At 32.5% G+C, this 139,977-nt stretch overlaps 14 protein-coding genes, 1 long non-coding RNA gene and 2 pseudogenes across 17 annotated transcripts; 11 read left to right on the top strand and 6 right to left on the bottom strand.

Annotated features, from left to right (window-relative positions):
• Positions 1 to 21,129: 21,129 nt before the first annotated feature.
• On the bottom strand, positions 21,130 to 24,745 carry LOC126682694 (serine/threonine-protein kinase BRI1-like 2). Its single transcript, XM_050378442.2, has one exon. It carries the CDS (start codon positions 24,691 to 24,693, stop codon positions 21,280 to 21,282), a length of 3,414 nt encoding a protein of 1,137 aa, XP_050234399.1. The 5' UTR covers positions 24,694 to 24,745; the 3' UTR covers positions 21,130 to 21,279.
• Positions 24,746 to 40,550: 15,805 nt separating this feature from the next.
• On the top strand, positions 40,551 to 43,941 carry LOC126681061 (non-functional NADPH-dependent codeinone reductase 2-like). The gene is made up of 4 exons (XM_050376436.2): positions 40,551 to 40,939; positions 41,112 to 41,352; positions 42,606 to 42,785; positions 43,577 to 43,941. The coding sequence occupies exons 1-4, from the start codon at positions 40,620 to 40,622 to the stop codon at positions 43,799 to 43,801; spliced, it is 966 nt and encodes a 321-aa protein (XP_050232393.1). The 5' UTR covers positions 40,551 to 40,619; the 3' UTR covers positions 43,802 to 43,941.
• Positions 43,942 to 45,530: 1,589 nt separating this feature from the next.
• Positions 45,531 to 50,090, top strand: LOC126682005 (uncharacterized). The gene is made up of 4 exons (XM_050377560.2): positions 45,531 to 45,630; positions 45,885 to 48,258; positions 48,392 to 49,504; positions 49,592 to 50,090. Exons 2-4 carry the CDS (start codon positions 46,393 to 46,395, stop codon positions 50,009 to 50,011), a joined length of 3,399 nt encoding a protein of 1,132 aa, XP_050233517.1. The 5' UTR covers positions 45,531 to 45,630; positions 45,885 to 46,392; the 3' UTR covers positions 50,012 to 50,090.
• Positions 50,091 to 50,267: 177 nt separating this feature from the next.
• On the bottom strand, positions 50,268 to 51,053 carry LOC126682004 (uncharacterized protein At4g04775-like). The gene is made up of 2 exons (XM_050377559.1): positions 50,815 to 51,053; positions 50,268 to 50,621 (listed from the first exon to the last, which is right to left on the bottom strand). Exons 1-2 carry the CDS (start codon positions 50,962 to 50,964, stop codon positions 50,268 to 50,270), a joined length of 504 nt encoding a protein of 167 aa, XP_050233516.1. The 5' UTR covers positions 50,965 to 51,053.
• Positions 51,019 to 52,605, top strand: LOC126681065 (uncharacterized). Of its 2 annotated transcripts, none has more exons than XM_050376442.2 (2): positions 51,019 to 51,529; positions 51,685 to 52,605. In XM_050376442.2, exons 1-2 carry the CDS (start codon positions 51,302 to 51,304, stop codon positions 52,048 to 52,050), a joined length of 594 nt encoding a protein of 197 aa, XP_050232399.1. In that variant the 5' UTR covers positions 51,019 to 51,301; the 3' UTR covers positions 52,051 to 52,605. The 2 variants fall into 2 exon arrangements, with proteins under 2 accessions (XP_050232399.1, XP_050232398.1); XM_050376441.2 differs by having other exon boundaries at positions 51,637 to 52,605.
• A 1,216-nt stretch (positions 52,606 to 53,821) lies between these two features.
• LOC126681063 (E3 ubiquitin-protein ligase SINA-like 10) lies at positions 53,822 to 54,803 on the top strand. The gene is made up of 2 exons (XM_050376439.1): positions 53,822 to 53,880; positions 53,975 to 54,803. Exons 1-2 carry the CDS (start codon positions 53,824 to 53,826, stop codon positions 54,629 to 54,631), a joined length of 714 nt encoding a protein of 237 aa, XP_050232396.1. The 5' UTR covers positions 53,822 to 53,823; the 3' UTR covers positions 54,632 to 54,803.
• A 294-nt stretch (positions 54,804 to 55,097) lies between these two features.
• On the bottom strand, positions 55,098 to 56,418 carry LOC126681064 (uncharacterized). Its single transcript, XM_050376440.2, has 3 exons — positions 56,199 to 56,418; positions 56,041 to 56,110; positions 55,098 to 55,826 (listed from the first exon to the last, which is right to left on the bottom strand). Exons 2-3 carry the CDS (start codon positions 56,096 to 56,098, stop codon positions 55,225 to 55,227), a joined length of 660 nt encoding a protein of 219 aa, XP_050232397.1. The 5' UTR covers positions 56,099 to 56,110; positions 56,199 to 56,418; the 3' UTR covers positions 55,098 to 55,224.
• Positions 56,419 to 58,010: 1,592 nt separating this feature from the next.
• LOC126681062 (non-functional NADPH-dependent codeinone reductase 2-like) lies at positions 58,011 to 61,322 on the top strand. Its single transcript, XM_050376437.2, has 4 exons — positions 58,011 to 58,498; positions 58,868 to 59,108; positions 59,998 to 60,177; positions 60,954 to 61,322. The coding sequence occupies exons 1-4, from the start codon at positions 58,179 to 58,181 to the stop codon at positions 61,176 to 61,178; spliced, it is 966 nt and encodes a 321-aa protein (XP_050232394.1). The 5' UTR covers positions 58,011 to 58,178; the 3' UTR covers positions 61,179 to 61,322.
• Positions 61,323 to 67,203: 5,881 nt separating this feature from the next.
• On the top strand, positions 67,204 to 70,747 carry LOC126680207 (D-galacturonate reductase-like). The gene is made up of 4 exons (XM_050375265.2): positions 67,204 to 67,641; positions 68,719 to 68,962; positions 69,631 to 69,810; positions 70,120 to 70,747. Exons 1-4 carry the CDS (start codon positions 67,331 to 67,333, stop codon positions 70,330 to 70,332), a joined length of 948 nt encoding a protein of 315 aa, XP_050231222.1. The 5' UTR covers positions 67,204 to 67,330; the 3' UTR covers positions 70,333 to 70,747.
• Positions 70,748 to 71,194: 447 nt separating this feature from the next.
• On the bottom strand, positions 71,195 to 74,979 carry LOC126683014 (transmembrane 9 superfamily member 3). The gene is made up of 7 exons (XM_050378830.2): positions 74,781 to 74,979; positions 74,487 to 74,527; positions 73,287 to 73,872; positions 73,056 to 73,193; positions 72,770 to 72,926; positions 72,176 to 72,660; positions 71,195 to 71,698 (listed from the first exon to the last, which is right to left on the bottom strand). Exons 1-7 carry the CDS (start codon positions 74,933 to 74,935, stop codon positions 71,479 to 71,481), a joined length of 1,782 nt encoding a protein of 593 aa, XP_050234787.1. The 5' UTR covers positions 74,936 to 74,979; the 3' UTR covers positions 71,195 to 71,478.
• A 1,375-nt stretch (positions 74,980 to 76,354) lies between these two features.
• LOC126683013 (transmembrane 9 superfamily member 2-like) lies at positions 76,355 to 80,164 on the bottom strand. The gene is made up of 7 exons (XM_050378829.2): positions 79,892 to 80,164; positions 79,684 to 79,724; positions 78,897 to 79,482; positions 78,683 to 78,820; positions 78,411 to 78,567; positions 77,820 to 78,304; positions 76,355 to 76,907 (listed from the first exon to the last, which is right to left on the bottom strand). Exons 1-7 carry the CDS (start codon positions 80,047 to 80,049, stop codon positions 76,688 to 76,690), a joined length of 1,785 nt encoding a protein of 594 aa, XP_050234786.1. The 5' UTR covers positions 80,050 to 80,164; the 3' UTR covers positions 76,355 to 76,687.
• A 2,138-nt stretch (positions 80,165 to 82,302) lies between these two features.
• Positions 82,303 to 86,398, bottom strand: LOC126683015 (transmembrane 9 superfamily member 2-like; annotated as a pseudogene).
• A 4,248-nt stretch (positions 86,399 to 90,646) lies between these two features.
• Positions 90,647 to 92,762, top strand: LOC126679957 (tyrosine-protein phosphatase DSP3-like; annotated as a pseudogene).
• On the top strand, positions 91,139 to 92,162 carry LOC126679958 (uncharacterized). The gene is made up of 2 exons (XR_007641012.2): positions 91,139 to 91,737; positions 91,869 to 92,162. It is a non-coding gene; the product is annotated as an uncharacterized LOC126679958 (long non-coding RNA).
• Positions 92,763 to 94,452: 1,690 nt separating the features above from the next.
• On the top strand, positions 94,453 to 95,213 carry LOC126682852 (tyrosine-protein phosphatase DSP3-like). Its single transcript, XM_050378616.2, has one exon. The coding sequence runs from the start codon at positions 94,558 to 94,560 to the stop codon at positions 95,164 to 95,166; it is 609 nt and encodes a 202-aa protein (XP_050234573.1). The 5' UTR covers positions 94,453 to 94,557; the 3' UTR covers positions 95,167 to 95,213.
• Positions 95,214 to 112,722: 17,509 nt separating this feature from the next.
• On the top strand, positions 112,723 to 124,752 carry LOC126680705 (sodium/hydrogen exchanger 8-like). The gene is made up of 23 exons (XM_050375875.2): positions 112,723 to 113,118; positions 113,336 to 113,386; positions 113,487 to 113,578; positions 114,002 to 114,079; positions 114,159 to 114,316; positions 114,494 to 114,595; positions 114,669 to 114,786; positions 115,804 to 115,856; positions 115,931 to 115,996; positions 116,742 to 116,786; positions 116,988 to 117,043; positions 118,378 to 118,562; positions 118,892 to 118,939; positions 119,124 to 119,231; positions 119,598 to 119,820; positions 120,265 to 120,567; positions 120,677 to 120,774; positions 120,969 to 121,100; positions 121,196 to 121,414; positions 121,542 to 121,748; positions 121,917 to 122,205; positions 123,478 to 123,773; positions 124,324 to 124,752. The coding sequence occupies exons 1-23, from the start codon at positions 112,914 to 112,916 to the stop codon at positions 124,624 to 124,626; spliced, it is 3,435 nt and encodes a 1,144-aa protein (XP_050231832.1). The 5' UTR covers positions 112,723 to 112,913; the 3' UTR covers positions 124,627 to 124,752.
• Positions 124,753 to 128,358: 3,606 nt separating this feature from the next.
• LOC130014469 (sodium/hydrogen exchanger 8-like) lies at positions 128,359 to 138,498 on the top strand. Of its 2 annotated transcripts, XM_050375877.2 has the most exons (23): positions 128,359 to 128,662; positions 128,742 to 128,792; positions 128,889 to 128,980; positions 129,088 to 129,165; positions 129,252 to 129,409; positions 129,556 to 129,657; positions 129,731 to 129,848; positions 130,895 to 130,947; positions 131,022 to 131,087; positions 131,682 to 131,726; positions 131,920 to 131,975; positions 132,803 to 132,987; positions 133,430 to 133,477; positions 133,577 to 133,684; positions 133,984 to 134,206; positions 134,564 to 134,866; positions 135,169 to 135,266; positions 135,460 to 135,591; positions 135,686 to 135,904; positions 136,025 to 136,231; positions 136,377 to 136,665; positions 137,157 to 137,452; positions 138,081 to 138,498. In XM_050375877.2, exons 1-23 carry the CDS (start codon positions 128,524 to 128,526, stop codon positions 138,396 to 138,398), a joined length of 3,384 nt encoding a protein of 1,127 aa, XP_050231834.1. In that variant the 5' UTR covers positions 128,359 to 128,523; the 3' UTR covers positions 138,399 to 138,498. The 2 variants fall into 2 exon arrangements, with proteins under 2 accessions (XP_050231834.1, XP_050231838.1); XM_050375881.1 differs by lacking the exons at positions 128,359 to 128,662; positions 128,742 to 128,792; positions 128,889 to 128,980; positions 129,088 to 129,165 and having other exon boundaries at positions 129,316 to 129,409; positions 129,561 to 129,657.
• The last annotated feature ends 1,479 nt before the right edge of the window (positions 138,499 to 139,977 follow it).

Genomic DNA, 139,977 nt, shown 5'->3' with positions numbered 1-139,977 from the left:
TAAAGAAAAGCATAAATAACTTAATTGTATTTTTACTAAGCAAGTACGAAATTTCTAAGTCTTAATAAATACTCCCTCCGTCCCAATAGAGTTGTCCACTTTGAGAGAGAAATTTGTCCCAAAACTCTTGTCCACTTTCAAAAAATAATTAACTTTTACACTCAATTGTTCTATACTACCCCTATTAAAAATCCACTAATAAGTAAATTGAAAGTGGACCCCATATTAAATGGGGTATAACAAGAAAAGTAAGGTAAATTTTATAAAACCCATAAATAATAATTGCTTTTCTTAAACTGTGTGATAAAGTTAAAGTGGACAACTCTATTGGGACGGAGGGAGTAAAATTTATACCCTACAAAAGTTAGGGGAAAAGTGACACCCAAGATGTCCTAATCTTCATTGATAGTATAGAAAATCTCTTCCACATGAAATACAATATAAGAGTAGAAAGGGACTACCCTACCTTAAGAAAGGTACATCCATGCACATTTTTGTAGAATTAGACAAATATATCATCATCCTTTCTTCCCATTCCTTTTCAATTCGAATGATGGGACTATTTCTTTTTAAAGAAAAAAACAATTGAATTTTATAGGGAAAAAATCAACAAAACAAAATTAGAATATCACATGAATGGTTTGGACAATGTCTCCACTCTCCCCAATATGCAATTGTTATTATTAATATTATGTAAATTTAGCACAAAAAGGGTTTGATAAGATAAAAAGTGCGTTTCTGAAATTTTGGTTTCGAATCTCATCAGGGCCGGTTGTTTAAAATCAGTTAAAATAATCTGAAAATCTAACTACTAACCACTAACGTCTAATGTAATTAGATTCTATTTTTGATACAATAAATATTAAACAGACTGATAATAATTAAAACTTTAATATTTTTTATCTATAAAATTATATATTTTCAATTAAAGAACTCTCCAAAGATATACAAAAACTTTAGTGCTAAGCCATAGTTACATTACATTTTACTCCCTCCAACATATAAAGACAAGCTAAGTTTTTATTTTAGGCATCCTAAAATATAAGTAAATATAATTAAACATGCAAAATTTTATAAATAGACTCATTAAATGAGTTCGGAAGTAAATTAAACACAATCATATTTAGTTATAAATAAACTCTACAATTTTTGCCAATGAGCTATTGTAATAGCATATACCCTAGGCATTATTGTGCTAGGTCATTCTTATAAACTTCATTTGAATCAAATACATTATTTAGTTAATTAAGTTAATTGAGAGCTCTACAAGAAATAAATATAAGATTAAAGGCTAAAATATAAGCTATATTCTTTCTTAACCTCTGTCTGATTTTCCTTTAGTTTCTCGACCTCTTGGATAGGGCAAAAGATGAAATGATTGAAGAAGCTAAAATGCAAAGGAATCCAAAAAGAAGAACAGCTGAAGAGATAAATCCTTTGTTTAGAAAATTATCAATTTGTGGTCGAATTTCAGAAAGCGTATTATAGTCTTGATTTTCCAATATATCGTCAATTTCATCCAGATTCTTTTTTAGATCATAAGTTGCTCCAAATCCTGCTCCAACTCCAGTTGCTATTAAGGACATTATTACCTGTTCAATTTTACAATTTTACGACTCAAACTTCTATTAATAAATAGGAAAAATACTTTAAAAAACACCCAGTTTTACGATCAATTAAACCGGCCTATCATAAAATAATTAAATATTTTATAAGATTTTGTTCAATTTTAAAACAATAAAACTTTAATTCGGTATGGTTTAAATGGAATGCACATTCCTATTGTATGGAGGTTAACATTTCAGAATCATAGACAAACTCCGCAAGCCTCAAAATACTGGGCCAATCGTTTGGTAGGCTCGCACTGGGAAGTTTAGGTATTTACTCCAAAAATAAAAATATTTGCACATTTTACCTCAACACAGAAAAGTTGCAGAAAATACCTCACGTTTTTTTCAGATTTATGTTTTTACTCTGGATTTAAAAATATTTATGATTTTACTCCGTTATCATTTGGTTATCATAAATCCTTCTGTAATTATATTTTTGCGCACGTTATCATCCAATTATCATAATCTTATCATATTTCATTATCATCTAGGTATCTTACTGCAGTGTTATGATAACAACATGATAATATACTGATACTGACATGATAATCAGATACTGTTTTATCATAACATAATCATAGATATTATCATAACATTATCATATTTCATTATCATCTAGTTATCTTACTGCAGTGTTATGATAACAACATGATAATATACTGATACTGACATGATAATCAAATATTGTTTTATCATAACATAATCATAGATATTATCATAACATTATCATCTTGATACCATAAATATCATCATCTCGGTATCATATGATAATGTTATGATAACGAAATATGATAATATTATGATAACGATTTTATAATCAAACATTATTTTATGCAGAATTTTTTTCCCCGCAATGTTATGATAACTACATGATAATACAGTGATACTCATATGATAATCAGAGGCTGTTTTTTTATAAAAAAAATAATTTTTTCTGCAGTGTTATGATAATGTGATGATAATGCAGTGATACTCATATGATAATCAGATGCTGTTTTGTTTGCAGAAAATTGTTTTTTTCATCATAAAATCGTTTTTCATGCAGCTTTTTAGATCTAAAAATGAAAAAAATCAAGATTAATTTATTTAGATCTGAAAGTTAAAATGAATTGTATTTATCACCACGAATTAAGAAAAAAATCGCTAAAATCAAATATGAAAGAATGGCGGAGCGACGACGAAACGATGGCGGAGCGACAACGGATCGATGAAGGAACGATAACGAAAAAAAGAATGAAAATGGAGAAGAAAAGAAGAATAAAGAAGAAGAAGAAGAAGAAGAAAAATGGCGAAAAAAAAAGAAAGCAGAGAAGAGAAAGAAGAAGAAAGAGAAAGGGAAAAAAAGTGACAGATAGTATAAAATTAGAGTAAAAGAAATATGATTAGAGTAAAATAATAATAAAAAGTAGGTATAATTATAATATAAATATGTTTTAGAGTAAAAAAATAATTATAGTAAAAGGGTGAGGTATTTTCTCTATCTTTTCCTTCTTGAGGTAGGAAATCCTATTATTTTTAAAAAGAGAGTATTTTTCCTAATTTTCTCTTTAAACAATCCAACCCAAATCTAAGTCAAATCCTTTTGGACTGATTTGACTTAAATTTGGGTTGGATTGTTTAAAGTGCGAGCCTACCAAAATAAATAAATATAATTTTTATATATATAAAGTACTTGTAATATCTATCAATCATTCAACATACAGTTTTAAAATACATCAAATTTTTCATAAATTTATATATGATATCTGAAATCTAATTATTTATTATAAAATGTCTGAAATTTAATAATTAAAAATATGCCTCTAAGTGTAAGTTTTTTTATTTCATTTTTATAAATAAATAAAAAATGACTTTTAATGCTTTTATTTTTCTATAATTACCATATTGTATATAAATATAAAATACATCACAAATATGCCGCTTATACAATTCAGTTACATCTCTAATACGAAGTGTACTAAATGAAAACTTTTAAATACAAAGTAAAATATCTTCAGTATAAAATGAAAACCTTTTGAAATATTGACCGGTATTTGCTATTTTTATAACTTTTCCGAGAATTAATAGCACACCAATATTTATCCATATGAGTGAAATTTCACCTATGAACATAAACTAAAAACTAAACCTAAAATCATCTACAAGGTATGAAGTAGCTGGTTCGATATGACATTTTAACGAACCTTATCACCGAAGAAGTCGAAGTAAATTAGAGCAACACTCTGTAACAATCGTTTCCCTTTGCTTACGTGGTATATCGTAAAAGGTAATTGCAGAAATGTATATGCCAATCCAACTGCAGTTGTGGATAGCATGTATCTGCATTCAAACATTAAGATCGAAGATTAATTGAGAAGATGACGAGCTATATATATATATATATATATATATATATATATATATATATGTTCTGATTATTATTACTAAACCATAAACTCAGTTAGAATTAAATACCTGTAGGAGTAGATATACTTCAAGCCAAGTGTGACATCTTGTGATGATAAAATAGGTTTAAATGTGGCAGAATCAGTGACCAAAATTATAAGAGATGTCATGAGCAAAATTAATGTAAGTATTCTCAAAATCAGTGAAGTTATTGGCAATGCTAAAGAAGCTTGTGATTCAAACATTTTGGTGCTAATTGCTTTGATTGTTCTAGTGAATCGATTATATCATATGCATAAATTGTTTTGTTTTTATAATAAAAACAGTATAAAGACAAAAAAAAACAATTTAATCAATTAAAATGAAAGCTGTTTCCTTGTTTTCACAGGATATTAATGAATATTAATATATTATTATGAGATGTAATCAACTTTTGATGATGCTTTGGAATTAACAGCTGTACGTCCTAAACAATGAAATCATATGCAGATTCCATCGATTAATCATGGAAAAAGAATCATTTATACCCCTAAAATTTATTTATAAAATCAATTAAGTGGCCCTTAACGTCCGGAAAAGTTTAAATATGCTTCTAACGTTTTAAAAAATAAACAACCAGACTCCTATTTTGATTTATAAATAAGACATTGGAGATATGATTGTCAAAATCGAAGGGTCTGTTTGTTCAATTTTTAAGACGTTAGAAATATATTTGAACCTTTCCGAATGTTAAGGGGTTACTTGATCCTCGTCAAACCTTAAGAACATAAATGACCTTTTTTCCTTTAATCTTTGTACTTAATTCCGCTGAATTTATTTAAAAAAAAATCATAAAGCTAAAGATTAAAGACTAATTATATTCTTGATATATTCAGCATTGTGGAGCCAAAGAAGGTACAGTTTATTTTTAAAATTTAATTTGTTTGGATGATTGTATCAACAAACAATACAGTGTAGATCATAGTGAAGTCTTATTGGATAGTTTGTGATATAATATTTTCATCCAACTCTGACCTAACTGTGCATTTACGGAGCTTGCTACTATACTTGTGCACTTTGCAGTTTGGCAATGACTTATTGATAAATACAAGGAGAAGAGAACAACATTTGATAAAAGTTTCACTGATTATAATTTAAATATTTGCTCCACTAATGTATCAATAAAAAAAAGATTAGGATTTTTTCAAATTCATTTCAATTTAAGAGAGTTATGTCTACAATCTATATATAATTCATTATAAAATGGATGTTGTAGTTCAATTTGATTAAAATTGTACAATTTTTATCTACATTGTTCATTTGGTAATGAGTGATGCAGATTTATTAAATTTGACCCCTCAAGTTGAAATGAACTTGAGTGAATTCCAATTAATAGTAAAATTTATATAAGAAAGATAAGATCCATAAAAATTCATATATAAATAAGTAGAACAGTTCTAAAATTTATGTTTGTTAAATTGAAAAACATTTGATACTAAGAAAAAAGTTGACCACCGATTAATAAAATGATCGACGATAGCCAAATTTAAAACTTTATAGAAAAAGAAATAGACCGTATCTTTATATCTATTTTAATTTAGGTTTAATGGTTCAAAAACAAAATTGACTTATTGTAATTTATTCAAAACTTTAAAAATTTATAAATCTATATTCCAATTTGATAATTATTTCGCAATATTGTCCAAATTTTTTTCAATCAATTTAATTAATTTAATTCTCCATGAAATTTAATTAATTTATTTTTCAATGAAATGCAATTTAATTAATTTAATTTTTAATGAAATTTCTGTACTAATAATTTAATTAGCAAAACTAGTTTTTTAAAATTGTAAATTTAACTCATAATCTAAAAAATCATAAATAAAAGTAATATTCAATTGTAAATTTTCCGTCTTATGGTTGTTGAAGCAAAAAAAAGTTGGAAGCTAAAAAAAATATAAAAATAAATAAATATTATACTGAGAAGAAATATTGATATAATCAAATTCATTAAATAAATTTACAATGAAATTATTAAATTGGAATAATTTAATAATTTTAATTTTTTTAGATAAATTAATAAAAAGTCAAAAGGATTTGACTTTTAAACACCATGAAGCCTTTTATTTATCTTTTTAATTATTTTTTCTTTTGTTTTTCAAAATACTCAACTTAATTATATAATATTCATATCCATTAGTTACATCTTTTATTTATTAAATTTTTTTTTTTTACCTAAGATTATAGAATAAAAAGAAATTATCCACTACATCTTTTATTTTTTTATTAATTTACCTTTGATTTTTTATTATTAAATTTATAAAATTTACAAAGTACTTTTTATTTTTAGAAAAGCTTGCAAATAGGTTTTAAAAATTATAATTTGACCCAAAAACTTTCTAACATATAAAATTAATATTTGAAATTATAAATAAAAAAATGTGTGAAATATTTCGATTGACTCAAAATCAAACCAATTTTTAAATATAATCTATTTTAAGCCAAATGAATTTCTATAGCCGTCATCATTAATAAAGTAAATATTGTTGGTTACCACATGAATTTCTATAGCCATTATTAAAGATAAGGTAAGCATTGTAGGTTATAAGCATTCGCGGAAGTTGCGGTTTATAAATAGAAACTCGCTTTGGTTTGGTGTTATTTCTAATGGCTCACTAATTATTGATTGGATTTCTTTGTTTAATGGTGATTCAAAGAAATTTTCAACTATATGGAAAGGAATTAGAAAGAGATGGTGTAATGATGAGTTTATGTGGAGTGTTTTTATGGCGAATGTTTGTTATAAGGTGAGGGATGGTGCTCGTGTTTCGATGTGGAATGATAATTGGTTAAGAAATGTTACGGCTAGAAAGTTATTTCCGAGACTTTTTAATCTATCAAATCAAAAGCATTCTATTGTCGCGGATATTAAGAGAGAGGGATGGAAATGGCGACGGAGATTAAGAGGTTCTGAACTATTATTACTTCAGGATTTACAAGGTTTATTTAATCAATTATGTTCAGTTGAAGGTGGTGGGACTGACATAATTTCTTGGAACACAACTTCTGCGATTTATTCTTCTGCGTCATTCTGCAAATTCGTGTCGTTTGCAGCTGCTGAGATTGCTCATCGTGCTACTGATTCTGCTGTTAATGCAGCAGTTCACAACTCTTCAGTAGCAGCTCATACAACAGCAACTAATCTGCCTACAGATTACCGTGCTGCTGTCAATGTTATTCGCGCCAATTCTGATGCAGCAGTGTGTCGTCGGCCTTCAGCAGCAGCTCTTACACCAGCAACTAGACAGCAGCTACTTATCCTTCAACAGCAACCCGGCAGCAGCAGCAGTTCACACAGAAGCAGAAATCCGGCAGCAGCAGCAGTTCACACAGCAGCAACAACTCTTGCAGCAGCTTAATTTTAGGTAAATGAACTGCATTCTTCATTTACAGCTGCTGTACAGGTACATGAAACAGGAAATGGAGCTAACAGACAGAATATTTGAGGCTTCGAGGATGAATGTTATTTCTACGAGAAGATTGGAGTCTTGTTCTATTTTCACTAGAGTTTGGAAGTCGCAGGCTCCTCCCCGAGTGAATTTTTTCATTTGGGTGGCTTTACACAATAGAGTTCCTACTTTAGATTTCTTAGCAAAACGTTCTATAGTTCCTCCGGGTAATACTTTGTGTTCGTTATGTGATATGGTGGAAACGCAGGAACATTTATTTATGCATTGTGCCTTTGCTAGGAGTATCTGGTGTGGTGTTGTGCAGAGATTGGATTTAGTTTGGATTGCTCCTTATTCTTTTGCGGATTTCATGATTCAGTGGCAAGATATGGTTCCAAGAGGTCACAATCGAAAACTATGGGAGCTTTTGTGGTATTTGGTCGTGTGGGAAATATGAAAATGCAGGAACGGCAGAATTTTTAGGGGTGATGTCTCAAACAAGGAGGCGGTGATCTTTAATTGCTTCTCAAAAGCAGTTTTTATTTTTAAAAGTTGTAATAGGAGTTTTAGCTATTCGGGTTTGGATTTCTTTTTGAATCCATTCACTATTTTGTTTTTGAACAGTTGATTTGTTTTGTCCACTTCTTTTTGCCTAAGCCTTTAGCGTGCCATCTAGAGTGTGCCGCTTTTTGTGCGAAAGCTTAAAGACGTGGTTTTTGCCGCTTCTCGCGGCTTTTATATATTTTTATTCATAAAAAATTGTAGGTTAGCATGTACTACAATACTTGAAATGAGGATACTAAAACAATATTGTTCGACTTGGTTGAAGATGTTGTAACTGCATTGTTGACGATGTTTCTTGACAATTTTTTTCGTAATAGCCCGAATAAGAAAAGAAAAAAATACAAGATAATGTAAGCATTGTAGGTTAGCATGTACTACAGTACTTGAAATGAGGATATTAAAATAATATTGCTCGACTTGGTTGAAGATGTTGTAACCGCCTTGTAGACGATGTTTCTTGACGATTTTTTTCGTAATAGCCCGAATAAGAAAAGAAAAAAATACAAGTTCCTTTTTTCTTAATCTCTTGTTTGATTTTTCCTTTAGTTTTTGGACGTCTTGGATAGGACAAGAGATGAAATGATTGCAGATGCTAAAATACAAAGGAAACCTAAAAGAAGGACAGCTGAAGAGGCAAATTATTTGTTTAAAAAATTATCAATTTCTGGTCGAATTTCAGAAAGCGTATGATAATCTTGATTTTCCAATATATCATCAATTTCATCCATATTTTTCTTTAGATCATTAGTTGCTCCAAATCCTGCCCCCACTCCAGTAGCTACTAAGGACATTATTACCTTTTCAATTTTGCAATTTTAAAATTTAGATTTTTCATTATAAAATCAGGAGTGCGACTAGATTTTGTGGAATGGAGAGATTTAATCCTATAAATTGTTCTTTATAGGAAAAAAGGTCATTTATACCTCTAAAAATTGGATTCAGGATTAAGTAAGCTCTCAATGTCCGGAAAGGTTCATTTATGTTTCAAACGTCTTAAAAAATGAATAAGCATACCCCGATTTTGATGCATAAATGAGACGTTGGAGGCCTAGTTGTTAAAATCGAGGGCCTGATTGTTCATTTTTTAAGACATTAAGGGCATGTTTAAACCTTTCTGAACATTGAAGGCTTACTTGATTTTAAATCCAAACTTTAGGGGCACAAATGACCCTTTTTCCATTTTTATAGGAGAAAATTTTCAGGGTACCTTTTTTGAACTTAAATTAAAGTGGTACCTACCTTTTAAAAATAATCACATCGCGTATTTTTTTATTTTCTAAATTATTTTTTTATTTTTAATTTTTTTTTCTATTGTATTTTTATGTTTTTGTTGGTGTCTTTATGATGTAGTTCTAGAGTATTTTTTTGGTGTAGGGTGTTTTTATATTATATTTAAGGCCAAATTCAAAAAAAAAAACTAAATCTTTGCGATTTTTGTCAATTATGACCAAACCTTTCAAAATTTGTAGATATAATCCGTTTTTGTATATTATGTTTTTTTATAGTCATTTTTGAATCGGTTTGGTTTTTTATTGCGACTAAACCTTTTATTGTGACACAACAAGTAACGTTTTTATATACTATTTTATTGTTATTAAATCTTTTTTAATCTTATATACATGGTTGTCATGTTGGCGAAAAAATCGGTTTGATTTGGATTTGGTTATAAAATGAACATAATTTGTCAAAACGGGTTATATTTGCAAATTTTGAAAGATTTGGTCATAACTAACAAAAATCGCAAAGATTTGGTATTTTTTGAGAGTTTGACCTTATATTTATGGTATATTTACTGTGAGTAAACATTGAGTAAAAAATATATATTTTTATAAATAGTTTATGAAACTGGATACTGAATATGATTAGCAACTTATAATTTATTCTTTTTAATTATTTTTTAAAAGTAAAATAGTTCTAAAGATAATTTATTTTTATAAAATAAAAAAGAAAATAAAAATTTGGGAGGAGCGAATGCCCATGTCTGGTCCAACCTGATAATAAAATGGATAACCAAATAATGCAGTAATGCAAAATTATTTGAAATGTAATTATAAAAAAATATTTTATAATTCATCTTTTTAATCCAATTCTTTTATACACCTTATATGGAAAAGTTTCATTTAATTTCCATTCAAAAGTGTATATCTCAAAAAACAGAATTTAATCAATACACTCTTTAATTACCACATCGGATGGTATAAAAAATGTATTAAAAGTGTTGGATTATATAGCATGACTCGTAATAATAATGCGAATTAAAATGACAACTTTTGAGAATTGAGCTCCGCCGTAAAATACCAGACTGTTAGGCTCGGACTTTTCATAATCCAAACTAAACTAGCCCAGCCCATCCATTTATCATCTGTAGCAACAAGCTACTAATTCCAAAAATAAAAAAACATTTAACAAAAGTTTAGTTTAATCCTTCAATTTGGCATAAAATATTGATTAAAAGACAAGTTTATGACTTTAAATTTTAACACTTATAGCCTAACTAATTCAACTCATCTTACCACCTTATCTAAGCCGACATAAAATGATTGGAGTAAATAGAGTTGAAGTGACATTAAATTATTGAATCATTTGGAGTTAAAAGAGCTAAATGAGATAAAACGCCTAGTTTGAGGGTGTTTTTTGTCCAAAATATCTACTTTAAAGTGTTTTTGTTCAAAACTATAAATTTTGTTCAAAACTATAAATTTAACGTTATTTGATTTTTCATTTTAAATTTAAGAGGTAAAATGAAGCCGCTTATCAAATTTTAATAAATTAGATAGAATGAAATATATTATTAAATTATACATTAATAATATTGTGTGAATATTTTAAATTTATAAAATGGATGATTAAAAAGAAACAAGGACATTTTATAGAACAATTAACCAACCTTATCACTAAAGAAGTCAAAGTAAATTAGAGCAACACTCTGTACCAATCGTTTTCCTCTGCTGACATGATATATTGTAAAGGGCAATTGCAGAAATGTATATGCCAATCCTATTGCAGTTGCGGATATCATATATCTGCATTCAAACATAAAAGTCCAGATTAATTGAAACTGTGTGATGAACTATCCTTTTATTATTACTCATTAATTAAAAGGCTAAATTAACCATAAAAATGTTATACTATTAATATTTATTTTGTAAAATTTTAAATAATTATATTTAAATAATTTTTTAACTATTTATTTTATACACATGTGGTCCTATATTGATGGAATTATAAAGAATGACGTTGTTTTATGCCAATTAAAATGACGGAGTTTTATGTAAAACAGAGTCATAAGTGTATATATAAATTAAATAGTTAGAAAACTAATTAAATATAAATAAAAAATCAAATAAATAAAAATTAATGGTACAAGACTTTAATATGACTTTAGCCTGACTAAATTAAGTGTTTCTTTGCATATTAAATAATAATTTTTTTATAGTGATTTAAAACGTTATATTACACATCCAATCCTTTTAATTTTTTTACATTTTATCTTCCACGGCTGTTTTTCATAAAATATAAAGTTGCAAAATGTGTACTAAAACGGTGTCGTATTGTATAAAACAATGTTAAAAAACAAAAATATGCTACATAAAGTCAAAAATTAAAAAAAAAAAGTTTGTGCGAAGCAATTTTTTTACGCTTACATTGCCAAGAATATAAAAAGTTTCTAATTAAATTTGCCAATAACCCTAAAATTAAATACCTGTAGGAGTAGATATACTTCAAGCGAAGTGTGAAATCTTATGTTGATAAAATGGGTTTAAATGTTGCACAATCAGTGACCAGAATTATAAGAGATGTCATTAGCATAATCATTGTAAGTATTCTCAAAATTAGTGCAGTTATTGGCAATGCTAAAGAGGCTTCAGACATTTTTGTTAGTGTGTGGATTGTTGTTAATTGCGAGTTTTTATAGTGCCCATAATACAATTGGTTGGTAATTGCTCGACTATTGTGGACACATGCACGAAAACTCTATAAGTTTTAAATTGTGAACAAGGATAAATTTATTACTCCATACCTTATTACTAGAATATTTAATTAAGAGTTAATTGAAAAAATTATAAATTTAGCGTGTTTTATAATTAAATAACAAATTCTCAAATTTGGTCGGATAAGTCATTCACTTTTATTTTATAATTAAATAACATATTTATATATATACACATACATACATATTTATATATATATGTATGTATATATATATATGTATGTATATATATATATATATATATATATATATATATATATATATATATATGTATATATATATATAGGCTTAATACATCATTTGACCCCTAAACTATACACTTTTATTCTCTGAGACTCTTAAACTAATTTGATATTCTATTGGATCTCTTAACTTTATTTTTTGTTCTATTTAACCCGTCAACTGTAAATTTTTTGCCGATCTGACCTTTTTCATCCAACGTGGCAAAAACGCGTGTTTTCAAACGCTTTGAAGCGCGTGAAGGATAATTAAAATGCATAAATTGTTCTATTGAACCCCCGAACTATACTATTTTGTTCTATTTGACCCCTGAACTTATTTTATTTTCCTATTGCACCTTCAAACTTTTAATTTTTGCCCATTTAACCTTTTCGAAAATACAATTATTTAACTTTCATCCATTTAATCTTCAAGAAAAATAAAAAAATATTGAAATTTAGTCAAATAATTACATAATATAACTTCTTGTACACGTAAATATTTATTTACATTTCAATAATGATAAAAGAAGTTTTGTCTGTTTTTAACGATATTATAAAATATATAAATTTAGTATACTGTGATAATATTAAAAAAATACTAATTTTTTTAAAAAATTATAATTTTTATTGTGTTTCACGAATTTCCAATTATAAAAATTTTAATACACTAGCTTTTAAGTTTTTTGCAGTTTCAAACTTTTCAAATCAATTCTGAATTTTTAAAATTTGTGTTAAAATTAAAAATCACACTAAATTTCATGATTTTTAAAGTCTTAAATGATTAATATGTGAAGTACATCCATTTTTATTTTAAATTAAAAAAAATATTTAAACTTAATATATTTTTTGACCCCTAACCTTACCCTTTTATTTCCTATGACCTCTAAACTATTTTAGTATTCCCCTCTTAACTATTTTTTTTATTCTATTTAACCCCATGTCAGCAAAGCCATGTCAACAATTTTATCCACGTCATCGCGCGTGGTGTGCACATTCCAAATGAGGGGTTAAATAGAACAAAAAAAAGAGTTAAGAGGTCCAAAAGTATACGAAATTAGTTTAGAGGTCGCAGAGAATAAAATGGTATAGTTTAAGGGTCAAATGATGTATTAAGCCTATATATATATACATATATATATATATATATGTATGTATATATATATATATATGTATGTATGTATGTATGTATGTATGTATGTATATATATATATATATATATATATATATATATATATATATATATATATAATTTTTAAAAATGATTTTTTTTGTTTTTATTCGGTTTTCAAAATGCCTAATCCGAACCGAAAACCAAACACTGAAATTTTATCTAATTACAAACTAATGTATTCACTAAATAATCGAACCATATTTGCAATTTTGATTCAATTTGATTCGGTTTTATGGTCCTGTTTGTTTTTTTTGCACACCTCTTCCCACAAATGTATAAATAGACTAATGCCTCAAAAGTGTGAATATATCAAAAAGAATATATAACAAATCTTTACTATCGTAACCATTATTTTATTCACTAAATTTTATTAACCAAGCATTTACTCACCTCCATATAGAATTACGTTTAGTTAAATTAAGTTGAATTTAGAGGTCTACAAAGAAATGAATTTAAGTCTAAAGTTAAAACAAATTAAAAAGGCAAAAGTTACAAGTTCCTTTTTCAATAACCTCATCTCATTTTCCCATTAAATTTGGGCCTTCTTGGATAGGGCAAGAGATGATATAACTGAAGAAGCAAAAATGCAAAAAAACCCAAAAAGAAGAATAGATGAAGACACAAATCCTAAATTGAAGAAATTATCAATCTGGGTCCGAATGTGCGTAAGCGTATTGTAACCTTTTTTTTCAAATAAATCATCAAGATCGTCTAGGTTTTTCTTCAGATCATAAGTCGCTCCAAATCCCGCTCCAACTCCAGTTGCTATTAAGGATAGTATTACCTGTTCAATTTGTAATTTTACAATTTAGACTTGTGTTAAAAACTTTTGATAATCAAAACTACAATCATACAAAATTCTTTGCCGTGTTAAATGCAAAATTAAAAGGTAAAACGTATTGAAGGGGTTCCTGAAATTTCATTGTTTTTATAAGGCTAAATTCATTATGCGACTCTTGTATTTTATCATTTTTATTTAGAAAGTTCCAACCGTAAAAATATTTTCTTTGAGTTATTCTCTGATCTTTTTTTTTATGTTTTTTTTTCTATTCCTCTACTAATAAAGTGTTTTTTCTTTCAGCCTTAATAAAAGGGCGTGCAAATCAAAATTGGGCAAATAAAGGGATTTGATAGTGAAGAAATTTGGCGTAGGAACTTTCTAGATAAAACTGTTAAAGTATAGGGATCTTGAGATAAATTTTTCCTTTTTGTAATTGACCCTCTCTTGTTGGGTCCTAAATTTTTTTAATTTTATCATTGGTGTGAATCTCTGATTACATAAAGTTACTCTTTATTATGAGATTGACATTTAAGGACTAGTGATTAGAACTGTAATAATTATTGAATCAAACCGAACCAAACCAATTTTCTCAAAAATTTTAACTGTGCATGTAACTGTAATCGAAATATATGTATAATTAAATTGTAATCGAATAGAACTATTATTTGATTTGGTAGATTATTTTGGTTAATCGAATAACCAAATTTCATTACTATCAACTATTAAAAAATTACAAATTAGTTTTTGTGTTATTTTTTAATTACATATAAATTTAGAGGATAAATTGATATTTAAATTCTATAAACAATTACAAAAATATCTTAAATTTTTAAAAAAATTACAAAAATAATATTATGTATATATACAATTCGACCAGTTCGGAAATTTATATCAAGAACTGAACCGATCCCGGTCAACCGAAAATTTCAAAATTACTAGCTGTAACTGAACTGAATTAATCAAAATAACGAATAAATTAAAATTTTAATTTGATTTGTTGACTAACCCGGTTATACCTGAATATATTGCACATTCCTAATATTATCTTACCAAAACCTATCCATGAGAGTTTTTCATCTATGAACATAAATTAGCGGTTGGATAGGTAGAAAAATATCAACTTAAAAAAAAGGCTTAATGCCTTAAAAAATCCTGATCTTTCATCCTCTTTTTAATTCTACCATGACGTTGAAAATCTGTTAATTTTATCCCCTTTTGCATTTTTTTTTCATTTCAATTGTATCATAAAGCATAAAATTGACCTTTATTTATTTGATAAAAGTTCAAAAAAATTCTTCAAAAATGGTCAATTTAATAGAAAAAGTTAATCTAATGAAAAAAGGATCAATTTAGAGAATTTTTACGAAATAAAAGAATGTTAATTTTATACTTTAGGGTACAACTGAAATGAAAAAATACACAATAGAGTAAAATTGACTGATTTGTAACGTTAGGGTAGGATTAAAAAGAAGATAAAAAGTCAGGATTTTTTAAAATATTATGCCAAAAAAACAAAGCGATTTGATAGAGAATTTAAACCAACCTTATCACTGAAAAAGTCAAAGTAAATTAAACCAACACTCTCGACCAATCTTTTCCCTCTGCTAACATGATAAATCGTAAATGGTAATTGCAGAAATGTATAAGCCAGTCCAATTGCAATTGTGGATAACATGTATCTGCATGCAAACACAACACGAAACGTTTTTTTTTTACTATCGCAACGTTTCAAAATTAAAATCCATTTGTTATTCAAATAAAAATTAATTAAATTAATACCTGTAGGAGTAGATATACTTCAAGCCCATTGTGACATCTTGAGTTGATAAAATAGGTTTAAATGTTGCAGAGTCTGTGACTAGAATTATAAGAGATGTCATTAGCAAAATTAATGTAAGAATTCTTAAAATTAGTGCAGTTATTGGCAGTGCTAAAGAAGCTTGTGGTTCAGACATTTTGATCTGTGTATTGATTTTTGGTTGCTAATTTTTGCTTGTTTTTATAGTGGCCCAATTATTTACAAAATATTAAACTATTGGATGATATTTTAAAATTATTTTATACGTGATTATTGTTTTGCTGTTATACTAGACAGATGCATGAAACCGCTCATTAGTTTTAAACTGTGAACAAGAAATTTATTATATTTAAATCAAATAGTTAGTCTATATAATATTACAGTTTAAATGTATGAAGAAGTGACATTTTGTATTTCATAAATTAAAAATTAAAGCCGTTTCCTCATTTTTTACAAGAGATTATTAGAGACTAGAATTGAGATGTAATAAAGGTTCTATCATGAATTGGAATTAACATGTCTAAAATGAAAAATATAAAGCAAAATATTAATTAAGACTAATATTCATGATAGATTCATCATTGTAGGGCCAACAAAAAATTGACATTTGATGGTCTAAAGCAATTTTTTATACAGTAGTTTTTACAAATAAATTTAAATTTTTTAAAAGTTTATAAATCTATTCTAATTTGATAATTTTACCACAAATCTATTTAATTTTGCACAATTAATTAAACTGAACTATTTAATTTTCACCTGGATAAAATATTTATTTGCCTTTTTTATTTATATGAGCTTTAAATTTGATTTTTTTTGCTTTAACCAATAAAAGTAACAAATTTGAAATTACATTTTGCAGTTTTTTTTTATATTTTGTTTAAAATTACAACTTATATTTTGTAGTTCGGAACATAAATTTTGCTGAAACTAATATTAAAATTCAAATGAAAATAGGTTTTGAAAGCGGAAAGAGCGAGACAATTAAATTAATCATGTAAAATTGAATAGATTTGCAGAAAAATTATCAAACTGAAATATATTTGTCAATCTTTGACAAAAATATATATACATATTTATAACCTTAAAAAAATTGAATGAATTTTTAAAAGTCCAAAAAAATTAACTTTTTAAACCATTAAACCAAAAATATAACGATTATTCTTTAAAACTTATGTTTTATTCTTTATGACAAAATAATACTCGTAGATATAGGATAGTTTATTATAATTTGGTTTCATTTTCATCCAACTCTGAGCCAACTATGCCCTTACGGAGCTTGCTATTATACTTGTCGAATTTGGCAATGACTCATTGATAAATACATGGAGAAAAGACAACATTTGATTTTTTATTTTCATTGTCATATTGAAGATCATATTACGTGCGCCGGATAGCATTTTGTTAAGATTGTGGAATTAAATTTGTACAAACAGAAGAAAAGGTTCCTTTTAATTGTAAAAACAAAGTATTCCATCCATAACAATAGTATAGTCCATTTTTTTTATCCGAAAACTCTTAACCATTTTAATAAATAATAATACTTAAATTAATTTTCATATATCATTTTTAGTTGAAATTCATTAATAAACTAATATCGGTTGCTATAATTATATAAAATAATAAAATAGTAGAAAAAATAGAAAAGTAATAAAGAAAACTTATAATATTAATTGTATCTTTAAGGACTATTTGTTTATAAGATACCAATCTTTAGCATTTTTTAGGATTTTGTACATATTATTATAAATGTGACACCCCACGTCCTAAATGATGAAAACATATTTTTATGGCAAAAAATACAAAAAAATCCTCGTAATTTTTATAAAAGTACAGATCGACCATTTTTTTATATATAATTAAGCTCTCTTTGTTTTCAAAAAGAACAAATTAATAACCCCTTTTATCTAACACCATTAGAAACACTCGTTAAGGATAAACAAACTATGAATCCTAAAAAACAAATATACTCACACCACCTCCGACACTCCCGATCACGAGAGGAAGTGGTTCAATTCTTACTGGTTAATATCATAAAAATTCACCAACTTTACACGTTTTTTCATTTTAATAATGCCGTTTAAAAACCGACATTTTCATACAACAACTACAAATCTTTCTCAAATCCAAACACCGTTAAAAAATCCGGCAAAAAATTGCTGACGTATTATTATCTGGTTTGTTATGGCATGTCACTATCCGGTTGCAAAGTTAACATTTTTTAACGGATTTTGAACGTATATGGATTTGAGAAAAATTGATAGTTCATTTATGAAAATGATGATTTTTAAACACCGTGATTAAAATGAGAAAACGTGCAAAACTGGTGAATTTTTATGATATTAACCATTATATATATATATATATATATATATATATATATATATATATTAACTATTTTTGAGCTATATGTGATATTTTTAAAGTGTATCTAACGTGTTTTTGAGATGTATATGGGTTGTTTTTTAGAGATATCTTAGTTGTTTTTTTAAATGTATCTGACATATTTCTGAGATGATTCTGAGTTCTATATGAACTATTTTGTATACATTTTCGTGATTTCTATTGTCTCATTATTGGTTTTCGGCCTTTCTTTTTTATTTATTTTTGTAGTTAAAGATTTCATCAATGTTTTTTTTTGTAAAAAGTAATCTATATTATATTATTTTTTTGAGAATGTATATGAGATGTTTGTGAAATATTTTGAAGATATATCTGATTTGTTTTATAAGATGTATTTGAAATGTTCCCAAGATGTTTCTGATTTATATAAAATAAAAAAAAATTATAAATGTTTATATTTTTTTATTATAAATTCATCTATTTGTTAATTTCAACTGGTGCTAAATATAATGAAACCATTATATTGTTGCTGTTTCGATTTTTGATGTTCATATATTATGTTTACACATATTGAATATATTAACGATAAATCGTATATACACTACCTATATATTGTAAATATATCGCCAATACATCATAGATATATCATTGATACATCGTAGATACATATTCTTCTCAATTTGATTATTTTTAACGGAATGAATTTCATAGATACACCATTTATAATAATTTTTGTAATTAGTTTCCAACTCATAATGATTATTTTCAACGAATAAATTTTGAAGAGGCTGATACATTATAGATACATCGTTGATACATTATTTTCAACGAACAAAAGTAATTCATATATCCCTATTTAAAGAACCCATCATGACAAAACCACATCCTTAACTAATCCAAATTTCTGGGTTCTTGGAGATCTGAAACAGATTCATCCAATAATAAAAAATTCAGTACAATTATCTAATTAGTGAAATTAGTTGATTATTTAACCAATTAAAATCATACAAACTAAAATTGAGTTGCAAATATATTTTGATACATTAATGATACATAAAGGATACATAAACGATGTCTGTTTAAATAATTCTGACACGCCCTGAAGCGTGTCTGGCATGCTTTTCTAACGCGCGTGTCAGACGCGTTATTGACGCGTTTTGACAAGTTATTACAGCTGTTTAACACGTTTTTTTGACATTTTTTAATTTGTCATGTGTCTCTTATTTAATAGTTGGGTAAAAATGTTAACTTTCTCCTTATTTTATCATGAATGTAAAATTTAGCCTTCTATGTATTTGAGTAAACTCCTATTTAAATAGAAATATTTTATTCTTTTGCCGTTTTTTATTCACTAGATAACATATTTATAAAGTTTTGTTTATTTACTCTCTTTTCAAATTTGATGATGTGGCCTTTTTTGTCAACGTATCGAGTTATGTGAATATTTAAATTTTCAAACGTATTTCTTGATGAAGTAACGCATACTCTTTTTCCGTCTAAAAATTAAAGAAATCTAAAAATTCATAATAAATTAAGTATAAGGATTAGATAAAGATATATAAATTTTAAAAAGAAAATTTTAAAATACAGGAGTCTATAGATGAGTTTGGCCTATAAATAATTCATATTTGTGCACTTTTTATTTATGTTGTTAGAATTGTGAAAAAGCCGACCAAACCAAAAAATCAAACTAAAATGTCAAATTTGATTCGGTACGGCTTGATATGATAGGAATTTGAATGTTTCTTTCGGTTTTAACGGCAAAAAATTTCAGTTAGGTTTTTAACATAAGCTAAATAAAAAAGATTTAAATGCACAAAAAATCACCAATTTTCACGTGTTTTTGGTATTTAACATAATTTTTTAATGTTGGCACATTTAACATGAATTTTTTAATTTTTTGCAATTAAAATCACGTGTGTGTTTTTTTTAAAAAAAAATAGTGTCATTTTAATCAAAAACGGTGCCATTTTTAATTTTACATCCAAAACGGTGACGGTGTCTGTAGTTGCAAAATTTTGAAAGTTCATTTACTTTTTTGTCAAAATAAAAAAATTATGTTAAAAAAGGCAAAAATTGGTGATTTTTGGTGCATTTTGAACCCATAAAAAATCAAATCGAACAGAAAAACTAAGAATATTGACTTAGTTCAGTTTGATTTGATTTAAAAAACATATATTTTTATAACTTTGATTCAGTTCAAATATTTTAATTAGATTATGTTCGGGTTAAACTTTAACCAAGTGTAAACCCTGCATGTTGTTGCCATAATTGATTTTGGTAGCTTCAGATTTAAGCTACATTAGTTTATCCACTCACATTTAACACTTAATTAGACATCATTACACCAGTAGCATACAATGATCATCACCACTCTCAATAAAACATTATTGTTCTGTCCGATCACAAGCATAATTTGCAATAAAAATATTATCGTAACATTCCCATTATTATTTTATGTCATCATTTCAGCAACCATATCCACACATATAATGAGATTATAAATTCTTTAGAATACTAAATTTTTATTTAATTTCAGTTTCATTATTAGATATTATTTATTTTTGTTATCAAATTTCAATGCTGCTTCAAATAGGTAAGTTCCAATCCAGTTTTTACTTGTGTGACCATGTTAGTTAGAATATTCAAAAAAGTTATTAGTATATTAGCAATTTATGGCCGAAAAGGTGATGTATATGTTAAAAGAGTGTCAATCTAATTGAGATTTCCGAATATGGTTTTTGATTTCTCGACTTCAGTTAAAACAAAATTTATAATTTGATATCTTTTTAGAATCTATACTCAAATTTAACAATTGCCTTAATCAATGGAGAGAAAAATAAAGCTAAAACATGCTCATGATTTACTGTTAGAAACTAGTCAACAAAACCAAAAAAATTAAAAACATTTGCAAAATACATACAGAAGAACTCATAAAAATTAAAATCCTTTTCACAAAATCTTGAAAATCCTTAATAATCTAATCTTGATTAACCACTGTTACTGCTTCCATTTCCTGATCCAGGCATCAACTCTCTCAACATGGCCACAACTTGTAACATATTTAGCCTCTTTGAAGGAAAATCATCAACACATTGCAATGATATTTCCAAATACTTAACCATTTCTTTAACTTCTTCAGCTTCACCTTCAAGATCATCATTTCCTTTAGTAAAAGATAGCATTTCTTGATCTATAACTTCCATTTGTTTCCCTTCTCTAACTTTCATTTTAACCCATCCGACTAAATTTGTGTCCCCGAAATCGTCCTTATCGGTTGGTCGTTTTCCTGTCAGGATTTCTAGTAGTACTACTCCGAATGAGTAGACATCGCCTTTTGCCGTGCACCTGAAGCTTTGGTAATACTCTGGCGGGACATAACCGGGTGTTCCGGCTAGTGTGCTTACGCTGAGATGCGTGTCGAGTGCACTTATTAGTCGTGCCATTCCGAAATCGGAGACTCGAGCTTCCATTTCGTTGTCTAACAGAACATTGCTGGACTTCATGTCTCTGTGGATGATGTGTGGTATGCAATTGTGGTGTAGGAAACAGAGTCCTTTCGCGGCTCCTCTCGCGATCTTTTTCCGTTCTTCCCATGTCAGGATTCGGGTTTTTGTTCTTCCGTGGAGCATTTCTTCGAGGCTTCCGTATTCCATGAATTCGTACACTAGTAGTCTTTCTTCGCCGATTTTGCAGTATCCGAGTAACGGAACTAGGTTTCTATGCTTTATCTTTCCTAATGTTTCCATTTCCGCCATGAATTCACGGTCTCCCTGGCAGCTTAACCGTATCAGCTTCTTGATTGCAACGCTTGATCCATCTTTTAACGTAGCCTTGAATACTTCTCCGAATCCGCCAGAACCAATGAGGCTTTCTGCGGAGAACCCGTTTGTAGCTTCGATTAGCTGTGAGAATTTGAGTTTTCGGAGCTGTCGTTGAAATGTAGCTACATTGATACTCAACGGCTCCTTCTCTTTGTCGATTTTCCATGTCGTCGCGGCCAGAGAGGCCTGCAGGCTGTTCAGCATTTTGACCTGTACTGCTTCCTTATGCCTGATACGCATTGCTATAGCCCATACAATCAAAATGCATAGAGAAGCAACAGAAATGAGAATCCCTAAAACAATGCTATTAGTCCATGATGAAGCTGCAGTTCTTCCCCTTCCGTCGTCTCTGTAAGCGATTGGACTCGTTGTTCCTTGACCGCTCCTGCCGTGGCAGTCCGACAATGGAACACCGCAAAGTCCAGGATTATGTGCATACTGGGTTGCTGGAAGTGTACTGAGTTGGCCTCTCTGAGGGATTTCTCCTGTTAACTCATTATAAGACAAATCAATTTGAACCAAGAACGATAAACTCGAGAACGAATCGGGGATTTCTCCCTGTAATCTGTTATGAGACGCGTCGAACACTCCCAAATTCCTGAGTTGACCGAGTGATGCAGGAATTTCGCCGGATAGTTGATTATTTGATATGACAAGAACTTGTAAAGCCATCATTTCTCCCATTTCGTCGGGAATCTTTCCTCGAAGCTCATTATATGAAAGATCCAGATACTCCAATGTCTGATATTGAGTAAAAAGGCTCAGGACCGGTCCGGTATACAATCTTGTGAAATCGCAGGTCTTCAATGTCGGAAACTGTAACAATCTCTCTGATCTGATACCTGCAAATTCCAGCAACCCTCCAACACCTTGACAGGAATTACCAACATTTCTCACAAACACCAAAGTATTTCCTGATGGAATTGGTATTCCGCCCAATGCTTTTCCTCCGAGCTGCCTGCCAAGTCGAGCCGGGATTTCGCCTGTTAGTCTATTGCTGCCCAAGTCTAACCAAACCAAACTGCTGCAGTTTCCAAGCTCCGTCGGTATCTCTCCACTCAAGCTGTTGTTCCCAAGCTGCAGAACAGCTAATCTCGACAAAAGGCTGAATTCAAGCGGAACTTTTCCTGAAATCTCATTGCTTGTCAGAGATATCCATTCAAGATTGCTGCAACTGAACAATTCAACTGGAAGTTCACCAGTAAGGTGATTGTTATTCAAAATAAGATCCTTCAGGTTCTTGCAATTTCCCAATTCTGATGGAATTTTACCCTCGAGGCCATTATACCAAGCTATAAGCTGCTCAAGATTCTCAAGCTTTCCTAGCTCAGCCGGGATTGGACCTGAAAGGTAGTTTATACTAAAATCAAGCGATTTCAGCTTCGAACATTGCGATAACTCAGCGGGAATTTCTCCGGTTATGTTATTATCCGGCATCCTCAGCTCCTCAAGAGAAGCAGCCCCAGGACATATATCTCCTGGGATTATACCAGAAAATCTATTGGAACTTAGATCCACAACTTTTAAATTCTTACAGTAGGAAATCGAACTCGGAAATGATCCAGAAATCAGATTATAACTCAACAATAGTTTCTCCAATGAAGTAAGATTTTTCAAGATAGAATCAGGAAAAGAACCTGTTAATTTATTGTTGGATAAATCAAGAACTTGCAGCCAAGAACAAGAACTTAAAGAAACAGGAATAGCTCCTGAAATGTTGTTAAATGAAAGCTTAACCTCAAGAAGTGAACCACAAGAATTCCCCATTTCAGAAGGAATCAATCCTGTCAAATGATTACGAGAAAGATCGAATCTCTGCAAATTTCTGAGTTCACCGAAAGATCTCGGAATTTCTCCTGTAAACATATTGGCTGACAAATTCAAAGACTTAAGATTTGTACAATTTGAAAGTGAAGGAGGAATAAAAGATTCTAAATGATTCCCTGATAAATCAAGTTGCAACAAAGAATTACAAGAGTTCTGATCGATTTTAAATCCGGAAATCGATCCTGTAAAATTATTATAAGAAAGATCAAGAACCTGCAACTTATCAGAACTGGAAACCAAATTATCAGGTAAAGCTCCTGTCAAATTATTATGAGAAAAATCAACATAAACAAGATTAGAATTCCTGGAAAACAAATTCTCAGGAACCAAACCGACAAGAACAGCAGAAGACAATTCAAGATGCTGAAGTGAAAACGGGAGATTCATCAAAGAAGTAGAATTTACAACAAAAGAATTATCAGACAATTTCAAAGAAGACAACAAATCAAGATTAGCCAAAGGACTAAAAGAAATAAACCCGAAAAGACTATTCCCCGTAAGATCAAGCTGCGTAACTCGTCCACGAGAACACGAAACTCCAAACCAAAGACACGGATTACTACCAAGCTTCCATCCTGACAGGACTTGATTTGGATCTTTTTGAATCAATTTCTTGAACATGAGTAAACTTGCAGCATCTGTCTTAATTGAAGGACCAACATTTTGATCAGCTGTGGCAGAAACTGAAGATAATATTAAAAAGAAAAGAATTGGAAGATAGTTAGAATGTTGCAGTGGGTTGTTCTTCCCCATTGAAAAAGATTTCAAGAACACAAAGAAATGAGAGAGAAGCAATAGAGAGTGAAGAGTTGTATAGAGAAAAAGAGAGAGTGGTGAGTGTAATGATAATTTGTAATTAGCTTTTGCAAAAGGAGTTTACTTTAATTTTTTGCTCTTTTTATTATTGTTTTTTTATAATTTGGAAAAAAGGAGGGAAAGTGGGAAGAGAATAAAATAAGCAATGATATTTACATTTTTAGTATTTAAACACTTTTTACTTTTTTTTGGATGAATTATACTTTTTTACTTTTATCTTAATTGTTTTATGTTAACATCAATAAAATTCAAACTCAAACTCAAATAAGCTGTTATAAAGTGATAAAAGGTTTTTTTTAATCTAAATACGTATATTTTTTACGTGTACTTCTAATGTATGACGGTAGTTATATATTTTTAAAATCAAAGACGAACTCAATTTATGGAAACGATTCAATTTTAATCCAATTACATAAAGAAAAAAATGAAATTTAAAGTTCCAATCACAATTAAATAAATATTTCTTTTTATTTTTTTCTTTTATTTGTTAGCATATGGAGTGGGTTTGGACAATAACTTCCCATAGGGGAGCCTGTAGTAGGGATGAAGGTTCGGTCGATTCAATTAAAATTAAACAAAAATCTCCAAAATCAAATTAATCGATCGACAAAGTATTAAATTTTAATCAAAGTCGAACTGATCGAAATTGATAAATAAAAATTTTAACATTGATCCAATCGAAAATAAAAAAATTAGTTTTCGGCACGTTCAGTTAAAACTGGCATAAATATATAAAAAAAAAAATCAAATATTTAATCAATTTGATTATAATTTTAATTTTTCAAAATTAAAACTAAAATTAAAACCTAAAATTTTAACAGAATTAAACCTGCTAAAAATCATCGATCAATTAAAACAGTGGATCCAGCATTTTACTCATCCTAACCTGTAGGAGAGGTAAAAGAAAAAAGAAATTTTAATGATGTGATATTTGGTCAAAAGGGACCTACAGACAAGGACTATGTTAAGATCGGCTAGTTAAGTTTGAAAAGAATTGAAGAGAGAAGCTGAAAAAGGAAATAAAAAAAAAAGTTGGAGAGTGTTTGATCCAAGATGGACTCAGTGTCTGTGTGTCAGTATGGCGTGAGAGAATGTTTCCTTGTTTTTGAATTGTCAAGATTTTACAATCTCTTGTTTTTGTGGCTTTACAGTTTACGGTGCACATTTCAAGCTCTCAAACCTGGACCATTATGAAAAATACTGAATTTTTTAAAAAGTTTGATTGCATATTTGCAATTGACAAATGAAATGTGTAGGTAAGTTCATCGCTCACTTTCATTTTCTTTTTGGCTATAGGTAGATTAAACATAAGTCTCGACTGCTATTAGCGGTGACGGAGCTAAAATTTCAACATAAAAGATAGGGATGGTTAAATTATAAAGTATTAAATTTTGGTTCTAGTTTTAACAATTTTGAAAATTTGGAGGGGGCAATGACACTTTCATGCCTTCATTACTATTTACTATTTACAACAGTTTCAATCACCACGTCGTCTTACAATTACGTAATAGTTTTCCATTATTTAGTTTTCTATTGTTAATCTTCGATTGTATAGCCTTTTATTTTCAAAAATACTATACAAATTAAAATAAAACTCCATTAGTTAGACCTCACTTTTTGCTGTTTGAATTAGAAACTCATCGGTCATCACTCTCTTTTCATCTATCTAAAAATTTACAAATTGTTCAAATTTCTAATTAATTTATAATTTAGCCACATTGATATAACTATTTTTATGCACTTTATTCACTAATAAAAATGAAACTTACTTCTTTTTTAAGTCGAAATTTTTATTGACGGTTTTTTACTTTTTTTAGTGCCGTACCACTATTTTAAAATTTTAAATAAATTACTATAATTTTATAATAATAATTATATATGTTAATAAATTTTATATTTTATTCAAAATAGATGATGTGATTAGTATATTTGGAAGAAATATAATTCACATATAAGAGGACAGTGACTGTTAGCGTGCCATATGACCGGAGGTAGATGTGAGGCATGAGGGGTACTCTCCAGTTCCCTGAAATATTCTCATAGGCCTCCCGCTGATCAATAAGATAGACAGCAAATGTTTTTTTTGTAATAATGGTCATATTTTCTCTTAACGTTTAGACTCATGATCATCTATCAGCTATGCCCTCGTCGTTTGAAAAAATACATATACACTCCTAACGTTTTTAAATGAGTTCATTTAGACTCTCATACTTAATACGGTTAGAGGTATAAATGACTTTTTTTCAAAAAAACAATAGCGGTCTAAATGAGTTCATTTGAAAATATTAGAGGTATATATGCACCTTTTTAAACCATGAGGGCATAGATGATTTTAAGTTCAAATGTCAAGAGCATATAAGACTCTTTTTCCATGTTTTCCATGAGGGTATATATGCACCTTTTTCCATACATATATTTGATGATCTATATGAATGGTGGTCTTACACACCAAATTAAATTATAATTAACTTTTGAGGGAAAAGTAATAATGATTAGTATAGTGTATAGAGTGGCTAAAGAGAGGTCCACTGAAGGAAGAACATCAATGGCATATGAAGTGATGATGCGTCCACTGTTTTTCTTTTGCTCTGCTCTTCTTTTATAAGAAATCTGAAGCTACTAGCAGCTATTCATCCCCCATTGCCAATTCAAAGTTGGACTTTCAGCTGGTTTTTTTGGACCACCCTTTTTACTTTTTCTTACAGTTTGGATATTATCAAACAAAATATAATCAATTAACATGTTCCCTTATCTCTTTATCATAGGAGTGTCAAAATAGATCGTCTTTCTCCGAAAAAGGGGCGAAACAGAATCAACTTGAATTCGGGACAGCTATTCAAAATCTTAGTGAAAGACTGAATTTTTTATCTCATGTTTGCTTTTCGTGAAAAAATATCAATTGAAGTGGAGAAACGCTAGCTAAGGTAATAAATAGTTCCCTTCAATCAAATCAATAAGCTTTTTGATTGATTCAAGGCGCCGCTCTCCTTCTAAGAATCCCGAGAGGGGGGCCTCAGCCCGGTAAGGGGAGAGTGGCCGAGTGGTCAAAAGTTGTACTATCAAGAGGATTGGCTGCTAAGGGTATCTATCCAGCAGTAGATTCTTTAGATTCGACATCAACTATGCTCCAACCTCAGATCGTTGATGAGGAATATTACGAAACTGCGCAAAGAGTTAAGAACACCAACGGCGAAAGCACTCTGCTGGGCTATCCGCTCGAGGAGGGGCTCGCGTCTGATTAGCTAGTTGGTGAGGCAATAGCTTACCAAGGCGATATCAGTAGCTGGTCCAAGAGGATGATCAGCCACACTGGGGGTGTCTTCAATACTCCCTAATAAAAAATTGGTCTATGGTCGCTGCAGTAACAAATAAATAGGATTTCCTAGTTGTACCTCGTGAAAACCGACTTATTTTTTTTTCTTTTTAAAAATAGAAAGAAACTATGTTTATACTACAATTCATTTTATTGACATGATTAAGAATAATACTAATATATTTTAATTATTAAACATACCGATATGAATAGAAAATAAAAATTAGATAAATATGCATATTAACATGTGTAATACAGTTTAATTTAATATATCCTTTATGTATTATACAAATATGATCTATTATTTTTTATTATAAATAACCACAATATTTAACTCATATATTTAAATTAATCAACAAGTCATTGACAATATATTTTAAGCTTATCAGAAATGAAATGATTAAATCGGCATGTCAATCTGTGATACAACACGTCTTAGAAATTATATTAAATAAATTAATTCATTTACGACACAAATACATGTAACCTTACGCTTAATTCGTTATTTTTTTTTAATTATGTGAATCGAATGCGCATGTCATAATCTATTTTAACACCTCTACTTTATCATATGAGAAAATGTGTTTGAAAATTAATTTTATAGTTGTAGATTTTAATTGATCGAGTTATCCTTGATTTACATAATTGGGACTTCTTTACAAGTCTTTATGGTTCTAACAAGAGTTTTTTTTGACAAATACCTATAAAATAACAAAATAGTTTCAAAAATACCGAGTGACAAATTTTTTTCAAAACTAATTTCTTTTTTTTTTTTGCAAAAATACGATGTTAAGTTTACCAAAGATTTACTGATGGTATATTAAAAATTAATTTATAATAAATTAACCAATTGTTTACTAACGGTTTACTAACAGTATATTCAAAATAATTTATTATACATTTTTTAAAATATGGTTTGTTTAGATGCACAATTTAAGTTTACTAACAGATTACTAACTATTTATTAATGAAATACGAAAAAATAATTTATTAAAAGATTTCCAACGGTTTATTAACGGTATAAGTAAAAATAAATTATTATAAATTCAACTTTAACTAAATCAAATTACATTCTCCTTCTTCATCCATGTACAGACTGTTACATTAATGTAAAAATCAATACTCTAATGCTAATTATCAAACTCTAAAAATAGAACAAAGAATCACTTTACTCCCTCAACTTGGCACAAAGTATCAAAAACGTCAAAATTAGAAAAACCGGATCACTTTTACTCCGAACTTATAAAAACCGGCTCAAAAACCCCCATATGCTGTCGTGGCACCTTAATTGGAGAGTGAATTGTATAAATATCATAATGTACTCTAATCAATTCTAATTAAATTCTAATTAACCATAATTAAATTTTAATTAATCAAGGATGTTTTTGGATTTTTTCAAAAAAAACTTAATATTTTTTTGATTTCCGGTAAGGAGTCTCCCTCCTCCTCGCTAGAAAGAGGAGTTGTTGCTCCTCGGACAGCAACTCCTTGGTATGTTTTTCATATTTTTCAAAAAAAGCAAAACAATCACTGTATATTGGAGAATAAAATTGGGTTTTAACCGTATGTCAAACAATTTTCTCTTGAATTGGGATTTCCTCAAGTTCATTTGAACTTGAAGGGGTCATGTTCATAATCTACACCGTTCATTGTAAAATGAATGTTGTAGATCAATTTGATTAAAATTGTACCTTTTTAATCTACACCGTTCATTTTACAATGAACGGTGTAATGATCGTGAACATGACCCCCTCAAGTTCAAAATGAACTTGAGAGAATCCCAATCTTTTTCTCTTCTAACAATAATTAAGTAATGGTTTTATTGATTTTAGAACCCAATTATGGGTCTAGATTAAGAGTTTAAAGGAAATGTTGATTCATGTTGGACTATTGCCTCCTAATTATGAAAGTTAACTTAGATTATTAAGGGATAAGAGAGGCCAATGGCAAGTTATATATTGTTAATAATACCATATGGGATTTATTTATAATTTGAAAAGAAACCCATACGAACTTTTTGCACTTTATATTTTTTTGAAAAATCCTCGACTTTCTTTTTTAATTTAGCTGATTTTTTAGATTCACCATTTTTTTTGTCTAGATGCCTTTATATAGATGGCAGTTGGAATGTATACTGCACTCTCCGTTATTGAGAGGTGGAAACAAAAAAAAATGATATTTTAATTTTAAAATAAAATAAAAAATACATTAAAACTTTTGTATTTAATTTATAATACATTAAAACCCTTATACTTAATCTATAAACTAAATTCAAACAAAATTTTTTAATTTTTTAATTAATTAATTATATTATTATAAATTCATATATATTTACAAATAATTAATTTTTATATTAACTAATTGAAATTAATTTTAGTTTACCTTGAGACTGAAATTTATATTACGAAATAAAATTTATTCTGTAATTTTAGTTCCCCCGCCATTTTTTTCCTCCTCCATTCTAGTCGGCCACTACATAAAATTTTATTTAATTTAATTAAATTTCAATTGAATTTGAGATTTAATTTTTTATTTTAAAATGAAATTTAGTTCGTAATTTTAATCTTGTTGCCGTCTTCTCCCTCCCCACTTCGACCGGCCAGCACAAAAAATAATAATTTATTTGATTAAATCTCAATTTATTTCAAAATTTAATTTTAATTTCGAAATAAATACGAAATTTTAATCACACAGTTGCCCTTTCGCACTCCATCGACACCATGCCCCATTGTGACTCTACCATTGAAAAGGTGGTGACCTTTTTCTCCTCCATTAATGGAAGAAACAAAGCAGGTATGCTCCATTAATGGAGGAGACGACAGCTTTGTTTCCTTCGTTAATGGAGGAGACAAAAGCAGCTCGTTTCCTCCATTAATGGAGGAGACGGGAGCTTTGTTTCCTTCGTTAATGGAGGAGACAAAAGCAGCTCGTTTCCTCCATTAATGGTGGGAAGAAGAGGGCTGGACAAAAAAGATCCAAAATTTTTATTTTAACTCCAACGAGGGTGAAGAAGATAAAAAGAAAATAATAATAATTGATCCCTAATTTTTTGCCTCATTTTTTGTGACAAGTCATATTTAACGATACTTTGTTATTAACGAAGAGTGTGGCACACTCTCCGTATTCCATCCACTTAATGATACTAAAATCGGAAAAATTGTGAGTATAGGGACCAGATAAATCAAAAGTAAAGGTTAAGGATCTTTGGGGGGAAATGTGTAAAGTAGAGGGATCCCAATATGAGTTTGGCCATTTGAAAAAGAAAGCGAGTATCACGAGTACAATTATGTCAAATTGTCAATCAATCATATATTATACAAAAGGTGAAATACATTTGTTGAGTGAGTGAATAATTTAAAGTGCATAAATTCAAGCATCATCAAATCACTAACAATATTTACTTTGATAAAGATTCTCAAATGGGACTTTTATTGCGTTTGTGATAATCATATAAAAATTAGTATATAAAAATTGTTTAAGAAATAGTTTATAAAACGATTATAAATTATGTTTTTTAAAATTGTTTTGAGACTGTTTTAAATTGCGGAGTAAAAAAAATAAAAATGAGATACGCTAAAATATGACTAAAAACTTGTAGTCTGGAGGTTAAATGTTACAAATATTTTTATAGATATTTTTGTAAAGATCCTAAAATTAAAAGTGCACAATTAAAGGCAAGATTTCTACTCTCGAGAAATTTAGATGGACTTAGTCTAGCACGTCATCCGGCTAAGCCTATCACATTATGACACGTTATTAAAATAGTGACACTATTGTAATACTACTATTGAAATGTGTAAAATAGTAACAAGTAAAATTACGATAATGTCACTAATTATGACTGTCTTATAATGTAATAGGCTTAGTTTACATGATAAGTGGACTGTTTATAATTCTATATTTCTATGTAACGAATTTGGTTAGCAGAACAAGTTCTTCACTCCAATACAAACAACAACGTTTTATATGTTGCTAAATTGAAAATCGAACCCTTAAATTTAGGATGCACCAGAGTGGTCTCCATTAGACTAAATCCTCCCTAAACCATACCTTCAAATTTCAGTTAAATCTTTTTGTTTTTTAGAAGAAAATTTCAGTTAAATCTTAAATTTCGAACTTAACAGTATAATTGAGTAACCTAAATATGGTTCATCATTTAGTCCTTAATTAAGACAACTTCTAAGTTTTATAAGGTAAGGTTGCCTGCCAGTATGGGTGACTGAATCTAATTTTCTCTCGCTTAAAGCCCGACATATAGAATAAAATGGGGCTTTTTATATAAAATACAGGATTTGGGCTAGACTTTACTTTTATACGGCCCAATTCATATCTTTACTTTTCACACCATCAATTTTATGAAACCTAACCTTTTTTTTTGGATTTCTTTCTTTTTTACCGTTTTCTTATTTTCCTTTTCAATTGGCGGTTTCTTCATTCTTCTCCGCCATTTTCGCTCCTCTTCTTCACGATTTTGCTGTGCGTTATCTCCATTACTGCACGACTCCTCTTGCTTCTCTCATTTTCATCTCATTTTCATCATTATTCAACCGTTCTTGCTTATATAACAGTAAATTCTTTTGAGTTGTGAAAAAAAAAATCACGATTTCTACTCCTTCGCTTCCGCCGTTCCGCCTCCGCTGTTGCGCCTCTGCCGTTTCGCCTCCATCGTTCCGCCTTTGTCTCGCCGCGCCATCTTTTTTTTATCTTTTTAATTTTAGATCTGAATTTTTTTGTTTTTTTTTTATTTTCAGATCTGTAATTTGTTTATCTTTTACTGTTGATTCACCATTAAACATGTATAAAGAGTATCTTTAAAGAATCTAATACTTATTTCATGTTATATAGAATAATTTTGTGATTTTATATAATAAAATTCTGTTATTTCTGCATTTTTTTGTGTTTTGTTATATTTCTGCGTTTTTTTATTCTGCAGAACGATTTGTTGATGATGATTGATTGCTGAATTATTGTAATGTTGCAGTGTTGTTGATTTTATGTTGACTTTATGTTGATATTATGTTGATATCTACTGATTCTTTTTATTTTAACATTGACAAATAAGATAATATTGTCTGTGAAATAAACTTTCGTTGGATGAAATGAAACTGTATCATAACCGCCTTTGTCGAAATTTAGTTAGGTATGAGAGGTGGAATGCAAAACAATTATACAAGTGATTTTGAAGAAACTGTGCAGCTGCAAAGAGAATTGAGGAAAAAATATATTTTGAAATAGATTTCTTTAATTTGTGAACTGTTGTGCTGGTGTATATTTAATATTTTTTTATTTTTATATGTAAGAATAATTTTATTTTTTTCATTTGAATTATTGTTGTTGTTTTTTCATATTATTTTGATTACTTACCCTGCTAACATCTTTATCTGATTCATTTATTTTAAACATTTTGTACCTTTATTGTTCTTTAGTAGAATTACTACTATCATATTAACAAGTTATCAACATAATGTCAACATGATATCAACAATTAATGCTAATATAGTCAAGATGTTTGTAAAATGAGAACATTGATTGATTTAAGCCAAAAACAATCAACATATTATCAAATATATGTCAACAACTCATCAATACAGCAATTTAAGACTAACTTTGCTTTTCTTTTAATGATTGAAAAATCAACATGTTATCAACAGTATATCAACAACATGTCAACATAAAATTGAAAATCAAAAAAAGTTAAAATACTTATCAACATAATGTCAACAATAAATCAACAAAAAATCAACAATTAATGCTAATTTAGTCAAGATGTTTGTAAAATGAGAACATTGATTGATTTAAGTCAAAAACAATCAACATATTATCAAAAATATATCAATAGTTCATTAATACATCAATTTAAGACTAACTTTATTTTTCTTTCAATGATTGAAAAATCAACATGTTATCAACAGTATATCAACAACATTTCAACATAAAATTGAAAATAAAAAAAAAGTTGAAATACATATCAAAATAATGTCAACAATAAATCAACAACGAATCAACATATGGAATAAAATAAAACATAACTTTTTGAAAAATTGTGACAATCGATAAAATATCAACAAGAAATCAACAACATGTCAACATGATAATGCTAACATATAATTATCTAGTCTCTATTAAATTTTATTTTATTTAGTTTATTCTGCGGATAAAGTTATCTAATTTGCCAAAAAAAAACTAAATTTTTTTTTCCGATGTTAAAATCAGGGAATACCAACTGATTATCAACACAAAATCAACAACAAATCAACAACACTGTAACATTATAATAATTCAGTAATCAACCATCATCAAAAAAACGAGCTGCAGAATAAATAAACACAGAAATACAACCAAACACAAAAACAAAATGAAGAAATAACAAAAAATTATTCCAAATAATCATAAATTTATTTTACATAACATGAAATCAGCATTATATTCTTTAAATATAATCTGTATACATGTTTAATCGTGAAAAACAGTAAAAAATAGTAGATCTGAAAATAAAAAAGAAGAAGAAGAATAATGAATAAATTGTAAATCTGAAATCAAATAGATGACGACGACGAGTAGAGGAGATGATATTGTTGGCGAAGATGACGATGATGAGAACGATGACGGAGGAGCGGAGGAACAGAGGACGACGCAGCAGAAGACGGCGGAAAACGGTAAAAAAGAGGTGACCTGAGAGTGAAAGAAAGAAACATGAGTGAAGAGAGAGAAAATTGAGTTGAGAAGAAGAGAGAATTGAATAATGAGGAGAGAGAAAAAGAGTGAAATTATGATGTCTCTACTATTAGGGTTGAATATATACAATCCGTATAAAAATAAGAATTGTGTCCGCACATGGTAGTTTAGATAGCTGAAAATATGACCCGTATAAAAGTAAAGATTTAGCCAATGTTGGTTGATTGTGTAAAAAGCCCAATAAAATGCCACATTAGTCCAACTTCAAACAAAAAAAAAAGTCAAAAGCAAAAAAGAGAGGTATTTAAAGAATTAAACCATAAATTTTCTTCAAAATTATATAAATTCTTTCAAAATATGCAAATTAAAAGAAATAAAGGGTCAACTCTGTCTCCAATATTTATTTGATATCAAATAATATTTTTCAGCTATTTTGATCAATTAGATCTTATAGTTTTTAAAATCATGTCAAAACTCCTTCCAATATATGCGTTCGGTGCTTATAATTAATCTAATAATTTTAGGATTTAATTGATTAAAATGACAGAAAATAATTAGTTTGATTTCGAATTATAAGTATAGGAACCTGATTGATCTTTTGCTCAAATTGGAAATATAGCACTATCCATTTGAAGGAATCAAAGCCACGCAGAAGTATAGGAGAAACCCTTCTTTGATATGATTATTGAGGACTGCATTTTGACCGGTTAAAAAACGTTTGTTATTATTAGGTTTATTATTACTTATTAGTGCTCATTTTTCATAATTGCCTTTATAGGTCCCATCAATGCAGCAATATTTTTGCTCTTAAGTGGATAATTGGAAGATGACCAAAACATCACATAGGCCTACAAATCTTTAATAAATAAATAAAAATTGTCTATAATTTTTTTTTTTTTACAAAAATATGCAAAATTTAATGAATAAAAGATTAACAGTCTTTAAATTTATTTCTCGGCATCAAAAAAGTATATTTTTAAACCTTTTAAGTCAATTAGATCTAAAATTTGTGCTTTTGAGGTCAAATAAATTATTTTCAATTTTATTGGTTAATTAGGCCTCCAAACTCTCTTAATTTAGGTCAGCTAACCTCAAAATATTACACCTCAAATGCAGATTTATTTGATTCCAAAATGCAATTTTGAAAAAATTGACTCAAGTGATCTATTTGACCTCAAAAACACTAATTTCATATCTAACTGATTTAAAAAATATATTTATTTGATCCAGAAATATAAATTTAGGGACCGTGTTGACTTTTTACTCAAAAATTAGTTATATTTTAATATAAGTGTTGGATTAAATCATTATCCACCGCAAAACCTATCTTTATTCTAAACAATATTTTTACCATATTTCTTTTTTATTGCTAGTATTAATACTATACTATTTTATTATCTTAACAATTTTAACTTAAATTCAATTTTCCATATATATTTATTCAAAAACCAAAAAATATTACTCCATATGTTCCATTTATTTTATATAAAATTAAAAAATATTATTATTATAGCTTCTTTTTATGTTTTACCTCTACTAACGAGAGTGAAATTTTACATAGAGTTTGAAATCACTAAGAAGAGAGTGAATTAGGTTTAATAGAAAAATTAAAAATTTATTTAAAATGAAAATGGATGAAGTTAGGGTTTAAAGAAGAACACAAAATAATTTTAGAGTAGTTCACATTAAATTTCATCCTACATCCACTATTCAATCAATGATTCAGATTTTCACTAGATGTAAACTTGATTACAAGTTACAAATGGTGTTTTAAAGCTAAACACTCAACTTTAAATTTTTCCACAGTTAAATTCCTAACTTACAATTAATTAATTTTTACAAAGTTTAATCAATAACTCACAAAGAAGATAATAAATACTCTAACAAATTAAAACAACAAGCAATCAATGTTAAAAAAATTGCTGCACAATGAATTTGAGAGTAGTATTTGAATTGTTGAGAGTTTTAAATGTTCACAATAATTGTTCTAACCAAGGTCAAGAGATTAGAACAAGTCTTTAAAGACTCTTAGATGATGTTTCAAAGTCCTATTGGTTTAAGTCAAAATATATTTGGCTTAAACGATCCATTTGTTCAGATCACCATCAGACAATCTATAATTTCGTACATTTTGCAAAAAAAAAAATTATTTAGATATAGAGTCGATAAATAAAAATAAATTGAAAAAAATAAAATTTGAAAAAATAAAATAAAAACTATTTATTTATTGTTTGATAAAAAATTTAAAGGTGGGAGGTGATTTTTAGCCTAAAAAAGGCCAAAAATCAACTCCCACAAAAAAGTAAAAAAAAAATATTGTAAAGAAAAATGGAAAATGAAAGTGAAGAGAAAGAAAGAAGAAATAGTGGCGAGTGGCACGCCAAGGGGCCAAACCCTTACATCACAATCCACTAATGAGATTTGGTCTTATGTTTTTAAGAGAATCCAAATGATTGGCAAAAACCCCGCTTTCTCTTTTTTTTTTTTATCTTTGAAATTTAATTCCATTTTGCTATGAAAATTAAAATGTGAGAGAAAAAGCATAATATGTCATTTCAAAATGATGAAAAATTTCCCTTGGCGTGCAAGCCTTTCATTTCATCTATTCAATGGGGACAAACAATGTTACTATAATGCATGAGATTTAATTGTGGCTTTGCTTAATCCATAACAATTGATGATTTATTTAGAATAACACTAACCTTAATTCATAAGGTGGAAGCTGAAATATTATCAAATTACGACTTTCTTTTTCGTTTAGAAAACTTTCATGGAAAGTTATTAGATGAACAAATAAAAACAAGTGAAGCATCGATCTCTAATATAAAAAAATATTAAAAATTATTTTATTTCATGAATATAGTTTTTTAATAATTATTTTTTAGTTCAATATTAAATTAATATTTTTCAAACTGAATATTAAATTATTTCTTTTAGATTAAGTGATTGTTAAGTGTATTTAGTTCGGATTTTTTATAATATAATATTAATATTAAGTCTATAAATGTAGATGTTTTAAAATATATTTTATAATTTTTATAATTTTATATATATAAATTTAATAAATTAATAATTTTAATAATTAATAAATTTTGATCTATTATTTATATTAATTATTAGAGAATTGACCGTACATGTGCATAGAAAATATCCACTGTGAGTTTTTCAAAAGCACATATGTCGATGATATAAAAAGATGTTGATTACTTTGCCTTTTTTTCATTTTAATTGCTATATAAATAGTCAATGTGGGTCCCAAATTCAAAATGACTTTAAAATCTGTTATTTTTTTCCCTTTATAACCAAAAACCGCATTTGGCTGGTTTTCATAATTGACCGGGTTTTATTGGTTTGATCCGGTTTTCTATCGGCTTTTCAACATTTAGGATTTTTACATTTAATCGGACTGAAAAGTAACCGGTTTCCAATTAATCCGGTCTGATTGACCGGTCCGGTCCAATTTTAACAACATTAGTTATTATCAATTAAATTTATGGAATCAAGATATACGTATATAATGATTTTATTTAATTTCTCTATATCCTAACATAAAGTATGAGGAAAAGAAGAGTAGTTTTAAGTTTTTTTTTATCAGAAATAAATCTATTTTAGGGTTAGTTGTTAGTGGAGATTAACGAAAGTTAGTATGCATTTTTTAAAGTTAAAACAAATAAACCACGGCCTGAGCGAAAGAGATTCGAACCCCTAACCTAGGGGTGTAATTATAAGGATCTGACCATTAGGCCAAGTCCTTATATGCGTTTTAAGTTTAATTTTAATAAAAGAAATTAACCCTCCGTAAATTATTTTATACATACAGCTAAACTATACAAATATTTTGGGCGGTTTCGTATGTATTTATCTTGTAGCTGTTGACATAATAGATGTCATGAGCTGATCTGTATCTTCGTAAAATCCATTAAATTAATAATGTGGACAGAATTTGGTAACCAAGCGCATAAGATAAACAAAAGCTAAAAATTTAAACCATAGTTAAAGAAATTGATGTCAACTCTCTCTGCATCGCTTTTGTCTAAAATAGAAACGATATATATAATCCAGGTTTTGAGAAGAAAATACAAAAACATAAAATAACTAACATAGCCACCAGAAATATTAATCATGTTTGTAAATAAACAAGTAGTTTTTAATTATTTATAACTAGAATCAAATTAATAAAATACTTTAAAAATGATGAAAAGTATAATTAATAAAAATAATTTTATATTTTATATTTTATATTATTTTTATGATAAACTAATTCATATTTAGATAAATTTTTATAATATTTTCTATAATAATAAAAGTATTTTAACAATCAAATATATATTTTGAAAAGAAGTAAATAGATAATTACTTAAAATATTATAATCTTTTTTATCTATGGATTAAATATAATAAAAAGTTACAAAAATTTAAGCGTTTTTCTATTGTGGTAATTTCCTGAAATATATGTTTCGGTAATTTATTTATACTTTTACCTTTCAAGTTTTGACTTTTCTTTTCTGATGTTTTTTATTTACGAAAAATATCTTTTTTTTAATTTCACAAATATCTTTTTCGATTTTCAATTTTGATTTTTGATTTTTTCGGTTCGATCGACCGAACCGACAGATTGCACCGACCTATTTTCAATTTTTAATAATTTATTTATTTTTATAGATTTTTTCCTGGATTTTTTTTATTTTTTATAGTTTAAAAATAGTGTATATATAGTGTTTTTATGGTGATTTATAGTGTAAGATTAGTGTGTATATCTGTATTTATAGTGTATTTATAACATTTTGTATTGTTTTTATTATACCATGAAAACACTGTAAATACATCATAAACACTGCATATATACCATAAACATTGTAAATGCATCATAGATATACTAAAAATCGGTAGAAATACACCAAAAAAACATAGATATACTGAAATAAGAGAAAGACAAAATAAATATTTATATGAATAACAGAACAATTATAAATAAAAAATTATAGATCTACAATAATCTATTTACAAAATGTTCAAATCATTACAAAAAAATCTAAAATAGTATACAAATCTGAAAACGAGTCGAGAAATCCATAGCGCGAAAGGAAGAGACGAATGGACTAGCACGAACGGAAAAGACGAATGAAAAAATGACCGGAAACGACGAGAAATTCATCGGAAGTAGACGAACGGAAAAGTAACCGGAGGAGACAAACTGAAAATCAAACAAACAAAAAAAGAAAAGAAAAGAAAAGAAGAGAGAACTTTGAGAGAGAAGAGAGAGAAAAAAGTGGTTATGTAAAAATTTAACCTAAAATGAGATAAGTTTTATATATATAGTGTGTACTTTTATAAATAAGTTAGAAAAATAGGTAGCGTAAGAAATAAGGAAAAGATAGGCCAAAATACTGTAAATATTTTGGCAAAAACAGGTATTTGGAAAATAATCTTTTTTTTTTATTTTTTCGTCTTCTTTATTTATTTTCTCAATATACTAATCAAAACTCATAAAAATAACGGGTCAAATTGTTAAAAATGATTGTTATATAGTTATGGATATAATATCTTTTTTTTTGCCCATCCGTTTTGCAGGGTTCGCCCTGACTAATCCGGATTCGACCCGCGTTGCGTACATAGCATGGTGGGTGAGTCTGTCAGCGGAAATTTTCTGCATTCACAAGATTCGAATCTGAGACCTTACTTAAGCGATATTAAATTTCTTACCGCTTGGACGAACCCTCGTCAGTTGGATATAATATCATTTGGCCATATAAAATATAAATATTATCATGTATAAAAAAAAAATATAAATATTATCATGTACTGCAGCATTAATGTAGCTGGCAGTTGCTTCTTATTTTGCTGTTTTGTAAAAAATTGTACTTTAGCCCTAGCAATGGAGAACAGTATTCCAGGGGCAACCATAGGGTCAAGTGGGCAAAAAATTCCAATTATAGGGTTTGGCACAGCTGATTTTCCATTTGGCTCATCCTATGAAGCAGTGAAAGAATCTGTAATTAATGCAATTGAAGCTGGCTATAGACACTTCGACACAGCTTCCCTGTATGAGTCGGAGAAGCCTCTCGGTGATGCCATAGCCGAATCTTTGAAGCTCGGTTTAATTCGATCACGCGATGAGTTATTTATCACCTCGAAGTTATTTCCCAGAAGCGCTCACTCTGGGCTTGTTCTCCCTGCGCTACAGCAGACTCTCGAGTAATTAATCTATTAGTAATTTATATGTTTTGCACGAAAACTTGTTGACTCGTTATGTTGTGTGTCCGAAAACACTTCTGAAACACGTTAAATTTATATTTAAAATTATCTTTTTTCACCGTTTTTCATTTTTTAAGATATGGAATTAATTGTTGGTTAATTTTTGGTGCAGAAATCTTGGATCGGAGTATCTGGATTTGTATCTGATTCACTTTCCGGTGAGTTTGAAGGCAGATTGTGAGCTTCCGTTTGAGCCAGAAGATATTGTTGAAATGGACATTGAAGCTGTTTGGAAGGACATGGAAGAATGTCAAATTCTTGGCCTTACAAAATCAATCGGACTAAGCAACTTTACGTGCAAGAAAATTGAGACGTTACTTGCCACCGCAAGAATTCCGCCCGCCGTCAATCAAGTACGTATACATTTTTGTTTTAGAATATGATCATGACACAGATGAATCACGGTTCCAGCTCCAGCCGGATCGAAAAATAAAAATAAAAGTAAAAAAATTAATTTCTAAAATTAAAATTTTTAAAATCATTTTAAAACTAATATAAAATTTTGAATAAATGATTCATTAATTTTAAATTCATAAATTATAAGTGATGGGATTGATTTTTGTCCATCATGTAAAAGGAATGGCAAATTTTAGTAAGTTATCTTGTATTTATGGCAGGGCAAATCATACACAAATATAAAAGAAATGACACATTTATGGTGATATACAAAAAACCATTTTTTCAATACAAATTTTCATATTTTTTTATCAAATACGAATAAATATTTTAATTTTACAACTGTGTCCAATTTACAAAAGTTCTTGCAATTAAAACCAAAATTTTTATTTTATTTTTTAAATTCAAACCTTTCAATTTTTAGTTTAAATTAACTTTAGAAGCTAAATTTTTTCTTAAGATTTGGTGCAAACGTTTGTATTTAAAAAATGAAACTCAAATTTTTTATTACAATTATAAAAAAAAAATTCAAATTGGAAATAATTATAAAAATTAAAAGTTTAGTCATAAATGATAAAACATGTAAAGTTTTGAATTTAAAAAATAATAAGCCTATAAAAAAACAAATTTAGTAACTAATTCTATATATATAGTAGCATAATCATATATTAGCAAAAAAAGAATTAATGTATGGCTAATATATATTTTAAAAAATGATAATTAATTTTGTATATTTAATAGAATATATAAAAAAAATTCAAAAAAACTTTGGATTGAATCCAAAGCTGACGGTTACAATTCCGACAAAAATAAAAAAACCGATTCTCCGGGTTTCAGACCAATTCAAACTAGTTTTGAGTTTGATCTATTTAGAACCCGAGCAGGTTAGTAACTCGAGTTTGTTGATATGTCCAGGTCTTGGTTAGAATTTCCCTGAAATTGATATGTTGTAATTAATTTACATTACTTATTATGCGGACTAAATATGTTTCTACCAATAATTATATCTCAAATTTGGATAATATTCTATTAAGGTCGTGACTTCAATTACTCCCACAAGTTATTTCCTTCACCAAAAAGAAAAAACTTGTAATTTCATTTAGTATATTTTTTTTTGATAAATTCATTTAGTATATTTTATATTGATTTTTATTTAAAAATAATAAATGGAACATAGTAATTAGATTAATTTGTTGTTGTTTCGTGGAAGGTGGAGATAAATCCTTTATGGCAGCAGAAAAAATTGAGGAAATATTGTGAGGAAAAGGGAATCCACATAACAGCCTATTCTGTATTAGGAGGCAAAGGAACCCCTTGGGGTACCAATAAAGTGATGGAATCTGAGATTTTAAAAGAGATTGCCAACGCTAGAGGAAAGACATTGTCTCAGGTACATGATTCACCATCATCAACAGCTAGGGGTGGCAAAATGGGTCATGACACGATAACATGATTCGCCTAACCCGTAAATTTGGCGAATCAGGATTGAGGGTTAACGGGTTCGTGTTGAAAACGTGTCAACCCGTTTATGACACGAAATAAATGGGTCGTGTCACGGGTTGACTCGCAAACCCATCTAACCCACATAACCCGTTTACAAATATTATTATTTATAATAATATAAAAATAAAATAGTTATAATTATAAAAATAAAAAATAAAATTACTAAATTAATTATATTAATATTTAAAATAAAATTAATTATATGAAAATTTTACAATTTGAATATTAATTGATAAATTTGAGGTTAAAATTATATTTATATAGTTTAAAAAAATTCTTAAATGTTAAGTGGGTCGTGGTAGTCGTGTCGTGTTAGCCATGTAATTGTGTTAATCGTGTTACCCATTTATCTTAACGTCTTAATCGTGTCGTGTCGTGTCACTCGTTTAAAATTCGTGTCGTGTTAGGGTTGACAATTTTGACACGATTAGTTAAATGGGTCGTGTTCGTGTTGACCCTAATCGTGTTAATAGAGTGGTTCGACACGATACGAACACGATCCGCGAACCCATTTTGACACCCCTATCAACAGCTGATATAGGAGTTTTTCCTATGTATCAAAAAATTAAAATAAAAAAGGCCTTATTACTCTTGAGTTTTTTTATTTGTTAAACATTCATTCATTAGCAACAGTTAATTATATGACTAATTTAGAACATGTCTCATATGGTTATTAAGGTTTGTCTAAGATGGGTGTTCGAGCAAGGTGTAAGTTTAGTAGTCAAAAGTTTCAATAAGAAAAGAATGAAAGAAAATTTGAAGATATATGAGTGGAAGCTGAATGAAGAAGATTTGCAGAAGATTGATCAAATTCCTCAAGAGAGAGGTAATCCTGCAAATTTATTTGTTACAGAAAAAGGCCCATATAAGACCTTGTTCGACCTTTGGGATGGAGAGATTTAATATTTGTGTAATATCAATTTTATTGAAAAATTATATAGTCAAAAGAAACAATTGTATTGTAATTTTTATTACATGAGAGTGTTGATGTGTGTTTAAAACCAACTTTAATTAGCATTTGAAAAAACTATTTTGTATCCTAATTTCATATTCTCAAAGAGTATCTTACTTTGTAAATTTTGAAAATTTATAGCTTTTTGTACTTGCAAAAGGCTTTTGTAAAATATGAAATTCATGAAAAAAATTAATAATAGCAAGGAAGAGAAATCGTATGAAAAAGGGATTTAGTTTTTTGATATATTTTGAGAAAGTTATCCAAAGAGTGTGTCGTTGATTATTGACTGAAAAACTAAATCAAAATATTGAAAAAGTTATCCAAAGACTCTGTTGTTGATTGCTACAGTTAGTATTATTTCATATATTAGTTTTAATTCGTTGTCATTCCTGGGAGATGGTTTTTTATTGATTGGCTTTCCAATTCATTGGACAAAGAGAATTTCAAGAATTTACTTTTAATTCGATAGTATTAAACCATGGAATACGACTTTCTCCTCACATAAACATTATGTTTGGATTAGAATCTCAGGAGTGCTTATAATTACATGGGATGAGAAAATTGCGCCATGCTTGTTGAAAACCGAATTGGCGAGGTTATCTCGTTCATCCTATGGTTCTCGGCAAAGAGGGGATGGATTTTCTAGTTCAATGCGTGCTTTCTCTAACTTCATTTCGGCTTCAAATTTATTTGAATCTCCTCTCCATGGCTGATTTTTACCTGGAAGAATAGTTTCTCAAAATTGAAGCTAGATATATGCTTTATTTCTACCAGTGTCTTTACTTATCGGCTGAATTCAATTATGTTTGCCCTTCTCCGATTCTAATCTGATCATGTTCCTCTTTTTCTCATCTCAAAGATGTTATATGATTGGGGACCTCGGCCTTTCAAATCTCATAATTCTTGGTGGGAACACTCAGAGTTTTCAACATTTATTTATAACTCTTGAAATCATAATCAGCTCGGTTTTTTAATGGGTGTTTGTTAGTGAAGTTTCAGGAACTTTGTAACTTGATCAAGTCTGGGACATGGATTCTTTGGCTAATAATCATGGACGGTCCTCGACCTTTGCACTAAGCTTCCCTAAACCCCCTCACCTTTCAAAAGCTTCACTAAATCCCCTGACCTTTATGGCGGCGCCATTCATGGCCCTTCTGAAAAAAAAAAAACACAAAATCGCGGCGCCGCCAACGATTTAATCGTTTGCATGCGTTTTCCTCGCAACCTGTCGACCCACGTGACCTGTCCTCTGTCAGTTGCAACAGTCCCTCTCTCTGACATGCCGGTTGACTTTTCAAATTTTAAAATCAAAAAAAAAAAATTAACCGCTCGGTAACTTTTATCTCTCTTTCATCTTCTTTCTGACATACTCTTTCATCCTTCTCTTCTCTTCCCTTTTTTCTTCTGAAACTCATTCTCTTCCCTTTTTTCTTCTGAAACTCTCATTTTCACACCGCCATTGTCTCGTCGATTGCCTGTTCATCTTCCGTGCTTTCTGTATTTTTGCATTGTGAAGAAGAAAAAATAACGAAGGAACAAAACATAAATTTAGAGTGAGAAAGATTGATTTTTACTCTTGTTATCTGGTTCATGTGGTTTAGGGTTTGATTAACGTGGTGTATTTACGCTCTCTGTGTCACAGGTTTTTATAGTGAAAGAATTACAAAAATGAGAAAGAAAGGTAAAGGAAAATCATAGGAAAGAGAACGAACGGGACCACCTGGAACTGCTGGATGGGGTTTAATGGATGAGAGCGATAGTGACGAAGTGGTGGAAGGTATGTAGGACCACATAGTACTTTGGTTTCTGTAAATGTTTGTTATTCTATGCTTTGATTTATTAGCCGCTTTTGGACATAGGACTACAAGTTGCTTTATGTTTGTTTACTGCTGTAGGACCACTAGTTGGTTTGATTTGTTTAATCTTTGTACGAGTTGTTTATTGTTTTCACGTTTCTGTTGGTTGGCATTTACTATTATTTTTGTGTTGCTTGATGGTTGTTGGTGTGTTTAAATATTTGTCTGTTTGCAGTGTCACCAGGTTTTGAATTTTTTCAAATCAACCTTCACATTAATGGGGCATTGGGGGAATGGGGTTACCATGATGGGGAAGTGTCCACCGGCGTTTATTCTGTGTCTGGTATGACTATGAAGAAATTAGATAGATGGATGAAAAGAGAAAAAGTTGAGGGCTTAGTTGATTATTACTGGAAAGAAAAAGACAAGGAATTTCATGATTGGATTAGACCGATAAATCACGACGATGATGTTATGGAAATGGCAAGTGCTGGGAAGAGGGATGGAGAAGTGGATGTCTATGTTAGGAAACTGACCGTTAAAGACATTGAGGCTTTAGTCCCTCCGCCCCCCTCGCCCCCACATGTTGTAATTGAGGAGATACCAAATCCCAAAGAGCTTATGTGTATCCCACTCCCGTGAAAAAAGTAAGGGGTAAACCATTGGCTACCAAGGCTGGTGGGAGTAAACCACTGGGTACCAAGGCTGTTGGTGAAGGTCCTTCAGAAAGTGGGGGGTCATGGATGAGTCCATATGTAAGTGAATATGTAAGTGAAGGGGCTTCTATGGTCCAGGGAAATACGCAGGCTCAGGGGAATGAAGGGGCAGATTTTTTGGGACAAACTGACACTGGGAATGATGAGGTTGCTGGTGAGCGGGCAAATGAAGAGGCAAGCGTTCAGATGGCTGATGAAGATTGCCATGATAAGGGGGATGGGGCTGCTGAAGATTGCCAACTTAATGGGGCTGAGGCTGGGGCTGTGGATGGGGCTGAAGCTGAGGCTGGGGCTATGGATGGGGCTGAGGCTGAGGCTATGGATGGGGCTGAGGCTGAGGCTATGGATGTGGCTATGGATTTGGCTGAGGCTGAGGCTGGGGCTGCTGAAGATTGGCAAGTGAATGGGGTTGAGGCTGGGGCTAGTGAACAGCATGGGCCACAAGAGGAAGAAGTTCCAATTCAGGGGCCACATGAGGAAGCTCAGGATTTGGGGGCTGACGATGGGCCGCACATGGATGAGGTAGAGGGGCTGCATGATAAGGGTCCTACTCAACAAACTCAAGATGTGGACTTCGACAATTTCTTCCAGACCCAACATCAGCCCCCTTTTGAGGGTTTATTTGAGGACCAGAACAGGGAACTACCGCAAAGGCAAAGTGAAGACCAGCCACCAATGCCCACTGAAGAAGAGCTTCATCATTCACATGAATGGGTTGAAGTTGAAGATTGGGATGATGATCTAGATGAGTACATTGTGGATCCTGATTATGACATCTTGGATGGTGATGAAGATTTGACTACCGAGTTGAGGTCAAACGGTCAGTTGCCTGAAGAGAATGAAGAGAATGAAGAGAATGAACAGGATGAAGAGAACGAAGAGAATATTGGTGCTTCGCAGAACAGGGCTGGTGGGAGACCCAAAGGTAAAGCCCAATTTGAGTCTGGTGGTGTTGACAGAACAATTCACCAGGACACTGTGGGTGGTGATTCAGAGTACGTAGAGTCTGATGGTAATAGATCTATTTCAGATTCAGAAGAAGAGGGGGGGGAGGATTTTAATGTGTTTGATGAAGACCACGACCATGAGGGTCCAACTTTCTCTATTGGGATGTTGTTCACTGACAGGGAGCAGTTTAAGAAGGCCTGCCGTGAGTGGGGGATACACCACAGGTACCAACTGCACTTCCCTGTAAATGAGATAACAAGGGTGAGGGCAAAGTGCTACTCAAAGAGCAAATGTAAGTTCTACGTGTTTGCCTCAAAGCTGCACCTCAAAGATCCCAATGACAACACATTCCGAGTGAAGACCCTTGATCTGCGCCATACATGTCCTAAAGTGAGCAAAAACTTCCACCTGACTAGTGCAGTCCTCGCCGACAAGTACTTAGAAGAATTTAGAAACGATCCTGAATATAAGTCTGAAGTGTTTGTGAAGAAGATTCAGACGGACCTAAAACAATCAATAAGCATTCAGCGGGCAAGAAGAGCAAGAAGGGCAGCATTGGACAAATTGGAGGGTGATGAAGACCGGCAATATGAGAAGCTGTATGACTATAAGAGGGAGGTTTTGAGAACCAACCCAGGCAGCACGGTGGAGTTTAAAGAAGCAAGGGGGAAGTTCCAGGGAATGTATGTATGTTTTGATGGGTTGAAGCAGGCCTTCGTGAATGGGATGAGACAGATTGTCTGTCTGGATGGGTGCTGGTTGAAGGGTAAATACGGGGGTCAACTTCTTTCTGCAACAGGGATTGATCCAAACGACTGTATGTACCCCTTAGCATATGCCTGGCTTAAAACGGAGAACACGGAGACCTGGATGTGGTTTATTGGGCTACTATCAGTTGATCTGCACCTTACGAATGCCGCTGTTTTCATGTCCGATAAACAAAAGGTACAATCCTATCTTGATTAATGTGCTGTATTAGATTTTTTACATTAAGATCAGGGTCCTTTGGTGAATAATGTACAAACTATAGGGTGTGTTATTGATTGCATGGGTGATTATATTTCGTGCGCTTGTGCAGGGTTTGTTGAATGCTGTGAAGGAGTTGTTCCCATATTCAGAGCATCGATTTTGCTGGAGGCATTTGTGGGCCAATTTCAGGAGCACATTTCACACGCAACACATGAAGCCCTTCATCTGGAACATTGGAACAGCAACATACAAAGCAGCCATGGATAGAGCAATGAAAGCTCTGGAAGACAAACATGACGCTGGCTACAAATGGATCAAAGAGAGGGACAGGAAACACTGGTGTAGAGCGCTGTTCAAAGAGGAAGTTAAGTGTGATATCCTCCTAAACAACCTGGCTGAAGCATTCAACAAGTACATACTTGCTGCAAGAGAGAAGCCAGTGTTGACAATGTTCGAAATGATAAGGACGCAGCTTATGAAGAGGATTAATGACAAGCAGAAGTTTGGGGGAAACATGGAGGGTGAGCTATGCCCAAAGATCAGAAAGAAGCTTGCTAAAATCATTGATTATGGTTGGAAGTTCACCGCAGATCCTGGTGGTAGCCCTCAGTGGCAGGTAGAGGGCCCAGGGGGCCAGTTCGTGGTTGATTTGGCTAACAGAACATGCACATGTCGAAGGTGGCAGCTTAGTGGAATCCCATGTTCGCACGCTACACCATGCATATATGGAAATAATCAACGGCCTGAAGAGTTTGTGGATGATTGCTACAGTGTAGCTACGTATCAGAGGGTATACAGCTATGTAATCAACCCTATGAATGGGCCAGACATGTGGGAAACAGACCCTGAGCCGGCTAATATCATACTCCCACCATCCCCAGTACATAAGAAGAAGAGGGGCAGAATACCAACGGCCAGGAAAAAAGAGGCGGAGGAACTAGAGAAACAAAGGGTTGAAAAAGCCAAGGAAGCCGCTGCAGGTAGGGAAAAGTTGCCAAGGAAAGGAAATATGAGAATGACGTGCAGTTTATGTGGTCAATATGGACACAATAAGAGGGGTTGCCTAAAGAGGAGTGGGGGTCAGTCAACTCATGAGGTTGGTGGTCCGTCAGCTGAAAGAGTGCCTGGTGGTCAGTCTGCTGAAAGAGAGCCTGGTGGTCAGTCTGCTGAACGAGAACCTGTGCTTCATGACTCTCCAGTCACCCTCCGCTGGATGATGGATGTAAGTGAATGTGTGGTTTTGTTGTTTTTAGTTTTTTGGTTTATTATTCCTTTAATTTTATTTTGGGTCTGTGTCTTTCCATGGCAGGGTACAAGTCAAGTCGTTCATAGGTCACCGAGTAGACGTGACACCTTTCCATTTGTGGATCAAGCAGTTCCGGTGGAACCTCCGCTTGCTGACCAAGGCCAACCAGACCAGAACCACCCAGGTGATGCAGAAGAGAATGCCTTCAACAGCCAACGGAGCAGTGTTGACGATGGAGCTCCGTCCCAACCTATCCCGACGCAAGCTGAAAAAGGAAAAGGGAAGCGGAGAGCTAAAGATGTTCCCTCTAGATACATGAACATCCTGAGGAAGAGATCCAAAAAAAACGTAGTGCTGGAACATGGATTAGTGGTAGTTATTTTGCTAATTATTATTGTGGTGCACATAGGCAGTATTTTGAACCATGCTTTTGATTGTTTTGAGCCACAATGTTGTGGTTGTTTTAGGAATGGAATGTTATGAAACTTAGGAATGTTATGTAATTAATTCTTGAATCAGTGTACAGACATGAAAATTCTTAATATAAAAGTACTCTACTAAAGACTTCAGAATCGAAATTAACACCAGAAAAGTTGAGTTACATAATAAAACGATCAATTACATAATAATATGGTTAAAACAGTCATTCTCCAACAAGCACATAAGCTTACAAACAACCATTCTAAAAAGTTCATAAGATAATAAGTACACTGGCAATAAGACAAGTTTCACAAATGATTTATAAGCCTTCAGTTCCCCTATTATTTTCTCTAATCCGAGCAGCTGTGAGTTCATTCTTCAATTCTCTAATCTCCATCTGCAGTCCCCTATTTGCAGCATACAAGTCTATTAGCTCCAGCTCCATCCCCTCAATTTTGTTAGCAGCTTTAAGAAGCTCGTCCTCCTCTTCAATTGCATCAATTATACTTGCTCTGTCAATCAAATGCTTCAGCTCGAATACATCTCCTCTGAGCTTTTCCCCTTCTTTCTGTAGCTCTCCATTTGATCTCTTCATAGTATACAACATGTGCTTCAGGTGAGGAGCATATTCCTCGTCATACCACATGAAGAAGGGGCATCGATTCACCCGCATCTATACACAACAGTTGGCTTTAGAAAATGCCATATAAAAAATACAAACACATTGAATAAAACCCTAATATCCAAATGACTCAAATCAGAAACCCCAAAATTACCGTTTTACAAACCCTAATATCCAAATGACCCAAATCAGAAACCCAAAAAATTGTCGTTTTACACAAGAAGAAGAATTTCATACAACTAACCTTAGCATTTGGACATCGAAAGAATCGCCTCCCAGGATGCTTTTCAGTCCAACACACCATGACCTTCGCCTCCAATCCGCATTTGCATTTAGGAACATTGCACACAGGGAATCCATCTACATAATCCTCTTCTGAAAATCCTTCGGCCATAATTAGGAGATCGACACAAGAAAGAACCCTAAAATCGACACAAATGGAAAGGTGTCACGTCTATAACAGTTTATAACAGTTTATGTTTGTCTATTGTTTTTTAGCAACGATAAGGTCAACCTTTTACATAATCACCTAAGGTACTTATCCTATGTTTTAAATATCGTCCACGGTACTCATTCTTTTATTTCAGGATCAACCATGGTACTTCAACTTTTAATGAACTATCACTTAAAGTACTTAATCTTGATAATTAAAACAATAAAGGTTCGTTGGTAATTAAAAAAGGGACATCTGTCACACCTGACAACGAAAAGCAAATCTGAACCCTGCATAAATGAAGGTGCAACACATTATTCAACTGAACACTCAACCCCTTTCTGAAAACCCTCGTCTCATTTTTTTTCTTACCAGCCTTCCCATAGATCTCCACTCCCAAGACACAACGACAATGGAAGGACAAGCTAAACAAGTTGTGTGCGACTGTGGAATTCCATGCCGTATGCAGATTTCCTCTACCGAACGAAATCCAGGACGGAGATTTTACGGCTGTTCGAAGAGAAATGTAAGTATTTTAGATTTTACGGCATTTCGAAGAGAAATGTAAGTATTTTTTTAAAACTTAATCTTCATTTGTTGCCATTTAACTGTCATTTGACCTACACTACACAGAATCAATGCGATTTTTTTGCGTGGGTGGATAACGACATGGCCTATCAGATGACGATGGTCAGGAATTTGAAAAGTGAGGTTAATGGCATGACTGAAGAACGCAACAAAGCTCTACTGGAACTAGTTCATGCCCATACTCAGGTGGCGGCTAAAACTGACGAACTGGAGCAACTTAATGAGGCCTTCGAGGGATTGAAGGAGTCCATTGAGATGTACCACGAAGAAAATGTGCTTATGATCCAGGATAGTGGTCTGCAACTTATGGAGATAAACACTCTGAAGAAACACGTCAAGCTGATGGAAGTCAAGTGCTCAGACATGGAGAGGAAAAACAAGATCATGAGGCTTGGTTTTTTTGTGGCATTTGCAGTTGCCGGTTGCAGTTTATCCGTTGCTTGTTTGAAGAAAAAATGATGCATTTTCTATTAAGTGACAATGGCTTGTGTTTGTGCAGTGTTGTTAGTAAACTGCGTTCCAATAATTTTTTGTATTATCTTAAACTCATTTAATTTGCTTGTTGGGAAAACTTTGTGTGATTCAAAAATTTAAATTACAGTACTGTCGTTGATTACATAATTTAAGTGCAGGTGCTGTCTTTCATAATTAAATATAAGTTCAGGTGCTGTCTTTCATAATTGGTCGAAATGTCAAGGGCTATATTAGACTTCACAGAGAAATAAACCGCCAAAAAAATGAAAACTTAATGGCAAAGATTAGCAATGGGTTTTCCAAGAAACCCTTTCATTACACCCGTTCCATCAGTTGTATTGTTCCAATGCAGCCTCTTCGTTAACCACAACCACTAACACAAAGGGCATGTAAAGAAATTGAAGAGTCATGATGGTAACTTATTTAAATAGGCAACCACAGCAACTGATTCAACCATTTCAGATTACACAAATTGTTCTTATTCTCAGAAAAACCAGAAGATGTCCGATAATATTGTTGTGTCTTCACTTAATGGCTAATAATCACCGACGGTCCTCGACCTTTGCTCTAAGCTTCCGTAAACCCCCCAACCTTTCAAAAGCTTCCCTAAACCCCCCAACCTTTATGGCGGCGCTCATTCACGGTCCTTATGGACGAAAATACCCCTAAGCGCCGTCTTTTTTTGGCGGCTACAATTCTAAAAAAAAAAAAAAAAGACGGCGCCACGTGTCATCTGACATGTGGCAAAATATCTAAAAAAAATTGAAAAACCCAAAACACCCTTACAACTATTAAAATTTAATTAAAACAAAAATAAAAAATCAAAGCAAATCAACCCATTCAAACCACTGAATTATTGAAACCGAACCGCCACAACCGAACCCGCCTCCGGTCATCTTCTCAGGTGAGAAAACGACCAAGCTCGTCGTCTTCTCACCTGAGAAGACGACCGTCTTCTCAGATCTGAGAAGATTTTCTCGTCTTCTCAGGGGAAGACGAGCTGCTGCTCGTCTTCCCAACCTGGGAAGACGAGCAGCAGCTCGTCTTCTCCGTTTTTGAGAAGACGAGCAGCAGCTCGTCTTCTCCGTTTTTGAGAAGACGAGCAGCAGCTCGTCTTCTCCGTTTTTCAGAAGACGAGCAGCAGCTCGTCTTCTCTGAGAAGACGAGCTGCTGCTCGTCTTCTCCGTTTTTCAGAAGACGAGCAGCAGCTCGTCTTCTCTGAGAAGACGAGCTGCTGCTCGTCTTCTGCACATCTGTTCTTGGAGAACAGATCTGAATCTGTTCTCTGTTCTCCAAGAACAGATCTGAAATCTGTTCTTGGAGAACAGATCTGAATCTGTTCTTGGAGAACAGATTCAGATCTGCTCTCCAAGAGCAGATTCCAATGGGTCAGCGGCGGGCGGCGGGTGGTGGTCGGCGGCGGGTGCGGTGAGTGGTTCGGGTTGGCGGGCGGATTGACCGTGGGTTGGGTTTGATTAAGTAAATTTGATTTGGTTTAATTTTTTAGGGGGTATTTTGGGTGTTTCAATTTTGTTTTGACATTAAATGACGTGTCAATTAACATGTGGCGCCACTATTTATTTTTTTCCAAAAAAAAGGACAGCCGCCAAAACCAAAAGGGTAATTTCGTCTATAAGGGCCGTGAATGGCGCCGCCACAAAGGTTGGGGGGTTTAGGGAAGCTTTTGAAAGGTTGGGGGGTTTACGGAAGGTTAGGGTAAAAGTCGAGGACCGTCGGTGATTATTAGCCTCACTTAATATGGAACTCATGGATTGCCCAATATGCTGTGAACCCTTAACAACTCCAATTATTCAGGTTTTTACCCATTTATTTATCTTTACCGTTTACTGTTATTTATTTCTGTAATTGTATTGTTTAATAATTGTATTTTTTCTGTAACTAAATTTAGTGTGAAAATGGGCATGCAACATGCAACTCATGCTCGGAGAAGACTCAGAAGTGCCATTCTTGCACCCTGCCTATCAGAAGAATGAGGAACCGGATTCTTGAAGATGTTGCTGACTCTTTGAGAGTTTGTTGCTCGTTCAAGAATTATGGATGCCCAGCAACTGTGAGGTACCCCGAAAAGAGCAACCACGAAAAGTTCTGTTCTTTCATAGAGTGCTCATGCCCCATTGAAGTTTGCAATGTTAAGGGAACCTCTGAAATGATTTATGCTCACTGTAAAGTGATGCATAAAGATTTTGTGAAGCCGTTTGTTTTTGGTCGTAAATTCCCTGTTTCTGTTCGGCTGAATGATAATTTCTTTATTCTCCAAGAGGAAAACACAGACATTGTGTTTGTTCTGAACAACACAACGTGTTCTTATGGGAATATTCTTACAATCTGTTGTCTTGCACCGTCACAAGCTGGATGCTGCCCCTATGAAATTGAAGTGAATGCCAACTCAAGTCACAAGTTTCACAGTACTACCCAGAACATTCAAGGCACCGGCAATTACTATCGTTCTTTTTCAGGGTTCCTTCTTGATAGTGACCACGAATTTTTTGCTGACGGTATGATCAAGATGGAGTTTTGTGTTTATCGCGCACCGGAGCTTGCTTAAGAGGATGACCTGTTTATGTAGTCTTGTTTATGTATTTTTTGGTTAATTTTGGTGAAGATGGATATTTTTGTTCTTGTTTTTGTTCTTGTTCAGGGTTAATTTTGGTGAAGATGGATGTTAATGTAATTTTTTTCTAAACGTTCTGAAATGTTTGAATATTTAATGAAGTCAATTATTAATCTTACTTTTATGCTTGTTTATATGTCTTTACAAATTATATTTTACATGTTCTGTAAGTAGTGTAAGTAATGTATGTTCTATATGTTTTATGTATATTTTTTTGTCCAGCGTAACAAATATCAGGGTCCACTACTCAATCCATTTTAAAAAGTCAGGGACCTTATGTGAACAAAAGTATAAGAATGAAAGACAGTGGTCATGCATGAACCATACGTATTTCATTTCTCTAAAAATAAATTTATAAAATTTCCAACATATAAGTGTCTTTGAATAAAATAACAACATATCAGGAAATAATAAACAATGCTAAATTATGAAATAGCACATATAAAAAACATATAAGTGTTTTAAAATAAAATAACAACAATATCCGGAAATACAAAACAACGCTACATTTATTTGTTCTTTCGTTTTTATTTGTTCTTCTGTTTTTTGCTGCACCCTTCTTCTGGACCTTCAGCCACATCAGATGGGCCTTCAGCAGCAGCAATCTCCACTTCCAAGGCTTCTACTTGGCCCTCATCTTCAGTGCCGTACCACTCTAGCAACAATAATTCATCACCTGGACCTTCTTCAACTCCCGCGGCATCTTCAACTGCCTCCACTGGACCATCTTCAACTGGCTCAAATGGACCATCTTCTTCAATTTCTTTCAATTCTAACTTGGGTCCACTCTCAGGCACCAAATTATGCACATCATCAGAGGTTAAATATCGAACGTAGACATCAACCACACCTTCTTTTAGTGCAGCCCTTGCCATCTCCTCAACATCTCTATCATGTTCAAGAGGTTTTATCCCTCGATGATAGTCCAACTCTGGCTGCCTCCAATAATACATAACCAGCCCCTTCACTCCAATTTTTTTGGCCCACAAATCAAGCCTATTCAGTGACAGTTGGGAAATGTCAAAACATCTTGCACACACGTCGCCCCACAAATAACCACCTTCTCCAAATTCTCCATCATAGTGCAGAACAATTTCCAGGATCTCAGAATCCACTTCCACAGTACGGGCTGTTCAAACAAACAATATGGAGACATTCATTCACAGACATTATGCAAAACAAATCAACAAATTTTACAACCAACTTGAGAATAACTTCCCCAAAAAAACATACCCATAAACCTAAAAATTTACAATAAACCTAAAATCACAATTTCAAGTACCCAAAAACACATACCCAAAAACCAACAAAATTACCCTAAACACTAAAATTAAAATTCGAACCTGGCCGTTTCTTCCCTTTCGTGTCATCACTGCCGAAGAAGATCTTTTCTTTTCCCATTATCTTCTTAGCCTGTTTTACCATATAAAGATATCAATACCAAAAAAGTGTGCACATGACAGTAACTTTATAAAAATTGATCAACCATTTTTTTCCATACCCGGATTTGTTCTTCCTCGAAATGCAACGCAGGCGAACTACAGAACGAGAGAAAATGAAGAGCAACCAAACGACGATGACAAACGTCTAGGTCAGAGGAGATGGGAAATAGAAAAAGACTGATTTCAAAAACAAATATAATGAAGAAGAAAGAGTATGTCAGAAAGAAGATGAAAGAGAGAGAAAATTTACCGAGCGGTTAATTTTTTTTTTTGATTTTAAAATTTGAAAAGTCAACCGACATGTCAGAGGGAGGAACTGTTGCCACTGACAGAGGACAGGTCACGTGGGTCGACAGGTGGCGAGGAAAACGCATGCAAACGATTAAATCGTTGGCGGCGCCGCGATTTTGTGTTTTTTTTTCCAGAAGGGCCGTGAATGGCGCCGCCATAAAGGTCAGGGGGTTTAGTGAAGCTTTTGAAAGGTGAGGGGGTTTAGGGAAGCTTAGTGCAAAGGTCGAGGACCGTCCATGATTATTAGCCGGATTCTTTCGGTGACCATACTAGAAACTTAGAATTATTCTAGCGATCTACTCATTAATCGGAAGTTTCATCAGAATTCAAGATCTTGTAAGATTATGACAAGTGTAAACTCTCTTCCTTTCGTTATGAGAGTTTTACTTCTCTTCATTACAAAAATAGCTTCAGATCTTCAGTTCAGTTGGGTGATGTTGTTTTCTCTGATCTAGTTGTTTTCTCTGAGTTTGAAGCCGAAAATTTACAGCTTTAACTACCTATCGTAGAGCTTGTGTCATTCTCTGATTTTTTTAGTTCCATTTTTGAAATCAATTCTTCTTTTATGATTCATGTTACGAAGACTGCATGCTGTTCAAACTTGAAGGACTAGAAACTAAATAGGATGGTTAATGGTGTTTATAAATTGGTTTTCAAAGTGCTTTCTAGCTGATTAGCTCCTTTACTTCCATCATTAGGGAGCTCACCGCCATGACAATAATGATCAAGGTGAGGACAAAATAAGGGCTTAAAAATAACCAATGCGACTTTTATGGCAAACAATGTCACTATGCTTGCGATTGTTGGTACAAGAAAGTTGAAGGAAATGTAAAGAAAATTGGGATTTTTAAACATCGTGCCACCATGGAATTATCGGAATGCGGAAGGAGAGCGAATCTATGGAAGAACAAGCATTTACCACGGTGAATGGTTATCTTGTCAATTATGATGATGATTAGATTCTGGATTCTCGATGCTCCAATTATGAGTAGCGATAAAGAAAAATTTCTAAACATTATAAAGGAAACATAGTAAGATAGTATTTGTTGAGGGAGAATGTTAAAGAGCACAGACTTACTTTTCAAATTTCTCCAAATATCTAGTATTTTTTAATTTTTGTTATTAAAGAGAAAGGCCAAATGTACAATTGGACCCTCACGTTTGGTTCGGTTTTGAATTTAGACCCTAATGAACTTTTTTTTCGATGGAGGTACTTAATATTATAAAAAAAATTCAAATCGGACCCTCCGAACCTAAAATGCCACGTGTCCGTTAGTGACTGGCATACTTAGCGCTGACATATTAGGTTTGATGGTTCACATTTGTCAATCATTAATGGACATGTGTTATTTTGGGTTCGGAGGGTCCGATTTGAAATTTTTTTATAACGTTAAGTACCTCCATCGGAAAAAAAAGTTTATTAGGGTCCAAATTTAAAACCGAACCAAACGTGAAGGTTCAATATGTACATTTAGCCAAAGAGAAATTAAGAAGCATCTAAAAATAATAAAATAGAAACAACTAGAAAACCATCCACCGCGATATAAAGGCCATATAAAATGGGATGGTCCCTCTACTTTGTACATGTGAACAAGAAGAAAGTAAAGCATAAGTGAGTCTATCCATTATGAGCGACGTGAGTGTATTATAAACAAGAGTAATTTGTACTATTTCCTTAGTACTACAAATAGAAAATCTTTTGTTCAATTAAGTCCTCCAATTTACTACATCTTCGTCCCAAAAAAACGATGGCAATCAGTATTCCAGAGGCAACCATAGGATCAAGTGGCCAAAAAATTCCAATTCTAGGGTTTGGCACAGCTGATTTTCCATTTGGTTCATCATATGAAGTAGTGAAAGAATCGGTTATTAATGCAATTGAAGCTGGCTATAGACACTTCGACACAGCTGCCGCGTACCAGTCGGAGAAGCCTCTCGGTGACGCCATTGCTGAATCTTTGAAGCTCGGTTTAATTCGATCACGCGATGAGTTATTTATCACCTCAAAGTTATTTCCCAGCGACGCTTACCCCGGTCTTGTTATTCCTGCACTGCAACAGACTCTTGAGTAATGTTTTATACTCAAATCGATGGTTTCAACGTTTCCGACATGTTTTCGAAACGACAACGCAGGAAAACCGACACAAAATGCGTCGGACAATTTCTGCAATCAAAGAAAATAGATAACTTTTTTCCTATATATAAAGAAATTTGCTTTACATATTGAGATATTGGATAGGAAATATAATTTAATATTAACATTATATATTATTTATATGCAAACAGATGGATTTTTTCTATATATAATTGGGGAGAACGCTTGCGGGAGAAATTGAACTCACGGCTATGGCAGTTTACTGTCCGGCTTTTATACCATTTAAGTTATAACTCGTTAAATTTAATCATTTTTCATATAGTTTAATCGATTTTGGTGCAGAAATCTCGGATTGGAGTATCTGGATTTATATCTGATTCACTTTCCGGCGAGTTTGAAAGCAGGATGTGGGTTCCCTTTTGAACCAGAAGATATAGTTGCAATGGATATGGAAGCTGTTTGGAAGGACATGGAAGAGGGTCAAATTCTTGGCCTTACAAAATCAATCGGAGTTAGTAACTTTACGTGCAAGAAAATTGAGATGTTACTCTCCACCGCAAGAATCCCGCCCGCCGTCAATCAAGTATGTATATCTTTATTTGTTTACATGCATAACTCATCTCAAATAACGACCCTAACGTTAGTACTAAAAAACACAAAAATATATACAACATTAAACGAAAATATTAACGGAATGGTCATATTTGGTAATTTTTAAGATGTTTGAGTTATTTTTGCACCTTTTTTCTATAATAAAAAAGGAATCCAACAAAATAAAAAATGGTTCCTTGTTTTTGGACCAATTCGAGTCAGGTTTTGAGTTTGATCTATCTATAGTCCGAACATGTCCGTGAATAGCTCTAGCGAACGAGCAAGTAAGCCGATTTGGTTAATGTTTTATTTGCTGAGAATTAATGAGAAAGCTCCGTTAATTCTCTCAATTATATAAGTATATAATTAATATAGCTTATTTTTCTTTATTTTATTATGCGGACTAAAAGGTTTTTCTACATAAAATGTCCCCATCAGGACCACATGATATTTTTGGCATGATGAATATATAGGATTATTTGTATAGAATAAAAAATGTTGTGTTTTTTGCGATTAAAACATATAATTTAAAACGTAGCATCCCTCTAATCTTTTAAAAAAATTCATCATATAGTCTAGTGCCGTTTTAGGCGGTTTTTCTGCAAAAAAAAAAACAATATTGTTTTAGCTGTTTCAAATGAATATAATGACATCGGATAAGACATTTGGGCTGTAAAATGACAAAAAAATGAAAAGTTAAGACTTTTTCATACGGAAAAATGAAAAGTAAATTTCCTTTCTATACCAAATTTAAATCGCATAAAACACTAAAGGTTGAAATTTTATATAGAAATAACCTAAATATATATTGTATCTTGATCTTTAGTTTTAAAAAAAATGGCATATAGTGATTTGACTACTTTGTTATTGTTTCATGAAAGGTGGAGATAAATCCTTTATGGCAGCAGGAAAAATTAAGAAAATATTGTGAGAAAAAGGGTATTCACATAACAGCTTATTCTGTATTAGGAGGTAGAGGAACCCCTTGGGGTGCCAACAAAGTGATGGAATCTGAGGTCCTCAATCAGATTGCCTCTGCTAGAGGCAAGACACTGCCCCAGGTACGTAATTCAGACCACTAATTAAAGACGGGGGACTACTTGATTGAATCGAAAACCGGCCAGTTGTCCATTAAAAAAAATCTAATCGAACTAGATTAAACCAGAAAAATTAGATCAAACTGGTGGTTGATCCGGTAAACCGACGGTTGAATTGAATGAGGAAATAGCGACAAACAAATCAGTCAGTAAACTTTTTGATAAATAAATTAAATTGGCGGTTGAATTGATTAAACCGGAATCGATGGCCAAACAAATTTGGCTACCGGTTTGATTTTAAAACACTGATTTACACTCAACCTAAATATGTCATTTGTTTTGCCTCGTCAATCATATTTATACAAAATTTACATTGCTTACAATAATTGTAGTTAATTTGTTTTGCCTCATCAATCATATTTGTTCAGGCTGCTTTAAAACCATATGACATCTCAACGAAAAAAAAAATGGTCAATTGAGATGTCATATGGTTTAAATAAATTAAGTTTTAAAAATATTGAGTTGATTTTAAAAAATTGAATAGAACTTCAACAAATTGGCCAAATTATAATAAATTATTTTCTTTAAATTTTTTTGGATAGATTCAAAAAGTCGAATAAATTTGAATTGTTTACACCCTTAAATCATTTTTAAACAGCTATTAAACTGAAAATTTTGTAGTAGTAGTAGTATACATTAATTAATCAGCTTGAGATAATTATATTTTTTCTTTAAAAATCCATTAGTTAGTCTTGATTAATTCTTGGTCTAATTTAGTTTGTTCATGTATGGTGATTAAGGTTTGCCTGAGATGGGTGTACGAGCAAGGTGTTAGTTTGGTCGTAAAAAGTTTTAATAAGGAAAGAATGAAAGAAAATCTCAAAATATTTGAATGGAAGCTGAATGCAGAAGATTTACAAAAGATCGACCAAATTCCACAACAAAGAAGCTGTCCAACAAATCATTTTGTCTCAGAAAATGGTCCCTATAAATCCCTCTTGGAGCTATGGGATGGAGAGGTGTAACGCTTATGAAATGAAAATTTTATTGGAAAATTATGCGGTTGGTGTAGGCTTTTTCAATAGTTCATCGTGTAATTTTAAAACAGCCTTCAAACAATAGTTAAAATGTCTACTTATAAATGCATTCTTATTGTGATTTTAAGATAATATTTGATATTTATATTTTCTATAAATAAGATATTATTATTTTTAATTAACTATTATTTTAATTATTATTTAATATTTAAATTATACTACGAGTTACGTGTGAAACACATAAAACGACATTAATTATTATAAACGATCTCGAGATTTTACTCAAACATGTTATCTATTCAAATATCTATATCCCCATGTCAAAAACTTCAGATAAGTTCTCATTGGTTTTTTAACTCTACTTATGTTATATAGTTATCATCTGCAAACTTGTGTCTTTCTTACCACTAATCTACACATGCTAATTGGCTTTTTACCAATTTTAAATTCTTATCATCTCCAAATTAGTGTCTTCCTTACTGCTAATCTACACCGTAAATGATACTAACATAAATATTATTGTTGAGATTTTAGTTGAATTTAAAAAAAAAAGTGTTTAATCTTTTATTTGTGTAACTCTTTTTTTTTTAGTACAGGGTCCATGAGGTTTCCTGAACAGGTCTCAACTATGAGACGGCACCTTTAAGCCTTCCACATTCAGACTAATCCCCACTCGAGCCGTGTAGGTCCCTTGCGGGAGACAAACTCTGGCCCCAAGTTTTAAACGGCTGCATATATGAGTACGGTTCGAACCCGCGACCTCACTTAACTCTTCTAAACTCATATAACAATGGCTATATTTTCCATGCAAATAAATTTAGTATTAATGGCTCTTTAAGTTGTTTCCTTCCTATCCTCTTATAAAACATTTCCTTTTCATTAGTGATAACACAGCACATCTAGTAGGGGCGAAGCAACCTCGCCAGTAACGAACATCGCTAAGTCAAGCATTTCACCGACCTGACGACAACGTCCGACCTTCTCAAAATCATAGATCACACGACTTGGGGGGTCACCGGATCGATGGGCATCCGAACATCATCCGAGACATTCAGGGCTGATAAGGTCGGACCAAGGATTCTATCCGGGTTCCGGGTTATATTCGCCTCAGGCCCGATCCGAGCTCCGGGTTTATAGGCCCGAAAGATCGGATCAAACGACCCGAGCTTCGGGATATTCTCAAATACCAGAAACATGATAACTTGGTCCCCAAGTTATCCGGGCTTCAAGGCCCGACCGGGCTCCGAGATCCTGTCCAAAAGCACACGCTCATGTACCAGATCCTGAGACCACAGAAGATCTTCTGACAGGTACATGAGGAATGTTCCCTCTGACACACCCAACAAACCGCGCCTCCCGCAAGGATATTCTGCCCCGTCGGCATAACTGATTTCTGGGACCGCATGGCTCACAGCCTGCCAGCAAGGCAGGTTTGTCCTTAAACCCTAACTATAAATAGAGGGTTTAAGGACAAACCCTAGGTAACTTCTTTTCTCTATTCTTAGAATTACTCTTTCTCTTCTTCTTCTTCCCCTACTTGAAATACTTACTTGAGCGTCGGAGTGAACGTCCGGTGACCCCCACCGGAGTTCCTTCTGACCTCTGTTCTGTTTGTGGTGTGCAGGCTGATAGAAGCTCGGATTCCAGTTAGTGATTTATCAATTAGCAAATACACCGAAAATCAAAATGTTTTTTGAGTTAAAAAAAATTGGAGTATTCTTTGAATTAAAAGAAAACATATAATTTTTTCTGAGTTAAAAGAATTCCTAAACAATATTTGAGATTGTACTTCGAACAGTGATACACAATGCAGTGATCATCGCATCAATTCTGAATGGGTGTTTTATCCTGAAGACGGCGTGGATAATAGGCTTCCTTGCACCTCTGAGCAGCGTCGCAAAACATTTTAAAAAGAGAGATTTAGTCCGCGACTCAGCCAGATTCTATTGGTAATTCGTTCCAATTTTATTAAGTGTTGAAACAAATTAATTTTATTATTTTTAGTTATTTATCTAACAGTTTCAATAATTTTAAGACGTTACATTTTGTGTTGGATACCGATGGATTTTCTGATTTTGTGATTTTCACCACAGCTGCAAGTAGTTGGGTACCGAGAAGTTTGTCTTTCTGTTTACAGCAGTTCAACCTATTTTGATAAACTCTGATTTGAACTAATGTATGAGATATATGTGTGAAAAGCTGCGTGTTTTCTAAAATTGTTTGACCAGTTGTTTGAGAGATACGCTGGTTTTATGTTTTTAGCATTGCATTGGAAACGGAGCAGGTACGTCATTTGAGATTGATGTTTGCGCTCTGTTTTCTTGAAATACAATCAGGGTTTTACAACCCAGTTCTCGTACTATTAGCATTGTATATGGACAAAGCTAATATGTTATGTGAAATGACAATTGTGCCCGATGTCTAGAGATACAATCACAATTTGCGATCGCGTTTTCAATAAAGGTTTTAAAATGTTTCAGCAACGAGAAAGCAAACTTTTTTATGTTTTAAACGCAAAAAATATGTAAACGTTTTTAGACTTGCTACAGGTTTCGGAGCAACCACTCTCATTCCTTAGCGCCAGTCTCGGCTCGAGTTTCGGGTGTACGTCATATGAGATTGATGTTTGCGCTCTAATTTCTTGAAGTACAATCAGGGTTTTACAACCCAGTTTTCTTACTATTATATTGTATTTGGACAAGGTTAATATGTAATGTGAAATAACAATTGTGCCCTGATGTCTAGAGATACAATCACAGTTTGCGATCGCATTTTCAATAAAGGTTTTAAAATGTTTCTGCAACGTGATTGCAAATTTTTTTATGTTTTATAGGCAAAAAATCTGTAAAGGTTTTTAGGCTTGCTACGGGTATCGGAGCAACCACTCCCAATTTCTAGCGCCGATCTCAGCTCGAGTTTCAGGTGGAAATGAGGTTGTGATAAAGTTGGTATTAGAGCAATGGTTCTCGGACTCGAGAATTTAAAAACATTGCTGACACATGAAAATAAAGTATGGGGTAAGTGTCACAAGTACTCATAGGCACTACTGCAGCACATAGGATTCGAGTCATATCTTCTACACACATTCTTATGTTCCATAGGTTCTCAGCATTACTTTCAGGAATATAAGACTGGGATATACGCTTGCGTGTGGTCTAAACGATTCGATATCGATGCTTGAATATCAAGCATGAAATAATGTGAAGATAATGTCGAACTTATTCAATAATAGTATAAGAGACAATTGACAGAGGAAGTACGAATTCAGATAAGTAGTGGTTGTGGAGAAATCTTACTGGTTACATAATTTAGGGTACATAGAAAATTTACAAGTCAAATAATTTAACTAAAAAATTAAATTGTATTTAGTCCTTAAATTTATTTTTAATATACGTATAAATAAAATTTATATTTTTATAAGATATAATAGTTTAATTAGTCATGTTAAAGAATGTCTTACTTTTATTAATTTTTAATAACAGTCATTTTTTTAAATTTTCTTGCTTCCAGTATTTTATAAAATTAAAAATTAAATGTTGAAAAGTTAAGAGTTGAATATATATTAATCACTAAGTCAATATTGAATGTCATAATTTATTTGATAACTTTCATTGTTAATATATTAAATTTTTTCATAGTAGATTTTATTATTTCCTTCATAGATATATTGGTGGAGCCAAGATCTGAATCATTATTAGTAAAAATTAATTATGTTTAAGATGTCCTTTCAATCGGACTCGTTCAAAAACAGTAGTCGGTTTGCAATTTAAAATAACCATTGAATAGCGGACGGATCGCCGAGTTGCATAACTAATAAACTCTGTTAATGTGACTGGCGAGTATTAATACAAATTTTTATTATTTGATTGAAATTTTTATTTTGTACTTCTTGAATTTATTTTTTATGTAATCATTGATCAAGTTGGATTTTTACTTCTTTATTAATGAAACATTTATTATAAAAAAAAATTAAAAAAATTAGAAACAGTAGTAATGTTAAAAGATATTAAATTTAAATTACTAAATCTCAAAAGAAGTAATTATTATTTATATATAAGTTAAAATAAATTTAAAAACTAACTAAAATATGATTTTATTATAAATTTGCATTTTAGATGATTAACAATAAAATAAATAAAAATACTAATATATTAGTAACAAAGTAATGAATTTAATTTAAAATAAAAATATAAAATTATAATTTATGCATATGTCACATGTCACATGTCACATGTGAAAGGTGTCAAAGCAATTGATTATATAAAAAAGGGAAAAGGGGCAAATATGCCCCTATCGTTTAGGGTATAGAGCAAATAGACACTCTTTGAATTTCAGATCTCAATTAAGCCCCTAACGTTTCAAAAGCAGACCATATAAGCCCCTGTTTTTAACAACGTTAATGAAACGTTAGTTTCCGCATACGTGGACTGTCCATGTCATATTCCACGTGTCCAAAAGGAGGCAAATATGCCCTTATGATTAAAAGTGGGAGCAAATATGCCCCTATGGTTTAGGATGAGAGCATATAGGCCCTTTATGATTTTTTGATCTCAATTAAGCCCCTGAAGTTTCAAAATCAGCACATTCAAGCCCCTTTATTTAACATCGTTAACGAAACACTATATTATTACTTCATGCCTACGTGAAATTTCTATATCATTTAATATCACAGATAAAATTTTCTACATGTCCTCATTTTAAGTTAAAAAAATATTTTATTTTTTAAATAAAAATTTAGGGATCTTTTCAAACTTTTTTCATGTGGGGGCTTCAGACCAATGGTGTACATAGTTCTTTTTTACAACAACGGGTCTATTTAAACCTAACTAGATTCGAACAGACATACATACGGTGTGTTTGTTAGTTCGAAGAGGAAAGATATAATATGAAAAAAGTTTGAAAAGATCTCTAAAATTTTATTTAAAAGATAAAATGTTTTTTGAATTTAAAAACGAGTAGAACACATGGAAATTTTCATATGAGATATTAAATGATATGGACATTTCATGTAGGCATGAAATAACAACGTAGAGCGTTTCGTTAACGATGTTAGATAAAGGGGCTTGGATGTGCTGATGTTGAAACTTCAGGGGTTTAACTGAGATCAAAAATTCATAAAGGGCCTATTTGCTCCCATCCTAAACCATAGGGGCATATTTGCTCCCGCCTTAAACCATAAGGGCATATTTGCTCTATTTTGACCAAGTATAATATAACATGGACATTCCACGTAAGCGGAAACTAACGTTTCGTTAATGCTGTTAAACAGAGGGGCTTATATGATCTGGTTTTGAAACGTTAGGGGCTTAATTGAGATCCGAAATTCAAAGAGGGCCTACTTGCTCCATATCCTAAACGATAGGGGCATATTTGCCCCTTTTCCCTATAAAAAATTGATTTTTGTTTTTAAACAATGTAAATGAGGGGAAAATCATGGCCACTGTAGGTGGCTACGTGATTGACTCTACTTAATCAGGTGCATATCTGTAAGTTTACTTTTGAGTTCTGACCACTTCAAAGTTCAAACTTCAAACTTCAAACTATCGCCACCGATATTTAAAGATTTAATTTTAATGTCGAAAAAATATTAAATATTTAATTTAAATTAATTTTTTTAATTTTATAATAATAGCTAAATTAATTTTTTTATTGCAATAATAATTAAATTTAATTTTTTTTATTATAAATTTGACTATCAGTTTGGCTATTGTTACAACAAAAAAATACAATTTGACTATTATTATAAAAATTAAAAAATTTGATTTAGATATCAAGAAATCATAAAAATTTGACTTGTTTTATATAACTATTTTAAAATTTAGTCGTAAATGATAAAAATTATAAAAATTCAAATTTAAAATATGAAATTTAAATTTAAATTTAAATTTTTTTGACATAATTATAAAAAAATTCAAATTAAAAAAATTAAAAGAAGACGTAAATCTTTAACTATCTTTTTATAAATGAAAAATAGAAAAACTTATGTTATTGTTAGTCTTATAATAGCACCATCCTATATTGTACTGGAAGCAAATATTTTGACTTAGACTAAGTTGCCTATATATGATGACATTTCAAAGAACATAAAGAATCAGAAAAAACACCGGAAAATCTCTGTTCGGAGGAGAGTACCGGCGCCGATGACGATACCTGAGGTTTCTCTAAGCTCATGCAAGAAAACCATGCCGGTCATCGGACTGGGCACGTCGTCAGACCCTACTGCTGACACAGAAACTACAAAAGCCGCTGTAATTGAAGCCATTAAAGCAGGCTACCGTCACTTTGACACGGCGTTTGCTTACCGGTCGGAGCAAGGTGTCGGAGAAGGAATAGCGGAGGCTTTAAAAACTGGTCTTATAAAATGTAGAGATGAGCTTTTTGTTACTTCTAAGCTATGGAGTAGCTTTGCTGATAAAGATATGGTGGTGCCTGCTATTCAGATGAGTCTCAAGTAATTACTAATTCTACACTTTGGTTATTATTATTTTTCGTTTTTTACTTATTTTAACTAAACTTTTTTAAAAAAATTTAGTTTGAATGATTTGATTTTACTTTAGCTAAATTTAATTGAACTAATTCCGTCTGACTTTACTTGGCGCAGCCGTTGAATGGTGGAATTGATCATAATATTTCATGTAATGGTTGTCATGTAAATAAAGGGCAAAGTCAATTTATGCATCTATAAGACTAAACTCATCAAAAAGTTCCTACACTATTATCTTTTATTTCACTTGGTCTTTAACAAAAAAATTACATTTAAATAGTTTATCATTTAGTTTGTATACTTATAATTCTTTTGCATATGAAACTACGGAAAAACGTCGCCGTTTTAAATGCATGAAACGACAATATCTTATAGTTCTTAAAAGGACCACAAATAAATAGTTAAAGGTTTACTTAAATGATCAAGTTAAATAAAAGACAATAGCACGGGGACTTTATGATGGATTTGGCCTATCTATAATTGTGATTCAATTAATAAAATATCCTTAGACATCATTTTAACAATATGGTCCATTAATTCTAAAAATTATAAAAATTATATTGAAAAAAGCAATTATTCAAAAAAGAATATTGAAAAGGCAAAGACACAATTCAATATTTTAAGTTATTTTATGATAAGTTTGTCCATTTTTTGATAAATAAAATATAGATTTTGTAGTAATACACATAGTTTAATAAAAATATAAATTTTCATATAATTTTTAATATTTTGGTAAATAATCTTCATATGATTAGATATATTTTTCAATAAAATTAGTTTTTTTCTTTAATTATGGACTAACTTACCATAAAATTAAGTTAAATGACTAATAAATATTTTATTTTTATCAAATTGAACCATCATCTCTATTATGTATTGTTTGGATATAGTTTACAGACGATCAAATTAATTTTTTGAAATATATAATCAATTTAGTGATAGGTATAGATAAAATCATTTTACCTATATAAAATCACACTCTTTTGATTCAACTCGACGGATTTTATTGCAATTAAAATAAATTTACGTTGATTTTGAATGTAGGAATCTTCAGTTGGAGTATCTAGATTTGTACCTTATTCATTGGCCATTAAAGCTAAGCCAAAATGTTCGTTCACTACCCACAACAGAAGACAATATATTTCCTTTAGATATTCAGTCGGTATGGGAAGGCATGGGAGAATGCAAAACCCTCGGCTTAACAAAGGCTATTGGCGTAAGTAACTTCTCCCGCAAGAAACTCGAACAGCTCTTGTCCGCCGCTAAAATTCCTCCGGCAGTCAATCAAGTGAGTAGAGAATCTATTACTCAAGATAGTTTACATTATATCTAAGGCACCGTTTGGATTGAGGGTTTTTAAAATCTATGGATTTTAGCAAAATCGATGGATTTTAAATCAATGAAATTTAAATCCATAGATTTTAAAATTCCATCGTTTGGATTGAATATAAAATCAATGGATTTTTAATATTATTTATGGAAAATAATAAATAGTATAACAATCCATCATCTATAAAAAATGGTGGACTTGTACTTTCCCACCTAGTAGGTGGGAAATCAAAACCCTCAAAAATGATGGATTGTAGAAAATGAGGGAATTTATAAATCCATGGATTCTATTAATTTTTTTTCTAGACAAACGATAGATTGTGTCCAAATCAATGGATTGTTTAGAATCCATTGTTTAGAATCCATCAATCCAAACGGTGCCTAAATGTTTTTGTTTAACGGCCAATGAGCAATTCGTGATTTTTTTACGTCCAACAGTTTTGGCGAGAAAATATGTCACAATGTTATAAATATTTGGTTTTAGTATAAATATATATGACCAACTCGAATCCTGCCTCCGTAACTAAAAAATTGAGACTTTAAAAGTCGTACTCTATCTTTGGCAAAAAAAATCGGTATAGCTTCCGCCACAACGGAAATGTTGTTTCATGTTTTGTGGATATGCAGGTGGAGATGAACCCGGTTTGGCAGCAAAAGGAACTGAGGAAATTCTGTAAGGAAAACGGCATTCTTATTACGGCTTACTGTCCTCTGGGTGCAAATGGAACTAAATGGGGTGACAACAGAATAATAGAATGTGATGTGCTTGAAGAAATTGCCAAAGCTAAAGGAAAAACCACTGCTCAGGTTCTTACTCGTAGGGGCATGGCTCGGTTATTCTTTTAACCGAGCCATGCCAGTTTTTTAAGAAATTAAATTATTATGAACTAAACTAAACTAGTTGATTCAGTTGTTTTTTTCCAGTCTGGTTAGTTATTTCTAATAGAATTTAACCGAAACTATTCTATGTGCAAAATCAAACTGATCTAAAAAATCAAAAATTACACGAAATTTGTCGATTTAGTTTGGTTTGGTTTTTGAACACCCGCGTAAGTAATTAAAGAATGTTTAAAATTATTTAAAATCTGAATTGTGCATGTATATGATAAAATGCAGGTATCATTGAGATGGGTGTATGAGCAAGGGGTGAGTTTGGTGACAAAAAGTTTCAATAAAGAGAGGATGAAGCAAAACCTTGAGATATTTGATTGGTCATTGAGTGAGAAGGAATCGGAAAAGATTAATCAGCTTCCTCAACGTAAAGGGGTTCTATTTGTTAATTTATTGGGTCCTCACCAATTTGTTCGACAGATTGATGCAGAGCTTTAAAGATTTAATGGCGAAAAAAAATTCAAACATTTACGACTTGTTATAATTTAATCCAAACTGTTTTATTTTTATAATAATAGCCAAATTATATTTTTCCGTTATAATAATAGCCAAATTGTTGGCCAGATTGTTATCTTCAATTAGACTATTAGGCTATTATTGCAACAGAAAAATACAATTTGCCTATTATTACAAATATTTAAATTAAATATAACAAATCATAAAAATTTAAAAAAAAATTACTGTTAGGCCAGCTTTAAAAGAACGTTACGAGATTTATTTTATCAAACTCTGTTATTACCACTATTGTTCTTCTTGTTTCTGGTTTGAGTTGATGCTATGGATAATTTTTGTTATGCTTCATATTGGAAAAATGGTGTTTCCACCATCTGAATTACGGAATTTTTTTTATCTATATCGAATCTTCATAAACCACTGTCGCATAAAATCTGCTATCAAAAAATTGTGAAATAAATTCATATCGATGCAGTTTATTAGTCTGCTGTAAATTTAAAGAAGACAGCTACTTGATCAAGGTAATATTAGAAAATTATTAAATTAAAATAGCTCAAGTTTGAAAGTCTCAAAATTATAGAATTAAAATCAAGTTTGAAAGTTTGAAAATTATCGAAATAAAATAGCACAAGTTTGAAACTTTCAAAAGTCAATTTTGCCAATGTAGTATGTCAAATGTGCATATATAGTCAGCATACCAATAATCTGAAAAATAAATATTATGTCTCCATCTAATTAAAAAAAAAATCTTTTTAGCGGTCAATACTAATTGACAAAAGCAATTTTCAGAACACTTTTTAATGTAACAAGAGAAGATAAAAGTAAAATTGCAAAAAAAAAATTAGAATTTGCGAAAAGAATCTAATCGATTAGATTGTGACAAAGAAAAATAGGGCTTATACAAAATAAAGAAAAATGAAAGAGTAGGCATTTTCACATTTTATGTGGGTTACCAAGAATGTTGATGCTCCAGTGGTTCAGTTAAGATATCTAAACCCTAGGCCAGCATGTTGGGGAAGCAATAGCTAAAGCCTAAGCCAAAGCTTGCTTCTTCCTCCTCTGCTAGCTAATTCAATTTCTCACCTAATTCTAACTAAATTGGAAAACAAAATAGATGGAAGAACCGGACAATTACTCACACTTGATCGACCTGTAAATGTGACGAACAAAGAGCAGGGCAGCGCGGAAACCCACTGTCCCGAGCATAAGGAAGAATCCATAGCATATACAAGCCATGTACCCAAAGAAGAAGGAGGTTTGCATGAAGCCAGACATATCTGATCGTGCATAGTAGTAATACAAGCAGTAAGCGTATATAAACAGCCCAGTTGATCCGCCGCAGAGAAATGACCTGCCAAAAGAATCAAAAAGTAGTTCAGAAAAACAGCTTGTGTTTGATTACACATGAGAACATTAAGAGCTTCATAACTTGCATATATCAAGCAATTCATAGTTCAGCAAAAACACAAATAAAAGAATGATATCATAACCGTGTAAAGTAATCATAAATCACATGAATGTCTAAATACTAAAATTTGTTTTCACATGTAGGCAATAACAAGTATAAGGGTTTAAATAAGCTGAAAGGCCAAAAGATGGCATAATTGATACGCCACCACAACAATCGGCTACTAGACTTGTTATTTGTCGCATGATTGTTGCAGAATCCATTATGGTTTGCTTCCGTACCACTGGAACTCTTTTAGTGGAATATTAGATATTTACTGCATGCCATCTACAAATTGTTCCTAGGTGAGTTGATAACTGTATTAGGTATCACTCACCAACAAAAAATAAAGGGACAAAGACAGAAGAAAAATGTATGTACCTCCACCACCACCCATGATCTTCAGCAGCAAGTTGGAAATATGTCAAAGCCACAGTTATAAAAGCTGTGACAATTAGAAGAATAATGAAGACGATGAACAAGATGCTGTAAATGGTGTAGATCCTATGGCCCCAAACACTAGCAAATATGTAGTAGAGCTCAATGTAGATGGCACTAAAAGGCAGAAAACCAGCCATTGCCATCTGAGGAAGGGCACTCCTATACCATGGCAATTGTGGAATCTCTCGAGGATATTTTGTTGTTCGACAAGGCGCTTGGAACTCAGCCTTGCTATTTTTCCCAGCAATACCACCCAATACAAGCAATGGAGAAGTTACTAAAGTCCATATAAGAACTATTACCAAAATAGTGCCAAAAGGTAATGCTGCAGTGGCACTGTAAACAATGGCAACAGTGTTCAGGAAGCAAAATGTGAGGAACAGAGGTCCACAGAAGAGGCATCCCGTCACCAAAAGGTTCCTCACCTGTCCCATAAAAACAAATACTCAGTTCATTTTAAAGAATTTAACCCTGGAAAAATATCAAATTAAAAGGTAAGTAAGTCTACTACAAATAAGAAGCATTTAACCATACCCAGTTCTTTCCTTCGAGTTGGCAATAGAAAGAGGTTGCAGTATATCCAGCAATTCCAGAAGTAAGTGCATATATGACAACCAGTGCAGTAAACAGAGCCCCTCGATTGTACGGATAAAAAACACCAACGAGGGCAAGCATAAAAATGAAAACAGTTCTGAAAATGAAGTGGAGAACAGGAAAAAACAGGAAAAAATGAGGAATGTTAATGAATATAATGAAGAAATAGCAACACAATAAAGTGAGCATCAAATATCAGTCTAAAATTTGTAAATGGATAACTTACAGCGCAAACAACTGGGTTCCAGATCCAAGGGCAGCAGCAAAAAAGGATTTAAACTTTGGGTATCTAAAGACATCACCATGGATGTACTTCCATCCAGTCTCCTCCTGGTCATCAGCTGCTTCCTCATCTTGGGCATACCTTGATAGATTACATATATGACATATCATATCAGAAATAGACACATATGCCCACATATAAACAATTTCCAGAATTCACAAAAAATGAACTTACTTCATGAAGTCATTCTTCAAGACTCGCATGAGAATTGTGGCAAGAAAACCAGTCAAAAGGAGAACCGTCACACATGAGTTAATGATCGAAAACCAATGAATTTCCAAGTGATGGGGAAGAGAAGAAGACAATGAGTACTTATCCATTCTCTTCTCAAAAGGAATGTCAGTTTCTTTCCACTTTACAGTATACTGAAACTCTGCATCAACTGGCTTGTCTTCTGTCAAATCCAACAACGATTGAGGATCCATTCTAGTGTTCACTTCAATCACACGGTCCTTATTGTAAAGAACATCGAATTGGATATGCTTGTAAAGAAAATATCTATATTCATTCGGATCAGTTTTTCCTTCCTTATCAACCTTCCCAATAAAACCCCAAATAGGAAGGTCATCATAGTACATTTGGAAGTAAAAGTCTTTGTCAACTGCAGATCGAAACTTATCAACTTCTTCCCTTGTAAGTTGCTTACGACAAACAACCACCGTGTCTTTCTCATCTCTAAAGTTTAGTTTATAAGGAGCACTCACTAGACGGTCTCCATTCAACACCTCACCAAGAGCTTCTATTTTCTCTTTCAAGTGATCTAATCATTAAAAAAAATATTAACTAACAAAAAATGAAAATTTAAAAAACGTAAATCCAATAAATAGAATTACATATGTGCTCCCATCTTATCTTAACTTTATAATAAAAAAAATCTGTATATAATTTTATCATAACATTCACTTTAACAGAATACAACACTATAAAAATTCGAACAAAGGGTCACCGCAGCCTTCAAACTTAAGTTTCAGGAACAAATAGATACGTTTTAAATTTTTGGGGTCAATTAGATCCTCAAACTTGTGTTTTAGGGTCCATTAGGTCCCCAAATTTGTCTCTCGGAATCAGATAAGTCCATTTTTGACATATATAATTTTGGGTTACTTGACCTAAATCAAGAGAGTTGGAGACCTAATTGACTGATAAAATTAAAAATGACTTATTTGACCTCGAAAACACAAGTTCATGAACTAATTGACCAAAAAAAAAGTTAAAATGTATTTATTTGACCCCGAGACACAAGTTTGAGGGCAACATTGACCCTTTGTTCGTAAAAAATCCAGATATAAATTGAAAAGTTTGACATATAAATCAATTATCTTCCTATAAGTTCTAATTAGATATAAACTGAGCAAGATAATTAAAAGAAGGAACCTGGAACACAAAATGGGAGATCAAAATAGCGATACGTTTCACTGCAACAACAAAAACACACAGCCAAAAACACAAATTAATTATCAGCAACACACTTAATAAATTCGTAAATTAAAAAAATCGCCATATAGAATACGATTAAAACACGCAGTTTGAATGCGATTCATTTCTCTAGTATAATTTCGAATAATTCTTATCATATACATTGCATTTACAATAATAATATAATGAATTTAAACATCCAAACAGATCTGGTAAAGCTGTAGAAAAGCAAAAAAACAAAATTAATTTTACCTGGGGTTATGGAACGGGCCGACCTTGTTAGCGTAAAGAGGAACAGGATCACCGTCCTTGTAGCGGTGATCGGAGGCGTCTGATCTCGCCGGAGTTGCGAAACGGCCGATTATGATCGCGATTATGAGAATCGGGGGTAAAAGAAATTTGTTCATTTTTAGACGCTTTTTCTCAAAAGAAAATAAAATGTTCTTTATTTTAGTGTTATTGAATTCGAACTGGAAAAATAGTAAAAATGATTAAAAAGTTACTTTGTTAAAAGTTACTGCTAGGACAAATGGCAGAAGGAGAGAGCAGAAAATTAAGTAGGCAAAACAAATAAAGCAGTTCTTCTAAATTATCAAAAAAAAAAAAAAAGCAGTTCTTGAAATTTCCCTGTTTTGATAAATGAATCCTCCAACTTTACTTTTGTTTAATTACATCCTTACATTCTCAATTTAATCATTTGTGAATCTGACTAACGGAAATTAGGAGCCTGCATTACAAATATTTAATGATGAGACTAAAGATATAGATGTCTAACTAAATAAAAGTTAAATTAAAGGAGATAATTAGAGCAACAATGGCATAAGAATAATCGTTAGAAGTTTGTGCTTGCATTAGATTTATTGTTCCATCCAAAATATATTTTTTATATTTCATAAATAAGAAAGTATATAGTTTTATATTTTTATTTTTAATCTGCAAAAAAATATAATTTATAATCTTTTATATTGTGTCAATATATTTTTTTTAGATGAGTAAAAGGTCAATTTGTTATGTGAACTTGTGATTCGACATCGAATATTCACTCTCAGCCATTTTAATCAATAATAATATTTTTCATTTTTTGATTAAAGGGAAAATTATATAATATGAACGAGTTTGGAGACTGGAATGATCCAATTTTATCCTTAATTGACCTTAAAATAGAAAATAGTATCGGTAATTGATCTAAAAAGTAAAAATAATATCCTTAATTAATCAAAATAACTGAAAGTGAGTTATTTTACCCGAATCGCAAATTCAAAAATTTGGTTGACCCTTTTTTCTTTTTTAAAATATTTGATATTCACTAATTATATTAGAATACTATCTTTTTTTTAATCAGGAGATAGAGATTTATACAATATAAGTTGTTAGCGGGGTTAGCGGGAAGTTAGTATGCATCTTTTAAATTTAAATTAGGCAGACCACAGTCTGAGGAGATTCGGGGGTTCGAACCCCCGACCTCATGCGCAATGGAAGGACTTGGCCATCTGAATAAAAATCAAATATAATCACATATATAGTAAAATAAAAATTAAATAAATTTTAATGTAACTGCATAAGGCATCATTGAAATATCAACTGGTTAGGTAAATTACACCTAAAATAATAAATTTTAGACATGGATTAGTGTCTAACCAGTTAAACCAATGGGTCAATAACCAGTTCAACCGATAGGGCAGTCCAGATCAATATGTTCAATCTGATCCAATTGGATTTCTGGTTTTTAGGATAAATCGGACTGGACAGTTGGCCAATTCCCAGTTCAACCAGCCCGTCCTATCCAATTTTTTTTATCACTGGTTCAACCCCTACCCAAAACATGATTAAAGTTATAAGCATTATCATAACCATAAATTCCATGAAAAAATAAAATATGTGAATTTAGTCTACAATGACAAAGATACAGGAAGAAGATTCTTCTAAAAAGGTATATGTAGTAGTACAGGCATTTTCAATCTTTTACACGTCAGACAATTATTGAAACTCAAAATGTCTCGGAAACTACCACTTCAGGTCAGGCAATGCCAAAAGCTCTAAGCTTTTCTTGTTTCATTTCTTGTATGTAATCTCCAGCCTAACTTCTAACCTAGCCCAAAATCGTACAATTTTCTTTTCTCCGATATATTCTGCGTAAACAGAAGCCAAATACTGCCCCGCTACTCGCACTTGATCGACTTGTAAATGTGACGGACAAAGAACAGTGACGCACGGAACCCCACTGTTCCCAGCATGAGAAAGAAACCGTAGCATATACAGGCCATGTATCCAAAGAAGAAAGATGTTTGCATGAAGCCTGACATTTCTGATCGAGCATGGTAGTAGTACAGGCAGTATGCATAGATAAACAGTCCAGTTGATCCACCACAGAGAAAAGACCTGTGATAAGCAAACCCGTGTTCAGATCCAAACAACGACTCGCCATGCTGGCCAAGTCTTACTGAATTGTACAAACAGTCAAATCACACTTATATATATAGTATTTCAATAAGTCAAACAAGATTCATCAGTTGTTGCATACAGTTCAGGGAAGAGCATTGACTTTCATTAACCACATAGGAATTAGGCTGCCTAACAAATCTCCTCTCGCCCGCTCTCTTCTCGTAGCCCTCCGTTTCATTTATTGATAAAACACAGTAGGAATTCTATACCATCTAAGCATTTATGGCAAACCCCTACCTATACAACCCTAAAGAGTTAACAAGTTGTAGTTCAATCTCTTTGCACTGTTCAAAAATATCTAAGTTGATTTGAGTATGAGATACTAAAAAAAGATCTAGATTCCATATTAACTTGAATAAGGTTTAGAACACATAGCGCCACAAGAGTCCTAGAATAAAATATAATTTTTGAGTGAATTTCATTACTTAACAGAAGAATATAATATAAGATGGGTGATGAAGTAAAAAACCATAAGCCAACAAATCAGGCTTCAATCTGTTTTGCTCATTCATTTTTACTCTACTTGCTTAAATAAATCTTTCCCACTTGAATTGAAAAAAAAAAAAATCATTCCCACCTCAGCAAATACTAAATAAGAAACACATGCATTAATTAACAGTTGTGTTCAGCCAAGAAATTCATGTCGCAAAATTCTAGTTCGCAACTCACAGCAGCAATTTGAAATGAACAATGATATGCACCATAAATGGAAGAGACAAAATTATCTTATATAATGAACAGGCCAGAAATACTAGACAAAACAATACAATCGTTGCAACTCTTAACACATCTAACGTGATGCAAAAAGACAGCGTTGCTAAATGAAAACTAAAAAGGAAAAACAAGTACCTCCACCACCATGCATGATCTTCAGCAGCAAGTTGGAAGTATGTCAAAGCCACAGTAATGAAAGCAGTGACAATCAGAAGGATAATGAAGACAATAAATAAGATGCTGTAAATCGTGTAGATCCGATGACCCCAAACACTTGCAAAAATGTAGTAAAGTTCGATGTAAATAGCACTAAAAGGCAGGAAACCTGCCATTGCCATTTGAGGAAGCGCACTCCTGTACCAAGGCAATTGAGGAATCTCTCTAGGATATTTTGTGGTACGGCAAGGAGCTTGAAACTCAGCTTTGCTATTTTTTCCAGCAATACCACCCAAAACAAGCAATGGTGATGTTACTAAGGTCCATATAAGGACTATTACCACAATGGTGCCAAAGGGTAATGCTGCAGTTGCACTGTAAGCAATGGCTACAGTGTTAAGGAAGCAGAATGTGAGGAACAGAGGACCACAGAAAAGACATCCCGTCAGCAGAAGATTCCTGACCTGTCAACACAGAAGATTGAAAACTTAGTTCACTTTGAAGAGTCTTGCTTTCGAAAGATTTAATCTAAAAGTTGCCTCTGTTTCAACAGAATCTGTATAAACTCACCCAGTTATTTCCTTCCAGTTGGCAATAGAAAGATGTTGCAGTATATCCAGCAATACCAGATGTAAGTGCATATATGACCACCAGTGCAGTAAATAGAGCTCCCCGGTTGTATGGATAAAATACTCCGACCAATGCAAGGATAAAAATGAACACAGTGCTGGAAGCAAGTTAAAGGAATTAATTAATAGATATTTTACTTGACACCCAAAAGGTTGAAATGTAATAAAGCTTATTTGAAGCTTTATAAATAGAAGGGTAAATGAGTTTCTTACAGAGTAAACAGCTGAGTTCCGGAGCCAAGAGCAGCAGCAAACAAAGATTTATATTTAGGATATCTAAATACATCACCATGGATGTACTTCCATCCAGTCTCTTCCTGATCATCAGCTTCTTCATCGTCTTGTGCATATCTTAAATAAATATACATGTGATATTAATAATAGAATTTTATAAAGTACAAATAAAGTCCAAGTCAAGGGAACTTACTTCACAAAATCATTTTTCAAGACCCGCATGAGAATGGTAGCAAGAAAACCAGTCAAAAGGAGAACTGTTACGCAAGAGTTTATAATAGAAAACCAATGGATTTCCAAGTGATGTGGCAGTGAAGAAGACAGCGAGTACTTCTTCATTCTGTTCTCATAGGTAATATCAGTTTCCTTCCATTTCACAGAATAAAGAAACTCAGCATCGACTTCCTTATCCTCCGTCAAATCCAACATTGAATTAGGATCCATCCGGACACTCACTTCAATCACACGATCCTTATTGTAAAGAATATCGAATTGCACATGCTGATAAAGATAATATTTGTACTCACTGGAGTCAGATTTCCCATCTTTGTCAACTTTCCCGATAAAACCCCAAATCGGCAGATCATCATAATACATTTGAAAGTAATAATCCTTGGAAATCGCTGATCGAAACCGAACAACATCTTCCTTAGTAAGCTTCTTCTGACAAACAGAAGCTGATACTTTATCATCTCTAAAGTTAAGTGTGTACGGAGCACTAACCAACCGGTCTCCATTCAAAACCTCACCAAGAGCTTCTTTTTTCTCTTTCAAATGATCTAATCATTAAAATTCAACTCATTAATCAACTAAACAAACAAAGCAAATTGAAAGATCTATATATATTTTTTATAAGGGAAAGCGCTCGTCGGAGGATTTGAATCTGACGAGTTTTGCAGAATGCTGCTCATTGCTTATAGCTCAAATCAATGGTTGGTCGAAAGATCTATACTTTATAAACAAATAAAAATAAAACTCACCTGGAACGCAGAAGGGCAGATCAAAATAACGGTATGTTTCACTACAAAATCAAGAACAAACACCATTAATACCAACTAAAAGACACTAAATTTGACTAAACCAACACAAACCCAATTCTAGTTAAGCAAAAGGGTACCTTCTAAAGCTGGTTTTAATCAAAATGAATCTAAAATTTGAAAATTTGAAATGGGTAGATCTAAAATTTACCTGGGATTATGAAAGGGGCCGACTTTATTGGCGTAAAGAGGAACATGGTCGCCGTCTTGGTAGCGGTGATCGGAGGCGTCTGATCTGACGTAGAGTAAAGAAGACGAGAGTGAAACCAGCAAAATAAGAATGGTTAATGGATTGTTGTTATCGGCCATGGTTTTGGGAAGGAAAATGATGAGACTGGGGAGAGGATTATTGGCGATGGGGTCAACTGAAAGAAGACTGTTATATACTTACAAATCTGGTTAGATCTATCATGTTGCTCTAATGGTAATAATTCAATGTAAAAACTTATATTGTTGATTTTCGTTTTTTTTTTTTGTTTGGACTGTCGATTTTTTGGTTTTATTTTTTCTGTAGACTTAATTAATTAAAAACTAGCCACATTAAAACTTTTTTTCATTTATATCCGACGTAGAAAAAAAACTGTATGTACTCTTTTTCGGACTTTTATATTGCACCTCTATCCAAAAATTAAAAATTTTGACAATTTAATTCATTTAAGAATGAAAACATTAAAAACAACTAAATAAAAAGGTTATGTTATATTTTTTTATTTAAAAAACAAAAACAAATCGTTAAATTTTAAAAACCTTCAATTGAATCCTAATAATAAACTATTTTTTAAAATTTTATTAAAAAAATAAATAATTTGAAAAATGCTACCAACAAACTCACTGCGACCACCAAAAAAGAAGCAGCTCCTATAGAGAAGGAGTTGTTGTTGCTGCTTCTCTGATGGGCCTGCTCCCGGAGATGGAGCAGCAACTACTCCTCAGTGGGGGTGTAAACGAACCGAGCCGTTCGCGAGCAGCTCGGTGTTCGGCTCGATAAGAGCTCGGTTTATGTTCGTTCGTATTCTAAAACCGAGCTCGAAGTTGATTTTATGTTCTTTAATATAAACGAGCTGAACATGAACATAGTGGTGTTTGACTCGTTTATGTTCACGAACAGCTCGAATAAGAGTTCCTGAACAAGCTCGATTAATAGTTCGTGAACGAGCTTGTATACAGTTCACGAACAAGCTCGTTTAGAAACTTGATTAGGTGTTTGCGAACTAATTCATATTTAAATTTATTTATATAATTATGTTTCTAATTTGTTCAGCTCATATTCGTGAACGAGCTTGATTAGTTTGGTTTTAATTTATTCAACTTGTATTTATGTTTGTTCGTTTAATAATTCGTGTTCGTTCATTTATTCGCTAAACAAGCGGGCTCGCGAACGAGCTCGTTTAGTGCTTATCGAGCTTGTTCGCGAGCTTGTTGGGGAACGAGCTCTTTAGTACTTATCGAGCTCGTTCGTGAGCTCGTTCGCGAACTTGTTCGTTTAGCGGTTAAACGAACGAACACGAACTGAACGCGAACCGAACATGAACACTGTAAAATCTAAACGAACCGAACATGAACACCCGTTCAAAGCTCGACTGAACATGAATCGAACATGAACACTTTTTTCACTAAACAAGCCAAACATGAACATCCCAAAACTCGGCTCGGCTCGATTCATTTACACCCCTACTCCTCAGGTGGGCTGTGACTGTTTGATATTTTAAGGCCTAATCACTCAAAAGCTCTCAACCTTTAAACCTTTTTCAATTGCACCTTGACGTTGAAAAACTCTCTCAAAACCCTCTCATCTTTAAATTTCATCCCAATTACACCCTGACGTAGGAAAATCCTCTCAAAATTCTCCCACCTTTAGATTTTTTTTTCAATTGTACCCTAAATTGAAAATTTTTATAGTTCGCAACTTGAAGTAGTTGCTATGGATGATCTGATACTCAACAAAAATTGTCCTATTTAAAAATGAGTTCGTTCTGTCCTGAAGATTCAAAAAATCCTACATAAACATATTACTGTATCCCGTTGACTTCGTTTATGACCATCTTTTTTTCTTTTGATATGATCAATCAGTTACTATAATTTAATTTCAACGAACAGGGCTGCTGAGTTATAAATCATTTTCCTTTTAAGAATTCGTTTCTTTGAATTTAACTCCAACAAATAAACAATCCGAATTCGATATTTTTACTTATTTTCTCTCTTCAGGTTCAAATTATAGGAATTAAATTTAAGAAAATTAAATAAAAAATTTATCCCAATTGCACTAAGAGTGCGTGAGAGTACACATATTTATTTTCTCGGCAAAGAACCTAATATCTATAAAATTAATACATAGACTCAATATTGATAAATAAAAGTATAAAAATTCAATGTCAAAAAGTGAATTAGTGCAAAAATCCAAATATGCATATTTCCTTTTAAATACTTTTGGATTTGGAAGATTTACGGCAAATTCAAATCCAACAGTTTTATCCAATTCGGATTTATCATTTCCTTTCCAAAGAGATGTGCTAATTTTAGATCCCAAATATTCAACATTTAAATTTAAAAATTTAACATTGATTGAATGAATGGTAAATCAGTAGTAAAAATGAAAACTATTTAAGTGCCAGCAATTTTACTTTGTATACGTCTGATAACTACATATACTCAAAATATCATGAACCACATTGTCTGTGAAAGCTTCCTAAAACCTAAGCCAATACATAACCGAGATCTAATAACACCTCCTTTTCCAAAGACATGGTAATGGGAGAACCCTATTCTCGCTTTTGATACCTGACAATGCAGTCTCCAACCTAACTTTCAACAAAATGATAGATGTTCTCCGGACTCGACGGAATTCATGGAAACCATAGACGATGAGTAAGTTAACCACTATTCGCACTTAATTGACTTGTATATGTGACGAACAAAGAATAGGGAGGCACGGAAACCCACTGTCCCGAGCATGAGAAAGAAGTCGTAGCATATGCAAGCCATGTACCCAAAGAAGAAAGAGGTTTGCATGAAACCCGACATGTCTGATCGTGCATAGTAATAGTACAGGCAATAAGCATAGATGAACAGCCCAGTTGATCCACCGCAGAGAAAAGACATGTCGACAATTAACATTAAGTTCGGGCCCACAGCAAAGCATTTCACTCACACAACACAAGAAGAAACTGATGAGAAATTCTTGATTTAATATAATGAAAAAATACACGTTTTATAGAAACGAGCAGATGATATACATTCAAATGTAATAATCAAGCATGATCATTTGAACTGGTACTTAACTTCTGCCACTTGCCAGCAATGACATTTATCTATAAGGATGAAAGACCTTAAACAACCTTACGGCATAAGATGGCCTGGGCAACGAGCCAAAACAACAGCCTAAGAATAATGGCACTCGGCATTAATCACATAGTAATTAGTATTTATATCCCTTAAACCCTCTCCACTAAATAATGAACCTCATTAGCTCTACGAAGGAGGGAAGGTTGTACCTTCTCATTTCTCGCTTCTCTAAATGGATACATATCATCGATCATTAAAGCTATACTTATCCTCACTCACACACATTTTCCCTTCACATAACTATCCACAGTAATTACAAAATTCCCCGAGAAAAGGAAAATTCCACATAACTCTTACATATTGATGGCAGTCTCATCACTCTACGCTCCAAAAAGATTTATTTAACATCCACTTGAGATTCAATTTATCTAATACTGAACTATAACTTTACATTAATTTCCTTATTTTACGCGCTCTCAATTATTTTTAATTGTGTACGCATTAAGTAGAGGACCGATTAGTTTTACAACCACAGTAGTGTTATATTATATCATGTATTATTCCAGTTGACTAGCATGAACCTGTCAAATTTGCAAATGTTAACATCGTAAATTGGTTTTCCAAGATAATTTGAAATTAAATATGCAACTCTAGACAATAATTAATAACTTAACCACAATCAGCACTTTTACATGAAAAGATATGAACTTTTTTCTAATAAAGAACAATAGTGTAAATATACTATTGCCAGAAAATTCATAAATTGGCCAAGTTTGAATACTTTAGTTTTTAGATATGATGCAAAAGCTAAGAATAAAGCAAAAGAGTAGAGCATGAGAACTTATGTACCTCCACCACCATTCATGATCTTCAGCAGCAAGTTAGAAGTATGTCAAAGCCACAGTTATGAAAGCCGTAACAATTAGAAGAATGATGAAGACAATAAACAGGATACTGTAAATTGTATAAATCCTGTGACCCCACACACTAGCAAAATGTAGTATAACTCAATGTAGATAGCACTAAATGGCAGAAAACCTGCCATTGCCATTTGTGGAAGAGTACTCCTGTCCAAGGTAATTGTGGAATCTCACGAGGATATTTTGTGGTGCGGCAAGGAGCTTGAAACTCAGCCTTGCTATTACTACCAGCGATACCCCCCAACACAAGCAATGGAGATGTTACTAAAGTCCATATAAGCACTATTACAACAATGGTTCCAAAAGGCAATGCTGCAGTTGCACTGTAAGCAATGGCTACAGTGTTCAGAAAGCAGAATGTTAGCAATAAAGGGCCACAGAAAAGGCATACCGTCAGCAAAAGATTCCTCACCTGTCAACGAAGAAAATAGATAATTCAATTTGCATTGAACAGACTCATTTTTTAAGACAGCCTTCGAAAGGCCACTTTATTATTAAAATAAAACTCAATAAGCATACCCAATTAGTTCCTTCCAGCTGACAATAGAAAGAGGTTGCAGTATATCCTGCAATACCAGAAGTAAGTGCGTATATGACAACCAGTGCAGTAAATAGAGCTCCTCGGTTGTATGGGTAGAATACACCGACCAATGCAAGAATAAATATAAAAACAGTCCTGGGAGCACAAAGGGCATCAACATAATAGATGTTATTCTTTATAGCCAAAGAAGATAGTCAAATAACAAATGAATGTCATGCTTTAGAATAAACGAGATAAAGGGATTCCTTACAGAGCAAACAGCTGGGTGCCGGAACCAAAGGCAGCAGCAAATACAGACTTGTATCTTGGATATCTGAATACATCACCATGAATGTATTTCCATCCGGTCTCTTCTTGATCATCAACAGCTTCCTCATCTTGTGCATACCTTAAAGACATCCACATGTAATTTTAAAAAGACAGACAAACAAGTAAACAATCACAAGCAGTTAAGCAATAAATCATACTTCACAAAATCATTCTTCAGCACCCGCATGAGAATTGTAGCAAGAAACCCGGTCAAAAGAAGAACAGTGACACAAGAGTTGATTATAGAAAACCAATGGATTTCCAAGTGATGCGGCAACGAAGCAGACATGGAATATTTATCCATTCTTTTCTCAAAAGGTATATCAGTTTCCTTCCACTTCACAGTATAAAGGAAATCTCCCTCAACTTCCTTGTCCTCAGTTAGGTCCAATAGCGCTTGAGGATCCATCCGAACACTAATTTCAATCACACGGTCCTTATTATAAAGAACCTCAAACTGAATATGCCTATACAAAAAGTACTTATATTCACTCGGATCTGCCTTCCCTTCCTTGTCAACCCTCCTGATAAATCCCCAAATGGGCAGATCATCATAATACATTTGAAAGTAACAGTCTTTATCAATCGCGGATCTGAAGTGTGCAACATCCTCCTTCGAAAGCTTCTTTGAACAAACAACGGACGAGCTTTTATCTTCTCTGAAATTGAGTTGGTATGGAGCACTAACTAGCCGATCTCCATTTAACACCTCACCAAGAGCTTCTTTTTTCTCTTTCAGATGATCTAATCATTAAAAAATTAACTAGATCAATCATCTAAATTTCCTTTTCAGCTATCAGTAACAGTTACATTCATCAAGTGTTAAATGTATCAGACTGGATAAATAACGCAAACAAAACATAAATTAATGAAAGAGACAAGAACCAACCTGGAACACAAAATGGCAGATCAAAATAGCGATAGGTTTCACTGTAAAAATCAAACAACAAATTAAGATTTGAAATAAAAAATCAAACAACAGCAACCCAAAAGCTAGTGTTGGACTTTCCATGTTTCGCAGCTAGCAATACAAAAATTATTCAATTATTCAATCCACCGCGTCCCGTTTCAGAAACATTTCGGACATTTGACGTTTCGATACAAAATTTTGATTTTTATATCGGAAATCTTGAAAGAACACTGTTTCGCTCGTGTCCATGTTCAAGTGTTCCGTTTCCGGCATCCGTGTCGGTGCTACCTAGATTAACAGTTACCCGCTAAAATTCCAAACCTAAAAATTCTACATTACGTCTATAACGAGCTCACTATAACGTAGCAAGAAATTAACAATGCGAAATCAGAAATTTGGATCTGAAAACAATGGTGAATAATTGAATTACCTAGGGTTATGAAATGGGCCGACGGAGGCGTCCGATTTGATGAGGATTATTACTGAAGATGAGATTAGAAGAGAGATTAACAGAGTGATTAGAGGATTATTATGGTGAATATTCATTGTAATTGTGAATTCTTCACTCTCTAGTCTCTAATCTCAAATCTTTAATCTCTGGTTCTTGGGAAATGGAGAAGCATAGTGTGCATAGAATGATGGTGGAGTTATTAGTTTCTTTTTTCCTTCAATTTTACTCATCTAGTAAGGTGTACTTTAGCTTTCAAGCTCAACCTATTATTATTATTATTATTATTATTATTATTATTATTATTATTATTATTATTATTATTATTATTATTATTATTATTATTATTATTATTAAAGGTAATTACGTAAAAATCCACCAACTTTGCACATATGTCATTTTAATCACATTGTTTTCATTTTTATTTAAAATTTTTGTAAAATTGTTAATGTGTCATTATCCAGTTTGTTCTTACATATCACTATTTAGTTGTCAACTCAACAATTTTCACCGGATTTTTATTTTGTGTATCGATATGAAAAAATTAGTTTTTGTGTATGAAAATGATGATTTTCACCATGATTAAAATGACAAAACATATAAAGTTGGAGGTTTTTTTTATGAGATCAGACTCTTTTTTTGTTCAAAAGCATTATTATAGTAGGCTTAATTGCATAAAAATATCTCATCTATCTGATATTTTTATGACCACACCTTTCAAAATCATCATTTTAGTTTGTTTTTCAATTTTCATTTTCAATTGTAACCATTTGTATACATTAGACGGAAAAAAAAAACTTCAAATAAACTTGTCATATTGTTTTATTTTAAAAATTTATTATGATAAAAATATAAATTAAAATAATATGAATTAATATAGACTATTTGTATGAATTTCTCTCACTACAATTTGGACAAATGACTATAATTACAAGTGAAATTTGAAAATTAAACAAAATTGAAGATTTAAAAAAAATGCCATAAACAAAAAAATCAAAAAAGTTGAATATAGTATTTATTATTATTATTATTATTATTATTATTATTATTAAGCCTAATAATAAAATAAGCCAGTGAAGGTTTGGCATTGGCATAATGACAAAGTCCTTCATCAGTGCATGATTTGGAGGTTGGACTTCCGACTTTCTCAGACCATAGTTTATCTATTTAAAAATGCATGATAATATTAGTTAATTTCCGCTAACCTCCACTAACAACTAACATAGAACAGATCTATCTCCGCTAATAAAAAAATAGTGAAATAAATCACTTTTTTGCGGATAAAAATTTATTCAAAATTTTTAATTTTTATAACAATGGCCTAGTTTCAATATTTTGTTGCAATTTTAGCCAATATTTTTTCAATCAATTTAATTATTTGAATTTTTAGTTGAATTTATAAATTAACTCCGTAATTAGTAAAATTTATTTTTATAATTTCCAAACTTCTAAATATGTAAAAAATAAAAAATAATGTTAAAATCTTATCATAAATTCTTTAACGATAATTGAAGAAAAAAAACAAATTTATCGTTAAATTTTTTGATTTAATTGTCTAATACTAAAAATAGACGGAAAGATTAAATTGTTGATAAAATTAAAAGTGAAAGACCAAATTATTTAATTCTTTTAAAAAAAAGACTAAAGTATAAATCAAAACAAATGTGAAGGATTTTAAAATAATTTGCTCTATTTATTACTGCTAGTATTTTCTTGAAATGCCACCCACATGGTTGGCACGAATATAATTTTATATTGTTAGGAGGTCAGATCGCTTGGGAAGTTAGTAAAGGTCTAAAGGATGCTTTTAAATTCAATGCATTAAACTTCTTCAATCCAATAATTATGTTTTCTTGTTTTTTAATAAAAATTCTGGCCAAATAGAATTTTCCTTTTTAATATAGAATGGTTGCATAGATGTATCCTAATGATTTAAAAAAATTCCAGGAAAAAATGTAGTAGTAATAAACTATTGCTGATTAATAAAAAGAAACTAAATATACATATGGGATTAGGTAGTTTCTTTCTTGTAATTGCAGGCTGTTTCCAAGAAAGAAACTACGTATCCTTTTCTCAAGAATGAAAATCAACTACTCCCTCCGTTTTTTTTAATTGTCTATTTAGCTAAAAGTGCACATATTAAGATAGTGGATTTTTTTGTTTTAAATAATAAAAGTAAATACTAATATAACCCTATTATATAATAAATATTTTGTAAATTGAGTTATAGAGTCATTTATAAGGGTGGGTTAAATTTGAAAGATAATAGCTAATGTTATTTTGAAATTCTAAATGGACAACTAAATATAGACAATTTTTTTTGCCTAAATGGGCAACTAAAAAAGAACGGAGGGAGTATCACTTATAGACGGAGGGATCCAAGGAGTATTATTTACTATTTTTAAAAATTTATTTATAAAACATTTACAAAACTTTAAAAATTAAACGCACAAAAATTTAACACTCTTTATTTTATTTTTTCAAAAAAAAACTCTCTTTATTTTATTTGAATTTTTATTTATAAAATGAAAAATTACTCTGCATCTCCCCACATATACAATAATTTACAGTTTGATATTTCTTATTTAAAAATTCTATTTGATAGCCACTCACTTTCAATTATATAAACAATAGAGGCTTTTATTAATTTTTTTGTACCAAATCATTAATAGAATTGAAAGTAAAATATCAAATTGTTAATTAAATTGAATATGAGGTATTAAATCATTAACAGACTTAACATAAACCCCTAATTGTTTAACAGAATTAAAAGTGTTGGGCTATTAAATGAGATTTTAAAATAAAAGGTATAAAACTATATATTATGATATATGTGGAAGGTCTCAGAGTAATTTGCTCCTATAAAAAATTTATATTTTAAAAAAATACATTAACCACGTAAAAAAAATTATCGAAATCCGGTGACTGGTCGCCATAATTTAACCGAAATCGAAATGCAAAAATTTATGGCAAACAATGCCATTCAACATTGCCGTCAATAATGGTCAATATTGCGGTTAAAATAATTATACAAAGCAACGGTTATGCCACATCATTCGTGAAATAACTAATGATACGTTTACAAGTGGATATTTAATGATAAAAAATAAATAATAAATAAAAATTTCCGATCACAAATATTCATTAATTTGATGTAAAAATGACGTGATACATTTATTATGCGGGATAAACACTCATGCGGTTAACATGTTGTTACCATATGCTATGTGCACAGTTAAGGGGATTTTGACGGATTTGTTCCTACAGAATTTAAAAATTTTAATTTTGTGCCTGTTTAAAAAAAATACTAATTTTATGCCTGGGCCCACAAATTTTTCACCCAAGGCAAAGCAGCAATCCGCATTCTTAGAATATGGATTGTATGCTTAATTTTTTTTGGCTAAATTTAGTCCCTAACTTAAACCAACTAACATATTAATTCCTTCATTTTTTCTTGGCCGAAGGTACAAAAAAACCCTCGAGTTTTTCTCAAAAGTACATATCAGCTCTTTTACTTTTTTTGGGCACAATTAAGCCCCCGTATTTTTAAACTTGAACAATTAAACCCTTATTATTTTGAAATCCAACAAATAAACCCTTTTAATTTACTTTTGGGACAGTTAACCCTTCAAATTTTTGGTAAGTATTTTAAATATTAAAATTATTTTTGAACTTTTTTCCTATATGATTATGAGAGACATGTCAGCCATTAACAAATGTTTCTAATGATGTTGGATGAAAGGGATTATTTGTTCTATTTGAAAATAAAGAGGGCTTAATTATACCCCAAAAAAGTAAAAGGGCTGATTTACACTTTTGCAAAAATTACGAGGGTTTTTTTTTGTACCTTTTGCCTTTTTTCTTTATATTAATATGAAATATGGTTTATAATTTTCTCAATCCTTCATTTTTTTAACTTATACGATCTTTCTTTTAATGTTTTATTTATCTTAACGATCAAATATTCGATTAAACTCAATTACTTACGTATTATTTAAGTGTAAAATAAATTTATAGGTGTTTTAGGAAGTAGGTCGTAATTATAAAAATTTAAAATTTAAATTTGAAAATTTAAATTTTAATAATCGGTTTTGAATGGAACAAATAAAGTTTAGAAGGTAAATGTATTAGAAATTAATATATTAATATGCATCTCTAAATGTAGAGTTAAAAGTTTCGGATAAAACCTTAAAATTAAAATGTCGAAATTTGAAAGTTTCGACCTAATATAAAAATATTTAAGTTAAAATATATATATATAAATAATATTTATAAATATATATTAAATAAATAAAAAGGGAAAAAAATTGTTTCATCACTTTTCCTTTTCAAACAAACTCTCTCACTCTCTGTTTCATAGAATGAGTAGGAATTTGAATCCAATTCCGAATCCGAATCCGAATCCCTAACTGAAAACTACTGACTTTCACTTTCCCCTATACTATATAAACACTCGCTTTTCCCTTTCTTTTTGTTTCTCATTCTCTTCTTAAAATATTTTACTACTTCTTTAAAGAAAACAAAGAATGGGGTTGATATTACAAGAATCAGGAGAAACAAACGACGTCGATTCGTTCAAACCACCGCCGAATTTCTCAACGGTGGAATCCGGCGTTATTTTTCGATCATCCTTTCCGCAGCCATCCAATTTCTCCTTCCTTCAATCTCTCAACCTCCGTTCAGTCATCTACTTATGCTCCGAGCCCTATCCACAACACAACACGGAGTTTCTCAACGCTCATAATATTCAACTCTTCCAGTTCGGAATTGCCGGAAAAACGGCATCTACATCCAGTATAAACGACGCCGTCACGGAGGCTCTCAAAATCCTACTCGATGCGACGAATCGTCCTGGGGTTAAAGATTCTGGGGGTTACCCAACTTTGCCCAAATTACAAAATGGTGACCGAATTTTAAAACGTTACAAAATGATTATCCTACTATATAAATGTGAACTTCCGGTGGTTCCTAAATGAATTCCGACGACATTTCTCCTACGTGGCAACCAGGTCGTGTTTTCTTTCCTCTCCCCTCCAAATCAGCACACACACATAGGCACAGCACATTTTATATTGCCATGTCAGCATCTCTTCCTCCTAAAATTAAAACCCTATTTCAATTAATTCTTCTTTCTCCCTCATCTCCATTCTCGCCGCCGCCTCCACCACCCCTGCTCCATTCACATTGTCGTTGCTCTGTTCACGCTTCCATAGTCTCCACTAGCCTTCTACACTCCCCGCCACTAGGAATAGGAAGAATCTAAGAGTGATGCCGTTGCTCCGATTGCTGGAACGCCTTTAATGCTTCTACCGCTGGAATACCACTATCGGTCTAATGGGTTTGTTTGATGTCGCTTCCAGTCTTAACACTGGTTCGTTATCTCTCCATCCACAAATTCAACGGCTGAGTTAAATGATTGTTTTTTAATCTTGTTCCATAGTGAGAAAACAAAACTCTCTGGCGTCGCCGGCTGCAAAGAACAAACAGATAACGGGCCGAGTTACAGGAGGCCGGTGAACGAGTTTAAACTCAAAGTATATGCAGATCGAATGTCCCAGCCTTCACTTGTAGTTCTCATCTTATGCAAGTAATTATTTTCAATTAATTACTTTTTTTTTGCTCAATTATATTTCTATCTGCTTTAAATTAAGTACTGTGTTGTATTTTTTTTTCTTTGAATTTCATTTGGGTCTTATTTTCTTCTTCTCTTTTTGACAGAGCTTGCATTTGAATGGTTTTTTGGAAGCTGAAATCAACCCAGCTGATGCAGGGAACCCAGTTGGTGATAAACAAATTGTTAGTTAAGTGAAAAGATAATTGATTTAAATTATCACATTCTACCTTTAGTATTGAAAATTATAGTGCTGGACATCCATCATGTTGTGATTTTGATATTTGTATGTAAAATATATTTTAGGAGTTATTGTTGAATGGTAAATTTGAGATTTTAAAAAGAATTCTAAGTTTATGTTTGGTGTTTAATGGAAGAATTCTAGATTTAATCTTGGGGAAGATGATGACATGGCATTATTGGAGTAATGTGGAATGACATGGCGAATAAAGGAAGGCGTGACTCAGCATCCGGCAGCCACGTAGGAAAAATGTTGCCGGAATTCATTTAGGAACCACCGGAAGTTCACATTTGTATAGTATGATAATCATTTTGTAACATTTTAAAATTCGGTAACCATTTTGCAACTTGGGCAAAGTTGGGTGACCCCCAGAATCTTTAACCCAATCATCCTGTCTTGATTCACTGCAATCAAGGAAAGCATCGAACGGGTACGCTCGTCGGTTGCTTTCGGAAGCTGCAAGATTGGCGGTTGGATTCTGTGCTTGATGAGTATAAGTACTTCGCCGGTGCAAAATCGAGAGACGGTGACCTGAAGTTCATTGAGAGGTTTGATGGTATGAAGTGTCTTTACAGTATAATGTTGCAGTGCCGTGGTTTTGGTTCAAACGGGAGGGGTTTACTTTGTGGAGAAGACGACGTACTGAAGAAGTCCCAAATTAGGTCACATTAGGAGCTATTTTTTTTAGATTAATTACGTTTTTTGCTATTAAAAATGTATATTAATGATAATTTCAATTATTTTACAACATTTGATCTTATGTCTTTATTTTTTTAATTTGAATTAATTATGTATTGCATGAACTTCGACTCCTTTTGTTCTACATGTACTACCTCCATTTTAAAAATATAAACCATTTGACCAATCGCATGAATTAAAAAAATAAAATTAATTTAGTTAAAATTAATTTTTTCAGTAATTCTTTTTTATTTTTGTCCTTCTATAATTTTCTATATCATTTTTTTAATGAAAATGAATACCATGACACCAAATATCCAACGGAGTCACAAACGTTAAAAATACAAAAAAAATTAAATTAATTCATTTGTGTTAACCTAATATAAAACAAAATGTTTGTGCAAAAATATGTGCAACAATTTTCGTAGAGCGTCTAACAATATAAAAAAATGACCTAATTGTTTGGCTAACATTAAACAATCGCCTATAAGCACATCAGAACCAGTCCTGAGAGTCTAGCTAAAATCATTACTAACTTTTAAAACTTCTAATTCGATTAAGTATCCATTTCAACCAATTTCAAGCCTTTTTGATGGTTAGATCATGTCAATTTATTGTTTGATTTGGTGATAGTTTATTTTAGCGAGGTTGATTCGTCTATGTGTTACTACTACGTTTTCAATAAAAATACAATAGACCTTCTAATATTTAATATTCAATAAATAATAATTCCAACAATTAATAAAATTTTGTGAAACCAACTTTATTTCATGTCGGATAATTAATAATTCTATTATTTAATAATTTATAAAATTTAAGATGTATTTTATATAAATATTAATTATTAGAGATATTTTTTAAAAAAATAGACACACACACAAATAAGCTGTAGCTCAAATGTTAGGAGCGCTGGACAACAAACCACAAGATTGTGGATTCAATTTTTCTCACAACTGTTCTTTTTTCAATTGTTAAAAAAAATACACATACATATATATATACACACACTATTTATAATAAACTATATATATATATAAATTAAGATATTTTATTTTGTGAATATTATTTTTTGATATTCATTCTTTTTTTATCTGAAGATAGAACTATTTTAAGTTAGTTGTTATTAGGAGTTGGTAGGAGTTAGTTTGCATCTTTTAAAATTAAATTAGATAAAATACGGTCTGAGAAGAATCAGAAGATCGAATCCCCGACCTTATGCAAACTGAAGGACTTGGCCATCAGGTCAAGCACTTCAAATGCAATATTCATTCTTTTGATTGAATCTCATGCTAACATTTTTTTAACTGAATACAACATATTCTTTTTATTCAAGATAGAGGTAAAAAGCTTATTTAGTTGATTTTTTTGTAATATAACGTTATAGCAGGTTTAAAAAAATGGCTTAAAATATATTTTATTTTTTTTATAATTTTATAATTATACATATTTAATAAATTAATAATTTTTTAATTTATTATATATATTAATTATTAGAGCGTCTACTATATAATATTAATTCAATAAAAATATATGCTTTAATGTGTTCAACAAAAATATAAGATCAAAAATTGAAATTTATTATTTTAAATAATTTAATGCTTGAAAAAAATTAACTTTAAGGACTAAACTCCCCTTTAAGAAAAATTATCGATATTAAAAACTTCCGTTTGCATTTTCCTAATTTGAATCAGACACGGAATCCGAATCCGAATCCAAACTGGAAATTACTGCTAATATTTAATCTCAAGCTAATATTTAATAAACATCTTCAAACCTAATAAACAATCTTTTCTTCAGCTTCCTTTTGTTTCTGATTCTCTGTGCTTCTTTTTTCCTTCTTCAGTAAAATACTTTTGCTTCTTTAAAGAAAACAAAGAATGGGGTTGATACTACAAGAATCAGAAGAAAGAAACAACGACGACGTATTACTCGAACCACCGCCGAATTTCTCAGCAGTAGAAGCTGGCGTTATTTTCCGATCATCTTTTCCACAGCCTTCCAATTTCTCCTTCCTTCAATCTCTCAACCTCCGTTCAGTCATCTACTTATGCTCCGAGCCCTATCCACAACACAACACGGAGTTTCTCAACGCTCATAACATTCAACTCTTCCAGTTCGGCATTGCCGGAAAAACGGCTTCTACATCCAGTATAAACGACGCCGTCACAGAGGCTCTGAAAATCCTGCTCGACCCGACGAATCATCCGGTTTTGATTCACTGCAATCAAGGAAAGCATCGGACAGGTACGGTCGTCGGTTGCTTTCGGAAGCTGCAAGATTGGCGGTTGGATTCTGTGCTTGATGAGTATAAGTACTTCGCCGGTGCAAAATCGAGAGACGGTGACCTGAAGTTCATTGAGAGGTTTGATGGTATGAAGTGTCTTTACAGTATAATGTTGCAGTGCCGTGGTTCCGGTTCAAATAGGAGCCGTTTAATTTGTGGAGAAGACGACGTACTGAAGAACTCCCTAATTAGGTCAAGTTAGGAACTATTTTTTGATAGAAGTAGTAGTGGTATAGTCTAGATTTATTAGATTTTTAGTTATGAAAAGTACTATATTAGTGATAATTTCAATATTTTATTAATTAATTATGTGTATCATGAACATTTTTATCTATATATTCAAATTTGTTTATGAAAATAGTAATTTAATCCATTTCAATATTTTACTAATTAAATACCTTTATATATTGATTCTAAAAAAAAAACGTTTATATATACTTTCTCAATTTTGACAGTTTAGTATAAGGCCTAATGTTTTAAAAAACCCCGACCTTTTAGCCCCATTTCAATCATACCCTGACGTTGAAAATTTGTCAATTTTACCCTATTTTGCATTTTTGTGTTTCAATTGTACCCTGAAAAATTAAATTAACGTCTTTTGCGTTTAGAAATTTGTTTAAAACATTCTCCATGTCTCGCATATATTAATTGTATATTTTTAAAATTTATTTAAATTTAGTTAAATTAATTAAAAATTTAAATTAGTGTTAATTTGATTATGGTTTTTAGTTAGTTTTTAAAAATAAAGGACTTATTTGTACTTTTTTGAATAAAAAAGAATTTAATTTTATGTTTAGACTTAATTAATTGAATGATTTCATCATTTAAGTAAAAAAATTAACAAAAATTAAAATATTGGGGTACAATTGAAAACGGAAAATTCAAAAGTGGGTAAAATTGACAAATTTTCAACGTCGGGGTGGAATTGAAAAAAAGTTTAAAGATGAGGGGTTTTTGAGTGATTAGGCCTTAGTATAAATATAAATATGTTTTAAAAAATAAATTTTATATATAAAAAATAAATAAATTGTAATTATTTATATTTAATTAATTAGTAATTTTATAATTTAATTGATTTTTTTATAAATATTTTATTATGATAAATAAAGGAATATATGATACTTAGTTATTTAAATAGAATAAATAGTGATAATAATTTAAAATAAAATAATTAGTGTTTATGAATTTATAATTGAAAGAGTATTTTATTTTCTATATAAATTTCAAGTATTAAAATAGTCTTTCAAACCGGTCTTAATTCGTATCAATTAAAATAGCAACATATAATTTGGCTCCTCTAGTTTTCTATATATACTACCTTTTATTTTAATCGAGATAGATTATATTAAAATAAATATTGAATTACAGTGTAAATCAATTGAAACAAAAAATAAAAACAACCTAAATCGAACAATTGATCTACAAAGAAAATGAAACAAAAATAAAAATCTAAAGATTTAATTTTGAAGGTGACAATAAACACCCACCCACCCAATCAAATTAAACCTAAATCACTCATACACCCAACTAAATCAAACCACTCAACCCATAGCTACCATCCACCAACGCCATTTTTTTCGGCTACCGCCACCTCCATTATTTCTGGACATCTTCGATTTGTTCTTCACGAAAAACAAACTCAGATGGATATGTTCTCCGTGAAGAACAAATCTATTCTTCATGCTGTTTTTCACCTGCGTGAAGAACAAATCGATGATGGATGGAAATATGGAGGTGGCGGTGGCCGGAGAAAGGTGGCGGGGATGGGTGACGGTTAAAGGTTGAGTGATTTGATTTAATTGGGTGGGAGGGTGATTTAAATTTGATTGGATTGGGTAGGTGGTTGATTTATATTTGGTTTAGTTGGATGAATGGTTTTAGATTTGGTTAGATAGGTTTGGTTGACTTTTTTTCTATCCATATATTTTAGGAGTATTTTGGTAATTTTTGGAGAAGAAGGAGTTTAGAGCGGTTCTTAGAGTAGTTTTGGACAAAAGAGTTTACTTACCCACTAAATATATTTTAGGAGGTTGATTTTTGAGAAAATTAGGGAAAACACTCTCTTTTTAAAAATAATTGTAAAGATTACCTCACCAAAAAAAAGATATAGAAAATACTTTCCGTTTTTTTTATTTCTGTTTTTACTCTAACGTGGCTTTTTTTAATATAACTACCTGGTTTATTTATGTTTTTACTCCCTCTCTTTTATAACTTATTTCTATACTCTCAGAGCAGTTACTTCTTCTTCTTCTTCTTCTAATTCTTCTTCTTCTTCTTCTCTTTTTCTTCTTCTTCTTCTTCTCTATCTTTTTTTTCGTCGTTCACCAATCCTTCACCGATCTGCCGTCGTTTCGCCGCCAATCCGCCGCTCTTCTATATTAAATTTTAGCAATTTTTTTCTTAACTCGTGGTGATTATTACGAGTTATTTTAATGCTCAGATCTGAAAAAATTGCTCTTCAATTTTTTCTGTTTTAGATCTAAAAAATCTGCATAAATAACAATTTTATGATGAAAAAAAATAATTTTCTGCAGAAATAACGATTTTTTTGCAAAAAACAGCGTCTGATTATCATATCGTTATCACTATGACGTTATCATATCATTATCATAACACTGCAGGAAAAACGATTTTTTATTAAGAAAAGTGCTTGATTATCATTTCGGTATCACTAACGTTAGCATATCTATATCATTAACGTTATCATATCAATATCATAATATTATACGGTTATGATAATAATATGATAAGATTATGATAATAGTATGATAAAGTTATGATATACTTATGGTAAAGTACGTCATGATAATGTTATGATAATATTTTTTGATACTGTTATGATAAAGTATATTGTGATAATGTTATGATAAGTTTATGATAAAAAATTACGATATAGTTATGATAAAAGTACGTCATGATAATATTATGATAATAGTATGATATAGTTATGATAAAAGATAAATAATATTATGATAACAGTATGATAAATTTGATGATAATAATATGATACCGTTTGATAATAATATGATAAGGTATAATAAAATGTTATAATAAAATACGTTATGATAATGTTATGATAATATACTATTATGATAAAGTAGGTCATGATAATGTTATGATAATATACTGTTATGATAAAGTAGGTCATGATAATGTTATGATAATATAGTGTTATGACAAAGTACGTCATGATAATGTTATGATAGCAGTATGATAATCAAACATTATTTTTCATAATTTTTTTTATTTTCTGCAGTATGATAACGACGTGATAATGTAGTGATAATGATATGATAATCTGACACTGTTTTTCCACAGAAAATCGTTTTTTTTTTTGCAGAAAATTATTTTTTCAGATGAAAATCGTTTTTTTCTACAGATTTTTAGATCTGAAAACTGAAAATTTTTAAGATCGATATTTTTTAGGTCTGTAAGTTAAATTAAACCATAAAAATTACAGAATCGATAATTTAAATCTCAAATAATAGTGGAACGACGGCGAAGGTGATGGCGGAGCGATGGCGGAGCGATGGCGGAGCGATGTCGGAGCGATGTCGGAGGCGATAGCGGAGGCGATGGCGGAGAAATAATGAAGAAGGAGAGAATAAAAATGGAGAAAAGAGAACCAGAGAGAAACAGAGAAACAGAGAGAGAGAGAGAGAGGAGAGAGGAGAGAGGCTGTCAGTTATATGAGAGTAAAATTCTGAATATTTTTACACGGAGAGTACAAAAATAATTAGACAAAAATTATGAGGTATTTTTAATATCTTTTCCACACTGAGATAATATTTCCTATTATTTTTTTATTTTAGATAAATACCTAATAAGCCCTTGATTTTTTAAGAGGTTTTATGATAGAAGGCGCTAAATTCGGATGACATGATTGATTAATAAAGAAGTTTAATGCTGTAAATTAAATGCACCCTTTCGTAAGTTATCTGACCTCTTAATAATATAAAACTACATTTGTGTCAACCTTGTGGTTGCCATTTCAAGAAACTAATTCTTTTTGTATTTCACTATTTTTATTAATTTGTACTCTTTCTTTCATTAGGTTGTTGATGAAGATCTAACAAATTCAATGCCTATTAGATTGTTTTATTTCTAATAAACATTTTTTCTTTTGGAAGGACTAACTCAATGCCTTGAGGAGTACTGATCACAGAAAAAATATTTTCTCCATTTTAAACTGATAATCACTCTTATAAAATATCAATAATACACAGATAATCACTCTTATAAAAAAATCAATTAGAAATTTTTACACACATTCAAAAATAACATCGACAATTATTAATAATATTTTTGCTGACATGTGACAATTAGGATCCTAATAGGACAGGAAATCCCTATTAATCACTCTCATAGGGACAGGGATGGAGGAAGTTCATTCCCATCTACAGGGATGGAGAGCATAGTCCCCACCGATCTCCATGGGGACCCGGTGTTTATACATAAAAAATTGTTAATTTTTATAGATAATTATACTTTTATTCAATTTAATATGTATTAGTATATGTCCGCACGGGTTTGGTCTAGTGGTCTAAGTCTCAGCCATCTGGGCGTCAAAGGTCGTGGGTTCGAACCCCGGCTACGCCCTTTCTTAATATGGAGTGGTTGAGGTTGGATTGCTGGCCATTATAGCCCGGATTTACCAGGTATGTGGACTTGCGGGCGGTCCACATCCCGGGGTTTGACAATGATATTGAGTTTCGGTTCAGTAGAGTGAGTCCTCGTCACCAAAAAAAAAATATGTATTAGTATAAATTTATTAATAAAAACATAATATCGTATATTTAAATAGTTATCAAAAGATTCAAAAATATAAATATGCAGTTTAGTTTATAGTTTACTCGTTTCTTCTTTAAATTTAGAAAAAAATTGCATTTTCATGTATTGAAATTAAAAAAAACAATATTTTTTTATAATTAAAAATACGCTATTTGTTATCAAAGTAGTTAAGGTGATATTTATTTATTAGTAAAACTAGTATTTTAAAATCAGATCGGACTGGCCGACCAAAGAGGTTGAACTGGGATCCGACCAGTGGTCTGGTTCAAAAAATACAAAAAACCAGAAACTATGTTGAATCGGTTTGGTCCGAATTGAACCGGACGAATCGGTCATTGATCCGGTTGGACCGCTATCAAATCGGATGAAAAGAATTAGCGATTGTAAAAGCCGTCGCTAGTTTTTTTCAAAAGTTTCGTTGAACCGGCTCAACCGGCTGAACCGAAAACCGGTGGCTTCACCGGTTTAGCCATCGGTTTGATTTTTAAGACACTCAGTAAAACCCTCAAAATTCCCGACTTAAAAGCAAAAAAATCATCATATTTAGAAATTAAATGGAAATAGAAATCACATGGATATACGAAAATCCATAAGGACGGAAAATGGATTCATTCCCATCAATTAAATAAAAACGGAAATAGAAAAATTCCCATTTAAGCGGGGATGATCCCTATCCCCACCCTGCCTTATTGTCATTCCTATCTATCCGAAGGCTTCGTTGCATCATAAGTGATTGCAAACAAAGTTAAATCTATCTTCCAAATATATAGACACGCCTGAAACAATGCGCTTCAGAGTAAGCAAAGCAGCAATTCAAAAAAAAATGCAAAAAAATCAAAATGGATAGAGAAATCTTTAACATCACAACCCACTACTGTTTGTTGCCAAGCCCATTAAGGTATAGTTTTATCTTTTATGATTAGGTTTATGAAGAGGTGTTTCATTGCCAAATATTGCTTTGTTTCTTTAATAGAACACGTAACAGATGAGCAAAATGTATTTATCTGTCTATAATTAGGTTTGGTTTGCCAAATAATATGATACTTTTCAAATATAATCAGTTTGGTCTATGAATGTTATTAAATATATACATGTTTAGTTTTAATCGATCTGGCGCGGTAGTTCATCCTAAATAGATTAAACTTTATACACATGAACGTATAATATTAGATAAATAATATACTTTGCCTGATAAATATCATTTGCTGTTTTTTTAGTCGTCCTAAAGACTCAAATATTATTTTTGGGATTGTTTTTCAAATACTTGTTTTGGGTAAAGTATTTACACCATTTTGGCCCATCTTTTCCTCTTATCATGCATTACCTAATAAGCTAACTTATTTACCAAAAATACCCACTATATAAAGAAACCTTATCTCATTTTAGATTAAATTTTTACATAGTTACCTTTTTTTTCTCTTTCTTCTCTCTCTTCTTCTCTCTTCTTTTCTTCTTCTTTTCTTCTTCTTTTTCATTCGATTTTCAGTTTATCTCCTCCGATTACTTTTCTGTTCGTCTTTTCCGTTCGTCTTTCCGGTCGAGTTTCCGTTCGTTTACTTCTGATGAATTTCTCGTCGTTTCCGGTCGTTTTCCGTTCGCGCCAGTCCATTCGTCTTTTCCGTTCGCGTTATGGATTTCTCGACTCGTTTTTAGATTTGTGTAATTTTTTAAAGTTTTTTTAATGATTTGAATATTTTGTAAATAAATTATTATAGATCTATAATTTTTTATTTATAAAATTGTTCTACTATTCATAAAATTATTTATTTTGTCTTCTCTTATTCATAGATTTGTTTATTGCTACTGATTTTGTAAAGAAAATATTGATTTATGGTGCATTTGTAATAATTTTATAATATCTTTACGTTTTAGTGTATTTTTGGTGTATTAATGGTGTATTTTTGCCGTTTTTTAGTATATTTATGGTGCATTTACAATATTTATGGTGTATATGCAGTGTTTATGGTGTATTTGCAGTGTTTCATGGTTAAACCACGAAAAACACTACAAAATGCCATAAATACATTACTTATACACTATTTATACACTAATTTTACACTATATAAACACCATAAAAACACTATATATACACTACTGTTACACTATAAAAAATAAAATAAAAAATTCCAGGAAAAAAATCTATAAAAAATAAAAATTAACACTATATATACACTAATCTTACACTATATATATATAAAAAATGCCGGTCGGTTTGGTTGACCGAACCGAAAAAACCGAAAACCGAAATTGAAAAACCGAAAAAAGTATTTTAGTAAATAAAAAAACAAAACAGGTAAATAAAGTTAGAGTAAAAAGTCAAAAAATAAAACTCAAAACTTGCAATGTAAAGTTGTAATTATTTTGGCGAAACATGTATTTAGGGAAATTAACACATCACTTTTAGCTAATTACTATATCAAAATATCTATTGAAATCCAAATCATTCTCGCCTTTATATTCGGAGAGAAATATCATAATGATGGTGAAAGAGAGCTCAAAGAATCAAGAGACTCGGATGAAAAAAAATTATTATCCCTCTGTTCTCTTTTAATTAATTGTCTTTTTTTAAAATTTTTTGTTTCAAAATATTTGTCCATTACAAACTTCAATGATAAATTTTACTCCCTCCATTTTTTTTTAGTTGTCACTTTAGACAAATGTGTTTTTCCATCAATAGTTGTCTTTTTAGAAATTTAAGATAACATTAGCTAGTATCTTCCAAATTTATCCCTCCCATAATAAATGACTATATGACTCAATTTATAAAACATTTATTAAATAGTAGGGTTATTTGAGTATTTACTCTCATAATTTAAGACAAAAACCCCACTTTCTTAATATGTACAATTTTAGTTAAATGGACAACTAAAAAAATAGAGGGAGTAATTTTTTTTTATTATTGTTTTTTATTTTATTTAGTAAAATAAAGATAGCATTTATTAACATATAAACTTTTAATATATCAATGTAAAGTTATTTTGTCATTATACTAATTTTTGATGACTTTTTTAATATATGTAGTATGAATGGACAAATAAAAGAAAATAGATGAACTAAATTTTATCAAAAGTCAATGGACTTTGATGGTTTATTTACGAACTTTGAGAACACATCTCGGAGTATATGCATTTTATATGCTTTCTATTTTTAGTATAAAAAACAGCTAAATGCTAAATATAATTTATATTTTGAATTTAATATATATTTATATTGAGCGGCACACTTCCAGATTTTAATATAATTATAGTTATTACTGATAATTTTTTACAATTAAAATAGATGTATATGAAATTTGATATGATATACTAAATTTTATGTCAAAAACCGCACCATTTAATTATTCAAAAACTACCCTATTTTAATTTTTTAATTGGATGATGACGTAGGAAAAAAATTAATTATATCTCAATTTACATGTTTGAATTTCAACAGTACCCAAAACATTGAGCTCTTTTCATTTGATTTTTTTTTGAAATAATCTTTCTTTTTTAGTATATATTCTAATTCGACGTTAATGTTATTAATAGTACAAACAAGTTTTTTCCTCACAAAATTCAATAAATAATAATATTTTTATTAAATTTATATTAATTACCAATAACCTTTTAAAATAAAAAAATATCATTTACACAAAACGGAATTGATTTACGAAAAAATTTAGTTTCGATGGAAAAATCAGATCTAGTTTTTCCAAAAACCAGATATGGTTGAACCAGAAATCAGATCTGGTTTTTCCGAGAAACCAGATCTAGTTTCGATGGAAAAATCATGTAGAATTGTCTTTTCTATTGCAGAGAAGACGAATGTTTTGTAGTACAATTAAAACTCAAACATACAAATTGGGGTATAATTGGTTGTTTTTCTATGACATGGTGCAATTAAAAAAAATTAAAGATGAGTAGTTTTTAAATAATTAGGTCTATTTTTATCATAGGATATAATAGTGCAATAAAAATTTATATTTTTCTAGAATACTAATTTTATTTTCATGTAGATTTATAAATACAATGAAAACGCTCTCTTATTAATAAGAGGGGAAGAAAAGTCATCTTTCCATATGAATCAATTAGATGAGAAATAATTTGAGTGAAGTTTAATCTTATAAAAAAAATTTCAAAAGGGAAAATAAAAAAAATAAAAAAAATAAAAAAAAAAGTGTTTAACCTATATATCGGTTGTCATGTCATAACATGTGAATGAGCATTTATAATAATTTTTTTTAATTATTACTAAATTTTTATCATTAATTTTTTTACATAACTGATGTATTATTAGTTTGTTTTATAAATGACATAGCGCAACAGCTACATGCAAAAACTATTCAAAAGAAAAAACTGAGGCACCGTTTGGATTGAAGGATTTTGAAATCGATGAATTTAAAAAAAAACAATGAATTTAAAATCCATAGAATATGAAATTGGTGGATTTGCAAACTCTATCGTTTGGATAGAACCTAAAATCAATGGATTTATAGAGATAATTTTAAAATAATAAAATATTATAACAATCCATCATGTATAAAAAAATGGTGGATTTCAACTTTCCCACCTCTTAGGTGACAAATCAAATGATGGATTTTGAAGGATAGTGGATTGTGACAATTTATGGATTCTAATTACTTTTTATTATACTAAACGGTGGATTTTATTTAAATTCATTAATTGTGTAAAATCCATAAATTTTAATCATTCGAATTCGCTCAATTTAAATGGTGCCTGAGTTTTTATCTCATCTTTATTTAAAACTCAAAATGATGTCATTCATTTATGAGTACAAGCGTCCTCATCATTTTTTTAAACCATTGAAATTAAAATTGGTGATAAAATTACATAGAATAAATTATAAATGACACTCACGAAAGATTGTGATTTCATTTACAAATGCTTTTTTTTTAAATTCAAATCCTATCTTCACATCATTAGTTTAATTAAAAAATATCCTTTGTTTGATTGGACCTAACTATAGTCTATATCCAGTCACCATTTAGTCAATTCCTTGATGATCATATTAGCATTATTCACATATAATGGTAAACGTCAATGGCAATTTAAAATTATTTGCAACAGCAATGATCACGTATACAATTTTTGTCCTTGCGACAACTATGGCATATTTATTGTTGTTAAATAAAGACATTGTGTAAAAACTTTATTTGCTACTTTTTATTACTATTATTTCAATGAAAGCACTATATTTTTGTCATCCTAAAAATCTAATATAACTCCAAGAATAAACTCCACTTCGACAACTAATCAAACACCTTGTGTACAATTAAAGTCTTTTCTTACTAGATATGCTGAACCAAGTCTAATATTATAGTACATTTTTGTTAGTATTTGATGGAGTCTGCCTTCTGAACCGGTGAGTGAACCTGCAAAACAGGGTAGAAGCTAACCGGACGGTGGTTGTCCGATTAACTCTCCGATGCTAAAGTCAGTTTAGAGCTTTGAGCAGCGTTTTGAGTATATGAATGTAATTGTGATTCTAGGCATACCTCGTGCTCCTTTTATAGTAGTCGAATATACCTAGTAGAGTTGTATTAGGCAGGTGAATCCTACTTTGTAGGGATTCGGCCGTATCGTAGAGATTCTCCTGATTTGTCGGGATCTACCTTAATCTGATAAGAGTCCTATTTAGGAACGTCTTCCTAAATAGTCTTATCTTCCTAAAGTAGAGCTTATCCTTCCATATATAGTGTTTGTGTCCAAATAGGACAAGGTTTCCATATTTAGTCGTTTACACGAATCCCGGGCCTGACGCGCTCTTGGCGGATCATGTGGGATTCGGTCTTTATTAGCGTGTTACCGAATCTTAGAGATTCGGCATCTCCTTCATACCTTTTCGGTCTTCAGGGGGAGTCCGGTGTCACCTGAGAGTAGATCTCCTGCAACTCGGCTCCATTATACTTACAGTAGGATTCGGTATCCATCATTAGCCCCCCCGCAAGTGAGCTGAAGTAGTTTGGCATTTATGCCTTAGTGGATTTTGGCTCTTTTGGAGCTGAGTTCTCTTATACGGGCGAGTCGTTTTGTATTCCGGGCGAGTCGTTTCATATGTTTGTGGGTGACGTTTCTTCTTTAGTAAGATTCTGTGTTGCCACGTGTCGGCATTTAATGATTTCAACGGTTAATGATTCAAAAGCGTTTTGTATTTAATCTCTTTGTATTTCTTCTTTTCCCTCTTACTTACTTTTCGAATTTACTCTCATTTCTTGTAGCTTTTCCCTTTTCGTTCTTCGTTTGATCATTTGATTCTTCGTGACTTGTTTTCTCCAGATTTTTCAGGTATGTTTTCTTTCGTTGTTTGGATGTTAATATGGCTTTCTTCTTTGTATATATTCTTCATGGTTTATATTCTGGAAATTCCTTTTCTGTACTTGGTGTTCTTCGATGTGTTCTTCGACGTGTTCTTCAATATATTTTTTGTTTGATCCTTATTTTGTGTTTATGTTTGTGATTTCCTGTTCTAGGATGCCTCTTAGTCGAGTGGAAGATGCATGCGCTGCTATGGCTTTTACCCGATCAAAGCTTCGTAGGGATGAAGTCTTAGATATCTATTTTAAGTATAGTTTTCCTTTCGATTATAGGGTAATATTACCCGGTGCCGATATGGCTGCGTCCGATTCTCCCGGATCTTCTTGTAGGGCGGTTCTCTTCGAATAGCAATTTGCTGCTGGTCTTAGGTTTCCTTTAGATTCATTTTTAGTAGAAGTGTGTAGGGATTTAAAGGTTGCTCTGGGGCAACTTTACCCTGGTACGATTAGAGTAGTGCTCGCCTTTTCGGAGGCATGTAGGCTCCGGGGCTGTGCCCCTTCTCTCAAAGTGTTATATCATTTTGTAGACTTTAGGAAGTGTGATGGCTGCTTCGTTTTCGCCCTTGGTAGAGGAGGGCGATCTCGTATTTATCTTCCTTGCCTAACCAGTCGCTGGCGAAGGCGTTTCTTTATTGTCTACCATAAATTTGCTTTTCTTCATTTTTCGGATGGTTTTTCTTCTCATCCAGTTCGGAGCTGTTCTTCTCCTTTAAGTTTATCCGAGTCAAAACTTGCTTTCGACATATCTTCCTGTAGTGTTGAATCGCGTCCCATTTTAGATGTCTTGGTCAATAGTCATCTTCGGCGTCGATGGCTTCCTTTGGAGGATCCTCCTCGAGGCTTGGCGGATCTTTGCTACTCTTTTGTTTAAGGTATATTAGTTTGCTTAAGTTCTTTTTAATGTTTCTTTTGTAGGATGTCTTCTTCTTCTGACGATTTCCTTTCCGGATTTCAAGTAGATTTGGACGTTCCGATGGGTGGTCCTGACGTTCCTATTGCCAACATTATTCCTGGCGACATTGACGTGGATGGGGCTCCTGTTGATATTCCCATAGCTCCTGTCGAGATAGCGTTGCCTGAGATTATTATTGTAGATGATGATGATGAGTCGGCTGATCCAGTAGGTGACGAGGCGGTTCCGTCACTACTTCCCCCTCTAGCATCATCTATCGTCTCGGGGGGAGTTGGGGGTGTGGCCTCAGAGGGGCCTGTTGTTGCTGATTCGGGAGAGATTTCTCTAGGTCGAGACCCGGATTCTCCGTCTAGAAAAAGACGTCGAGTTGGCGATGGTTCTCCAACGAGGGAGAGTTTTCCTGGAAGCTCTTCTTCTGCTCCAGACTTGGTTCAGTGGGTCGAAGGTCAGGATCCTGCCAGTTTGCTGAATCCGAGAGTGCTGGCGGAATATATCCGGACTTTGGCGATTCCTGCTGATGTCACGTGGTTTTGTGGTAGGCCGGGTCAAGAGCTTTCCGATCTGGCTTGTTTTCATGGTTTCTCTGTAAGTGCTTTCTTTCTTGAGTATAATATGTTTTTTGTATTCAGTTGTTTTCTTATTTGTTTATTTCTGGTGTGTGTAGGCTCTTCAATCTGTTTTGGTATTGAACGACCGCCGACAGTGCGCCGAGGAGGAGGTCGAGCGTCTGTCTTCTCTTTTGGCGACTTCCGAGTCTGAAAGGGCGAAATTGAAGGCCTCTTTGGAAGAGCATGATTCTCTCCTGGCACAGCTCAAGGCGCAGGATGCGATTAATGATCGCCAGGTGAAAGTGATCGAGAAAAAGACCGATGACTTGACTCAAGAGATTGAGGAGCTCATTCGGATCAATTCCCTTGTTGGTGGGGAGAGGGACAATCTAAGATCGGAGGTTGAGGGTCTTCACATCCGTCTGCTAGATACGAAGGCTTTCTACTCTGCTTTGATAAGCGAGTATCGCCTTGCGATTGGGAGGAAGCTTCTAGAGCAGAATCCTAATATTGATCTTTCTGGGGTTAACGGGTTGGATCCCCAGGCCATCGCCCGTGATCTCCTCGCCAAGATGTCTAAAGACCGCGTCTAGTAGTTTTTCTTTTGATTGTATTTGCTGATGTATTGATTTTGCTTTTTGTAATTCACAATTTATGAATACATTTTCTATGTTTCTTCGAAATGTGCTTTCGCCTTATTTTTATGTACTTGATTTGCCTCGAGGGTTATTCTAAACTCTGTTCTTTGCTTTTATAGAGTTAATCTAAACTCTTTTTATTTTTGTTTTTGTTGAGTTAATCTAAACTCTTTTTATTTTTGTTTTTGTTGAGTTAATCTAAACTCTTTGTTGGCGATTTGCCTTTTCTGAGTTAATTTAAACTCATTTTTTAGCCTTTTGTGGCGATTTGCCTGGTTCGGCGATTTTGCTTTGAGTTAATTTAAACTCATTTTCTTGACTCTTAACCTTTGGTGGCGATTCTCCTATTCCGGCGATTTTGCCTTGAGTTAATTTAAACTCATTTTCTTGGCTTTTAACCTTTAGTGGCGTTTTGCCTATTCTGGCGATTTTGCCTTGAATTTGATCTTTATTTTTTCTTCTTTCATCTTTGATTTAATTGTTCGTGGCTGTTCTTGATTTTCATTTCTTTATTGGTTCGTCTGGCTAATCAAATAGCAGCAAAATTGAACTTTTATTGATAAAAGATGGCATACAAAGAATTAAAGATAGATTTGACGCCATCTGATAAGACGTGAAGTCGTTACTGATGATGGGTCTTTTTTCGTTCCTATTCTTCCTTCTTTTCGGTTTTGTTTTCTTGGAGATCCACCACTGACTCGTCATAGCACTTCTTGGCTATTCCTTGGTCTCCTCTCAGCGTCACTACTCCCTTTTCAGTTGGTACCTTCATTGCCAGCGCTCTGATGCTGGTTACCGCTGCCGAATCATGGAGGAAAGGTCTTCCTAGGATGGCATTATATGTCAATTCCATGTCCACTATGTTAAATAGTGACATGATTTTCTTGTTTATTCCTCTTTCTGGGCCGATTATTACCTCCAAGGTGACTGCTCCCAGCGGGGTGATGGAGGGTCCACCGAGTCCTGATAGCGGAATTGGGACTCGGCGTAGCCTTGACGCTGTTCCTCCCAACATTTTGTATGCTGCGTTTGTCATGAGGTTTACTGCGCTTCCTTCGTCGATAAGGATCCGCTCCATGTTCCAATTTTCAATGATAGTAGTCACTACCAAAGCATCGTTGTGAGGTGCTTTGACGTGTTCATAGTCTTCTACATCGAAGATCACTGGCGGCATGTGAGTTTCTCGTATGTTCATTACTTCCTTCCTCTGCTTCCTCCTGATCGTGGAGTTACTATGCCCTCCACCATTAATCATGTGTATGGTTCCCAGAATTTTGGATGGGCGCTCGTCTTCCTTTTCTTTCGGCTTGTCTTCTCTGTTTCTTTTTTCTCCCTTGTCATTGCTCTTCTCTTTTCGGGCCACAAATTTCCTCAGCTCGCCTGTGTCGATCATTCTTTCGATCTCGACCTTCAAGTCTCTGCAGCTATCCGTTTCGTGTCCGTAATCGTCGTGAAATTTGCAGTACTTTCTGGTGTCTCTTACTTCTGCTTTCATTTTTGGTGGCCATACCACGTTTTTGACGTTTTCTTTGATCCACATGAGGACATTAGTTCGGCTGGTGTTTAGCGGAGTGAAGTTATTCTCGTCATCTCTGGGATCGTATCTCGATTCATATCTTGTCTGGGGGGCGAATCGTCTGCTCTCTTCGGGTCTTCCTCTCCTGTCATCAGGTTTGGACTTGGTTTTTTCTCTGGATCTCTCTTTTGATTCTTTTCCTTTTGCTTCCTTTCCGCGAATCGCCCTTCGCCCTTCGTCTAACTCGAAGTATTTCTGAGCTATGCCCATTAAGTTCGAGAAAGTTGTGGGTTTATTGACTAGCAGCTTGTCCACCAGCTTGCCGAATCGCGTCCCGTCTCGCAATGCTTCTGTCGCCATGTCGACGTTCAGGTTGTCTATCTTCATAGCTTGCTTGTTGAATCGTTCGATGTAGCTTCGCAGGGTTTCTCCTTCTTCTTGGATGCAGGCTCTTAGGATACTGGTAGTGGTTTTAGCTGGGATGTTTGTGAGATATCTGTTGAGGAATTCTGTTGAAAGCGAAGCGAAGCTTTTGATCGAGCCTGGTTTTAATTTGTTGTACCATCTCTGGGCTGTGCCCGTGAGCGTGGTAGGGAAAACCCTGCAGAGGATGGCGTCTGATACGCTGAGTAGCCCCATGGTCGCTGTGAACCTAGAGGTATGGTCTCGGGGGTCTCCTTCCCCATTGAAAATTGGCAAGGTCGGCAGCTTCATGCTGTGCGGGATGGTTTCCTCCATGATCTCGGGCGAGAGGGGTGATCCTTTCAACCTGAGGTCATCTATGTCCAATTCTTCAGATTTTAGTTTTTTGAGCGCTTTGGCGATCTTCTCTTCTAAATCTTCTTCCACCACATATGTGGCTTTGCTTTTTTGGGGTGTCTCTGATGATTCGCCCTCTCCTTCTTGGTGTTTTTTCTTATTTTGCTCTTTCCCTGCATCTCTTTCTTGTCGCTTACTCCTTGGTGGGGCGTCTTCTTTTTCCTTCTCCCTTCGTTCGTCTCTTTTCGTATTCAGACCGCTTCGGGCGTCCTCCTGGTTGTGCTCATTTCTGGGTGCCTCCGGCGATTCCTCGTTAGATTTTTCTCTGTCAGGACTTTCCTCGTCGCTGGTTTTATTTTCTCGCTGGTTTCTTGCTTCGTTCCTTTCTTCGTTTCCTCTGGTCCGAGGTTCCTTGCTTTTGTTGTTTTCTGCCCTTGTCTCTCGTCGGCCTGGGTTTGCATTTTCTGTTCTTTCTCTTCTTCTGGGAGCTGTAGGGCTGAAGTTTTCCCTTAGCATTTTCATAGTTTCTTCGTGCCTGTCGTTTGTTCTTTTGGCTTCACTTGCCAATCTGTCTAGATTTGCCTGTACAGATTCTAGTATCTTTTTCAGCATTTCGCTGTGTGGATCTTGTGCCGCTGCATTTGGTGCTTGTTCTTCAGTGCTTAGGTTGAAAGCAATTGGGTTGCTTCCCCTTATCGGATTAGTTTGGTACTGAGGTGTTGAGAAGGAGGGTCCTCCGGTGTTACTTTTTTCCCCGGAGTTGTGAAGCCCGTCTTCCGTCACGTTGATTATCTCCGGAGTGCTTTTTGGGTCCATTGGTTGTTTGTCTTTCAGGTTTACTCTTTCAGAAGTCATCTTCTTCAATGAGATTTGTATTTGAGTTCAGAAAAGCTCCTTCTTTTGAAGTTTAGTTAAGCTTTTCCCACAGACGGCGCCAATTGATGGAGTCTGCCTTCTGAACCGGTGAGTGAACCTGCAAAACAGGGTAGAAGCTAACCGGACGGTGGTTGTCCGATTAACTCTCCGATGCTAAAGTCAGTTTAGAGCTTTGAGCAGCGTTTTGAGTATATGAATGTAATTGTGATTCTAGGCATACCTCGTGCTCCTTTTATAGTAGTCGAATATACCTAGTAGAGTTGTATTAGGCAGGTGAATCCTACTTTGTAGGGATTCGGCCGTATCGTAGAGATTCTCCTGATTTGTCGGGATCTACCTTAATCTGATAAGAGTCCTATTTAGGAACGTCTTCCTAAATAGTCTTATCTTCCTAAAGTAGAGCTTATCCTTCCATATGTAGTGTTTGTGTCCAAATAGGACAAGGTTTCCATATTTAGTCGTTTACCCGAATCCCGGGCCTGACGCGCTCTTGGCGGATCATGTGGGATTCGGTCTTTATTAGCGTGTTACCGAATCTTAGAGATTCGGCATCTCCTTCATACCTTTTCGGTCTTCAGGGGGAGTCCGGTGTCACCTGAGAGTAGATCTCCTGCAACTCGGCTCCATTATACTTACAGTAGGATTCGGTATCCATCAGTATTTATAGGTTGAACAACCAATAAGTAAAGTTAAATTTTGTTAGTAAATTAATTTAGAGTTTTTTTTTTTATAATTGGAAAGGGAGAGCACTTGTGGCAGGAATTGAACCCACGATTTTAACACTTTGTGTCTAGATTTATCATTTGAGCTACCCACAACCTTGACACTTTGTGTCTAGCGTTTATACCATTTGAGTTATAGCTTGTTGGTAATTAATTTAGAGTTAATTCCATATAAAATGGGCCTAATTACTTAAAAACCACTCACCTTATAACTTTTTTTTCATTTATACCATGACCTAAGAAAATTTTCGATTGTACCCTATTTTCGATTTTTATGTTTCGTTTGTACCCCAAAAGTAAATTTTTTGATAATTTAATTAATTTAAAGATGAAAATATTAAAAACAAGATACATAAATTATTAACATTAACGTTTTATTAGAGTATAGGTTAAAAATGAAAGACTAATTTAAACTTTTTTCAAAAAAAAAAAGGTCAATTCAACTCATTAGGGTAGAGATGAAACATAAAATTCAAAACAGGTTACAATTGAAATTTTCCTTGGTCATGGTATAAATGAAAAAAAATTACAAGATAGGTGGTTTTTAAGTAATTAGGCCTATAAAATGACTATCTTTACACGTTTTTTTATTTTAATCCCGTTTTTTAAAATTAATATACCATCAATACACCGAGTTAACTCAAAATTTCTAAAATATGAAGACAGATCAACCTGCAACAGCAAGGTGAGTCCCGATAACTATATTAAAATAACAAAAAAAAGCAGACCTTCAATGTCAGCATCAATCTTTGGCCACACCTCATCCTACTATCTTTGTCTTCATTCACCCCTCTCTCTTCATATAATCTAACTCAGCTCACAATTATCCCATCATCCGATCCAACTCAGCGAATCTAACTCGCTGATCCAGCCATGTCTGATTTAGTCATAGAACAAGCCGTTGAGGTACCTTACAGAATTTTAGCTGAGAAAGGAGTTGAAAGCAATCCAAGCGACGCCGTTTTGTTCTTCGGGTTGAGTTTAGTGCTCGGAATTGCGTGTAGGCATCTGTTGCGTGGTACCAGAGTTCCTTATACCGTTGCTCTTCTAGTTATCGGCATTGCTCTCGGTTCCTTAGGTCAATTTCAATATTATTATTTAGTTTTGTGCTCAATTGTGTATTTAATTTTGATTATTTGTTAGTGATTTGTTTTTTAGCTTTTATTTATGAAAATTTTACTTCATTTATTAGTCTTGCTTGCTGGTGCTGTGAAATGGTTTACGGAATTAAATTGTGATTTGTAGTGAATTGGTTGACTTTTATTCTGAAAAGAATGATTCTGTTATGCCTGCAGAATATGGCACACATCATCGACTGGGAAAGTTTGGTGATAGCATTCGTATCTGTGAGTTCTGATTGTGGCTGGTTTCTCTTTGATTAGCTTACTGTGCCGAGATTATTCAGTTATGAAATGATAGTAATTTTGTTTTTGATGTTATTTTCAGGGGCACTTATTGATCCGGACCTTCTCCTGGCGGTTTTCCTCCCTGCCCTTCTTTTTGAGAGTTCATTTTCAATGGAAATGCACCAAATCAAGGTTGCTTTGCTTCACTTTGTTGAAGTCTTTAATTTTTTTTATTTTGATTGCACTAGCTGTGAATATCAATCACTTTCCAATAAAAGTTATGTTTTTATTATTACTGATTTGCGAATCTGAAGGCTGTTTAAAGTATTGAAAGTGGAAGTCTGCAGTTTTATTGTTGGTTTTGCACGTACTTCGCTAAATAATTTAAGTGTCTTTTTATTTTTTATTTTTGAGCAGTAGTAGTTCGGACAGTTTTTTGTACCTTCCAATAAATATTTGGCTACAAAAAGTGTACAGAAAATTAAAGGATTGAGAAAATATTAACTTTATGAATAAGGTATCCGACCCAATGATTTTTTACAGTATTAGAATCACTTGGAAATCAGGACACTACAAATTATTAAATACTAATTAATTTTTTCTTGCTAAATATAGAAATGTATTGCACAAATGCTTATACTTGCCGGTCCAGGAGTTCTTATCTCAACATTCTTTCTTGGATCCGTCTTGAAGGTATCGTACAATAGACAAACATTTTTTGTAAGCTCATCTGCCTTTGCGATAATAATACATCTTGAATGCTATGCTGCAGCTCATTTTTCCGTATAACTGGGACTGGAAAACGTCATTGTTGCTTGGTGGACTTTTGAGTGCCACTGATCCCGTGGCTGTTGTTGCTCTGTTAAAAGAGCTTGGTGCAAGCAAAAAATTGAGTACAATAATTGAAGGGGAATCCTTGATGAATGATGGGTATCGATTTCTTTTCTTTTGTGATATTTTTTTGTTTGTTTGAAAGACTTTAGATTTGGTTGAGAACATGAGTAACTTTTCCCTGCAATTTTAAAAGATTGCATCTTCCTATTTCTTCTCCAATAAATCTGTTATTTATCTCTGTTTTCTCTGGATTGTGCATGTTTATTTGTCCAGGACAGCAATTGTGGTCTATCAGTTATTCTATCGTATGGTCCTTGGGGAGAGCTCTAATGGGGGGATGATAGTCAGATTTCTGGCACAAGTCTCACTTGGAGCGTAGGTGGCAGTTGCCTCTAGTCATTATTGATAACAGATCTATTGCGGTTGTGAGATTCTTTTCTTTGTCCAGTGTAGGAATTGGTGTTGCTTTTGGAATTGCTTCTGTTCTGTGGCTTGGGTTTATTTTTAATGACACAGTGATAGAGATTGCACTGACACTTGCTGTGAGCTATATTGCATATTTCACTGTATGTATCTCTCTAACTAAAATCATCCCTAGAACCATTTGTTATCGTTTCTGATTGATAAAATAAAAAAATTCAACCATAGGTTGCCTTAGCATGACTAGTTCATTGCAGGCATTTAATAGCTCTCTACATCTCAAGTTTTTTGTTCTTTGGAATTAGCTAGTTTGTACTCTCTAACTTGCTGGTTTGGATTTTGGCTCTTCTGTTTCCTCTTTCTCATCTTGTGAACATGGGATGTCAAGGACTATTCTTGACCGATTCCTCTTGAATAATTTTGTTGTAAGAAACTGGTTATGACCTGGTAGAATGAATTTTCAGAGAATTTTTTAAGAAATCGATCATTGCAAAGGTATTTTTTTGGTCTCATGATTTTAGGTGCCACATATATAATCTAAACCACAGTTTGAACTTTGAATTGAGACTAGCTTTGTGTGTCACCAATTTTTTAAGGTTCTCCAATATTTAATCCTTAAGAGTTACCTATATCTTTATGTTCTTCAGAAGAGCAAACTAGAAATACTGAGGGTGTTCTTTTTTTTCCACTTTTGATGAATTTTGCGATTTCCAGAACTTGTTAGCAAATGAATCACCGAAAGATGATGATATTTTTTACCAAAAATATCTTGTTGAGGAATTTTGTGAGCAAGGAAAAATTGCTACAAATTCTTTTCCCCAAGTCAGAAAATTGGGAAGCGAGGCTTTCAAAATTTGGATGGAATACATATGTACTTGCTCTAGGTTTTATGCATCAGGAAAAAACATAATGTATTTTTATCATTAAATCAAGTTTTTTAACTTTTCTGAACCAAGTGCGAATTAGAAATGGAGATGGAATCCGGCAAAAGAAATGGGAATATGTTTTTCTCAAAGTAAATACAATTGTCATTTATTTTTTATTTAGATGCAGTTGGCTCTTAAAAGCATAGGAATGATTTACACTTATCGTGTTTTTCTGTAAATACAAATACTCGATTGGTGCCTAACAAACTTATCTTTTCTTGTTTTTAATAACTATAGGCACAGGAGGGTGCCGGCGTTTCTGGAGTTTTGGCAGTAATGGCTTTAGGAATGTAAGTTGATAAAATTCAAAATTTTCTTTTTAAGTTGAATATGTGATGTATTCAGTTATATTTTTTTGGAGCAGGTTTTATGCTGCAGCTGCCAGGACTGCTTTCAAGGGTGATGGGCAGCAGAGCTTGCACCATTTTTGGTACCAAACATTATTCTATTTTAATTGGTGTTTCTGTTAATTATTGATAAAAGTTTAATTTGTTCTAATTGCCTATAGTTATCTTTTTTCTTTTTGTAAAGAAAAAGAGAAATAGAGGCAACTTGATGAACAAATTAGCAAAATATTAACATCCAATTCATTCCTTGTGTCTTATGTAGATGTTCACACACATAATTGCATAAAATTCCTTGCACTGTCTTCCATATACCTCAACTCCCGGGGCTTTTAGTTGTTTAAGACTAAATGAAGTACGTAAAATCAAAAATGCTGTATTTTCGTTGTGCTTAAGCAATTAGGTAGCCATTATTTAAAATTACAATTTGTAGCATGAAATGAATTAACAAAAAAATAAATTATATTTCTCTTGGCTTTTATGAGTACCGTTTAAGCTTTAATATATGTTCTAATTGTAATGAAGATTGTATAGTCCTGATAATATAAAGATCTGTGTATGCTTAAAGGTAACGGTTTCCAATTACAGAAGTTATTTAAGAATAGTACCTGTTTGACATGCCTAAAAACGACTTATAGCATCCCTCATTTAACATGTAATTAAGGTCTATGTGTTGCCTGTTGCTATTAATTTTTATTTTAACATAATTCAGTTGAGGTAGTTGTAATATCTCAGAGCTTGACAAGCACAAAAATAAGCTCTCAAAGTGGCTTTCTGGTGGGATTTATTTTATCAGTCACTAATCCATCTGCACATCTGCTATTCCTTCAGGGAAATGGTTGCTTATATTGCAAATACTTTAATCTTCATATTGAGGTAAGTGATTTAAATAGAATTATTTAGTTGTTGATTGTTTTTCTTTCTTGTGTGTCTAGATTAATGAAATTCAGGAAAGGGAAAACACAAAAGAGAAATACAGTATGAATAAACATGTAAATGATGTAATTTTAAAGAAAAATCAGAGATGAAATGTCTTGATTATGAATTAGTTAAACAACTGTTCTTATTGTTCTGCAGTGGTGTTGTTATAGCCGAAGGTGTTCTCAGCAATGATGATATCTTTCATAACCATGGTACATTCTTAAATCTTTTATTTTCTTATATAACTTTAAGATTTGTAGGTCTATTTACGGAAAATTTTACACCATCTTATAGACACTTTAAATGGATTATGTCTTTTATGTTATTTTTTTTATCATTATATGTTGGCTAAGAGGAAAGTAATTCCAAGTTGGATTAGGTTTTTCTCGCATTGGTGATGAAGTGTGCTCAATGAACACCTAGTTATGAGGGAAGATCACATTACGAATATCATGGACACATACACAAAGTCATTAAGGTCTTCACCATGCATTCTGACAATTGATTCAGGATGTATTATCCAGTTTAAGATACATCCCAATGTATATCCACCGTGGTAGAACATGAGAGCCCTGAATGTAATCATTATCTTCTCATTTTCAATTTGTTTAAATGGGATGGTGCAAAAGAAAGAAACCAGAAGGATAAAAAGCTGAGCTCATTAAAGAGCAAAATAGAAAACATGAACTAAACTTTCTTCACTTCAAGGAGATTTTGCAATCACTTGAGTATGTGCTATAGCAGCTCTATTGAACAAATCAAGTGAAGAATGCTTCTATAATAACTGCATGGTACATGAACCTCTAAATATATTTTCCTCAAGACCCTCCATGTCACACAACCCCGTATAACCATTCCCTTCGCATTCCTGAATACTTAGTAGGAATTCCCAAAGAGATCATCCTCTTCAAGTCCCTTCCTAGCATCCCAGTTTGGTAATATCTCCTTTTCCCATTCCAAATTTAACTCGTTCTCCCGTGAGTCATGATCTTCCTAATGCTCTCAGCTACTGCAACAGGATTCTTTGGACAAAGGAAGAAAGCCTATATTTGAAACACCAATATTGACCTGATATTTGATTAGATGTTATTGTGGTTAGCCAGAAATGGGGCAATCTTAAAACTATTGGGATTCTGAGAGGTTTTCTATTATGATAGATATAAGATATAGAAGTGGATCTGATGATGGCTAACAGATCCTCAACTTATGGTTTAGATATTGACCAAAACAAATTTGAAACCCTTTTTTTAAGAAAATGCCAAAATCACAAGGCTAAAACTATATTCATCAAATATATCTGTATAGATCTTAATTTAGGATTATAAACTTACGTTCTGTCTTGGACCAATATAGTGTTGTTTCTTATGGCACTTCATGTTGCACAAGAATAACAATTTCCTGGACTAGAGGTTTGATGTGAATCTCAAATTTTCGTTTCTAACGTCAAAGCAAAGAAAGTTTAATGTTATGGTTCCACTTCTTTTTGTATTGAACATTCAAAATTGTTTTCTTAAGGCATCTCTGATATATCTTGTTTTTGTTTCAGGAAATTCTTGGGGATACCTATTTCTTCTTTATGTTTCTGTGCAAGTATCTCGTTTTGTAGTTGTTACAGTATTGTTTCCATTTCTACAATATTTTGGTTATGGTTTGGATTGGAAGGAAGCTATTATTCTCATATGGTCAGGATTGCGAGGCGCTGTTGCCTTGTCACTTTCACTATCTGTTAAGGTAACTCATGTCATGAAATAGGCAATCCAGCATTGTCTATTCGCAGAATGTACTTTGCCCATTTATTCTTTATTGGGTGTTTTTTTTCGTGGTAGAGTTTCTTCGGGTTAATGAAATCCTATGTTGTTAACTATGGTGGAATGGTTCTGTTCAATCCAAAAAGTTGTACATGGGTATATAATGACACATTTATGCCAACCATATTAGATCAATTATGGCCATCCAAATCCAGCTGAACTTGTTACTTTCTCATATAACTGTCTATTATATTTACTAATAACTTTTGCCTTGTGATTTCCTTTTTAATTTGTGTTTCTTCTCTGTCTTAGCGCACTAGCGACAGCTCAAAGTACATAAGTCCTGATACAGGAACTTTGGTAAGTTGTTGTAGCATATCATTTTTGCATACATGTTTTTCTCTGTCATGTGATATGACGCCCGTCCACTAAATGTTTTGTACCTTTCATATATCGAAACATGCTTGGCATTTCAACTCAACAACAGTATATTGCATACCATCTTAAGTAGCTGACGGCTGTTAATTCTTGCAACTCTTCTCAGTTTGTTTTCTTCACTGGTGGAATCGTATTCCTGACACTTATTGTGAATGGATCAACTACACAGTTCATTTTGCGTCTTCTTGATATGAATAAGCTATCTTCAGCAAAGGTTAGGTTTATTTTGGCATCCCGAGAATCACATTGCAGTAATGCTCTGAATTTCCTGTATAGTTCTGTTTTACATAAATTTCATACAATGACTTTGGGACTTTACCATGAGAAAAATGTATAACATCTCTCAATAACTTGCACTTTTTATGAGAATATTTGTGAGAATTATCAATATGCAAGTAATGTGTTGTCAAAAGTTCTCTGATGAATGGAAGTGGATAATCTCTTACATTGTGAATTATGATACCTTAGCTCATAACTGAGCAAGTATATCATTCACTCTACATTTTATTTTATGTCTCTTTCAATTTTATTTAATCATTTTGTTAGAGACTCTCTCACACTCTCTCCATCCTTTATACAGAAACGCATATTGGACTACACGAAGTATGAAATGTTGAACAAAGCATTAGCAGCTTTTGGTGAACTAGGAGACGATGAAGAACTTGGACCTGCTGATTGGCCTACTGTCAAACGATACATTCCAAGCTTGAATAATTTGGAAGGAAAACATGAGCATCCTGCTGAATCTGAAGAAGATCTCGACCCAACAAAGTTGAAGGATATACGGATACGGCTTCTAAATGGTATGTCCATTGTTCTGTTGCTACTCTATTTTCCCATGGTTTTAATTGTTCCATTTGTTCTCCCATGTATAGGCTGTTTGGTGAGATCAATAAACTCAAAATTTGGTATATCTTCCAGTTGAGAGGAAAAGAGTTTTACATATTAATCATGTTCATGGTTCAAGTCCCCATTACTTAATGGAAATGGGGTTGATATTGGAAAACTTATCAGTTATGAGGTCTTCGATTCAAAATATGGATTTTCCAACTCAAAATATTTAAGTTTGGCCCGCTTAAGAGTTTTTGTTCTCTTGCTTTATATGCGATCAAGTGACACTAATGGCTAAACTATTTCTTACAGCTAAATACATGGCACTTACTTTTAATATGCTCGTTTTTGGAGTTGGAAACTTGTTAAATTTTTATAAGACTCATGCTGATTTGAGAGATCTTATCTCATTCCAGGAGTCCAATCTGCTTATTGGGGAATGCTTGAAGAGGGAAGGATAACCCAGATGACTGCAAATGTATTGATGCAATCCGTAGATGAAGCAATCGACATGGCTTCCCATGAGCCTTTATCTGATTGGAAGGGATTAAAGGATAACGTTCATTTCCCAAGTTATTATAGGTTTCTTCAAGCAAGCATAGTCCCACGGAAACTCGTTACTTATTTTATTGTAGGGAGACTGGAATCTGCATGTTACATTTGTGCTGCATTTTTACGTGCACACAGAATTGCACGACGGCAACTGCATGACTTTATAGGTTAAACACTATTTGGCTTAAGTTTTGAGGTTTTTTCTGATGAACAGGATTTTTTTACCTTGATCTTTACATCTTTAAAAGTTTTACCTCCTGTCCACTGTTCTTCTAGGTGATAGTGAAGTTGCTTCCTTAGTCATTACTGAAAGTGAGGCAGAAGGAGAAGAAGCAAGAGAATTCCTGGAAGATGTTCGTGCTACGTTTCCTGAGGTTTGTGAACTTAAATATTCTTATCTTATTTACTTAAAAATAGATTTTGGTTGGCTGTTTGAACTAGTTAGTTGAGATCCATGTAGACTATGATGTCATTTGCTCCTACCTATTTTCTCTTCAGGTAACTCAGTATTATTAAAATGTCTGGCTTCATTTTTAATGGGTGCTGCTGACAATTTAAAAAATTTCAGGTGCTACGTGTTGTAAAAACCAGACAAGTAACTTATTCAGTTCTGAATCATTTAAGTGATTATGTCCAAAATCTTGAAATGGTTGGGCTGTTGGAAGAAAAGGAGATGCTTCACCTTCATGATGCTGTCCAAGTACTTGCCTACAGTAATTTACAGTATATGGTCTTTGTCTAATTTGTTGATCTTCTCGAATGTTAAACAAAATATGTGTTTCACCTCTTTTGCAGACCGACTTAAAAAGACTTCTAAGGAATCCACCCATAGTCAAGATTCCTAAAATAACTGATTTGATTAACATGCATCCTTTGTTGGGGGCACTTCCTTCTACATTGCGTGAACCACTTGAAGGTTATAGCAAAGGAACAATGAAATCACGTGGTGTCCCATTGTGCAAAGAGGGTACCAAGCCAAGTGGTATTTGGCTTATTTCTAATGGTGTTGTCAAGGTAATTGAGCAAGTTTGTTTGTTTGTTTGTTTGTTTCTTTTATTTTTATTTTTGTTACTTAGTTGAAATATAAGAGGTTTAATTTTGTGCTGGAGTATGTTACAAATACATATTTATGTCTTGGCAGTGGAGAAGCAACAGTATAAGGAACAAGCACTCTTTGCACCCAACTTTTACACATGGGAGCACATTGGGGATATATGAAGTGCTTGTTGGGAAGCCTTACATCTGTGACATAATAACAGATTCTGTGGTGCTCTGCTTTTTTATTGATAGCGACAAAATACTATCAGCATTAAAGTCAGACCCTGCAGTAGAAGACTTCCTGTGGCAGGTACTGTTTTTCTTAAAACTATGTTTTGGTGAATAGTTTGATTTTTGGAGAGGAAATACAGAAAGTGAATAAGGCTTTAAATTAGATGGACAACAATTGAATCGAACTTTTAATGACAATGGCACAAAAGAAACACTCTCATTTCTGTTTCTTCTTTATTTTTTCCAGGAAAGTGCCATCATATTGGCCAAAATTTTGCTTCCTCAAATGTTTGAAAAGATGTCTATGCAAGATATGAGGACTCTTGTTGCAGAAAGATCGATACTGCACATATACATAAGGGGAGAAACAATAGAAGTACCTCACCATTCTGTTGGCTTTCTGTTAGAAGGATTTGTGAAGGTCCATGGTTTTCAAGAAGAATTGATTACATCACCTGCAGCACTGTTGCCTCCATATAGAAATCAGAGCTCTAATGCACATGGAACTCAAAACATTAAGAATGAAGAAATAACAGGTAAGCAATAAACTTGAGGAAAGGAGGTTGAGTTCATAGCCATATAATAGATGTGCTGCACTTGCATATGCACTTTCATGTTATCGATGTGCAAACTAAGGTTACCTAGTCGCTCATTATTGGTGAAGCTTTTTGTGATTTGTTCTTGTTACATTGGTATGTGGTAGTCACTAGTTATTGCACTAGAGAATGAAATGAGGTAGAGGAGGATACAAGAACAAAATGAAAAAGCATTACCATTTTATATTTTGTTCTCATGATGGAAAATGGCCCAGGACAGGTGGATTTGGGTTTAAGCCTAGCACCTAGTCTATGGCTTTTGGATGGGTGGGTTTTTTTATTTTAGTTTGCTTACAACCCAATCCTAAAGTTCTTATGCTAATTCAAGTTCAGAAAGGATAAGTTCTTGGCTTTAATAATAGCTATTCCCAGTAAAAGCTATTATTTTTCATTAGTATATGTAAAATGCATTGTTAACAAGGTTTTGTGTGTTTTTTGTTGCTCCGAATACACCTTTACAATTAAAGCAATGTAGAAGTATTTTGTGCTCTAAATTCCAGAGTTATGAAAAGCCAGAGATAGTCAAAGAAAATTAAAGGATACATGGCAAACTAAAGACAAATAAATATAATCTGGCAACTGTTTTGAAGGCATATATGGCAACTCAGTGTTTTAACAACCGGACCGGCTGGTCGAATCGGTTAAACCGGGAACCGGCCAGTTGTCCGGCTCAAAAACTGCAAAAAAATGGAATTCCGGTTGGATCGGGTAGGACCAGGTTGGACTGGATCAAATTGGAAGATCCAGATTGAACCGGTAGTTACACCGGTGGTTGAACCGGTGAACTGCTTGTGGAACTAGACAACAAGAATTAGCGACGAAAAATCCGTCGCTAAATACCTAAATCTATCGCTAATTCTATATTTTTTTTAAAAAAAAATTCACTTAACCGGTCGAACCGGGAACCGGTGGCCTCGCCGGTTTGGCCACCGGTTCGGTTTTTAAAGCACTGGCAACCCTTTAAGAACGAATAGATGTTGTGATACTCGTTGGAGCGTTTTCATGCTTAAAACAATTGGGTGACTCAAGTGTGATGATGAATATATCTATTAGGGTCCAACTACATAAATTAGTCAGTAAACATTTTCACATTTTCAGTATATGATTTGTCTAAAATCTAGTTGCAAACCAACATTAGTTTTTTTTTTTTTTTGTTGACAATTGACAATTATGAGTTAATTTGGTTGCGAACCTTGACTATTACCACTGCAGGTGGCAGGACAGCCAGTTTCTCTCACGGTAAATCATTATATCAAGTTGAGACGAGAGCAAGAGTAATAATTTTTGACATTGCAGCATTGGAAGCTGATATTCCTCTGCAGAGAAAATCGTCCTCTTTCGTATCTCATACAGGTGATCATCCTCTTAGATATGGAAGCAGAGATCATGCCCTTATGAGTTGGCCTGAAAATTTCTGCAAGAAAAAATCTATCGAGCAGAACCTTAATAATGTACAAGCAAAAAGCTTGTCTGAAAGAGCAATGCAGCTGAGCATCTATGGTAGCATGGTATGTTAATTTACTACTTGCTTTTACTTTTGTTCAGAAGTTCCTCTATATGATATTTTCTAGGCAGATTGTTTGCATTCTTGAAATAACTTAAACAAATATGCTTGTAGGGAATGATTGAGTGACGTGTAAATCATTTAATAAGTAGTTGAAATTGACCCCATGATAATTAAAGATGTGCATTCAGTTCAAAGATTGAAATTTTTGATTTTAAGGGAGCTGATCTTATAAGATTTACAAATTTCAAACTGACTGAACTAGTGGTTTGTACCAAAGTGAAATAACCAAAAAATTAATTTTTTCTATAATTTCAAACTGGACCGAACTGAATTTGTTGATTCAGTTTGAAGGTTTTTGCATGCGCCTGCTTGATATCATATCAATAACTTCATGTCTTCTTACGTCATTTGGAAAATTTCATGAAGAGGGAAGTAGAGTAATTCCTCTTCGCTATAAGAAAAAAACGCACTTAAGACATTTTGACAAGCCACTGTCTATTGTTCACCTTTGTTCTTTTGAACTTACTACATTTATCATTTTGTTTCACAAGGTTGATGTGCAACGGCGAACGAACCCTTCTTCAGGCAATCTAGTGGACCGGTCAAACAGCATGTCATTTTCAAAAGGAGACGCATCAAACCATGGTCGTCCTCTTCTTTCTGTTAAATCGGAGGGAAATGCTACTCTAAAGAAGAACATACAGGTGAGAAATGTGACATGGAAAGTTCCGACTCCTCCAAAGCCGAGTACTGCCACAAATGATGGTCACTCTAGTGATGAATCCGGTGCTGAAGATGAGGTTATTATCAGAATTGACTCGCCGAGTTGTCTTTCTTTTCAGCATACTTCTTAAATCTGAATTATCAACTATCACGATTGTATGTATTGCTTTGTTCATATGAATTTTGGTGTTCCTATGTTAGACATCTATATGTATAACTTATATTTTTGCGTTTTGGCTACGCTGAACTATTTATTATTTATGGTGTCTTAAGGGTGATTTTAAATTATGATTTACCTTGATATAATTGCGCTTACTCTTTAATTTGTAATTGTTTTATTAGTTAAGTTTTTTTCATAAGCTACTGAGCAATGACTTTTAAGGATTCAATTTGGGCAATAATGCATATTTGGATTCCTACATTGTCACATTTTCTTCAATTGGGTCCTTCCGTAATACGTTGAATCCTTACATTTTTAATTTTATATATAGTTGGTCAATCCATCATAGAAAGTGGTAACGGTATCAAGTGAGAAAGAAAAATTTGATTGAGAGATCTACTTTTTGAGAAAATAAAAGTGCAGGGATTCAATTCCAAAAACATGAATAGAAAAAATGAATAAAATTTTTATTTTATTTGCACTAACCGCGCGCGGAGTACGCTCTTTTATGAAAGGATCTAATGTCTATAAAATTAAAAGTGCGGTGATTTAATTTGACAAATTATGCGGTGACTCCATTTGTCTTCAATTTCCGATTATAAAATAAATTTTGGAGAAGCCAATGGAGCGAATTTGAAGGGACCTCAACATGGGTTCGTTCAGCTGGCAAGGCTTGGAGATATGCGTTTAATAATCTTTATCTTGCAAATAGAAACAGGCCAGTGTAAGCAGGAGGCAATCAAAGCCATCTTTGCATGAGCTTGCAGAAATTTATTGATTAATGTCTGGAAAAACATATACAAGCCTAACATGAAATTCTGGCTACCAAAATCTTATCAATCTCAAAATCTTGATTCTATTTCATCAGTTTCCAGGGAGCAATTACACTGAAAACTTCTTGAGTTATTTTTTTCGGTATTTTATTTCTGCTTAAAAACATTAAACAAATAATTATTAAATCCCGTTTTTATAGTTATACCATTGTAAATATTTATTATTTCATCATTTCTCATTCCACAATTTTTGTTTCAATGTCATAGTTTTTTTGAGCAAAATGGATGAATGCTCTTCTCGGGACCGACTTCCAACTTAGCAAAAAAATTCCGGAAAAGTATCGGTGTATCGATTTGCCAAAAGTGCAAAGTTCATTACCGACATTGTCAAATTTAAAAGTTTATGTTGTAATTGCAAATTAGGTCAAATTTGGTGTATGAATTTTCATTTAACTCTATAAAATTCAGTATGGTATAAATGATGAAGAACATTTGACTATTTTAGAAATATCAACAAAAACTGTTCAATGTAGTTGTATGAAATTTAATTTTGTAGGATTTTTATGCACACATACTTAGAAAGTTATTGATAAGAAAATATTAAACAGATTGCACCACAATATATCTTAAAGAGGTGGACAAGAGATGCAAAAGTTGGAACGATTAATGACAATTATAGCATCAGGATTGGAAGTAATCCTTAAGAGCCGATAGGAAAAACATATTCATCTACAAGTCATAAGTTTTGAGAAATATTAGCACTTATATTAAAAAATGAGAATATATATGATCACGCATGTGAAGATTTCAAAAATATTATTGAAGGACTTACAAAAAACAAAGATAACTAATAATCCAATATCTTCTCTAATTTTAAGTGAAGTCAAGACAAAAGCAAGTTGGACGTGTAATTAAGAGAATAAAAGGTGATTTAGAAAGAAGAAGAAAAGTTAAACACTAACTCAAATGTTTTTTTTTTATATAAAAGCATATACTCAATTTTTTATATGATGTTTATATATAAGAAATTATATAATATTATTTGTATATTTCATCATATATACAATTATTTAGATTAAAAATATCATAAACATCCTTATTGAAAAAAAAATTAAATGTTGAGTTACAAGTATTGAAAAATATGAATCAGGTACATATTTTAATACAACTATAGTAGTATTTTAGAATAAGTTATTTAAATATGAAATTTTAATAAATTTATATGCTATTAATTCATTTGATTCCTTCAAATGGAAGATGTTTATCTAAAGAGTGTATCACTTTTCAAAGAATGACTAAATATTTATCACGGAAAGATTGTTCTTATTTATTCTCAAGGAATGACTAAATAAATTTATTTTAAAATAAAGTCGGATTAAATTTTATTTAAATAAACAATGAATTGGATATGGTAACCAGCAGTGCTACAGAATTTTTATTGAGTTTGTTCTGGCTAATTATCCTGTTCAGTCTTGATTAATTTAGTTAATTTAATTTAATTGAACTAGCTCATTAACCAGGACTATTGAAAAACACAAACAAAGGCGGCAGCCTAACACAAATTACAAGAGAATTTTGCTGTCTAAGTAGTAAATCCTTTTTCACAACAAACAATTAGAAGTTGCAGGAGATTTTGGGATAATTGATTCTGAAAGTTATTGAATTTTTGAATTTTTTTTATTTTAGTCATCAAATTATATTTTTTCTGATCATTTAACTTTTATTTTTTTTAATTTTGATATTTTCCGGTAAAAAATGCTTAGATGGCAGCCGGAATTAACTTTTTTACCTAAAAACTTGCCATATATGCATAATTTGACTTAAAAACTCATTTTCAAAGTAATATTATATATGTGTGATAAATTTTCAAAGTAAAATTAGCAAAATACGGTTGTCATATGTCAATTTTCGACTACCACCTAAGCATTTTTGACCGGAAATCTTAAAATGAAAAAAATGAAAGTTCAATGATTTAAAAGAAAAGACAAAATTTAGTGACTGAAATGAAAAATTGAAAAGTTCAGTGATGGTCAAAATTAAATACCTGAAATTTTGACTTATAGATATGATATGAAATTTATGATTTATTAATTTGACATGCTTATTTTGGTAATACCCGACATTAATGACAATATTAAGATATTAGATTCAACTTGCAAATCTTTGAATACTATTGAATCATTATTTCTATTTTTAATTAAGTACAAAATGGTATTAATAAAATTAATTTTTTTTAATTTAATACTATCTGGTCAGATATTAAAATATATAACGAGAACTTGTATTTATTAATAAATATAAATGATGGTATAATCCCTAAACAGTAAATTAGTAAAGTTTCTACTCCCTTCCGAAAATTTTTTAATAAAAAAAGAATGTAAACACATTATAGAGCAATAAATATTTAAATATAATTTGAATTATATATAAAAATAATAGTACTCATATGAGGAAAGTTCTTATCTAGACCCGGTCCATAAAAAGTTCATGGACCTATCCAATGAGGTGTTAGAGAAATGAGAAGAAAGAGAAAATAATAAAAAAAAATAAAAAATTATATTAGATTTTCTAACACCTCATTGGGTAGGTGCATGGAAAATTCATGGACCGGGACTAGGTAAGAATTTCCCCTCATATGAAGAGAATATTTGCTCTAGCGCGAAAATGGGGGAATAAAATGAACGTTGAGAATCTGACTGACGAGAAATTTTGATGTAGATTCAGTCTACCACGTAATTTGTAGATCAAGCCAATCATATCATAACACCTCATTAAAATGAGAGTATTTTTGTAATTTCGTTTGTTATTTGCATACACTTTTGAATAATGATATTACAAGAATACCCTCATTTTAATGAGGTGTTATAATTTGATTAGTTTAGTCCACGGATGACGTAGTAGACTGAGTCTACATAAAAATTTCTCCTGACTTAATTTTGGCGATGCCCTAAACGTATAAAAGGAAAGAAAAAAAATGATGCATTCAATGTCAGTAATGTCTCTGTTTGTATATCAAAATCAAACCCACTCAACGCACAAAACCTTATTCCTGCTGTTACCATTCCTGAAAAAGAAAATTTCTTCTTCACACAGACATGTCTAATCCAAGCGACGCCGTTTTGTTCTTCGGATTGAGTTTAGTGCTCGGAATTGCATGCCGGCACCTGTTGCGTGGTACCAGAGTTCCTTACACTGTTGCTCTTCTCGTTATCGGCGTTGCTCTTGGCTCCTTAGGTTTAATTCTATCTTTTTTTGTTGCACTGTTATGTATTTGTTTTGATTATTTGTTGAAATGATTTTGTTATGCCTGCAGAATATGGCACACATCATGGACTGGGAATGTTTGGTGATAGCATTCGTATTTGTAAGTTCTGAATTGTGCTTTGTCTTTGATTAGCTTACTGAGCTGAGATTATTCAGTTACGAAATGAAAGATTTTTGTTTATGTTTGTAATTTAAGGGGCGCGTATTGATCCTGACCTTCTGCTGGCGGTTTTCCTCCCTGCTCTTCTTTTCGAGAGTTCATTTTCCATGGAAATGCACCAAATTAAGGTTTGATTACTTCATTTTGTTTAAGTTAGTATTAGAATCACTTGGAAATTAGTACACTACATGTTATTGAAAACTAATTAACTCTTTCTTGCTAATTCCGAATATAGAAATGTATTGCGCAAATGCTTTTACTAGCTGGTCCAGGAGTTCTAATCCAAACATTCTTTCTCGGATCCATTCTGAAGGTATCATACAGTAGACAAACTTTTCTGTAAGCTTAGGTCCCTTTTGCGAATTGCGATAATGATACATCTCGAGTGCTATGCTGCAGGTCACTTTTCCGTATAACTGGAACTGGAATACGTCATTGTTGCTTGGTGGACTTTTGAGTGCCACTGATCCTGTGGCTGTTGTTGCTCTGTTGAAAGAGCTTGGCGCAAGCAAAAAATTGAGTACAATAATTGAAGGGGAATCCTTGATAAATGATGGGTATTGATCTCTTTTTTTTTTATGGAAAGACTTTGATTCGGTTGGGAACCTGAATAGCTTTTTCATGCAATTTGGAAGGATATATCTTTGTAGTTTTTCTCCAATAAATAACTGTTATTTATCTCTGTTTTCTCTGGATGGTCCAGGATAGCAATTGTGGTCTATCAGTTATTCTACCGAATGGTCCTTGGGGAGAGCTCTAATGGAGGGATGATAGTCAGATTTCTGGCACAAGCCTCACTTGGAGCGTAGGTGTCAGTTGCCTCTAGTCATTATTGATAGCAGATCTATTGCGGTTGTGAGATTCTTTTCTTGGTTCAGTGTAGGAATTGGAGTTGCTTTTGGAATTGGTTCTGTTCTATGGCATGGGTATATCTTTAATGACACAGTGATAGAGATTGCTCTGACACTTGCTGTGAGCTATATTGCGTATTTCACTGTATGTATATCTTTAACCAAAATCATCCCTGGAACTGTTTGTTTATCATTTCTGATTGATAAAATAAAATGGGCTGTTGCGCATTTGTGAACTTTAGGTTGCCATAGTAGGACTAGTCCGTTTCAGGCATTCAAATAGTTCTCTATTTCCCTAATTTTTTTGTTCTTTGTAATTGGCTACTTCCTCTGACTTGCTGGTTTGAATTTTGGCTTTTTTGTTTCCTCTTTCTCTCATCTTGTGAACACGGAATTTCAAGGACTATTCTTGATTGTTTCCTCTTGAACAGTTTTTCTGTACGAAACTGGATATGACTTGGTAGAATTGAATTAGCTTAGCCTGAGAATTTTGTAAGAAATCGATCATTGAAATGATTTTATTTGGTCTCACGATTTTCGGCCACATATGTAATATAATCTACAGTTTGAACTTTGAATCGAGAATAGCTTTGCATGTGATTGATCTATTAACGTTGTCCTATATTGTATTCTTAGAGTGACCTGTCTCTTTATGTTCTTCAGAACAGCTAACTTGAAAATATTGAGGGTGTTCCTTTAACTTCTGATAAATTTTGTGATTTCCAGAACTTGTTAGCAAATGGATTTACCAAATGATAATGCTAATTGTTTCCTAAAATATCTCCTTGTGGAATTTCTAGTGCAAGGAAAAATTGCTACAAGTTCTTTTCCTCCTATCAGAAAACTGAGAAACAAGGCTTTCAAAATTTGTTTGGAAAACATGTATACTTGCTCTAGGTTTTATGCATCAGGCAAAAAATGTAACGTATTGTAGATCATTAAATCATTTTTCTTTACTTTTCTGAAGTGAATGTGAATTAGAAATGGGGATGAAACTGGTAAAAGGAAATGGAATATATATTTTTTAAAGTAAATACCTCGGTGTGCTCTTTGTCATTCATTCTTTATTCAGATGCAGTTGGCCCTTAAAAGCATAAAAATGGTTCAGACTTTTGATGTTTTGTTGTAAATAAAAATACTCAATTAATGCCTAACAAACTTAACTTTTGTTCCTTTTTTTTAATATGATAGGCACAAGAGGGTGCCAATGCTTCTGGAGTTTTGGCAGTGATGACTTTAGGAATGTAAGTTGATAAAATTCCTAAGTTTCCTTTAAAGTTAAAAATGTGATGTATTTAGGTATATATTTTTGGGGCAGGTTTTATGCTGCAGCTGCCAGAACTGCTTTCAAGGGTGATGGGCAGCAGAGCTTGCACCACTTTTGGTACACCTAACACTTTATGATTGAATTGGCGTTGCTGTTAATTATTGACAAAATTTCTTTTTGTTCTAAGTATCTTTAGTTTCTGTTTTTTATTGTTATAAAAGAAATAGAACTAGAAGCAACTTGATGAACAAAATAGCAAAATATTAACATTTAATGCATTTTTTGTGTCAAATCAAATGCAGATGTTGACGCACATAAGTGGATATGATTTCTTGCACTTATCTTATATATCTCAACTCCTGTTGGTTAAGACTGTTAAAGAAAAGGTGTTATAGAGACTAAAGTATTGAAATGTTGTCTTCTTATTGTGCTAAGATAAAACTACTATTTGAAACATGGATGATAACAAAAATTAAAAGATAAAATTTCTGTCTAGGCTTTTATAAATAGTGTTTGAGATTTAACATGTTTTCTAATTGTTATGAAGATGTAGTCTTATAGTGAATTAGAGAAGCTTGTTTAAGAATAGTTGGTTTTTGACATGCGTATGGAAGGCTTATAGTGAAAACATGTAGTCAAGGTCTATGCGTTGCCTGCTGCTACATAATTGTTTCAGTCACTAATCAATCTGCATAACTGTTTTTCCTTCAGGGAAATGGTTGCTTATATTGCAAATACAATAATCTTCATTTTGAGGTAAATGGTTTAAATGGAAGTATTCATTTGTTGATTGTTTCTTCTTTCTTGTGTTTCTAGACCATTGGAATTTAGGAAATGGAAAACACAAAAGAGAAAAACAGCATGAATAAACATGCAATTTTCTGTAATAATCAGAGATGAAATAATTTAATTATGAATTAGTTAAATGGTTGTTTGTATTGTTCTGCAGTGGTGTTGTCATAGCCGAAGGTGTTCTCAACAATGCTGATATCTTTCATAACCATGGTACCAGTCATTTCTTACCTATTTCTATGCATGCTTAACATAAACATATTTTCCTCAACTTTAAAAGATTTTACATCATCTCATAGTCACTTTCAATGGATCACGTCTTTTATGTTTTTCTGCATAATTAGAAATTTTCCAAGACGAAAGCAACTTCAAGTTGGAATTTGGCTTAGGTTTTCTTCTTGTCGGTGATGAAGTTTGCCGAAGGACTACCTAGTTATGAGTGATGATCACATTATGAATTTAATGGAGACATTAGTATATAACATTCTCTTCTTTGTCACCACTACGTCTTTGTTATTACCTAAACATTGTGGATTCGAATCCTTACAATCACGTTGTTTTGTTACAAATAATTGGGGAAAAAAATCAAATTTGCAGCCCGAGTCTTGAAACATGGCCACAAGAAGATTTATTTGGCGGTTTGTCACTCAGACAGAAATATGTGTGTTGTTTAAGGTGCATATTTAATATTTAGGCAACCAACTGACTGAAACAACTTTTTTGGTTTGTGTTGGTTCAACTTTAATTTTTTTAAATCAATCGGTTTGCGGTGACCAAACCTATTGGTGTTCATCCCTAAACTGAACTTTATTTACGGCAGGGAATTTTTGTCTCGGACCAATATAGTGCTGTTTCTTATGGCATTTCACGTTGAATGGAAATAACAAATTCCTAGATTAGGTTTTTGATGCAAATCTCAAAAAGAATTCTCCGACATCAAAGTGAAGACTATTTAATGATATGGTTCTACATCTTTTTGAGTTGAACATTCAAAAATTGTTTTCTCATGGCATCTCTGAAATATCTTGTTTTTGTTTCAGGAAATTCTTGGGGCTACCTATTTCTTCTCTATGTTTTTGTGCAAATATCTCGTTTTATAGCTGTTGGAGTATTGTTTCCGTTTCTACAATATTTTGGCTATGGTTTGGATTGGAAGGAAGCTACTGTTCTCACATGGGCAGGATTGCGAGGGGCTGTTGCCTTGTCACTTTCACTATCTGTTAAGGTAATTCATGTCATGAAATAGGCAATCCAACATGGGATAGTCTCTTAAGGGACACACTTGGATCCCACTGATAATGTGGAGGCACTAAAACACCTAACTACTTACACCGACACTAGTAGTCGATTTCTATCTATGATAAGAAAAACATTGTCTTTTCCCAGAATGTACTTTGCCCATTTATTATCTTTTGGGTGTTTTTTTATGGTTGAGGTTCTTCTGGGTCAAGAAATTCTATGTTGTAACTATGGTGGAATGATTTCTGTTCAATCCAAAAAGTTGAAAGTGGGTATAATGACACATTTATGCCAACCATGGTAGATCGACTATGTCCATCTGAGGCCAGCTGAACTTGTTTCTTTAATATATAAACTGTATGTTATAGTTATGAAATAATTGTTTCCTTGTGATTTTGTTCTTTATTTGCGTTTCTTCTCTGTTTTAGCGCACTAGTGACAACTCAATGTACATCAGTTCTGATACAGGAACTTTGGTAAGTTATTGTTGCATGCTAGTCATTTTTTCTACTCAACAGGAGTATATTGCATACTTTTTTAAGCAATTGACTATTAATTCTTGCAACTTTTCACAGTTTGTTTTCTTCACTGGTGGAATCGTATTTCTGACACTTATTGTAAATGGATCAACTACACAGTTTATTTTGCATCTTCTTGATATGGAAAAGGTATCAGCAGCCAAGGTGAGGTTTATTTTGGCATCCGGAATCTCATGTTGCAGTATCTGAGTTTCCTGTTATGTTCCCTTTTACATAAATTTTCATACAATGATTTTGAGATTTATCGTGAGACAAATGTACAACATCGCTTAATAGCTTGCATTTCTCTTGCAGCATATTTGTGAGCGTGATTGTAAATTTGAATATCTTTGCTCATAACTGAGCAAGTATATTATTCACTCTACATTTGTTTTATTTCTCTTTCAACTTCATTTAATCATTTGTAAGAGACTTTCTCTCGCTTTCCCTCCATTCCTATACAGAAACGCATATTGGACTACACGGAGTATGAAATGTTGAAAAAAGCATTAACAGCTTTTGGTGAACTAGGAGATGATGAGGAACTTGGACCTGCGGACTGGCATACTGTCAAAAAATATATTCCAAGCTTGAATAATTTGGAAGGAGAACACGAGCGCCCTGCCGAATTTGAAGAAGTTCTTGACACAACAAATTTAAAGGATATACGGATACGGCTTCTAAACGGTATGTTTATTGGTCTGCTGCTACTGTATTCTCCCATAGTTTATGATTGTTGCATTTTTCATAATAATCATGTTAATGGATGAAGTCTTTATGAATTGAAATGAGGTTGGCATTGCAAAACATATCAATTATGAGGTTTTCAGATTTAAGACTCGGATTCGGCTAAAATAATTTGTGTTTTGCCTGCTGAGGAGTTTTTGTCTCCTCTTGCTTTACATATGCTCAAATGACACTAAAAGATGTACGATCTCATACAGAGATACGACACTGACCATCAATTTGCTTGTTTTTGAAATTGGAAACTTGTTTAATTTGTATAAGACTGATGCTGATTTCAGAGATCGTATCTCATTCCAGGAGTCCAATCTGCTTATTGGGGAATGCTTGATGAGGGAAGGATAACCCAGATGAATGCAAATTTATTGATGCAATCAGTAGACGAAGCAATTGACATGGCTTCCCTTGAGCCTTTATGTGATTGGAGGGGGTTAAAGGATAATGTTCATTTCCCGAGCTATTACAGGTTCCTTCACGCAAGCATTGTCCCAGGGAAACTCGTCACTGACTTTATTGTATGGAGACTAGAATCTGCATGTTACGTTTGTGCTGCATTTTTACGTGCACACAGAATAGCACGACAACAACTACATGACTTTATAGGTAAAATACTTTTGGTTTTATGTTTTGAGGTTATTTTCTGATAAACATGATAATTAACACTGATTTCTGTTTGGCAAAAAAAAAAGAGCATTGATTTCTGTTTATAAACATTTTGTCCTCTTAGCAATTAGAAAAGATTTTAGTGTCTATAATATACAATACAAGTGCTCTTATGGTTATGATGATAGTAATATTAACTTGCTCTTTGTAGCTATCAGCTCAATAAAAAAAAATTCTTTTTCAGAATCTTTTTTGTTTTTACAACATTTTTAAAAGTTTTACCTCCTGTCATATTCTTGTAGGTCACAGTGAAGGTGCTTCCATAGTCATTAGTGAAAGTGAGGCAGAAGGAGAAGAAGCAAAAGGATTCCTAGAAGATGTTCGTGCTACATTTCCTGAGGTTTGTAAACCATATCTTATTCGCTTAAAAATGGATTTTAGTTGGCTATTGGAACTAGTTAGTCGAGATCCGCGAAGACTGTGATGTCAGTGCCTTTAGTTTGCTCCTACAATTTTTCTCTTCAGGACAATCCGATATTATTAAAATGTATCACATCATGCCTGAACAGAACTGATAGTTTTAATATTTTCAGGTTTTGAGCATTGTGAAAACCAGACAAACAACGTATTCTGTTCTGAATCGTTTAAGTGATTATCTCCAAAATCTTGAAATGGTTGGGCTTTTGGAAAAAAGGGAGATGCTTCACCTTCGTGATTCTGTCCAAGTACTTGCCTATAATAATTTACATTCTGTGATCTTCGTCCAATTTGTTGATATTCTTGAATATTAAACAAAAATGTGTTTCACCTCTTTTGCAGACCGACTTGAAAAGGCTTCTTAGAAATCCTCCCAGAGTAAAGATTCCTAAAATGACTGATTTAATTAAAATACATCCTTTGTTGGGGGCACTTCCATCTACGATACGTGAACCGCTTGAAGGTTCTAGCAAAGGAACTATGAAATCACGTGGTGCGCCTCTATACAAAGAGGGCTCCAAGCCAAATGGTGTTTGGCTTATTTCTAATGGTGTTGTCAAGGTAATTGATCAAGTTTTCTTGTTTCTTTTTGTTTTTTTGTCCTTAGTTCAACTTAGTTGAAATGTAAGAGGGTTTCTTTTGTATTGGAATATGTTATAAATTCAATTTATGTTTTGGCAGTGGAGAAGTAACAGCAAAATGAACAAGCACTCTTTGCACCCAACTCTTACACATGGGAGCACATTGGGGATATATGAAGTGCTTGTTGGGAAGCCTTATCTCTGTGACATGATAACAGATTCTATCGTAGTCTGCTTTTTTATTGATAGCGACAAAATACTTTCAGCGCTAAAGTCAGACCCCACAGTGGAAGACTTCATGTGGCAGGTACTTGCTCTCTTAAGACTTATTTTTGCAGATGAAATACACAAAAGTGAATAAGGCCTTCAAAAGATGGACAATTATTGAATCAGACTTTTAACGACAATGGCTACTCTCTTTTCTGTTTTTTCTTTATTTATTTATTTTTCAGGAAAGTTCCATTATACTTGCCAAAATTTTGCTTCCTCAAATGTTTGAAAAGGTGTCTATGCAAGATATGAGGGCTCTTGTTGCAGAAAGTTCGACAATGAACACATATATAAGGGGAGAAACAATAGAAGTTCCTCTCCATTCTGTTGGCTTTCTATTAGAAGGATTTGTAAAGGTCCATGGCTTTCAAGAAGAATTGATTACGTCACCTGCAGCATTGTTGCCTCCGCATAGAAATCAGAGCTTTAATGCACAAGGAACTCAAAATATTCAGAATGAAGAAATAACAGGTGAGCGATAAACTTGAGGAAAAGGAGGTTGAGCACATAGGTATACCCGTACATAAAATATATGTGCTGCCCTTCCATGCACTTTCATGTTATTCATGTATAAAATAATATTATAACCCAATCGTTCATTATTGGTAAAGTTTTTGTGATTTATTCTTTTAAAATCTTTCTTTATTCGCAACCCTTTTAAGAACGAATAACTGTTGTGATACTAGTAGGAGCATTTTCATGCTTAAAACAATAGGATGACTCGCGCATGACCAACTAATTGTGATAAAAACTATGTAAGACTTGCCAATTACCAGATCTACTACATGGATTACCCAGAAAACATTTTCCCATTTCATTGCTTGAGATTTGTGTATAATTTGCAAACCAACTTAGTTCCTTTTTTCCGACAATTGGCATGTGCAGCCATCAATTCTGAGTTCACTTGGTAGTGAACCATGAAAAACAATTATAAAATCGGTCATGGACTTTTACCACTGCAGGTGCCAGGACGGCCAGTTTCTCTCACAGTAAATCCTTCTATCAAGTTGAGACGAGAGCAAGAGTGATAATTTTTGACATTGCAGTATTAGAAGCTGATATTACTCTGCAGAGAAAATCCTCCCCTTTCGTATCTCATACAGGTGATCATCCTCATAGATATGGAAGCAGAGATCATGCCCTAATGAGTTGGCCTGAAAATTTCTACAAGAAAAAATCTCATGAGCAGAATTCTAATAATAGACAAGCAAAAAGCTTGTCCGCAAGAGCAATGCAGCTGAGCATCTATGGTAGCATGGTATGTTAATTTACTTCTTGCTTTTACTCTTGTCTAGAAGTTCCTCCTCCATAGGATATTTTCTAGACAAATTGTCTGCATGCTTGAAATAACTTATAGAAGTACACTTGTAGGGAATGGTCGAATGGCATGTATAAATCATATTAAAAGTTGTCGAAATTGATAGTTAGGGGTGTGCATACGGTTCAAACCGAACTGAATTAAAATTTTGATTTTTCAAAATCTAACCAAACTGATATATAACTATTTCAAATAGAATCGAACTGAACTAGTTGGTTTGGTTAGATTTTCTGGTTTGGTTTGTGCTATTATGAACTGGATTTTTTTCACTTCCAAAATCAAACCAAACCAATTTTTTTTTTTTTATATTTTCAAACTGAACCAAACCAAATTTGTGAATTTGATTATTCAGTATGGGACTTATATGGTTCAGTTTTTGCATGCCCTTATTCGATATCACCTCATTAACTACATGTCTTTGTTAATGTACCTCGGAAAAATTTACGAGGGAACTAGAATAATTCCTCACATTCAGAAAGTGATATGCTTATTACATGTTGACAAACCACTTTCTGTTGTTTCACCTATGCTCTTTTAACCTTACTGCATTATCATTTTGTTTCACAAGGTTGATGTTCAAGGGCGAGCCGGCGCTTCTTCATCAGGCATTCAAGTTGACCGGTTAAACAGCGTGTCATTTTCAATAAAAGATGCGTCTTTTGACGGCCGTCCTCTTCTTTCCGTTAAATCAGAAGGAAATGCTACTATAAAGAACATACAGGTGAGAAATGTGACATGGAAAGTTCCGACTCCTCCAAAGCTGACAACCGCGACAAATGAGGAGGTTCATGTCTTGGATCATTCTAGTGATGAATCTGGTGCTGAAGACGAGCACATAGTCAGAATTGACTCACCGAATAGTCTTTCTTTCCAGCATACTTCTTAAATCTGAATTGTCAACTCTCCCAAAGTTTGATACACTATATTATTGAGATTTGATTGCATTTTTTAATTTTTTTTTCAGATAAAATTCTGCTTACTCTTTATACGTGAATGCTATTGTATGCGTTTTCCCTTACAGAATGGCATGCATCCAACTTTTTTTTTTTTTTGAGAGGAAAGATGGAACTTTATTAATTAATCAGAAACATTAACAAGTTCGCTGACCGGGAAAGGAACATCGCCGTCAGTTATACAATCTTTTCCTATAAAGATACCCCATTTAGCTAAAGCATGGGCGACTTGGTTACATTGTCTACGGGCATGCTGGAATTGCACCTTGCGAACCGCCGTAAAAGCAATGCAATCATCAATGATTAATTGAATCGGATCAATGGCACTCAAAGGGTTGTGAAGCCTGTTAATTACCAATGCTGAGTCGGATTCACAGATCAAACTGTCTCCTGGAATGTCTGCAACCATCTGGATGCCCATTAGAACTGCCCTAGCTTCAGCAGTTTCCACATTAGTAAGTCCACGCAACACTTGGACACTCCATCTGACAAGAGTCCACGCATGCATCCAACTTTTAATTGATTCAATTTACTATCCTAAAATTATTGAAGAAAAGGTCAATGCGCTCATGAACTTGTGACATGAAGCTATTTAATTCAATTTTAATTTTTTTTAGCAACTAATCTCTAAACTCTTCAGTTTTAGGTCAAATTATTTATAATTATATTTTTAAAATGCATGTAATACAAATCAGAAGGTAGGGATATAAAAAATAAATTAGAGAAATAAATTAGAGATCGCTTTCTAATCGTTATAAAATTATATAAAATCTAATTTTTACAATAAAAACTTAATTTATTTTATTTTATTATTTTCTTTTTATATTATCTCCGCATGTTATTTTATTTTTAAATTATACTTTTTAGCTTTTAGTAATTAAATTTTAATTTTCTTTTTAGTTTATTTTTCCGAATCGCTTGGAACCCAGAACCAGAATCGGTCGGGTCTGAACCGGCCAAGAACCGTCACTTAGACGGGTCTGGGCCGGTTCCATCTTTCCTTGAACCGCAATCCGGCGGTTTCGAACCGAAACTGATGGGTTATGAATCGTGGCCGGCTCTATGCCAATGGAGTAAATTTGAAGGGAACTCAATTTTCATCTTTGCAGGAACATATGCTTGTGGAAATTCAAAAATTATTGACTGAAAAACTAGTTATAAATCAATAACCTAACAAGAAGATATGGCGCCAGAAAATATACTCATACATACCAATTATGGCATCGCCCAATTGATGCTAGTGATTATATATTAGGGTTGGTTTTAGGTCAACGAAAAAATAAAAATTTGCATATCATTTACTATGCAAGTAAGGTGCTTAATGATGCTAAAATAAATTACCCAGCAAATAAAAATGAATTACTAGCGGTTATGTATTCATTTGACAAATTTAAATCCTATCTTGTCGGTTCAAAAGCGATTATGTACACGGACCATGCATCAATACCTTTTGGCAAAGAAGGATGCATCAATTTGGTCGGTAATTTTTTTACAAAAATTCAACTTTAAAAT

Source organism: Mercurialis annua, linkage group LG5 (assembly GCF_937616625.2).
Source record: "Mercurialis annua linkage group LG5, ddMerAnnu1.2, whole genome shotgun sequence".
NCBI classification, from domain to species: domain Eukaryota; kingdom Viridiplantae; phylum Streptophyta; class Magnoliopsida; order Malpighiales; family Euphorbiaceae; genus Mercurialis; species Mercurialis annua.
The sequence above is the reverse complement of the archived record's forward strand: the minus strand, read 5'-3'. Positions and strand labels throughout refer to the sequence as shown.

Coding starts and splice junctions, on each gene's coding strand:
- LOC126682694 (XM_050378442.2), bottom strand. CDS start 24,693: ATGGGGAAGAACAACCCACTGCAACATTCTAACTATCTTCCAATTCTT.
- LOC126681061 (XM_050376436.2), top strand. CDS start 40,620: ATGGAGAACAGTATTCCAGGGGCAACCATAGGGTCAAGTGGGCAAAAA. Junction 40,940..41,111: donor GCGCTACAGCAGACTCTCGA/GTAATTAATCTA, acceptor TTTTTGGTGCAG/AAATCTTGGATCGGAGTATC. Junction 42,786..43,576: donor GAGGAAAGACATTGTCTCAG/GTACATGATTCA, acceptor ATGGTTATTAAG/GTTTGTCTAAGATGGGTGTT.
- LOC126682005 (XM_050377560.2), top strand. CDS start 46,393: ATGAGTCCATATGTAAGTGAATATGTAAGTGAAGGGGCTTCTATGGTC. Junction 48,259..48,391: donor TCATGTCCGATAAACAAAAG/GTACAATCCTAT, acceptor GCGCTTGTGCAG/GGTTTGTTGAATGCTGTGAA. Junction 49,505..49,591: donor CCCTCCGCTGGATGATGGAT/GTAAGTGAATGT, acceptor TTTCCATGGCAG/GGTACAAGTCAAGTCGTTCA.
- LOC126682004 (XM_050377559.1), bottom strand. CDS start 50,964: ATGGCCGAAGGATTTTCAGAAGAGGATTATGTAGATGGATTCCCTGTG. Junction 50,622..50,814: donor TTCGATGTCCAAATGCTAAG/GTTAGTTGTATG, acceptor TGTTGTGTATAG/ATGCGGGTGAATCGATGCCC.
- LOC126681065 (XM_050376441.2), top strand. CDS start 51,302: ATGAAGGTGCAACACATTATTCAACTGAACACTCAACCCCTTTCTGAA. Junction 51,530..51,636: donor ACGGCTGTTCGAAGAGAAAT/GTAAGTATTTTA, acceptor TACACTACACAG/AATCAATGCGATTTTTTTGC.
- LOC126681063 (XM_050376439.1), top strand. CDS start 53,824: ATGGAACTCATGGATTGCCCAATATGCTGTGAACCCTTAACAACTCCA. Junction 53,881..53,974: donor TAACAACTCCAATTATTCAG/GTTTTTACCCAT, acceptor AACTAAATTTAG/TGTGAAAATGGGCATGCAAC.
- LOC126681064 (XM_050376440.2), bottom strand. CDS start 56,098: ATGGGAAAAGAAAAGATCTTCTTCGGCAGTGATGACACGAAAGGGAAG. Junction 55,827..56,040: donor GAAAGGGAAGAAACGGCCAG/GTTCGAATTTTA, acceptor TTGTTTGAACAG/CCCGTACTGTGGAAGTGGAT.
- LOC126681062 (XM_050376437.2), top strand. CDS start 58,179: ATGGCAATCAGTATTCCAGAGGCAACCATAGGATCAAGTGGCCAAAAA. Junction 58,499..58,867: donor GCACTGCAACAGACTCTTGA/GTAATGTTTTAT, acceptor ATTTTGGTGCAG/AAATCTCGGATTGGAGTATC. Junction 60,178..60,953: donor GAGGCAAGACACTGCCCCAG/GTACGTAATTCA, acceptor ATGGTGATTAAG/GTTTGCCTGAGATGGGTGTA.
- LOC126680207 (XM_050375265.2), top strand. CDS start 67,331: ATGACGATACCTGAGGTTTCTCTAAGCTCATGCAAGAAAACCATGCCG. Junction 67,642..68,718: donor GCTATTCAGATGAGTCTCAA/GTAATTACTAAT, acceptor TTTTGAATGTAG/GAATCTTCAGTTGGAGTATC. Junction 69,811..70,119: donor AAGGAAAAACCACTGCTCAG/GTTCTTACTCGT, acceptor GATAAAATGCAG/GTATCATTGAGATGGGTGTA.
- LOC126683014 (XM_050378830.2), bottom strand. CDS start 74,935: ATGAACAAATTTCTTTTACCCCCGATTCTCATAATCGCGATCATAATC. Junction 74,528..74,780: donor GGCCCGTTCCATAACCCCAG/GTAAAATTAATT, acceptor TTGTTGTTGCAG/TGAAACGTATCGCTATTTTG. Junction 72,661..72,769: donor AACTCGAAGGAAAGAACTGG/GTATGGTTAAAT, acceptor TTTATGGGACAG/GTGAGGAACCTTTTGGTGAC.
- LOC126683013 (XM_050378829.2), bottom strand. CDS start 80,049: ATGGCCGATAACAACAATCCATTAACCATTCTTATTTTGCTGGTTTCA. Junction 79,725..79,891: donor GGCCCCTTTCATAATCCCAG/GTAAATTTTAGA, acceptor TTGATTTTGTAG/TGAAACATACCGTTATTTTG. Junction 79,483..79,683: donor TCTGCCCTTCTGCGTTCCAG/GTGAGTTTTATT, acceptor TTTAATGATTAG/ATCATTTGAAAGAGAAAAAA.
- LOC126682852 (XM_050378616.2), top strand. CDS start 94,558: ATGGGGTTGATACTACAAGAATCAGAAGAAAGAAACAACGACGACGTA.
- LOC126680705 (XM_050375875.2), top strand. CDS start 112,914: ATGTCTGATTTAGTCATAGAACAAGCCGTTGAGGTACCTTACAGAATT. Junction 113,387..113,486: donor TGGTGATAGCATTCGTATCT/GTGAGTTCTGAT, acceptor TGTTATTTTCAG/GGGCACTTATTGATCCGGAC. Junction 120,568..120,676: donor GCAACTGCATGACTTTATAG/GTTAAACACTAT, acceptor CTGTTCTTCTAG/GTGATAGTGAAGTTGCTTCC.
- LOC130014469 (XM_050375877.2), top strand. CDS start 128,524: ATGTCTAATCCAAGCGACGCCGTTTTGTTCTTCGGATTGAGTTTAGTG. Junction 129,410..129,555: donor GAATCCTTGATAAATGATGG/GTATTGATCTCT, acceptor TGGATGGTCCAG/GATAGCAATTGTGGTCTATC. Junction 129,658..129,730: donor GCACAAGCCTCACTTGGAGC/GTAGGTGTCAGT, acceptor TTCTTGGTTCAG/TGTAGGAATTGGAGTTGCTT.